Below are 121,896 nucleotides of genomic sequence, written 5' to 3' on the forward strand. Positions count from 1 at the left end.
ATACCGGTTTGAAGCAAGAAATCACAGTGAAAATCCTCGAGGAAGCCACGTTGATCTCAAGAAGCAGAGAAAATTAGGGATTTTTTTTTTCTGACTCCAAATCATCCTTAAGACGGCGTTATTCCGTCGAAAAAGAAGAAAAAAAAAAACCAAATTAGGGATTTTTTTCAGTGAAGAAAAAGAGAAAATTAAAAGAAGAGAAAAGAACATTAGGCTTTTATTTAAACTTTGGGGTTTCCAATTTCCGATCTCTCTAGGCAGAGGAACAGAGATAAAGCAACAACAGTAGATTGAGAAAGGGGAAGAGCGGCGGTGGTACTTGCAAAGCTCGAATGTTCGTGCATGCAATTAGAATAATTATTTATCATATGTTTTGATGATGATTATGTATAATTACCTGTTACCCCAGCGAGGGTGAAGCTCAAGAACCAGAACCTGTTCTTCAAAGGTGATGTTGGCACGACGGACATCGGGGAGGAGATAACTGAGCCACCGTAATCTGCAGCTCTTTTCTTTTCAGACCTGGGTTTGGTTGCAAAATTGAAAACACATGGTCAACTCGTTAGGCAACAATTGGTAAAAGCAAGAGGGATATGAGGAAATATAGAGATAAAAAAAATACCCAGGAGAAGGAGCGGAGGAGAAGGAATGAGGGAGGAGCCTGGACGGGGAGAAGTTGTCTAACGGAGGAGAAGGGAGGAGATGCCTCGAACGGAGGAGGATGTTGTGGTTCGCAGTTCTGAGAGAGTGAACCGGAGAGGTTCATCGGGAAACAAACGGAAAAGCTTCGTTCTCGAAACAAATGGAAAGGCCGAGCTTTTACATTCCCACGATGACCAACACGTGTACAGAAGGGGTAAATTAGTAAATGAATTGTACAACGGAAGGAAAAAGGCTGAATATGGCTAACAATTGAAGGGCAAATCCGTCAAATCACTATTGCTGAACAGTGTTCATCAACTGAGTTTTAGTATATATAATTTCACCTTTAAAACTTTAGTACCCATTATTCCTAAATTAAAATGTGCATGGCAAAAATATCTAACAATTTATAAATTCTCTAGCATTTCAAATGTACATGATAAATAACGTTTATCAATTAAATATGTCTCTATTTCTATTTGCTCATGCATTTGACATTTGAAAATTACAAAAAGAACAGTCATTAGACACACCAATTTTTCATATTAATTATTTACTATACATAATTATAAGCTAAAATACAGTAAAATGCACCTTAAAAAAAACAGGTGAAATCCCTGCAACATGTTTGTGAGTTGTCAAGCACATATCCATCTCTAACTAAGCTTAACAAAAAAAAAAAAAAAAAAAAAATTATGTTATAAAAATTGTAACTACATGGAAAATAATTTCAATTATCAACCAAAAAAAAAGAAAAAAACAAAAAGAAAATTATGTTAATGAAAATTGTAACTTCATGGAAAATAATTTCAATAGGGATGTGCTATCTACACACCACATTTTATTTTTTACACACTCCTTGATAATTTATGTCTGTTAATCTTTTTTAATTTATCCGATTCGACGGTCGAAAATTAAAAAAATATGTGAAAAGTAAAATAGGGTGTATAGATATCACATCCCATTTCTATAATCAACCAAAAAGAACAAAAAATTGCTGAATGGTGCCGTGCTCTTGTTTTGTTGGTGTTGTGTCATATGTCTAATCTGAGCATCCTCTGAATGAATATGGACCTGATGGGTATCAAAGTTTAAAAGGGTAAAACGAAAAGAAAAAAAAAAAACAAGATGACCGATGAGATAGTGGAGTGAACATTTAAGAATCATCATTATGAAAACAATATGAAGTTCAGTGGTGGATCCATCGATTGTCGAATGGATATATGAAGCCAAACCAGTCGACAACGATTGTCTAAACCCTAGAATCACGTTCCACATCACTTGTATCTTGACGAGCAAATTCAAAAATGCAAGAGAGGGGTTGGTTCCTCCGTGGTTCGACATTACGTTCGACATGGATTGTCCTTCCTCCGTGGCACTGGCAACTATCAATTTCTGACCTTCATTATTTTTTTATTTTTAAAAAAATTATAATATTTTCTATCTTGAAAGCGAGAAGTTGAGCTTAGTTTCATAATGGACTAACAATAATTTGGTTCAAATTCATCTTTGACAAAAATCGAATCTAAAACTTCTCACTTATAAGTAAAAATGAATACCACTAAAAAATAGTACTAAGTGACACCACTTTCATTATTAAATTACCAGGAAAAAGATCTCCACCACATAAACAAGTGAACATTTTTACTCACCACCATTTAGTGTGATGTATGTTCACCACCCTATTTATCATAGAAGAGTTTAAATTTCGAGACTCGTGTAGTGGATAAGCACAAATCTCAAAATTCAAATTCATCTAACGATGATAAATAGAGTAATGAGTGAAAAGGCATTCCATAAACAAACCCTAATTTCTATTTTCAGCAAAAGACACTTGAACTATTTTATTAATTAATTGCACCGGCACACATAATCCAAAAATCCTAAAAAGACCTTTTGCTGTATATATAATCACAACAACCTCTCTCCTTACGCTATCACTCTCTCCTTTTATGCATAGCAAAATGAAACGTTTTATTGCAACGATATTCCAACTGCTCGATGCTCTGATAATCAGTCCCGTTGATCGTGATCATCCCTATGGCGAACCAGACCTAGAAGCCCCGGTGCTGCAAGTTCCAGATCAGAGGAAGTATGATAAGTTCCCAACCAACAACTTAGATTCAAGGATAATTGTTGGGTTTTGCTTCACATCAGCAATCGGACTAGCGCTTATCCGCGTCCAAATTCCTCTAGGCCAGCTCCCTCTCCCAGTGATCTTTGACCTTCTTGGACTATCAGTCTTATTTGCTTTCACTTGTATCCTGGTGAGCAAATCCATTCACTCCAGCTACTCTCTCGCTGGAATATCAATAGCCGGCCTTTCTCATCATTTTGGCCTCTTCTTTGGGGTCACAGCCTTCTTCATATCCATCACCATCTCATTTCCTTTGTGGTTCAAATGTGCTGCCTATTCTATCTACGTCACCGCCTTCCTTCTTGTAGCTTTCTGCAATCTTCACTTCAATAAATATTACAAACCTCGTGGTTTTGAGTACCCTACCCCAGACAATTCAATTCCTACAACCGTCATTGATCCTGTGGTAGAATCAAGCCGAGGAAGTACTAGTACTGTTGATGATCAAGCATGCACCAGCAATATTGTCTGACTTGAAAGAACTCTCTCATGTACCAAGGATGCATATGGGGATCTCGTCGTGGGAAAGGACGAACTACTACATAGAATAGCAAGATATACTCCTCAGATATGGGGATCTCATTGTTGAAAATAAAAATGTATGGGGATCTCATCGTTGAAAATAAAAATGTATGGGGATCTCATGTTTTTTGTAAGTTTCAATATCCAAGTGTAATTTTGTTGTTTGGGCTTTAGTTTTCTGCAGGCTCTCGCTACCTGCTATGTTGCATCAATCGTATTTAATCCATTTGTTACTTCTATATATTTCACCTTTTTTTTTTTTTTTTTCCCTGGAACCAGTTCGATCCTGGGACCATCGGCAACCCAGAAAAACCCAGAGGGATTTCGTGAATCTAGAAAAGGTTGACGGGAAGAAGAAACAAAATTCCCCAGTCCCCACCCACCCCCTACCCTACCTTACTTGTGAATCTGGAAGTGGCAGTGGGAAACTGCCACCGTCGCCGCGATGCATCTCCTCCTGCAAAAGCCCAAAGGTTTTTTGTCAGATGATCATTGGGGTACATTTTGTTCACATCTCATGGACCGAACAAGACATGGTGGCCTGATGATGTCAATTGAGCCACAGATAGCAAATTTTTCTTCATTCCTGGGACATGATAAACATCTTGAAGTGGCACCTGGTTAGAATTATATCGAGGCTTAACTATTGTTTTACCGATGTGAGCTATCGGTAACCTTGAGTTGTCGGCTGTCACCACCACACGACCTCCCTTGTATTCAGATAGATTTTGCAGCTTCTGTTTATCACCCGTCATATGATTTGAGCAGCCCGAATCTACGATCCAATCATTTTTGTAGTCAATGCGTTCTGGTGTTGTTACCGTGAGGGCTAATTCTTCTTCTTCCTCCGTAGTGAATAATGCTTCAGCATCCCAGCCATCTTCACTATTCTCATTCGAACTGGAAGTAGCAGTATTACTTTCAACAGGCTCTTTCTTGGTCCAACAATCTTTCGCCATGTGGCCCATTGGTCCAACAATCTTTCGCCATGTGGCCCATCTTCCCGCAGTTGTAACACTTGCCACTAAACTTTTTACTATTACCGCGATTCTTCCAAGCTTCCCCAGAACGAGAGCCTCCATTTCCTTGGTGACTTTGCACCTTTTCTCCATCCTTTTTAGATCCACTACCAGTGTACCGCTTGAAGGTGCCTTTACTTTTGTTGGTGTAGAGTGCTTCCTCTTCACTCTTCAGTGAGACTCCTCCCATTTGCTTGGCCATAGCTTCTTGACCTGCAAGCAAATTTTCAAACTCAACAAGCGATGGTTGTGTCGGCCATCCTTGTATAGCGGCAATGAACCCTCGATATTCGGGTCTCAAACCATGGATAATTATTCTCTTCATCCTGGTTTCCCCAATAGGAGCTGTTGGATCTAATTCTGAAATTTCGCGGCATATCGACTTCACCTTGTGAAAGTACTGGGCAATCGTCATGTCGCGTTGTACCATCGATAGCAGCTCATTCTCGAGAAGTTGCAATTTTGTATCGTTCCTCTTCGAAAAGAGTGTAACAAAAGTGTCACATGCTTCCTTTAGCGTTTTAGCATCCCGAATGTGCTCCAACATTTCTTCTTCTATTGTGGTCTTTAAGGCAAACATTGATTTGCCTGCTTTAATTTTCCACTTCCGCAAGACGCCGTTAGCATCTTCCGCTGCCGGTTGTGTAACTTCACTACCACCGACTACCTCCCACAAGTCTTGACCTTGAAGGTAAGACTCTATACACGTTGCCCACGTGTTATAGTTTTGGTTGTTGAGCTTCTTGATTCCTCCAACAACTTGAAGATCACCCATCGTATCGGCAAGACTTTGACTACACCGAACAAGCTTGAGTGACTACCGTGCAGAGTAATACACTACTCTCGACACAAAGAAGCTCCCTCTCAAGGTTTGTGATAACCCCAGCAATAATCTCAAGAAATCTTTTCTGATGTGGAAGATTAGTCAAAACTGCAACCACAGAGCATACTCGGAATTTCAAGAGACTTTACAACCAATGCTCTACCAAAAACGATCCCTGACCGACTTGGCTCTGATACCAATTGTTGAATAAGAAGAGTATCCAAGATAACTCTAATGATCCCAAGAAGAAGAAAATAGAGCACACTCTTAAAGAAAGCTCACAAAACAAACTAATTAGCAAAGCTTTTCTTATTTAGCTCTAGGCTTTGTTTTTCCTTGGATGATATACAATGCTTGGGGACTTGGGTATTTATAGCAAACCAAATGAAAGCTACACCACACACTTAATTAAACTAAGATTATTTGCTACCACACAAAACCCATTAATTGCACCTAATTTTTTCCACTCAACCATACCTAACATTTTCCACTCAACCATACCTAACATTGCCTAACTTTGCAATTGTAAGCAATTTCATCATCAAACTAGATATGGTTTTGGACTTTAGATTGGGTTGTGGATTACTTATGGTTTTGGGCTTGACATTGATTCTCAACATTGCCCACATCGAAGAAGCTGAGGCAAACCAATAATGCAAGAATTGAAGAGAACGAGTGTGGAAAAATGCTTCTACACCTAAATCAAAGAATCGGAGGCAAACCAATAAAGCGAGAGATGAAGAGGAAGTAGTAACGAGTGTAGAAAAAGCTGCTTCTCTGCCGAGGAAGCCAGTGACTCAGGAGGTAGCTGCGGCTGATGAAGACGGAAAGGAATTGAGGTTTATTGGCAAACCGATGGAAGATGAGGAGGCTCGTAAGCAATACCTTAAGAAATATGTGGGAGAGGTGAGAGATTTTGTTTCAAGATTTTTTTTTTATTTTTTTATTTTTAATTTAGTTTGTATTTTGTGAAAATGTTGGAGATTTAGATCAACTCCGCTAAAAGCTAAATTATCTTCTAAAATTTTCCCCCAAACCCATTCCAACTTAAGAGGAAATTTTAGGCTAAATGCTAAACCAATGTCAAATTCCTCTCAAAATTTAGCCTAGAAATTGGAGTGGATTCTATCCAATATTTATCGGAATTTAAATATTTTTAGATTAAAATGTTTATAAAATTAATTTACAATAGTTTACATATTTATTATTATTTTTTTAAATTTAATTTAACAAAAAAATAGTTTAAGTTCATTTTTTAATAATCTCTGATTAAAATTTTAGGCTAGAACGATTGGAGCAGAAAAATTATTTTTAAACTAAAAGCTAAATTTTTCCAACTAAAAAATTTGGCTTTTTAGTCTAATTATTGGAGATGGTCTTTGGAGTTATAGATGAGCAAGTACTCTGACTTCAAGGACAAGTGTTACATGATAAGACAAATAAATGGGTTTTAGAATATTTGTTGGTCCAAGCGTTAATATAACTGTAGCATTTGTGGTAGGATTAATACTTTATCCATTTCCAAAATTCGTATGATTTTTACCTTCCGGTGTTGTCTAATATGGTATTGAAACTTTGGTTTCTAAGAATTTTTGGGTTTTAAACTTTCAACCTTGATTTTACAGTTCTTTGTTGGATTTGCATGTCAAAGTTGTCGAGTTTGCAAAGTTTTTTTGCCAGCCTGGGAGGTCTTTTTTTCTTTGTTTTCTGCTTGGATTTTTGTGGTTAGTATAGTTGAAATCAGTGATATATTTTTGGTCGATTCACGCTATTCAGAAGATTCCAGGCAATGCCATATTTTGCTTTTCCCTTCAGTGTCATGTTTTGCTTTTCCTCACTGTATATATAAGGGTGTAAGGGTATAAGGGTAGGACAACCATTCAAGCACAATAAAAATACACAACAACCGCCTTTTACTGCAAAACAAAATGAACCGTTTTATTACAAAGCAAATCCAACAACTCAATGCTCTGATAATCAGTCACGATGATCGTGATCATCCCGACGGCGAACCAGACCTAGAAGCCGCAATGCCGCAAGTTCCAGACCGAAGGAAGTATGATAAGTTCCCAACCAACAACTTAGATTGGGCAAAGATAATTGTCGGGTTTTGCTTGACAACAGCAATCGGACTAGCGCTTGTTCGCTTCCAAATTCCTCCTGACCAGCTCCATCTCCCTGTGACCTTTGACTTTCTTGGACTATCAGTCTTACTTGCCTTTACTTGTATCTTGGTGAGCAAATGCATTCACTTCAGGTACTCTCTTGCCGAAATATCAATTGCCAGCCTTTGTCATCATTTTGGCATCTTTTTTGGGGTCACAGCCTTCTTCATATCCATCACCATCCCATTTCGTTTGTGGTTCAAATGTGTTGCCCTTTCGGTCTACGTTGCTGCCTTTCTCCTTGTAGTTTTCTGCAATCTTCATTTCAATAAATATTACCAACCTCGTGGTTTTGAGCACCCTACCCCAAACAATTCAATTCCTACGACCGCCATTGATCCTGCGGTAGAATCAAGCCGAGGTGGTATTAGTACTGTTGATGATCAAGCATGCACCAGCAGTATTGTTTGACTTGAATGAACTCTATCAGGTAACAAGCATGCATCTATATACATATAGATATCTCCAGACTCGTGCCCTGCAGTACCGGGGGCCAAATATGGGGATCATATCGTTGGAAAAAAAAAAGTGGGGTTCTCATCGTTGAAAATAAAAATATATGGGGATCTTATATTTGTTGTGAGTTTCAATATCCAAATGTAATTTGTTGTTTCGGCTTTAGTTTTCCGCAGCCCCTCACTACTGGTATGTTGTATCGATCGTATGTATTCCATTTGTTACTTCTATATATTTCACTTTCTTTTAGTGAAAGTAATTGTGTCCATCTTTGATTGTCCATAACATTGTGATGTATTTTAACTATTCAAATGCCAAAATTGAAACAATTAAATGCTTGTTTAGAAATACTTTTTAAATAACTGACGTTCTTGGTGAAAAATATTTTTGAAACTTGATATTCAGTAAAAATCTAAGTGGATCTAAAAAAACCATTTTAATGCTTTTGGTCCAAAATCAGTTTCACTAAAATACTTTTAATCATTTTTAAAACACTTTCAAACTATCATTAAATTTTTTAAATATTTAATAAAACACATGCGAACAAAAAGTTAAGGGAAGCCCATATTGTGATTTGGGCGGGTTGTTGTGTTGTTTGGGTTGAGACTTGAGAGTGAAGCCTAAATTAGGCATTGTGTAATTTACACATGTGTATTTAAATTTTGATTTTTATGTAACAACTATGATACAAGTAGCTTTATATATCTATATATTCGATACTACTAGCATTATTGAGAGAAGTCTCCTTGTAAGGCAATAAAAACATAATTTTACATGTCCAAATAAAAAATCTCCATATAAAAAAGGTATGGAAACAAAAATAAGTAAATAACACGAAAATAGAGCAAAACCACTTTCATGAGAACCAAAAAAATAAAGAATCCGCATACCTCTAAGTTGTCAGTAGGCAACAACAATTAGTACACTTACACGAAATTAATTTCTCTTTTAAAGTTATAATATTATAAAAAGAATAATAAACACTTCGATCATCATATATGTGGACTTCTCGTCAATTACTAGTAATACGTAATATTATACCATATAATATTCATGAAATTAATACGTTGTCTATCTTATTGCAACTTTCTATTCATTCTCAACATACGTTCGGCGTATGTTTGCACAACTATAGCACTTATTTATGGTAAATTGGTAATTAATATTATACAAATAGGAAAGAAAAAAAAGTCAAAATGCAAACAAAATTAGATCCAAACACACCGAAAGTCACCCCCGCAACCAAACATCCCCCAAAGACCTTACATTCCAAAACGAAACGTCAGCTCAAAATTCAAACCCCACTTTCCAAGTTTCCCGTTTTCCCGCCCACACGCCGCAAACCCCTCTCCATAATTTCACGGCCCAGTATAAATAAAAAAATTATCGCCCATTTATCTTTCTGTTTTTTCTCTGTAAGATCCGCCGTCTTCTCCGGCTATTCAGTCTCTCCCCGCCGTTAGCAGAATGGCGTGCAAGCGGAAGTCGAAGGCCGGAACTTCTTCAGGTTCTCCACCGAAATCGAAGAACCAAAGGCAAACCAAGAAGGTGAGAGTTGTGGGCGAGGTAGCCACGAGTGTTGAAAAAGCTACTTCTCCGCCGAAATCAAAGAAGACTAGGCAAACGAAGCAGTAGAGAGTTGAAGAGGTAGCAACGAGTGTGGAAAAATCTACGAGGCAAACCAGAAAGGCGAGAGTTAAAGAGGAGGTAGCTACAAGTGTCGAAAAGCTGCTTCTCCGACGAAATCGAAGGAGGGAGGAGTTGAAGAGGAGGTTGCAATGAGTTGAAAAAACTGCTTCTTCGTCCACATCGAAGAAGCTGAGGCAAACCAAAAAGGCGAGAGTTGAAGAGGAGGTAGCAACGAGTGTGGATAAATCTGCTTCTGCTCCGAAATCGAAGAATCCAAGGGAAACAAAAAATGCGAGAGTTGAGGAGGAGGTAGCGACGAGTGTGAAAAAAAGCTGCTTCTCCGACGAAATTGAAGAAACCGAGGCAAACCAATAAGGCGAGAGTTGAAGAGGAGGTAGCAACGAGTTTGGAAAACGCTGCTTCTCCGCCGGGGAAGCCAGTGACTCAGGAGGAATCTGCCTGGCTGATGAAGATGGAGAGGAATCGAGGATTATTGGCAAACCAATGGAAGATGAGGAGGCTCGTAAGTAAGCAATACCCCAAGAGATATGTGGGAGAGGTGAGAGATTTTGTTTTGTTTTTTAAATTAGTTTGTATTTTGTGAGAATGTTGGAGATTTAGGGGTTACAGATGATCAAGTACTGTGAACTTGAAGGATTAGTGGTATATGATAAGACAAATAAATAGGTTTTAGAATATTTGTGTGTCCCCAAGCGTTAATGTAGCTGTACCATTTGTGGTAGGGTTAATACTTTACCCATTTCCTAAATTCCACTACTACAATATAGGCTATCACCGGCGGACCAAAAACCGACAAGAAACCCCGATTTCTGTCGGAAATTTGGCAAAAATCCGACATAAAACACTGCAATGTCGGATTGGAATAGCGACGCCATTGCTACCGTCACTAAAGGGCTTCAGCGTCGCTTTGTTCGCTTAATCCGCCACTACGCAGCGTCGGTTTAAAGCGACGCTGACGTTAACGTCGGTTTAAAGCGACGCTAGTCAACAATTAACTAAATAAAATATGCAAACTAGTGACGGTTTAAAGCGACGTTAGAGAACAATTAAATAAATAAAATATGCAAACTAGTGACGATTTAAAGCGACACCACCTTTGATAATAATAATTAAAAAAAAAGTCGAAATCTGTTTCTGTATTCGTTCTCAAATAATTATAACTCAAAAAAATTATATAATCGCAATAATAAATTTCAATTTTAGGCCAAAACAAACAATAATAAAAATAATTCAAAAGAAAAATAGTGCCATAATATACAAATGTTTTACATCTAACATTCCATATAATTTACAAAAATTCATCCTCCATGCTTTCCTGTGCTTGCCTTTGTCGAAGACCACATATTTTGTAGCTCCATAGTGCCATATGTAATACTAGCAACTCCATGCTGCCATGCTTGCCATCAGATCAGTGCTCCAATACTTTACTACTTCAACATTAAGGCTCTAATCTCTATAGATTAAACTTAGGTTTTATACCTTTAAAAAATTATGGATCTGCGATTTCCAGTGTCCTTACTCTTCAGATCCAACATGCATAAATACAAAAAAAAACAATTAAAAACCAAGAAACAAAAATAAATTTTCAATTTAAGCATAAAACTATTTAGAATACAAAATAGAAACTAAAATTAATAATCATAATAATTTAAAAATGAACCACCTTCAAGCTCTTCCTCCTCGAATTGGAGTTCTTCATAATGTTGATCTTCAAACTGGTGATCCAAAGCAAACGGGGAAGGAGTTGAGGAAAAAATGAAAAGGAGGAAGAAGGGGACGCACAGATGAAATGGGGAAGGAGAAGAAGAAAGTCTGAAATTGGGGGAGAAATGAAAGCACGGTTGAAATGGGAAAGAGAGGGGTTTAAATATGGGTACTTAGTTTGCGTCCGTTAAAACCGACGCAAACGTCTGACACTTTTTTTGAAATTCACATAGCGTCGCTTTAATGAAACTCACGTCGCTTTAATGAAACTAGCGTCGCTTTAAACCGACACAAACTTCTGACACTTTTTGAAATTCACATAGCGTCGCTTTAATGAAACTTGCGTCGCTTTAATGAAACTAGCGTCGCTTTAATGAAACTAGCGTCGCTTTTAACCGACGCCAACTTCTGACACACTTTTTGAAATTCACATAGCGTCGCTTTAATGACACTAGCGTCGGTTAAAACCGACACTAAGTCTCTCCATCCATTCAAACAAGCGGGAAATTTCCCGCCTAATATTTCAAATACTATAATTTTATATATATTAATTTTATAACCCTAAAAAATACTATAATAATTATATATATTAATGTAACAATTTTATACCCCTAAAAACTATAATAATTATATATATATATTAAATTAAATTTTAAAAATTGGTGACCGTTGGATCAGTTTCAATATACATACCATTCAATTTCTTTAAGTGTTATACATACAAAATAAATAAATTTAAATCTACTTAATAAATATATATATATACACACACCATTGAACTTGATGGGATACAAATTCTATGGAACTTTTCGATGGATATAAAACGAAAAACTAATTTAAATCAATATGTCGCTTAAAAGCGACACTGGGTTTCAAAATATTTAAAAAAACTAATTTAAATTGAAGATCGAATTCATTCATTCTATTCATATAGGGTCAAGGAATGTAACTGTAAAAAATCATCAAAATCGGAGTTAAAATAACCGTTAAATCGTGATTTTTCGTTTATAACCGTCGAAAAGCTTTGTCCCGTTACTTGATCTCTGAATGTTTGTTTTTTGTGATTTTTTGCTGATGTGATCTCGAAGCATATGCAAACAAGTTTGACGGTTGGGATCGTTGAAATTAGTTTCGGAGAATTTGTATCCCATCAAAACAATAGATTGACTAACACTTAGAGTTTATTTATACTTTCATTAAGTATAACATAAGATTTTGTGGTATCCACTTGTGTAAATATTTTAATTTGAAGATCGAATTCATTTATTGTATTCATATAGAGTCAAGGAGTGTAGCCGTAAAAAATCATCAAAATCGGAGTTAAAATAACCGTTAAATCGTGATTTTTCGTTTATAACCGTCAAAAAGCTTTGTCCTGTTACTTGATCTCTGAATGTTTGTTTTTTGTGATTTTTTGCTGATGTGATCTCGAAGCATATGCAAACAAGTTTGACGGTTGGGATCGTTGAAATTAGTTTCGGAGAATTTGTATCCCATCAAAACAATAGATTGACTAACACTTAGAGTTTATTTATACTTTCATTAAGTATAACATAAGATTTTGTGGTATCCACTTGTGTAAATATTTTAATTTGAAGATCGAATTCATTCATTGTATTCATATAGGGTCAAGGAGTGTAGCTGTAAAAAATCATCAAAATCGGAGTTAAAATAACCGTTAAATCGTGATTTTTCGTTTATAACCGTCGAAAAGCTTTGTCCCGTTACTTGATCTCTGAATGTTTGTTTTTTGTGATTTTTTGCTGACGTGATCTCGAAGCATATGCAAACAAGTTTGACGGTTGGGATCGTTGAAATTAGTTTCGGAGAATTCGTATCCCATCAAAACAATAGATTGACTAACACTTAGAGTTTATTTATACTTTCATTAAGTATAACATAAGATTTTGTGGTATCCACTTGTGTAAATATTTTAAATTGAAGATCGAATTCATTCATTTTATTCATATAGGGTCAAGGAATGTAGCTGTAAAAAATCATCAAAATCGGAGTTAAAATAACCGTTAAATCATGATTTTTCGTTTATAACCGTCGAAAAGCTTTGTCTCGTTACTTGATCTCTGAATGTTTGTTTTTTGTGATTTTTTGCTGATGTGATCTCGAAGCATATGCAAACAAGTTTGACGGTTGGGATTGTTGAAATTAGTTTCGGAGAATTTGTATCCCATCAAAACAATAGATTGACTAACACTTAGAGTTTATTTATACTTTCATTAAGTATAACATAAGATTTTGTGGTATCCACTTGTGTAAATATTTTAATTTGAAGATCGAATCCATTCATTGTATTCATATAGGGTCAGGAGTGTAGCTGTAAAAAATCATCAAAATCAGAGTTAAAATAACCGTTAAATCGTGATTTTTCGTTTATAACTGTCGAAATTAGTTTCATAGAATTCGTATCCAATCAAGTTCAATGGTGTGTGTGTGTATATATATATATTAAGTAGATTTAAATTTATTTATTTTGTATGTATAACACTTAAGAAATTGAATCGTATGTATATTTAAGCCAATCCAATGATCACCAATTTTTTAAAATTTAATTTAATATATATATATAATTATTATAGTTTTTAGGGATATAAAATTAAATTTAATATATATATATATTAAATTAAATTTTATATCCCTAAAAACTTTTAAATACTTTACGTCGCTTAACATTATTTTAAATACTAGTATTTTAAGCGACACTAGTATTTAATAAAGTATTAAAATAATGTTAAGCGACACTAGTATTTAATAAAGTATTTAAAAGCGACACTAGTATTTAATAATTTATATATATATATAAATTTAATTTTTAAATACTTTATGTCGCTTAAAAGCGACACTAGTATTTAAAAATTATTAAAATAATGTTTACGTCGGTTTAAAAGCGACACTAGTATTTAAAAATTATTAAAATATATGTTTACGTCGGTTTAAAAGCGACATAAACATTTAATAACGCTTATAAGCGACAGTAAATCCGACGTCATGTTCAGTTAGTGTCGCAACTGCCTAATCCGCTACTATATTAGATTAAAGCGACACCACCCTCCGACACTATAGCCCCCTTTTGTAGTAGTGTTCGTATGATTTTTACCTCTCGGTGTTGTCTAATATGGTATCAAAGCTTTGGTTTCAGGAAATTTTGACCAATTTTCTGCTTATCTTCATGATTGTTGGAATCCCCAAATTATATTATTCCTGACATGCCAATTCATTGCAAATTTCACATAAATGGTTCTTTTCCACAACATAAGGGTTACATTTATATAATTTGACGTGCTATATTTCAAAGTAGAAACATACTCAACTGAAATTTTAGTTGTAGCGAGTGATTCATGTGCAGAATGTTTTTATGTACTTTTGTTTTTTTTTGCTATTATGTGATTTGACAATGTTTCCCATTCATTTTTATGTTTAGGGAGAGACGAAAGAAGAACCCTACATTTGCAAGATTGTGGAAATGCTTTAGGCAATTGGTGGGCTATAATATTTTACTGCACATTGGTACTATATATCACGAGACGCTAATATTTCGAAAGAAACCTTTTATTGATTCTCTTTCCAAATACCTTGTTTCATGGTTTTGTTACGTTAAAAAGTAGGAATCCTGCTATTGGGCACTGAATTATCAGCTGTTTGCTTTCTTGCAGGTCATAAAGCACTGTGCTACTGATGCTTGTGGGCGTGTATTCTTTCAGATGTCCGAGATGACAACCCTCTGGATTGTCTTGTTGAAAAACTTCATATTGTTAGGCTGACACTAAATGTATGCTTGAAGTTTCCATATTCATGCCTTTTTTGTTGTTCATGAAGTCCAACATGATTGATCAAGATGTGAAGAGTAAATCAATTCCAGTGTGCAATTACAATTGCGACACCAAGTATTTGCTACCGCATTCTACTTTTGTCAATCTGCCAACAGGTTATTGATCTCTTTCTACTTACTGTCATGATGCTGGTTTTTTCTTTCTTTCATTTGGAAGGCTCCTATGTGTTCACATGTTATTTCTGGTTTTGAAATTTCAGAAAATATGCAGTCTGGAAGTGATGACTCAACTATCTCGGTTGAGGATGATGTTTTGTTTGGATAGTGAGGTTGATTAAGGCTCCTGGACCTATATTTGGGTTGTGAAGGGATGTCCACTGGCTTGTGCCTTGGTGCACATTTGGGCAGTGTCACTCTTGTAAGAGTAAGTTCCTATTTCTTAATTTATTTTATGTTAATCTTTTGACATCAATTGAATAGACGTGAAGGCAAAGCTTGATATTGTTTTCTTGTTTATGCCTTTTAGATATGGGCTATTGACTACAATGGATACGCTTGTAAGTGTCTAGAACAGAAGTACACAACCATCCAGAGACACAGGTTTGTGTTTGTATCCTACCGTTTTCGTCACCTTTGATGTGGTGCTTTAATTTTTCTTTTTGTATAATTTATAAATGCACTTAAAGGTATGAACTTCGAAATTTATAAATGCATGTTCTTTAAATATTTATAACGATATAGTATGCGAGTAAATGGTTAATGCAAATCTAAATTCATTAGTTCCTCATGCAAAATATGCTTGCCTTGTGATGTACGTAGATTTATTGGAAGGGCTACAGGCCTGAGGAAGACACCTGGGAGCCAATGAATGAATTGGAGTCTGCAACTATTCTTATTTATGCTTGCAGTATTATCCGTTGCATGTTTTGTATCATCTATGTAAGTAGGCTATCGAAGACTTTATTACTGAAGGTTACAGATGATATACACATGTTTATCATGCACCGTGGTTATTTTTCGTATCGTGAAAGTTTTATGGTTCCTGGTATTATTGAACATATAATTACGGGTTTGACATAAAGTTGAAATCATAAAATGAAATATTTATTTCAAAACGCAAAAATGATTCTACTTCCAATATTCAGAGAAATTGAAATTTTGTTCCTAAAATGGTGTGAAAAAAATCAAACTGCATGTTTTGATTCGGTTAGAGCAAAAGTACTAATAACGTGTTACGATGAAAAAAATTTGAGAGAAGTGAATTTTATTTGAGAGTTTCTTAGTGTGTTATAGTGTGAGGCATAGTTACTTTTATATTGTAGTGAGGTAACTATCTTGGCAAATTACACAAATCCTCTTAATTCTATAGGGAGAATCAATTGCATGATCTTGTAAGGAAAATGACAAATTCATTTGAAGAATCCATAGCTTAACGGTTCCAACAATTACACCAAATTAGTGAACGGACATAAATGTCTTGCAACACTATATTAATTTTTGACTTTTCAAATCTTTTTTTTTTTTTTTTTTTTTTTTTTGTTTATCAGAAAAAATTAGTGAGAAGACAAATTGGTCAATTGGAGAAGTTATTTTGCTCGAGTGTTGGGTGTGTGTTACTCATGACTTGGTCAAGAAAAATGAGATGATGGTGCTCCAAATGTGGAAGAGATTCATGTACAAGTAGATCCAAGGTATATCCCGGACCGAACATGAAAAAATGAAAAGAAAAAAAAACGTGAATAATAAGGTCAATTAAAGTGGATAAGGTCAATTTAAATGTCATTAGTCTTGTCCTCCTAAACCAGCTGGAAGTGATCAAACCAAAAGAAAAAAATACCCCAGCTGGAAATATTATCCCCAATCACAATTCAACTTTATCCCGTTCAATTTTAATAATATTTGACCCAAGGGAACCTCAGTTTGATTTTTTGAAACTGGACCCTTTTTTAACACACGTTGAGCTACGTTCCTTCCAAATTCCATCCGGTTTTCAGTGGTTTCCAATTGGTTTTTGCATTTTGCCAATATTTCATTCGTCATCCTACTTTTTAAGCATCGTTACTTTGAAAACTTTTTGAGGGGTTCTTTGGCCGCCAATATAATATTTCATCCACCATCATATTATTGCAATTGAACTAACTCCCTCACTCGTTCAATTCTGGGGTTGTTTTTGAAAATATTTCAATTTTGAGGGATCCTACATAATATCTCTTAAAACTTCAAGAGACAGAACCCATTGGTCAATGCTTCCACCTGTTGGAGGAGACCAGAGAGATTCCTCACCACTCTCGTGTGTTCCTTGGGACAATTTTGCTTTTGCTTACAATTTCTTTTAATTGCCTTGGAAAGGTCGTAGGATATACTCAGGGATGTAATTGACTCGTGTCGTGAGCTGGAAAGATGGTAGGACATAATTACTTTAGTCTAAAGAAGCTGGCAAAATTGCACTGTAGAAATGAACAGTGTTTTGAATCACATTTCAGTTTATTTACAGGATTGCCACTCGGTTGCTTTAACCAGTTTTCTCTTAATTTACAAAATTGCCACTCAGGCTTATGGACCAATTTCCAGCCGTTGGCTGCATCTCAGCTTTTGACTGGGCAGGAGAGAGGAGGGGGACATCACGGCTGACAAATTGGAGAGAGACGATAGCTCCCATTTTTGACTCGGAGACAGCTGGGTGTGCCTGTGGCGAGCGGAGAGAGGGGGACAATAGGACTTTGACCTTTTGGTGGATGTGCAGGTTCAAATCTTTGTGGTTACCTCTAACGGTAGGAAACACTCCTTTGCCCAATCAAACAAACTTATTTTTGATGCGCTAACTTGCAATATTTTAATTTTATAGATAACAAAATTGAAAAATAAAAAATAATAAAGAAAATATTTCACTGAAAAAGTTGAATTGCAAAAAGTTACATTGGTCCCATTAAAACTGTTTCTTTAAAAAATTGTGCATATTAATGAATAATGCGTATCGATAAATGGTAGACGACGCAAATGGAAGATGCATATATATCGAAAGAGGGCATGGTGTAGGGTAGCAGCGGTTAATGATGTCACTAGTTATGTCTTTCCTGTTTTTCGGGTCATACACCATTGATGTCTCTAAGAATCATCTTTTCATAAGAAATGGCATAAATTTCATTCGATAAAGCCACGAAAAGCTTACTCCGCCCAAGACAAGGAGATATCATCCTCAAATAGATCGAAGATTACAATACAATGTTCATCTAATCAAATACAATCCTGTAAATAAACTGAAATGTGGTTCAAAACACTGTTCATTTCTACAGTGAAATTTTGCCAGCTTCTTTAGACTAAAGTAATTATGTCCTACCATCTTTCCAGCTCACGACACGAGTCAATTACATCCCTGAGTATATCCTACTACCTTTCCAAGGCAATTAAAAGAAATTGTAAGCAAAAGCAAAATTGTCCCAAGGAACACACGAGAGTGGTGAGGAATCTCTCTGGTCTCCTCCAACAGGTGGAAGCATTGACCAATGGGTTCTGTCTCTTGAAGTTTTAAGAGATATTATGTAGGATCCCTCAAAATTGAAATATTTTCAAAAACAACCCCAGAATTGAACGAGTGAGGGAGTTAGTTCAATTGCAATAATATGATGGTGGATGAAATATTATATTGGCGGCCAAAGAACCCCTCAAAAAGTTTTCAAAGTAACGATGCTTAAAAAGTAGGATGACGAATGAAATATTGGCAAAATGTTGCACTGTAGAAATGAACAGTGTTTTGAACCACATTTCAGTTTATTTACAGGATTGCCACTCGGTTGCTTTAACCAGTTTTCTCTTAATTTACAAAATTGCCACTCAGGCTTAAGGACCAATTTCCAGCCGTTGGCTGCATCTCAGCTTTTGACTGGGCAGGAGAGAGGAGGGGGACATCACGGCTGACAAATTGGAGAGAGACGATAGCTCCCATTTTTGACTCGGAGACAGCTGGGTGTGCCTGTGGCGAGCGGAGAGAGGGGGACAATAGGACTTTGACCTTTTGGTGGATGTGCAGGTTCGAATCTTTGTGGTTACCTCTAACGGTAGGAAACACTCCTTTGCCCAATCAAACAAACTTATTTTTGATGCGCTAACTTGCAATATTTTAATTTTATAGATAACAAAATTGAAAAATAAAAAATAATAAAGAAAATATTTCACTGAAAAAGTTGAATTGCAAAAAGTTACATTGGTCCCATTAAAACTGTTTCTTTAAAAAATTGTGCATATTAATGAATAATGCGTATCGATAAATGGTAGACGACGCAAATGGAAGATGCATATATATCGAAAGAGGGCATGGTGTAGGGTAGCAGCGGTTAATGATGTCACTAGTTATGTCTTTCCTGTTTTTCGGGTCATACACCATTGATGTCTCTAAGAATCATCTTTTCATAAGAAATGGCATAAATTTCATTCGATAAAGCCACGAAAAGCTTACTCCGCCCAAGACAAGGAGATATCATCCTCAAATAGATCGAAGATTACAATACAATGTTCATCTAATCAAATACAATCACCTCTTGTTGACCATAAAAATTACAAAGCGTACGTGGTGTGCATGCCGAGTAACTATGTCCTTCTTGTGAGTGCGGACGTGCCAACTAGCGACCAAGCTCGACCGAGTGAGTAGAAAAGATGTGATGATGGTGCTGAATGCACTGACTTCTGCAGCCTGAGCGACTATGACCGTTGAAGGGACACCTCTCGGCCTAAGATTTAGGAAGATTACAAAAACCTAAAAGTAGGAAGGTGACGATGGAGATGGAAAAAGGCAGCACATCTAAACCAGAAAAGAAATGGGATAGTGATTGATATGAAGAAGGCGGTGACTCCAAAGAAAAGACAAATTATGAAAAAAACCAGAGGATCCATATTCCGACAAGATGGTAACTGAAGTGAACAAACTTGCTTACCAAAATACAAGCGAAGGCAAGCAAGAGTGCGAATCCAAGAAAATAAAAGGTTTTAGGGAGCGTGGAGTCATGAAGTTGGACGGGTATGAGTGGTAGTTCAATTGCAGTCGTGAAGCAAAACACCACCATTATTTTTGTCCAATCTAAGTAGTTATTGTTGCCGTGTTTACAGTAGTGATATTTTTTTTATTTTTTTATTTTTATAATTTGTAGAGACGGATTAGACGAGATTAACTCTTCGTCATCAGTCGTGTATGAGGCACCAACCTGTCCTAAAAGAGAAAGGATTGTTGCACCCAAAATACCCCCGCCCATCCCCCTCAACTAGATTATATTAATATTATGAAGAGAAAAGGAAAAGCTACATAAGTGGGGTGACTAAGCCAATACATGCTAGAAATAATTGACAAAAAGGATAAGTTCTAGTTTAAGAATTCTTTAGCTTCAATCACCTGAAATTGTTTTTCCATAATTTTGCTACTCATATTTCACTGCCTATATCCACCTTCTCATCAACAACTTGCTCCTCATGACCTCAAACAGAAGAATGGAAGTCCGACACAGTCTCTTCTATAAGACGCCCCAGCAAAATCAAGTACCAAGTCCCACCACGCAAAATTACTATTCATTGCACCAAAATTAGCAAAAGCATCCGCCAAACAATTTTGTTCCATAGAGATTTAACGATGAATGAACAATTAGTGATATTTCTCTTTATTTATAAGTGAAAGGTCTTACGTTTAGCTCTTATTATTGATGAGTTTGATACTAAATTAGAGGGGAGCGAATTCATGTCTCCCTAGAATAATTCATTAATAATGTTTCTGAAATACAATTAAAAAGTTAAGTATAAAGTTTCTATGTACTTTAAAATCCCTAGTTCAAACATAAAAAATTTTCTGCACGGGGAAGGACGGAAGAGGGACTAGGTGGACTTTAGATACGATGAATTGATGTGGAAGAAAATGACCAATATAATGAACCAATTTGGAACGTTCATTGTGGAATATAAACTTAGAATAATGCTATTTATATCACATATTATTAACAGTCGTGTAATAGCACAGATTCAGAAACTCATAGTGAAATTTGAACTTAAATATTTGATTGATGTTGTCTAGGGGCTTGTTTGCTCACAAGCTTAGTTGCCTAGGGGTTTGGTTGTTTGGGCTCATCTTTGTTATACTAAATTTGGTTGAGCTTCGATTTTTATTGGGTTTACTTAGTTGTGCGAGCCCATAGTGAGCTCGGAGTAGATTGTAATTTTCTGAGATATTCTCTTCTTGTTGCAAAAATTCAAATTTACAAATTTATATTGAATAAAAAAAAATTCAGATTTCAACAAGTGGAGAAAGATCACTTTAGTTTGAATAGTTTTAGAATTTGAACCATTAGAGGCAGCTCAAGCATGCACTCACTACCTTCATGTTCATGCAACAAACATAGCAGATAACCCAAGACGTAATCTCACCCAAATTTATCTCTCTCACACAAATTAACTCTCACCAAATTACCAAACGAATGAGCAATGAATTTGCCACACACTCATGACTTCAAATGGTGATCTCCACCCAAAACTCAATGAGAGAACTTTCTAAACTAATAGTGTTGGCACACAAAATAAACTAACCCTAAGATCCTATTTATAGGCATAGGACTTAGGTTACAATAAGAATTCGAATCCTAATCCTAATTAGAAGTAAATCCAAATCTTAATCAAATAGGTAATTAACAAAATCTCTCTACCAAACAAGGAATACAACCAAGAAATCAAATCCAAACCCAAATAGGACACTAAAATGATTTAGGTAACACAAACCTAATTTATGCATCATCCAAATTTTGAGCCGTAAATCACAACAATTCCACCCTAGTGAAAAATCATCAAACTTTCAAATTAATATAAACTTCAAATTGGGATACCAAAATACGTGCACCAAATTCTTTCAAAAACTAATCTGCACCACGAATCTAGCTAAAAATCCAAAAGTCTTCAAAACTTGAAAGTTCCTCCAACGCCATCTCCAACAACTTCCGTTACGGAAAACTAACAAATACAAGCCAAAGAGTCTATGCAAAGCTCGAACAGGCAAACAAAAAAAGTGCGAACACTTCACCGCTCGAACATCAAACTCCACCTTGCAGAGTGAACAAATGTTGCCTCAAAGACTACCAAATGTGATGGGTAAACAAGCTTTCCAACTTGAGCCACTACTTTGATGCAAATTTGACATCAATAACAACAAGATTGCTCCAAGTGGTCATCTTTTCCCCTTAACACTTTCAAAAGTCCTTGTTGAACTAACGCACATCTTCAGTTGCCAAATACCAAAGTCATTCCTCCAGCCAAATTCTTTAAATATCAAAATTAGCCAATGACGCATAAAGGTTCATCATGAACGGAACATAAAAGCCAAAATCGAAACGTAGGGTTCTGATACCACTTGTTGAACAAAAAAAATACAACACAATTATGAGTTTCTCCAATATAGGAGTAACTCTCTACCAACGAATGCTTTACTGATTACCAACGGATACAAGAGAACTCACAAACTAACTTTAGCTCTCAAGTATACAAATTTAAGCCTCTCTGATCTCTGATACAAAACATCTCCTAAGGTTATCTATTTATACCAATAGATCCCTTAGCTTTACACTCAAATCGAATTGAATACAAGAAACCAAATCCAAAACAAACTCTAGGAAGTTGTACCAATGATAGCTTGCACGCAAGCTATCCCAAACCTACTCCTTTCATTTTCATGTATTGATTCTTGTTTTAGTTTAGGCACATGTTGATTCTATGCCAATTCCAACAGTCCGTATGGATAAAACTCTAGCCGAAGAAGCCTCCTTTGATATCGTCAGTTGTCAGTTTGCCTTGCATTATTCCTGGTATAATGAGGCGCGTGTGCAGGGAACGTTGGCTAATGTATCAGCTATGCTTGGTCCTGGCGGTACTTCCATTGGAACAAGTGGCGGAGCGAATGTGATTATCAAAAATTGTAGAGAAGCTGATCAAGGGTTGAGCTTTGGTAATAGCGACAAATGGATGCGTTCGACGTAGATTTTTCTGAAAAGAAAGTGTTCAAGCCCCTTTGGTATAGAGTATAAGTTTCACCTGGAAGATGTTGATTGCCCGGAATGGATTGTTCCCTTTCTTGTTTTCAAATCATTGGTAGCAGAGTACGATATGGAGCTAGTTTTCTGTAAGAACTCCCATGAATTCGTGCACGCGAGTATATGAAAATACCAGAATATCCGGAGCTAATGCGAACCATTTGTGCATCGTGCCATGGTAACCGAGACCAAAGCACGCTATCAGAAAATGAATGGGACGCAGCGTATTTGTATGTCACATTTGGATTGAGGAAGCGAGAGAAACCTGATAAAACACATCTAAATGGTAGACGACGCAAAGGGAAGATGCATATATTGAAAGAGGGCATCGTGTAGGTTAGCAGCGATTAATGGAGTGGAACACACCAATGATGTGTCAAAGAATCATTTTTGCACCAAAAGAGAACAATGATTTGCTGCAAAGGAGTAGCCTGCGAGGCCAGATAGGAAAGCAAAAGAGCTCAGGTCACCACATTGTTCTACTCTCAACGGACTCATTTGGATATGCTCCTCTATAAATTGTTTTACTCACTAATGATTTTTGTTTGTAGCACTTTTCGGTAGCGCTTCTATGAGAAAGCAGTTTGTTGTTTGGTATGCAACCAACTAGTGTTTTGTATTGTATAGAAGCATTTTGGATATTAAATATAGTGTTTGGTTGTCAAATGAAAAAGCGATTTCCTTCCCCCTCACCCCTCTCTCTCTCTCTCTCTCTCTCTCTCTCTCTCTCTCTCTCTCTCTCCTTTTCTCTTTCTTAGCCCTAACCATTTCTCTCTCCAGCCACCTGCATATCCATGGAGGGGGGGATTCGGATAGGATGAGATTTGAATGGCTAGTGGGAGGCGTGCTGGTAATTTCGTTAATTTGCAACGAGTTAGGGTTTTTGGAGGATAAGATTTGAATGGATTTTGAGCTTCTGCGATGGTAGGGATTGAGGTTGTTCGAGAGGGTGGTGTTGACAAGCTCGGGCCGGTCGCCGACAGGGTGGTCTCGACGAGCTCTTGGTCCGGTGGATTGCCTTGGGTTTTTCATACAGTGCGTTGAATGGCGGTGAGGACTTTGGGGTCGGAGAGGTGGGGCATCTAGGATGGGGGCTGGTCGGAGGTATAGGCTTCGATGCGTATTTTGCAGAGGTCAGAGGGAAAAGGCTAAAAAAGAGAAGAAGGAAAGACAGGGTAGAAGGGCCAAAAATGGGAAAAAGGAAAAACAGGGAAAAAAAAGGGAAAAAGAAAAGGAAAAAAGGTTTAAGTATTAGTCCACGTGTCAATCAGTAGGTTCCACACTCGCCACATCAGCAGTTGGCAGATAAATTCTGACAGAGAAACTAATGGATGTCTGACATTGCAATAAGTTCGTAAAATGAGGTATAAAATTGCAATATTTAAAAAATGAGGTATGAGATTGTGATGCAACCCAAAATTGAGGTAGTTTTAGTGTAATTTACACTTATTTTTATTATTTGAGTCTCGACAATCATGTTTCTTTGTTTATTCGTTAATCAAATAATATTCGTGGTATGTAAACCGTTTGTTTGTTTTATTTTTAACTCCCTCTGTATGTGAAAATGTTTTATTTGGACTTGCAAAACTATTTTTTTTATTTTCATTGCTTAAAGAAACTACTCTCAAATTCTCGATGATATATAAAATATGAAGGTTACTTAGTTCTACGGTCTAATGATATTCCTCTTCACTTTTTAGTGAGAAGTTTTAGGTTCGATTCTCGCCAAAGGTAAATTGAACCAAATTATTGCTAGCTCATTGTGAGCCTAAGCGCACCCCTCCTTTTAATGTAGATAATATCGTTTGTTCAAAAAAAAAAAATACACACATATAGATATGTAAATCAATTTATATCATATTTGATTACATAAATCAAAATATAAATAATAAGCATAAACCCAACATCTGAATTGGGCTTCAATCTCAGCCCTCACAACCCCAAAAATCCACAATCACAGATTTCCTTTTATTTTTGCTCTTTTAGCATCTCCATCAGTTTTGTTAAATTTATGCTACTTTAGCAGGTGAATAGTACCGAAAAACTACCTTAACTAATCTTTTGAACTTTTCACTTTCAATAAAACTCTATATTTAACAAATTTTAAATATTTTAATATTAATCATTTCAAAAAATAAAAAACTCAACCTACTCATTTTCTAGAACCACTTTCTTTCTTCTTTTTATTCTTGGCTCACGAGTCCACCCTTAAGTTTAATTAATTTTTTAACATTTAGAAATTGAATAGAGACTCTATAAACTTAAAGAGCAATTGAACAGGGACTCTATAAACTTAAAGAGCAATTGTTGCTACCAAGGGCAGAGTCAACATTTTTTTATGGGTGGGCTAGCTAAACCCAAAAATCAAATGATATTTTTTTGCTCCATACGTATTGTATATAAAAATTTAAGTAACTTTTGTATTTGTATATTTTAAAATTTGCTTGGCATGAACTCAATAAGTTTTGCAATTGCAATATGCAAAAATTATAGTAAATCATCCAGTTTCACATATATTTAGATGCAACACAAGAAGAATATGGAAAACTTGATACATAGACTATCTCAATTACGACCACACAACTAGCACAAAACGAAGCAATGAAAGCAGAAGTAAATGCAATCTAAAAATAATTGATTGAAAATAATATAAAGCTCACTGAATCAAAATAGAATAATCTTGAACAAAATAACATCACAATTTTCATGGTAATTTTTATATTTTTAGTTGTTCTAAATGCTCGCTGGGTTAATTTCATTAAAAAAAAAATTCTTCTTGCACTTTTTTGTCTATTATATTAGGTTATAAACTAAAATATATTCCCACAAACCATTCCTTAACTATAGCCCACCATAGCCTTTAGTGGGGTTCAGCAGTTGGTTGCTATTATATAGAGCTCTTTCTAGGAGAGGTTCTTGGGAAAGGATTTGGATCCTCTCCGGAGGCCAAGGAGAGGATCCTCCTGACCAACACACGTGGGTAGTTGGATTTTCATATTATAACTTTAAAGGGACCTCTTGTTTGTAGCCGTTGGATAAAAATTCAACGGCCCACGTGTGTTGGTCAGGAGGATCCTCTCCTTGGCCTCCGGAGAGGATCCAAATCCCTTGGGAAAAAGAAACTATATTGAGGTTGATGTGAGAGAGAAGACGAGACCAAAGTGTGGTAGGGTTAACATGACAAATCAGAGTGGGTGAGGTATGTGGTGTTTTGTATGGGTATGCACGGACACATGGTGTCCATGAACCCGTTGCCGAAACACGCAAATTTCTCTTTTATAGAGTCTCTTGGAGATGATTTTTATGAATTTTGCTCTTTAAATTAGCTTTCTATTGGTTTTTTTTTATTCTCTTGAAGATGCTCTTATGTGATTCATTAAATTTTAAGAAAATTAACTGTTCCAATTTTGACATTTGAATGGTTAAAATACGTCACAATGGTATGAACAATAAATGGTAGACACAAGTACTTACACTAAAAGAAATGTAAAGAAGCAACAAATCAATTAACTAAGATTAGATGAAAAATAGCATTAGTGAGAGGCTGCAGACAAGTAAACTCCAAACAGAACAAACAACAGTTGACATTTCAAAAACCTACGACAAATATAGAGATCCCCATTCTGGGGAATAAATCTACCTAAACTATAAATAGTAGTTGTACATATGTAGTCACTAGTACTGCAGGGCACTAGTCAGGATATGTATATACATCCTTGTTACATGAGAGTATTTTTCACGTCACACAATAATATTGGTGCATGCTTGATCATCAATGGTACTAGCACCGCCTCGGCATGATTCTCCCGCAGGATCAATGACGGTTTTCGAAATTGGGTTCCTTGGGGTAGGGTACATATAATCATGAAGTTTGTAATATTTATTGAAGTGAAGATTACAAAGAACTACAAGTAGGAAGGCGGCGACGTAGATAGAACATGATCACAAAGGAAATGGGACAGTGATGGATATAAACAAGATTGTGACTCCAAAGAAAAGGCTTTGTGGAAAAGGTGGGGGCTAATATTCCGGCAAGACAGTAGCTGAAGTTAATAAACTTGCTTACCAAGATACAAGTGAAGGCAAGTAAGACTGATAGTCCAAGAAAGTAAAAGATTACAGGGAGAGCGAGCTGGCCGGAGGGAATTTGGAAGGGGATAAGCACTAGTCCAATCGCTGCTGTCAAGCAAAACATATGACGATTATCTTTTTGCCCAATCTAAGTTGTGGTAGTTATTAGTCCTCCCATCTGGAACTTGTTCCATTGCGGCTTCTAGGTCATGATTGCAATCGCGATCGCCGCTGTCAAGCAAAACATATGACGATTATCTTTTTGCCCAATCTAAATTGTTGTGGTAGTTATTAGTCCTTCCATCTGGAACTTGTTGCATTGCGGCTTCTAGGTCATGATCGCAATCGCGATCACCATCAACGGGACTAACTATCAGAAGTTTGAGCAGTTGTATTGTCTTTGCAATTAGTGCAAGGAGAAAAGGCTTTAAGTAGTCGCCACAAGCAGTATTAACGACACAATTCATTTTCATTTTATTCCGCACAAAGGTGTATATAATATAAGGACTCTGTCTATCAGAATTAGTGCTGCTTGGGAGGTCCATACTTTTTTTTCACGGGAGGGAACTTCCTGGAAACTCAATATGAAAGTTGGAAGTAGAAGGAAGGAAATTTATAATTAATCTATTATAGCTAGCAACATTTGCTTCCGCGTGCGTTCCTGGATGTGATTGTGAGCCACTAATATAGGAGAATGATTTATGCACATCCTTTTTAGCGTACTTCTCTTTTTTTTTATCCATTGGATTGAACAAATATCAAGCAAAATATTAAGAAAATAATTAGTTTTTAACCCAAAATAGTTTTTCTTTGCTCCTACCCTTTTAAGTTAAATTTTAGCCCGAGATGATTAAATTATAATTTAGGATAATTTTTTTTCTTTAATTAACTTTTAAAAAATAATTACGTTGACTATTCTAATTTAATTTTATGAATATTTTAACTTAAAAATATTTGAATTCCGATAAGTATTGAAAAATACTAAACTGACACTATGAAACTCATGGAACAATATGAAAGAATATGAAATACATGGAAGGAGTTTTTTTTTAAATATTTTAGCCATCAGATTTACATTGAGATCGTTAAATCTTTCTTTTTATCATTAGATTTGATCATATTAAATCTTAGCCGTTAAATTCAATGAATGTATAAATATAAAACTAAAAAAAATGCACATCAATGGTAGGCCAGTCCACTAACCCATGAGGAATTATGACCTAAATTTGCCCAAAAAATGAGTTTTGGGTTAAAGCCCAACAGTTGGAGCAAATTAGGATGGGTTTAGAATTTAAAATTTGAGTTTTACTCCAAGTGTTGGAGTAGGGAAACAAAAATCTAATTCTAAAGGGCTAGGCCCAGAACCCAAACAATGAAATAAACCTAAATATTAATAAGGGTGTGATATCCACACACCCTATTTTACTTCTCACACACTTTGTTAATTTTCAGCTGTTAGATCGGATGAATTGAAGAAGATCAACGGACAGAAATTATCAAGAGATGTGTGAGAAGTAAAATAAGATGTGTGGATAGCACACTCCTATTAATATTTTCCAATACTTCCATCAAACTCATAACAAACTGGCTTAGACGGACAGACAGACAGATTCCACTACGCAGTCACCCATGCGGGTCTCAAACCACCAGTGGCCTAACAAAAAACGCGGGTCCAACAAACATGCAAACTTTTCTTCTCCCTTTATTCTCCTATTTTTTTTTTAGCAACACAAAAAACACGGTGCAGCACGTAGGACTTCTACGGATTTGCATGACTTCCATTCTAGTGTAGCTTCTGGGTTCTTCATGTCAGCGAGTAGCCCGGGTTCAGGTCAGACAGACGGCGGCATCGCACGGATTCAGGTGAGGGGTACTGGTCCGGCAGATTGCGCAGAAAGCAGCTAGGACGAAATTCTGATACTAGTGCGGGTTGTTGCAGGCGGGGTGTGGCGTGGCGGTTTTGCAGTTCTGATCAGATCGATTCAAGCAGACGGGTCGGACTCCACGGGATCGGATCGGGGGCGAGGCAGTGGCGTGAGACGGTTTGGTTGTTAGAAGTTGGTATAGAATCCGAGAAGGGTTCCTAACTGATGTGGGAGTTCTAGTCGTAATAGGTATGGGAAACTTGGACGCAAGTTTCAGATAAGGTTTAGGATTCCAACTCAGTTTAGGATTAGGTTTTTTGTTAGTATAAAAGGGTCCTTAACGTTAGGGTACAAGTGGGGTGGATATAGTGTGTGAGAGACTTATGAGACAAGAAAACTATTTTGTATGTGTGAGTGTTCTTGTATTCCTTTATATCAATAAGAAAGGTTTGCTTCCGTTGTTCAAGTTTTGCGTCATTGGTTTTTGGTTTGATAGAAGAGAGTAAGTTACAACAAGTGGTATCAGAGCATTAGGTTGCGAGGTCAAATCAAAGCAATGACAAAAACTGAAAGTGGAGATGATAGGGGTACTGAGGTAACCAAGACTTCGGTGCAAAGTGCTCGGTTTGAGATCGAGAAATTCATTGGGACAAATAACTTCGCTATGTGGCAGTGCGAAGTAAAGGATGTACTGATTCAACAAGGTTTACTGGTGGTGCTTCAAGACATGCCTATAACAATGAAGAAGGAGGAATGGCAGCGGCTGAATGCACATGCATGTTCCACGATTAGACTATGTCTTGGAAAAGCACAAAAATATGGTGTAATGAATATCTCATCAGCTAGAGAACTATGGGATACGCTGGAATCAAAGTACTTGAAGAAAAGTGCAGAAAACAGACTTTATCTTAAGAGTAAATTGTATCGTTTTCAGTATAAGGAAGGAACGAAGATGATTGACCATCTTGAAGAATTTAACAAGATGATTGCTGAACTTCTGAACCTAGAAGAGACAATCAAAGATGAAGATAAAGCGTTGATTCTGATGAATTCCCTACCTGAATCATACGAGTCGTTTGTTACGACATGGATTTATGGTAGAGAAACTCTTAAGTTTGATGAAATCTCAAGTGCAGTGATGAATCACGAAGTCCGCAATTTAGACAGACAAGAGAGAAACAATTCCGAAGCACTAATGGTAAGAGGAAGATCAAAGGAAAGAAGACCAGCAACTAAGAAGAAAAGCAAGTCTCGTTCGAGGGGTGCCTCAAGCAACAGAAAGTTTCTCGATAAAGATGAGTGCGCCTTCTGTCATGAGAAAGGGCACTGGAAAAAGGATTGTCCTAAAATCAAAGCCAAGAACAAAGAAAAGAAATATGAAGACTCAGAGGCAAACATTGTCGAGGCTGACAATGAAGATTTCGTCTGTGCCCTAACTGCATCAGACGGAATAAATTATATGAATCACTGGGTGCTTGATACTGGATGCACGCATCATATGACCTCTCAACGTCATTGGTTTTCTTCGTTCAAAACTCTCACTGGAATGGTATATATGGGGGATGATAATCCATGTGCAACGAAAGGAATTGGTAGTGTTAAAATCAGACACCATGATGGTGTAGTCCGAGAGCTACAAGGGGTGAGATATGTCCCAAATCTTAAGAAGAATTTAATCTCGCTTGGAACTCTTGAAGATCAAGGTTGTAAATTCTACTCAGAAAAACAAACATTGAAGGTTGCAAGAGGAGCATTAGTGATAATGAAAGCGCCAAGAAGGGGTTTGCTTTATTTGTTAGAAGGCACCACTATTGAATCTCCGATGGCTATGGTAGCAGCAAGTGATCAAACTGATACATCTTGTCTATGGCATATGAGACTAGGGCACGTGGGAAACAAGGCATTGCAAGGATTGATTAAACAAGGGGTCCTAGAGGGAGCCAAAAGTGGGAAGATCGACTTTTGTGAACATTGCATCCTTGGCAAACAAACCAAAGTAAGTTTTGGCACGGCAATACATCAAACGGAGGGTATCCTGGATTATGTACACTCAGATGTCTGGGGGCCTGCGAAGAATGAATCCCTAGGAGGAAAGAGATGGTTCGTATCCTTCATTGATGATTATTCACGAAGAGCATGGATCTATATGATGAAGCACAAACATGAGGTGCTGGATATTTTCTTAGAATGGAAAAACACAGTCGAAAGGAAGACTGGAAAAAAATTGAAAGTCTTAAGAAGTGATAATGGGGGAGAGTATACGTCTGATCCCTTCTTTGAATCCTGCAAAAAGGAAGGTATAACACGACATTTCAGTGTTAGAGAAACTCCCCAGCAGAACGGAATTGCAGAACGATTGAATCGAACACTGTTAGAAAAAGTCAGATGTATGCTGTCACAAGCAAAGCTGCATAAACGTTTTTGGGCAGAAGCATTGAGTTATGCATGTCACATCCTGAATCGTCTTCCTTCTTCAGCCTTAAACGGAAAGACTCCAATGGAAGTATGGTCAGGACAAATTGCTCAAGATTATGACAGACTAAGGGTATTCGGGTGTGATGCTTATTACCATGTTAGAGAAAATAAATTAGATCCGAGAGCAAGGAAGGCTATCTTTCTAGGTTTTAACAGTGGCGTCAAGGGATTCAGATTATGGAGTACAGAACTCAAGAAGATTGTAATAAGCAGAAATGTGACGTTTAATGAAACCCATATGCAACTAAGAGAAGATCGAAAGATTGTGCAAGAGGTGGAGCTAGCAAAAGAACTAACTGAACATTCAAGAAATGAAGACAAACTCGACAATGAGGGTCAAATCAGTGTCGATCAAGAAGAAAAGCAAGAAGAGGACAGTATGATTAATGATGTACCAGATCAAGAAGATTGTATCGCCAAGAGAAAAGGAAAAAGAGAGGTTGGACTTCCTGCTAAATTCAGAGATTGCGTCTCCTGTATAGCCTATGCATTGCCTGTAATCGAGGTAGACATCCCTTCAGATTTCACAGAAGCATCAAGGAGTAAAGAAGCCAAAAATTGGCATGAAGCTATGGATGATGAGATGTTGTCACTAAAGAAGAACAAAACTTGGAATCTGGTGGAGCTACCTAAGGGAAGAAAGGCCATTGGATGCAAATGGGTGTATGCAAAGAAAGATGGAGTAAATAATGCAAGTTCAGTAAGGTTTAAGGCCAGATTAGTAGCAAAAGGCTACGCTCAGAAAGAGGGAATAGATTACAATGAAATCTTCTCCCCCGTGGTGAAACATTCATCCATTCGAATCCTCCTAGCACTGGCGGCACAGTTCGATCTCGAATTAGTACAATTGGACGTAAAAACTGCGTTTCTGCATGGAAATTTGGCTGAAGAAATTTACATATGTCAACCAGAAGGATACGAAGAGAAAGGAAAGGAGAATCTAGTATGCAAGCTCAACAAATCTCTATATGGTTTGAAGCAATCTCCAAGGCAATGGTACTTAAGGTTCGACAAGTTTATGAAGGACTTTGGCTACACTAGGAGCCAATACGATCACTGTGTATATCACAAGAAAACGAGAAAAGGTATATATGTATATTTACTGATTTATGTAGATGATATGCTCATTGCCTCTAGTGATCAAACAGAAATCTCAGAACTCAAAACTCAGATGCAAAATGAGTTTGAGATGAAAGACCTTGGCGAAGCAAAGAAAATTTTGGGGATGGAAATCACACGGGATAGAAAGAAAGGGCTGGTGTGTTTATCACAGAAACAGTATGTGGAGAAATTGCTACACAAGTTTGGCATCCGTGATGAAACCAAACCCGTAAGTACACCTCTGGCATCTCACTTCAAGATGAGCACGCAGTTATGCCCTAAAACTGATGAAGAAAGGACTAAGATGAAGGACGTTCCTTATTCTAGTTTGGTTGGAGGGTTGATGTATGCCATGGTGTGTACTCGACCTGATATTGCTCATGCAGTTGGATTGGTTAGTAGATTTATGCATAATCCTGGAAAAGTACATTGGGAAGCTGCTCGATGGATACTGCGGTATTTACATGGAACAAGGAGCACGGGAATTTGCTTTGAGCGGAATGAAAAAGGGATCGAGAAGTTCTCTATTGGATATGTAGACTCTGATTTCGCTAGTGACTTGGACAAACGAAGATCTACCACAGGATATGTGTTTACCATGGCGAATGGTCCTGTATGTTGGAGATCAATTCTGCAACCAACTGTTGCTTTATCAACTACAGAAGCTGAATATATGGCAATGGCAGAAGCAATTAAGGAAGCTATTTGGACACTGGGATTAATAGCAGATTTGGGGGTTGAACAACGCAAGATAGATGTGCATTGTGATAGTCAAAGTGCTATTTACTTAGCAAAGTATCAAGTGCATCATGCAAGAACCAAACATATAGATGTAAGATATCATTTTGTTCGGGAGATTATAGCTGAAGGCGAGATTCTTGTAAAGAAAATTGCTTCAGCCGATAATCCTGCAGATATGTTAACAAAGGTGGTTGGTGCATCAAAATTCAGTCATTGTCTGGGTTTAGTGCATGTCAGACAGGTTTGATACTTGGAAATGGTGGAGCGATGGAAGCAGAAGGAGTCTCGAGGCGGAGTTCTTACCAAGGTGGAGTTTGTTAGAAGTTGGTATAGAATCCGAGAAGGGTTCCTAACTGATGTGGGAGTTCTAGTCGTAATAGGTATGGGAAACTTGGACGCAAGTTTCAGATAAGGTTTAGGATTCCAACTCAGTTTAGGATTAGGTTTTTTGTTAGTATAAAAGGGTCCTTAACGTTAGGGTACAAGTGGGGTGGATATAGTGTGTGAGAGACTTATGAGACAAGAAAACTATTTTGTATGTGTGAGTGTTCTTGTATTCCTTTATATCAATAAGAAAGGTTTGCTTCCGTTGTTCAAGTTTTGCGTCATTGGTTTTTGGTTTGATAGAAGAGAGTAACAACATTGGTATGATTCCAGACCGCGAGTGGTGGCGGGTAGGGCTTTGGGGGGTTCTTACTAAGTCCACGACGTCGAAGTCAGGCGGCAGCAGTTTCTGGGTTCAGAGGGCAAGCGATCTGCGTACAACAGCTTCTAGTTGCGGCAACAACAATGGTATTGAGCGGCCCGGCGTGGCGACTCAGATTCAGATTTTTTACAACTAATGAAACGAACGACAAATTTTACTGAACAACGAAACCAACGATCATAAAAAACAAAAAGGAGGAAACGACAGGCAAACTGATACTAAATGAGCAGATTAAATTCAAAGGATTAAATCAGCTCTAATATCAAGTTGAAAATAAAATAAACCAATTACAAACTACGAATATTATTTATAATGAATAATACAGGAACATGATTGTCGAGACAACTAAACTTAAAACTACATTATGACCTAATGGTTAGGGACGAATTTTAGACTTGTATTCTACACGGCGCATCCTGGTTCGATTCCTGGCACAGGTGAACAATATGATGTTGGACAGAGGAGATTGAAATGCCTGTATAAGTCTTTCTGGCCCCCAAAAGGATGGATTGTCATGACGAAGCCGCCAACTAATCCCCTATCTAAAAGAAAAAATAAAAATAAAAAAGCACCTTATTTATAATAAAGCAACCATAATCCCTAATAAGTAAGGACACGAAAACTCTAATGAACTAGGCCAAAAACTCAAACAACAAAATAAACCTAAACATTAATATTTTCCAACACATCCTTCTTACATGAGACTTCTTTCACATCACACGATACTATTGGTGCTTGCTTGGTCATCAATGGCATTAGTACCGCCTCGGCATGATTCTATTGCAGGATCAACGGCGGTTCTAGAATTCTTTGGGGTTGGGTACTTCAAACTATGAGGTTTGTAATATTTACTGAAGTGAAGATTGCAAAGTGTTATAAGGAGGAAGGAGGCGATGTAGATAGAATAGGCAGTAAATTTGAACCAGAAAGGAAATGAGATGGTGATGGATATGAAGAATGCTGTGACTCCAAAGAAGAGGCCAAAATGATGGCAAATTCGGGAGACTGATATTCCGGCGGGACAGTAGCTAAAGTGAATAAATTTGCTTACCAAGATACAAGTGAAGGCAAGTAAGATTGATAGTCCAAGAAAGGAAAAGATAACAGGGAGAGGGAGGTGTGAGGGAATTTGGAAAGGGAGAAATGCTAGTCCAATCGCTGTTGTCAAGCAAAAAACGACGATTATCTCTGCCCAATCGAAGTTGTTGGTGGAGTACTTATAGTTAGTCCTCCCATCTGGAACTGGTTGCATTGCGGCCTCTAGGTCATAATCGCAACCGCGATCACGGTCAAAAGGACTAACTATCAGAAGTTTTAGTTGGATTGTCTTGGCAATAAGTGCAAGGAGAAAAGGCTTTAAGTAGTGATCACAAGCAGTATTAACAACACAATTCATCTGCACTAAGTAGATGGAGATGAAAATGTAGCAGAGATAGTTGATAATGAGAATGGTTAGTAGTTAGAGATGTTGATTTATGTATAATATAAGGAGGGAAGAATGAAAGAGAAAGAAATGGACTCTGCCTATCAGACCAAGTGCGGGAAGGTCCATATACCTTTTTTGACGGGAGGTAACTTCCTGGTAATTAATATGAAAAGGATAATGCTAGGCAGTAAATTTATAATTAAATTATGTAAACTAAATGATGTGGTTGTTGATTATTATATTAATAAGTAAGTGTCGACTAATGTACTTATTTTCTATTAGTGACATAATTTGATTTTAAATTTTGATTTCTCTAACATTATTCATATAAAAATTAAGCCAAAAGGAAAGAAACCCATTATTAATTAATTATAGCTAACAACACACATTTGTGGATATGATTATGAGCTAACAATACAAGAAATGATTTATGAACATCCTTCTCCACTGCACGCATACTTCTCTATCTTTCTATTAGATGGATTGAAGAAATAAAACTGATCAAGCGAAGCATTAAGAGATGATGTTCAGAAACAAATTCACAGTCCCTCTTTGTGTTATGGGAATAGTACAAAAGTGCTGTTATGAATTAGTGCCCTTTATCTGAATGTATTATAATTTAGAAAAATTAGTACATTAATATGCCTTTTATCTGAATATATTATAGTTTAGCAAAATTAGTACATTAGTCTAATCTAGCATTTTAATATATTTTAGTTTAGGAAAAGTAAGTATTTAGTATAGGCTTTTTATTCAAAATGGTTTATGAGATTGGTATTCTTCGTTTAAAACTAGTCCATGAGTTTGTCCACCATCAATTATTTTAGTTATTTTGTAAAAAATCTATGTTAAATAGGGACCAAAATGACAAACTTACCCTTAATTTAATAAATAATTGGCCAAAATGATATGGTATTTTTGTCATTTTATTCCTGATTTAACGGAGTTTTGTGACAGAATGACTAAAATGATTGATGACGGACAAACTCAATGACCACTTCTATTGATTTTATATTTTAAATACCAAAATGAAAAGTTATGTAAATCCCAATGACTATTTTGACTAAAAAGCTTTTAATATATATAGTTTTGAATGGAAATAAGATTGGAACCTCCCGGTTTGTCTTGAAGTAAATTTGTCCAGGCTGTTTGTTCAAAGTTCATAGCATTTGAAAAGATTTAAATGGTATATTATAAGAAATGAAGTTGCAAACGGCGAATAGCATCCCGGTTATGAACTTTTTGACAGACCAATGACAAAATTTACTAAAATACTAAAATAAAGGTTTTCCTTGAGGGGGTGTGCTATCCACACACCCTTTTGTACTTCTCACACACCTCTATTAATTTATATTCTTTGATATTATTTAATTCATCCAATCCGACGATCGAAAATTAAAAAATTATGTGAGAAGTAAAAAAAAATATGTGAATATCACACCTCTTCCTTGAGGTACCGTATCTTCGCACTTGAATAAAGATTTCTCATCAACTACTAAATTTCAGTAAGTTTTCTCATCAATTGTGGTTGGCGACTATATTTTAAAATGGTATTTTTATAAGAATTAAGCGGGACAAAGTGGCAACTACAATTGTTTTTTGTGTAAAGCTGAATTGCTGGGGGACAAAAGCTGAATTGCGGTAGGACAAAAGATTTGTAATGCAACATGAAAGCTACATAGTTCCAAGACAAGTAGTTCGAGCTTTCGAATGTTTATTGGTCCTAAATGCAACCAGTGGTCTGAAGACTCCAAAGTCATTCTGAAGAGCTTTTCGAGTATCATTGCCACCTTTTGTTGAAAAAGTATAATTTCTGTGTTATTTTATGATATTAAAATTGGGTCTTCACGTCTCCTTCTACCAAAGTTTCAGTTTTTAATAAACAATAATTAATTAAGTAACCTAAGATTATCTGCTAATTACGTAATTGAACAAAAAAACAAAAAACCTTTATAATTAGAAATGTACGGTACAAGATTGGGCTGCAGGGGCTGGCCCACAGGGAGAAAGGGCTCGGCAGGAGCACCAGCGGCAAGGACAGCCGCAATCAGAGCAGCAGTGGAGGGATAAAAACGAGTCTGTGCCTCAAAAGTCATGAGGCGAGAGCGCAAGTCAGGAGAATCCGGTAGAGGGGGAGAGTTAATAGTAGCCAGACTCTCTCCGACCGTCTCCCTCGCTAAAAGTTCTTAACGAGAAACCCCAATATCACATGACTAGTTATTAGTGTAGTTCCATGTTTAGTAGGTACAAGGATTAAATTTAATGGGATTAACCCAGGTCCCAGACTCGCTACGACTGTCTCCCTCGCTAAAAGTTCAATATCACATCACTGCGAAGACCCCCACGCTCCGTCTACCTCGTTCGAACCTTCTGCCACAATCGAACCTACAAGATCTTCAATCCCCCGAAAGAAGGATCTTTTTCTATCTGGGTCGGTGATTTGCAGTCTTCTGCCATCTGGGTCTTTTTGGTATCTCAAATCACACACACATATCATTCTCTCTCTCTCACACAAACGCCTTGAATTTTCTCACTTACTAAACACCCACTTTCGCTGATTCTTCCCCCAGCAATCGCGTTGCATCGCGGGAATTCAACGTCCAACTCCGTCGTTTTCCGTGAACCGTGATCTGAATCTGATACGATAGACAATGTGAGTAATTAGTAGGAACTGGGGATTTTGAAAGGTGTTTGGTTGGTGAGAAAATTGAGCGAGAAAATGGAATGGCAATTAGTAGGAACTGGGGATTTCAATGAAAGCAAGTGAGATTTTAAAAGGAGTTTGGTTGGTTAAATTCACTGCAAATGGGAATTCTAAGAATGCAAATATTCAGGCCAAGCTTTATGAAGCAAGCATTTAGGAGGCAGAGAGGATTGAGGTTATGACGGACGAAAAAGAGGGAGAGTGTAGAGGCAGATAAGATGGAGGTTTCGAGAAAGAAAAAGAAGAAGAAGAAGAAAGAATTAATTACAAAAATTAATAGTTAGGGATTAAATAATATAGTTTTAGGGTTTGATAATTATCTTGCTTCAACCATTTAGTATTACAGTTTTTATTCACTTGTAAATTAGAGGTGTTAAAGTTTGATTCTCATCAAAAGTAAGTTTGAATTATATTATTACTAACTTATTGAAAGACTTATTCCACTTTAATTCTGTTTAACGAAGATAATATCGTTTGTTTAAAAAAAAATATTACCTTTGCTTATTGTGATAACCAGTTTTGCCACTGAGCTCAGGTCTGTCACAAAAGAGTTTATTTAAGGAAAATTAGTATTTAATATAAAATAATTTTAATATTTAAACATAAAGTTTTGAGTGGAAATTAGAATGGAACCCCTGGTTTTTTTATTGGCTATGACATTGCTACATATGAAAAGATTTAAGAGAATTTTAACAAAAAGTTTTCAGTACTGATTACTTTAACGAAAAATCATATTTTTATTTTAAAAAATCAATCAGGGTATTATTCACTTATAATACATTTTTGTTAAAACTCAAAGTTTTCAAGTTATTTTCATTAATATTTTTAAGATTTAAATGGTACTATTATAAGAAAGGAAAACTAATGAAAAAAGTTTGAAAACTTTGAGTTTTAATGATAATGACAAAATAAAGAGTAAAATGAATAATATCAGGATTGATTTTTAATGTAAAAATATAATTTTTTGTTAAAATAAATCGTACCGTAAGCTTTTCGTTAAAACCCTCTTGTAAGAATTGAATGGGACAAAGTCGAATTGTGGATGGGGATAAAAGTTGAAATACAATGGTTGAGGATAAAAGTTGAATTACAAAAAGTTAAAATGGAAAGTTGTGCAGAATGATAAAAGATGCATATTTATAAAATGGTAAGACGACGCAAAGGGAAGATTGATATATTGAAAGAAGGAATCGTGTAGGTTAGCAGTGATGTCACCAATTATGTCTCAAAGAATCAATTTTTTATTTTTTCATAACGAACGGCATAATTTCGTTAAATAAAATCATGAATAAGCTACTTGACACAAGACAAGAAAAGCAAAAGAGCTCAGCTCCCCTCATCCTTCTACTCTCTACTTCTTTTTTAAATGGATGTAAATCATGTAATTATTCAATTTAATTTGGAGATTTACAGTGAACTAAAACTATTCGCTCCTTACACTCTAAATAATATTGATAATTTGTAGATTTACAGTGAGCTAAAATTATTCCCTCCCTACACTCTAAAAATTATTTCTAACTTAATTATTTTGACGTGAAGTTTTATTACAAAAGTCTCAATGACATTTTCATTATATTTTTATGTTATAGTTACACACGTTTTTATATATGTCCCATTATCGTGTTATTTTTGCTTTAGTCTTTTTGTTTCTATACCTTTTGTATATGGAAATTTTATATTGGACTTGCATAATTGTGTATTTTTTCATTGCTGATAAAGAAACTTCTCTCAAATTCTCAATAATAATATAAAATATAGATATATAAAGCAACTTAGATCTTATTGATTACACAAATCAATATGTAAATAAACATGTATAAACCCAACACCTAAATTGGGGTTCACTCTCAGCCACACAACGCAAGAACACACCCCAAATCCATAATCATCTTTTTATTTTTGCTCTTAGAGCATCTCTAACAGTTTTGTTAAATTTATGCTAGTTTAGCGCGTGAACATTATTGAAAAACTACTTTAGCTAGGCTTTTTAACTTTTCATTTTCAACAAAACTCTTTATTTTAACCGACTTTGCATATTCTATTATTAATCATTTCAAAAAGAATAAACTCAAACCACTCATTTTTCAGGACCACTTTCTCTCTTTCTTTTATCCTCAACTCGCTAGTCCACCCCTGAGTTTTATTAATTTTCTAAAATTTGAGAATTGAACAATGACTCTATAAACTTAAAAAGCAACTCTTGCTATTATATAGTCTCTTTATAAGAGAGGTTTGTGGATAGGGAAACCGAATTAAGGTTACTGTAAGATAGATGGTGGGACTAAAGTGGAGTATGGTTAGCATGACAAATCATAAAAAATGGGGTATGTGGTGCATTGCATATGGGTCTGCACAGACACATGGTCCGTTGTCGGATCCTAGAATTTCTCCTTTTATAGAGTTTCTTGGAGATTATTTTTATGGATTTGGCTCTTTAAACTAGCTTTCTATCGGTTTTATAGAGTCTCTTGGAGATGCTCTTATGTGTTTGATTAAACAAAAAAAAAAAACAAATGATACTCTTACTACATTTGTACCATCTCTTTAATAGAGAGGAGATCAACATGTGTTGGTGGTCGGAATATGTAGTAGTTGTGTACATATTTAGTCCCTAGTACCGCATGGCACTAGTCGGGATATGTATATTCACCCTCGTTACATGAGGGTTCTTTCACATCATACATTACTATTGGTGCATGCTTGATCATCAACGGTATTAGTACCACCTCGGCATGATTCTACCGCAGGATTAATGGCGGTTTTAGAAATTGAATTCTTTGGGGTAGGGTACTTAAAATCAGTGAGGTTTGTAATATTTATTGAAGTGAAGATTACAGAGAACGACAAGTAGGAAGGCGGTGACGTAGATAGAATAGACAATACATTTGAACCACAAAGGAAATGGGATGGTGATGGATATGAAGAAGGCTATGACTCCAAAGAAGAGGCCAAAATTACAGAAAAGGCAAGGGATTAATATTCTGATGGGACAGTAGCTGAAGTGAATAAACTTACTTACCAAGACACAAGTGAAGGCAAGTAATATTGAGAGTCCAAGAAAGTAAAAGACTGCAAGGAGAGAGAGCTGGCCGAAGGGAATTTGGAAGGGGATAAGCCCTAGTCCAATCACCACTGTCAAGCAAAACACGACGATTATCTGTGGCCAATCTAAGTTGTTGTGGTACTTATAGCTAGTCCTCTCATCTGGAACTTGCTGCATTGCGGCTTCTAGGTCTTGTTCATGATCGCGGTCATCATCAACGGGACTAATTAGCAGAAGTTTGAGTAGTTGGATTGTCTTTGCAATAAGTGCAAGGAGAAAAGGCTTTAAGTAGTGATCACAAGCAGTAACAACACAATTCATTTTATACTGCGAAGGTAGATAGCGATGAGATCGATAGAGAGATAATGAGAATGGTTAGAGATGGGTGATTTATACTATATATAAGCGAGGGAAGAATGGAAGAGAGAAAAAAGTGCATGGTCTGCTCAGTCTTGGGGAACTCCCTGGTAATTTAATACGTGTATACAAAGGTGCTGTTATGAATTGGTCTTTTTTGAGATCAATTATTTTTAGAAACGGTGTTACTATTTTGAAACAGTGACATCATTTTTAGGAATGGTGACATTATTTTATAAAAATAATTTATGAAAAGGAATTGTTATTGGCATTCCAAAAATCTCATTCTACACTCCAAATCTTCTATATTTGAAAACAAAATACACTTGTGAAGAGTGTAGAATGAGATTTTTGGAGTGCCAATAATACTTCTCTTATTAAATTGTATTTTAAGAAAATATTGACAAATAAAATTGTATAAAAATAGTTTTAAAAAAGAGAAAAAAAAATATATATATATATATAGGCTTGGTAGAGTTTGGCCCGGTGGAAGATCCCGCCGCGGGCAGGGGCGGGGCGCGGAGAACCCACCAGTGTGACAGAGAGGAGATTTCTCCTTAAATTTTCTTTGAAAGTGCATTGGAACTAGAAAGTAGGCTTTGGAAATGTGAAATGAATAAGAGAGAAAAATTATCAGATAGCGAGAGGAGAGAGTGTGGACAACTAGCTAGCTAGTGTTCGTTTAGAGCATCCCTAATAGAGCTTTTATCTTCTACGAGGTTACAACAATTTCAACTTAAGTGAGAAATTTAATCTCCAATGAGTCAGAAAATGACGCTATATCCATCACTTGGGTTGTTAACTTCCTTTTTTAGGTCATCTTCAACCGAAAGGGCTATGTTTAGCCCCCGTCCAGATTATAGTCTTGCAAGAAATTATTTTTTAATTAACAGTGCCAAATATTTATATATCATCTCCAATCGAAAGGGTATATTTTTTAGCCCCCTCAATAATTTATAATTTTAAGTTTGTTCTTTAATTTTGTTGGTTAATTGAATTCAACTATCATACTAAAATAAGGTTTCCGAACATATTTTGAGTGACACTTATCGCTAAATGAATAAGCCTCCGGTCACATTTCGAGTGCCACTTGAAGATGTGGCCCTTCGAAAATTATTGAAAAAATTAAGGAAAAGATTATTGGAAGAAGTGAGAGAGGGGTGTGTATGAAAAGAATGTTTGAGGTGAATAGAATGTGAAGAATTGAAATAAAATAAGGTAAGATAGTATGGAAATGTGAAAAGGATGTGAGAAATAGTGTAGAAATGTCTTAGGTATTTATAAAAAATAAAAAATAAAAATAGAAATTTTCATTTTTCATTTTTCATTTTTTTTTTTATAAATTTAGTCTTATGCTTGAATGGCTGGCTAAGGATGGCCAGCCTGTTGTCCATATGCTTGGATTTTGGCCAGGTAGATCCTAAGGGTTTTTGGCCTAGACCTCCATTGGAGATGGGTTTTGTGTCAAAAATGACTATCCTTTGGCCGATCCTGTTGGAGATGGCCTTAGGTAGCATAAAATTTGGCTACATCTAGCCCCTCAAAAAGTGGGTCCCATGAGAAAAGTAGCAATTCATGTGTGCCAAATTTTATCATGCTCCCTCCACTTGCAGATGCACTTATACTCTCTTTTTATTCTTTTTTTTTAATTCTTTTTTCTTACGTATTTTTCTTGCAATATGGCTAATTAATGATTGTTTTAAATTCCATAAGAATTAAAATTTCAAATTGATTTAAAATTTATCGGTATTGCTGGGGAAATTTTCAAATAATTTTTTTCAAAATTGTATAATACTAATTTACCAATTGATGCTACGTTAATTGTTGTGTTATACGTGAAAATCAAATTATTTTAGAGGGTGAAGTGGAGGTTTGTATCTTTCAATGGATGAGAATGAGATAAGAGAATCTAATATAACGAACAGTTCATAAGAGAAAATTTAACTTTGTCAGAATTTGAACTTTTTTAGGTTGAAAGATTCATAAAAAAAAGGCTAAACTACCAATTTGCCCCCTAAACTATCACTTAACTTTCGATTTTTCCCCCTAAACTTTTTAATTGGAAAATTAAGGACTTAAACTAAATTGTTTTGGCTAATTTCCCCCTACTGTTAGTTTTCATCCAAATTAACGTTAACTCTTATCACGTGCACACCATATAACTCTACTTCGTGGACAAAAGCATCACTTCGCTAGACCTTCAGACACAAAAGCTATAGAATCACACATATTTGCATAGGTTTATATTTTAAAAATCTAAGGTTTTCAATTATTTTAAATAATGAAGCGACTGAACTACCCTCACATGTTGTGCACATACTTCCATTTACTAGAAATTTGGATGGAATGAATGAAAAATTAACATAATGGGGCAAATCGGCCAAAAAAATTAGTTTAAGTCCTTAATTTTCCAATTAAAAAGTTCAGGGAGAAATCGAAAGTTAAGTGATAATTTAAGGAGTAAATCAGCAGTTTACTCTATTTTTTTTTAAGATAACACATCCAAAAATCAACTTAAGAAAAGTTAACACAAAAAAAAAATCGCATAATCAAATTACTATATAAATAAATATATATAGCCTCATATAGAGCCCGAAAGAAATAACCCCTCATTGGGGGAGATTCTTTTACAAAGCTCCATATAAAACCCCTCACTGGGATGCTCTTAATTAGTTAGATGGCTTCATCTTATGGTCTCCTTCCACCAAATTAGAGATTAACTAAATCAAGATCCCCATTTTTTTAATAAAAAATTAAAAATTAACTGTGGAAACCTCACTATATCGAACCCTAGCGATCCGAATCATCTAATATGTATATCTTATATCTCTATTTAAGAGGTTTACATTTTCGTACAACGCCGAAAAATCTCAAGGACAACTTTGTTTACAGTTTATAAATATGTTAAAAATCATAAACGATTTTATATTACATTTTGATCAGTATAAGTCTAGGAAACTTCTGTGTAGTGTCAATCGAAATTAAAATATTTGTTGCTTAAGCCAGGATGAGGGAAGTGTCAAAAATTCTACCCCGTAGAAAGGAGAGCTAAAAACAAGGTAAATTACATTTTACCCCTTCAGGTTTGAGGTCGTTTTAATTCCTTACAACATTTTAATTTCATACATTTACTTATCATTTTATTTCAATTTCATACATCTGTTAGAAAATTTGTTAAGTAAACCGTTAAGTGATGACATGGCAAATATGGAATCCACATTTGTGCTGATGTGGCTGCCAACTTTATGTCATGTGGCAAAAATAATAATTTTGTATACATTTAAAAATATAACAATTTACCCTATTATTAAAAAAAAATTAGAAAAAAATAATAATAAAAAAACACCATCTTCCTTCCCCACAACCCCCACCCTAAATTGAAAAGGGGATCTAGGCAATCACCATCTTCCTCTTCTCCTTCCACCTCACCTCTGGCCACAAATCCCAGTATTAGAAGGCCCAGCCAAGCTTGCCGCCGCCATCCAGTTGGTTCCCTAAGGTCTGATTTCTCCCCGAGTTCTTCGAGCCATATCCACCACTTCTAGGGTTTTCGAGTGGAGCGAGTCGCCATGGCCTACAGCAATCTCTCCTTTCTCACCTTCGTTCTTCACCTTCTCGGCGAATGTTTTCATCACCGGAGTCACAGTGTCGTAATCCACAGATCTGCAGATATGGTTAGGGTCCGAGCCTTGTGAAGTTTCCACAGGACGAGTTGTTCAACGAGTTGGGTTTTAGGGAGAAGGTGGAGGTGAAGAGAATGAAAGAGAGGGAGAAGGTGAAGAAGGTGGGTCGGAGAGGTGAAGAGGGAGGAGTAGGTTTCTGGGGAGAGAGAAGAAAGTGGAGGAAAGAGAGTGGGTCGGGGGGAGCTGGGTTTCAGTTTGTTTGTTTTTTTTTTTTTTTTTTTTTTAATAAATAAGGTCAATATTATAATATTTTTAATGTATAAAAAATTAGGATAAATATCAGTTTACTGCCCTCAAGTTTCTTGGTTTTCAAAATTTGGTACATGAAGTTTTTTTTCATCCCAGAATCATACCTAAAGTGTTAATTTTGGACAATTTCATACATCCGTTAGTTTGGCTGTTAAATCAGCCGTTAATCGATGATATGGCGGCCATGTCGACAATGACTGGGTGCCACATGTCAATATGGCCCACTTGGATATTAAAATAATAATAATAATACAAATTAGGAAAAAAAAAAAACACCATCATTCTTTTACCTCACACCTCAACCCCATCTTTGGCAATCCCACCCAAACCCTCTATCCCTCCGATCCCACCCAACCCTCCATCCCTTATCTCGCCCACCCAACCCTTCGTCCCTTATCTCTCTACCTGACCCTTTCCCTTCCTTCTCTCCTCTGCACACCTCTCTCTGCCGGAAGCTCTTCCAGTACTAACCCTTTAAGCTTCCTTTCCACTGTATACACCTTATAGCTCGCCACCCTCTTCTTCCTCTGCATCTCCGAATCGCTCAGGCTTCAGCTCTTCGTCGCCAACCCGTTCGTCGACTTCCCATTCTTGATATTCTCACCGTTTTTTCCCGCCTGGGTTTGCTGCTGCTGAGATGCACAGAGGTCGCATAGGAGGCACTATAGCACCTGAGATCCTGCATCACATTGACCCTCGACGAAGTAGGGTCCGCCATTGTAGCTTTCCATCTGCGACCTTCCGTGACCGCACGGTCTGGATCTGAAATCTTCCATTCCATTTGCGACCTTTCGCCATTGTTTGAATTTGGTACAGAGGAGGGAAGAGATATTTTTTGGGTCGTGGTTTGTCGCAGAAGAGAGAAGGGAGGGAGGGGATCAGGGGTTGAAGGTGGGTGTGCAGAGAGAAATGAGGGAGGGGGTCGGGGTTAAGCCCAGGAACTTTTTTATTTTTTTAATATTTATGTGGGCTCTTATGACACATAGCGCCTAGTCACTGTCCACGTGGGCACCACGTCACCAGTTTAATGGCTGATTTAACAGCAAACTTAATGGATGTACGAAAGTGTCCCAAAATTATGACTTTACGTACCACACTGGGATGAAAAAAACTTCATGTATTAAATGTTGAAAACCAAGAAACTTCAAGGTAGTAAACTAAGATTAACCCTATATTTTTTTGCCACGTGGCACAAATTTGGCGGCTATGTGGCACAAATGTGGCAGCCAATTCAGCTCTTAACATACCAATGATGAAAAATGTAATGGATGTATTATATTGAAATAAAATAGTACTGTGAGGTATGAAAGTAAAATTTTTTGAAGATGTTGAGATTACAATAGACCTCAAACCTGAGGTGGTAAAGTATAATTTACCTTAAAAAGAAAGATTCTATGCACCACTGGTACATTTATTGGGAAAAAGAAAAAAAGAAAAAAAAAAGCATGTATATAACTTATGGTGGGATTGGTTTTATGCCCTAGAATTCGGTGGGATACTATGTTTAGCTAGAATAGCATATCCAAATTGACAGACTTTAAACAAGAATTAAGGACAGGGAGTAAACTATTCCAAACCTACTTAGTTTTCCTTGTGAATTTAGGAAGAAATTATACTTAGGTTCCCTTATGCTTCTGTCTAATTAGGTTTAATTTTATAAATATCTCCGTAGGTCCCTTGTCCTTCTGTCCAATTAGGTTTGGAATCATCCCCTCCCACGGCAAGCATGACAAGGAGCACCACTTTCAATACAAAGCAGTGGCTGAGGCGCACTCTTTCGTTTCAGTCACGTTGACAACAAAAGGGTGTGCGGGTGTTCCGTCAAGCCATCGTTTTAGTCTATTTTCTTTGTGATTTGAAAAATAGGATGTGATATCCATACATCTTATTTTACTTCTCATACATATTTTTAATTTTTCATCGTCAGATCAGATGAATTGAAGAAGATCAACGAACATAAATTATTAAAGATGTGTGAAAAGTAAAATAGGATGTGTGGATATCATATCCCCCCTTGAAAAATGAAGGATATGCACCAATCAAGTTGTCAAGTGACTTATTTTTCCACGACCTTTTTACTTTCTAAATATATACAAAGATAGGCAAGTAAGTGAGATAAGGTTTGAAATTATTACCTTAATTTATCGGACATCATGAGGTTAGAAATTATTTTAAATATTTTTATTTAAAATAATTATAAACAGTATTTGATAAAAATTAACTTCATAATATACGATAAACGAACACTATTCATAAATTTTTAAAATTCTTACCAAAAAATCCGAAAAGGATCCTGTTGGGTGTTTTTTTAGATCAAATGACAACTTTCCATCGTATTTTTTGTAACTCTTTTACAATCAAATCATGTGGACTACTTAATGTTGTATTTTTTTATATTTTATTTACTATCAAATCATGTGGACCGCTTAATGTTGTATTTTTTTATATTTTATTTACTATCAAAGCATGTGGACCACTTTGTTTTGTTTGTTTTGGGGCGAAAGATCACTTTGTATTGTATTTTTTTTTAAAAAAAAATTCACAATCTAGTCATGTGGACCACTTTGTATTTGTTTTATTAGGTCGAATAACCACTTTGTATTGTATTTTTATTTTTATTTCTTTTTACAATCAAATCATGTGGACCACTGTGTAATGATTTTTTTGTTCGAATGACCAATTTGTAGTGGATACGTTGACAAACTTATTGACTACTTTTAATCAAACATGTACACGTTGTCTCACTGACTCCGGGTGCAATCACTACCTTCATGTCCATGGGGAGAAATTTCGTGGCGCTGAGGTGGAGCCACACGTTTCTTCCGGCCCAAGATACAAAATACACCCTCTACCTCACTTTCTGATTTGTTAGGTTAATTATGGCTTAAAATTTTTTATTTGAATCCATATAACTTTTATTAGAACTCAATTTAAACTTTAAATAAGTTGTTTTTTTATTTAATTTATTGCATAAATACCATCATATACAAGATGAAATTAATCATAAAACTAAAATTTATCTACAACCCACATTAAAAATCAAGGACCTGGATTGTCTGCCCTCCCATCCCATACCCTTCGCATCCCCTTCTATTTATGTGGTCATGTTTAAGCCACGTCAACATTTTATATTCCCATTATTTTTTGTCTTATTATTTCTATTAAAAAAATCAATATAAAATGTTAACGTGGTTTAACCGTGACCACATAAATAAAATAGGATGTAAAGGGTATGAGATGGGGGAAGGCAGACAATCCAGGCCTAAAAATCAAACCCCACCATCATTCTATCTTTATCCACCTTCTATTCTGGTTAAAACCTAAGACAATCTCGTAGAGAATAATAAGCTCATTTTTATTTATGACATTTTTTATTTTTATTTGGTATACACATTTTTTTACAATAAAAGATTACAGAATTGTTGTGAGTGTGTGAAATTTTTTTACATTGGGTATTATGTTTGAATCGACACAGCTCAAGGTTAGCTTGATAGAACATTGTCACATCTGTTACAATGATCACAAGCGTCGTAATAAAATTACATTTCCTGCGGATCTTGTATGATGTTACGAGGTCCCCTAGCCTACGAAGCCACCTTTGATATCGTCAGTTGTCAATTTGCCTTGCATTATTCCTACTACAATTTAATGATCTTAACATTAATTTTACTATATGTAACACAAAAAATAATAAACTTAATAGTTTGGTGGAAAAGGAGGCAGGGTAGAGCTCCTCGTATGCCTATCAAAAGCCTGGAACAAATGTTGCACATCACAGCTAAACCCTTTACAAGAATATTTTATCGGTTTTTTAGTCAAATGGTCTCTAAAATTTTCATAGCACATAACTTTGATCTCTGAGATTTAAAATCAATAGAAGTGGTCTCTGAAATTGTTCACCATACATTATTTTGGTCTATTCCATTAAAAAACTCTGTTAAGTGATCCCTGAACTTTTTAATGGAATGACCAAAATAATGGATGATAAATAATCTCAGGGACCAAAGTTATGTGTTATGTGATCCCTGAACTTTTTAATGGAAGGACCAAAATGATGAATGATAGGACAATCTCAGGGACCAAAGTTATGTATTATGCAAATTTCATAGACCAAATTTATATGTTATGCATATCTCAAGAACCAAAGTTATGTGTTATAGCCCTCAACTTAACGGAGTTTTTTAACAGAATGATCAAAATAATTGATGGTGGATAATCTCAGGGACCATTTTGACCAAAAAGGCCTAGTTTCCCTCAGCGGAGGTGTGTTGGCAATCTGCATGCCACTTTTAGTAGCTCCCAACATTTACTTCATTTTTCATCCTGTTAGGCAAAAAGGCAATTAAAAATGACTTGTTTCGGGGACAAACTGAAGTGATCTGGACCCTCCAGGGCCTCCACAGTGTTGGGGTTTTGCTAGTGCATTTGACCAAAAAAATTAGGGAAATATCCAGAAATAAGGACAATTCCTTAATTTTGAACAGAAATAAGACATTTTGAATATGCATATGCTATGCACAATAATCAAACAGAAATAAGATTTTTTCTACATCTTAAATGACTTAATTACCCTCATATATAAATGAGTTATTTTCTCCAATTTCTTGATTTATTTCTTTACTCTCTCTCTATCTCCCTCCTTCTCTCTCTTCTCTCACTTTCTCCCTCACACACTCTTTCTCCTCTTCTCACTGTGCACACACAATGCACAGTCGTCCCGACCAACACCGTCCAAATTGAAGCCACCATCAATTTCATCTCGTCCTCACGAGTTTAAAACACCTAGTCTTGTCACGAATCTCATGTATAAGGTTACAATGTATAAGGTGACAATAGCAGTTTGAAAAGTCTTGTTACGTATATCAATCATCGCTTAACCGTGCACCTGAAAACATGATACTCGTCGTTATTTTATGGACACACATGATCCTTAATGTCCTCTAAGATTTTTTTTTTTTTTTTTTTTTTTTTTAAAAAAAATTTTGTTTTTCACTGAGGCCAACTAGGTTGTGGTCATACTCGCTAAATTCCGAAGCACAACATACGTGCATCATAACTAGTGAACATTCCTACTTCTCATATTAAGATGTAGCCATGTACACCACATGCACATTACAGAAAAAAAATTTCACAAATTTTTGCAATTGAACACTTGAACCAAAAATTGTTCCATCCCAGTTTTGTAGCACGTCAAAACCTTGAAATTTATTCCACAACCCATAGGCCCCAACATGAAATACAAACCCTAATTTAACTTATAATTATTAATTCATCTTACAAACAACTCATTTATTCTATAAATCATTGATGAAGGAGCTTGGAACTAAACACCCTACCATAATATGCCTGCCGAATCTTCAGTCGCCGAAAAAAATGAAATTTTCTGGCCAAAACAGAAAATATGGTATAAAACCCAGCTCACTTTTCTCACCTCTCGCTCGCATCCCTTTGTTCAAAATCAAAGGTATGAGGTCAACCCAAAACCCAACTCTTCTCACATTTTTTTGGACTTCACTCTCTTCGAAATCGGAGCTCAGAGATCTGAGCTCAACCTAGAAACCAGAGCTCGCAGAGCTCTCTCGACATCCCTCTCTTCCAAATGAGAAAAGTGATGCAATAGGCTTCTGATTTTTAGTACTTTATGTGGGTTCAGTTTTGTGCATGGTGTATATGGCTTGTGCATGATCGGTTTGTCTTATTTCTGTCCCAAAGTTAAGAAATTGTCTCATTTTGGGGTATTTCCCAAAAAATTAACACAATGCTATTTGTGTTGTATTGACAAACTTGTTTACTACTACTTTTAATTAATAAAATGTAATCTAAAGTCATTTGGTACTATGGTCTAACTATATTCTTCTTTGCTTATTATGGGTCTTAGGTTCGATTCTCGCCAAAAGTGAATTTCAACCACATTATGCTAACCCATTGTGAGGCTAAACCCACCTGCCTCCCCCTCAGTATTTTGTTAAAAATAATGTAGTCTAAAGAGAAATGCTAGAGAGCCTCTTTCAAAGTCAGATTTTTTATGAATTAATTGTCACTTTTGAGTTTAACGTTAATTTTCGTACCAATATTATAATACATTGTGTAAAAAACATGAGTCGGTAGAGAGTTCATGAAGAGTCTCACTTTTGAGAGAGTTTCCTTAGAGTATCTTCGAAAGAGATGTCAAATTTTGAACATAAAATTTAAATATGACAACTATGTGGCATTTCGATATCTTTTAAAGTTTTGCTCTTCGTCCGATATGTCAAATTAAATTATTATTTTATTACGTTAATATTATAATAAATGTTTCAAACAAAAATAATAATAAAATACATTTAATAATCAATTAAAAAAGATTTGAAACTGCTATCAATTTTAGTAACAAGGCTGCTAATTAGTATCATGCCACATTAGATTTGATTTTTAGATTGAAAAACTTTATAGCAGTTTTTCTTGTCAAAACTGAGTTGGACATTTTGACATTACCATTAAAGATGCTCTTATCATTTCTCGTAGTCTAAATAGTAGCACTCATTCCGAAAATCGTTGTGAAAATTTGTGCTTGCATGTTTATTGATGTTAGTGGGGGCTTGCTTGTCAGGTCTCAAGCTTAGTTTCCTATGGATTTGCTTGTTTGGGCTAATCTTTGTTATACTTTGGTTGGGCTTAGATTTTTATTTGGTTTACTTACTCGTGCGAGCCCATTGTGAGCTCCCAGTAGTATTGTCTTCTAGTTGCAAATTTACAAACTTATCTTTGAGGAAAAATTTTCAAATTTTCATCAAGCGGAAAAATATGACTTACTCTAGTTTGATTTTTTTTTGGAATTTGGACCATTCGAGGAGGCTCAAGCATGCACTCACTACCTTCGCGTTCTTAGTAGAAATTTCGTGGCCAAAAGTTGAACCATGTGTTTTCTCCGGCTCAAAACACCAAAAACACTTTCTATTTTATTTTCTGATTTGTTATGCTAATCATAGTGCACTTTTGATTCTAGTGCAGATTTTCCACACAAGACCCTCTACTTTTTACATAAGTACGTCTGAAGAATGAACGTATTATTTAAGATATGCACGAAGTGTTCGGGCACTACTAGAGAATTACTCAAGGGGACATCAAGTGATTATACTTCTAAACTTTAAAGATAAAAAGGGTTAAGGTTTTTGATGTGTTGATAAAATGTTAGTTTTCTAAATTTATTTACATAAACTATAGATGCAGCATGACAAAATGTCGTTTTACATTGACTCATATTAATCTTCACATCTCTTCATCTACCTTTGTGGATAAGACACTTGCTCTATATCTACCGCGTTCCGAATTCAAGTTCTCATCCCATCCCATTTCGTTTTACGAGTATGGGTTGTGTCAACGATTTGTTTGTTTTGGCCAACATTTATCAAAAGATCTTGTATTTTTGAGCTCACAAATTTGACGAATGTCCCAATTTGTCATAAGCATAAGCAGCCACGCGGTCCACGCCCGAAAGCCCTCCCTTTCTCATTTCGTTTGTTTTCCCGCATCATCGAACGCTTTGACTCGGCGCCTATCTCTCCCCTCTTCGTCCTCTCTACCAAACCCTAACCCCCAAATTCCATCTCCCTCCCGGCCGATCACTCAAACCCAACTCCCCCCAATCGGACCCCGGTCCGACCCAATTCACCTCCGATTGCCTCCAATTCCACTCCCACCCGACCCATTTCTTCAAAAGTCCAGCCATGCCCAATACTCCCGAAGCTTCGCGGGATTAATATAATGATATATAATATCGAATCGTTGAAGCGCCGTACGAATTCATTTCATGGGATTGAGCAATGCCGGAGCTTCGCAGAGGAGTCCGCCGAGGCCGTGCTAGGGTAGCGAACAAGCCCTCCGACCCACCGCCGCGGTCGCGAAGGACGCGTGCCACCGTGGCCCGAGAAGCCTCTGCCGAGGCCGTGGTGAGGCCCAGGACAAGATTGGCTGTGAGGAAATTGAAAGAAGCTAGACAAAATATAACAATATAATTAATTGGAGAAATAATGGAGATTTTTTATTGGCATGAAAATTTTTTATATGGTAAAAAAGAGGAAAAAAAAAAAACACAAAGGTTAGTGGCGTGGCGTTAGCACGTTTCGACACCTATGCTGACATAATCATCAAACTTTGTGCCGCCGGACAATCTACCCGTTCTTTTATTAACAAGATTAGCAAATGGGAAGTGTTATTGACACTTCAAAAATCTCATTCTACGTTTCTCACAGCGTATTTTTCTTTCCAAATATAGAAAGTTTAGAGTATAAAATAAGATTTTTGGAGTACTAATAACAATTCCCTTAACATATAATATGAAAAATAAGAATGGGCCTGACCCTATCTTGGCTTCCATATGGCACCCCGTCTCTGCTTGTCCCATGAGAGTTCTTTCACGTCACACAATAATATTAGTGCATCCTTGATTATAAACGGTACTAGTACCGCCTTGGCATGATTCTTCCACAGGGTCAATGGCGGTTTTAGAAATTGAATTGCTTGGGGTAGGGTACTTAAAACCATGAGGTTTGTAATATTTATTGAAGTGAAGATTGCAAAGAAGTATAAGAAGGAAGGCGGTGGCGTAGATAGAATAGGTAGTCCATTTGAACCACAAAGGAAATGGGATGGTGATGGATATGAAGAAGGCTGTGACTCCAAAGAAGAGGCCAAAATGATGGAAAATGTGGGGGATTGATATTCCGGCAGGACAGTAGCTGACGTGAATAAATTTGCTTACCTAAATACAAGTGAAGGCAAGTAAGACTGATAGTCCAAGAAAGTAAAAGATTGCACTGTGAAGGACTTGGTGGGAGGGAATTTGGAGAGGGAGAAGCGCTAATCCAATCGCTGCTGTCAAGCAAAACACGACGATTATATTTGCCCAATCTAAGTTGTTGTTTGCGAGGTACTTATAGTTAGTCCTCCTATTTGGAATTTGTTGCATTGCGGCTTCTAAGTCAGGATTGGAATCGCAATCACGACTAGCGGACTAATTATGAGAAGTTTGAGGAGTTGGATTGTCTTTGCAATAAGTGCAAGGAGAAAAGGCTTTATGTAGTGATCAAAGTCGGTATTAACAACAGACTTCATTTTATTCTGCAGAAGGGTAGATAGAGATGGAGAAATATATACAGGGAGGCAGATATAGTTGATAAGGAGAATGGTTAAAGGTTAGAGATGTTGGTTTATATATATAAGGAGTGAAGACTAAAAGAGAGACACAGACTCTGCCAATCAAGACTAAAGCACAGGGAGGTCCTACACTACCAAGTCAAAACTTTTGCTCCTTATTATTCGTCAAGACTTTTGCTCCTTAGTATTCGCGTAAACTTTTGCGTCTCCTTATTATTCGCGTAAACTTTTGCGTCTTCTTATTATTTGTTAACGCGCATAACTTTTGCGGCGCCTTATTATTTGCTAACGCGCATAACTTTTGCGTCTCCTGATTATTGGCGGACAAGGGTTGTCTGCCTTTCTACTTTTGGTGTTCTTATGTGCCTTTTTGTTTGTGTGGTCACGATTAAGCCACATTAACATTTTCTATTACTATTTATTTTTGTCTTATTATCTCTATAAAAAAAATAATATAAAATGTTGACGTGGCTTAACTGTGACCACACAAAACAGGAGGGCACATGAGGACACTGGAAGTGGGAGGGTAGACAATCCTTGTCCTACTTAACCATGGTGAAAAGTTTTGCTATTGCACTCGTGAACGTGGAGAGAATTTTCAGTGTAATCGGTACACAGGATGGTATATCATTTGTCATTATACAAATGATGAAATAAGTGTGTCAACAAGTTAATAACTTAAAAAAAAAAATTCTCATCATTTATATAAAAACATATAATGTACCAACCGCATTTCAATCACAATAAAAAATTTCTCTTGAACGTGAATGTTAAAATTGCGAGCGCTGGAGATGGCCTCACACTTCGTCTTATGTATTCTGGGACAATATAATAAGCATGTGACATGAGAAAGTCGAACTGTGTTGTGGGGGACAATATTACTCAAAATGGTTTTTTTTTTTTTTTTTTATTAAAGAATTGAATGGGACAAAGTTGAATCACAAAATATACATTTTAAGACGTCTCAAAGAATCATTTTTGTACCAAAACAGATCAATGATTTTGCTGCGAAGGAGGTTAGCCGGCTCGGCCAATAGGGAGAGCAAATGAGCTTAGATCCCCACTTCTACCCTTTTCTACTTTTTTAAATGGAAATATGGGATGAATAAGAGAGAGAAAAATGATCAGATGGTCACAGAATTTTACATGCGTAGGGGAATTGGCTTCACAAAGTGGGATTGCCTTTAGACCCGATAATCTTTATATATAAAGTTAAGTGTCCAATGAACAGTCTTTTTTGGTGTGTGAAGCTTCACAAAATTAAAAAAAATAAAAATAAAAATAAAAATACCTTTCAAACAAAAAACTTTAAAATCAATCCAAAATAATGTAGCAAACGTGGCAGGAGTATTTTCGTAATTTTAACAATATTTTTTTAATAATTAATTTTTTTTGTACAGTTTTTTTCTTTCAATAATTAGTATCTCACAATAAACTAGCAATAATGTGATTCAATCAGTTGTTCATTAAATATTATTTTCTCTATTTTTAAACACATTCAAAACATATTAAGAGGCGTGCAATGCCGGTTATAAAAAATGTATTTCGCACGCAGATAATAATGTGATTAAATTAGTTATCAAATGATTGTTTTTTTTTAACAAACAATATTTTCTACACTAAAGGGGATGAGGTAAGCTTAGCTTTACAATGGGCTAGCAATAATGTGATTCAATCAGTTGTTCATTAAATATTATTTTCTATATTCTTAATATAAATTCAATAGAGACCGATTTTATTATGTGGATTCAGCTGCTTTAATTGGTTTATGAGGGGTTTCTTCTAGCATGATCTAAGATTATTCATTTGCTTCAAATATTTGACTTTTCTTTTGTCAATTTACGCATATAAATAGTTTAAAATGTGTAAGTCACACGTAGTGTCACATCTCGGCCTGGGTCCCCACCACATCACAGGCTTGACTCCACCGTAGCACGATATTGTCCGCTTTGGGCCCCGACTACGCCCTCACGGTTATGTTTATGGGAACTCACACGAGAACTTCCTAGTGGGTCACCCATCCAGGGATTGCTCTTGCGCGAACTTGCTTAACTTCGGAGTTCCAATAGAACCCGAAGCTAGTGAGCTCCCAAAAGGCATCGTGCTAGGTAGAGATGAGAATATACATATAAGGTTTACAGGATCCACTCCCCTGGACGATGTGGGATGTTACACGTAACACGCCGTGATTCAAAAAATATCTTTTGTACGCGTGTGAGCGTGTGCATGAAGGCTAGTCCACTAATAAAACTAACTTGTTTACACTTATGGGATTGATTTTATACCACGTAGGTTTCCTTGTGAATTTTGGAAGAAATGGTTGATGAGTCCATATTATACTATATATTTTACTCTAATCTTAGTATTAGTTTATTGGTTATTTTGGTACTTTATTATGTAATTTCAATGTAGGACATTCAACTTCCTTTATAGCAAAAAGTGATCAAACGGGTGAATTTTTTAGTGGTTCCAATTGGAGGATGTTCGTGAGTGTTTCAAGATAATTGTATCAAAATTCTAGATTTTTCTACCAAGCCATTTGTCGTGGCCATGAAATAAAGGCTCAGCACGCAGCTTTCACAAATTAACATTTCTAGACGTTTTGGGTATTTTAGAGGTCAAGATGACATATTTTGAGAAAGATTCCTCCTGAGGATTTGTAGGGGACGTCTTCAGCTTTCAAAAGAGACATTTTGGGACCAAATCGGAGTTGATTTGGTCAGTCAAAAGACTAATTTTATGAGAAGTCCGAATTTTAGTTCAAATAGGAATTTTTAGACATGTAATTTTATGCACTTTCTAGACAAGTAATTTTATGAGAAGACCATTAGGGTTTTTAGACAAGTAATTTGATGTACTTTCTGTTGGAACATCACCCTGAAATTCAGGAGGGCTTCTTGTGATTAGTAATTGTAAATTCACTTAAGGCGAACATCACGCTCTTAAGGATTGCATGGTTTTTCAAAGGGTTTTCACAAAGCTTAATAAGTCTTGCATGTTTACATTTGATTTGAACATCACAGACGGGTTGCACGTTAGATATAATTTTCGCTTGAATATCACGAGGAAAATATGCATTAGGAAAACCTAACCTTCAAAGCATGTGTGTCGAAATTCATAAGTAATTGGTAAAATTGCATAGGATTGTTAAGCGGACAGCGAACCCTAGGCTTTTACAAATTGATTTTCTTTAAATTGTTCTCTAGTTAATTTCTTTAATTGTTTTTCATTAAATTCGTTTTTATTATTTTTAAATTCAAAATCAACATTTTCCAATCTTTGTTTTCAAATAATTAATTAAGATTCGGTATTTACATAAATTATTCATTCAATCTCTGTGGAAAACTACCTTACTTGAGTTGCTATACTACAATAATTTTATTCTCTTGCAAGTATTTTTAAGTATTTTTATCCCTACTTTTGCAGGTGGTAAAAATCCTTACCTACTTAGGTTTTCTTGTGAATTTAAGAAGACCACTCATTTACAAATGGAAGACTACAACATTTGTAAGATTTTTCAATATTTGTGGCATTTATCGAAAGTACGTGTAAAAAAGTTACACATTTGTTACGTTAACAAAAAAATAAAAGGCTATTAAAAATGACTTGTCGTCTAAATGTCACTTCCTTCGGGATGCAATCACTACCTTTATGTTCATAGGGAGAAATTTCGTGGTGCAGAAGTTGAACCATGTGTTTCCTCCGGCCGAAGGTACAAAACACACTCTCTCTCTCATTCTACGATTTGTTATGCTAATTATGGCTCAATTTTGATCTCACTACCTTCGCACATGTTCATAGTCTCAAGTTTTGTTATGCTAATTTGTTATGCTGCGATTTGTTATGCTAATTATGGCTCAAGTTTTCCTACACAAGACTCTCTACTTTGTACACAAGTATGTTCAAAAGTATGAACGTATTATCTGAGACTCGCAATAATCATTCGAGCACTGCTAGAGAATTACTCAAAGGGATCAAGTGATTATACTTCTTTAGATGCCGCACTGATAACATGACGTGGTCTTTCTTTGAATTAAATCAATCTTTCACTTCTCTTCATTTGCCTTTGTAGATAAGACACTTCTCTACATCTAAGAGTATCTCCAAACGAAACGTCAAATTCAAAATGTCAAATTTGAATTTAATGGCTGACTTGGCAAGTAGAATGCCTTTGGAAATAGCAAAAATCAAATTTAAAGACTGTTTAAAATTTGACATCTCTTTGTCCATGTTAGCTTAGTCTTATTTTCTATGTCATCTTTGACATCTCGGTTGGAGTAAATGGTATGTCCTTTGTTACCGCTATATGTTTATGTGGCATTTTAGGCACATCTCTTTATCCATGTCAACTTAGTCTTTTTTTCCATGTCATATTTGACAACTTTTCCATGTCATCTTTGACATCTCGATTGGAGTAAACGGTATGTCATTTGTTACCGTTATGTATTTATGTGGCATTTTTGGCATCTTTTTAGAGATGGTCTAAGACTATCTTCAAAGGAAATGTCAAATTTTGAACCTAAAATTTAAATTTGACAACTTATATGACATTTTGACATATTTTCATGTTTTGTTCTCCACCCGATATGTCAAATTAAACTATTATTTTATTACTTTATTATTTCTTTCTTAATTTCTATCTTATACTTTAAATATGTATAATTAAAATACATCAACACTATATTCGATTTACCATGTCTTGCTGAGTTGCGCTACTTTGGTTATGCTCATATAAAGTGGCAAGACATGCAGAAAATCTATTGACCTCCTTCTGGATTACTCTCGAACCACTTGTTTGGTTGCTGATTAAAAAAGAAGAAATAGGTAGTGTTTTAAACCAACTCTACCGTTCAACAATCAAATAATAAATGACATTGCTGTCGTTCCATGTCATGCCACAATAAATTTGGCATTTCGGTTGGAAGACTGTCTTTTTTTAATGTTATAGTTGTTGACCCTAAAAACTATCAAGCCTACGTGGCGCACAGGCCGAGTAATTAATAAGCTAACTATGTCATTCAGTTATGTGCGGGATGTGCCAACTTGTCGGCTGAGCTTGGCTGAGGAGTAAAATATGCTGATATCGCATCGTGCGCGCTGTTGACTTCTTAATCTTGCAACTACGGCCGATGAATGAACACATCTCGGCCTTCGGGCTCTAAAGTCTGAAGACAAGGCTGCTAGTTATGCGAAGTTCAATATCAAATTTAGCTTTCAATGTGCCGAATGTAGTAACCTAATAACACTTCACTTCGCCGAGACGGCTAATAAGATGATCTTTACCAACAAGGACTCAAAAATCCTTGTCGACCGAGACCTGGATAGGTAATCAGTTGGGCAAGAAGCAGTACTGTTTATCCAAACTGAAGGTGCTCCTTGATCAGCGGATTCTACAGCTCCAATGCTGTTTATTCAAACTGAAGATGTCGCTGGTTGCCTTCACAGTGCTGTTTATTCAAACTGAAGATGTGTCGGCGGGAAAAAGAAAATAAAAATCTCAAGGTTATTGAGAGGTTTTGCGTAGAGTGAGAGTTTGCGCATGGTAGTTTGTGTGTTGAATTGGAGAGGGCTTCGAATGATGCGCTTCCTCCTCTATTTATATCAATGAACCTACTCATGGCCGAACCAGAGACGTACTCAGACTAGAACTTCTTATCCCAATCTAATTATGATTCGGCTAGTCCTAGTCCCAATGGGTTTCTGAACTAAGCTCTATAATGAACCAGATTCATTCCCTGATTCTCAGCGCCTTCAACTTTAAGAACCCTTATGGTATCAGGATTCAACCTTCGCCTTTATCCAAATCAATCCTTCTCGTAGAAGGACTCGGCTGAAACCTCGACAGGGCCGGCCCATGACAAGATTCTAAATAAACACCATTGGACCGATAATATTTTTGAGCTTGTCCTAAAATAATATTTTGGGTCCAAACAATAGCTTATGTGGATAATTTGACATCTCTTTTGGAGATGCTTTAATGGGTTACAAATTCAATTCTCCTCTCATTTGGTAAACCTTGAATTACAAAATTTTACAAGTTTGGAGTATGTCAACAACTTGTTTGATTCGTCCAACATCTGTTAAAATAGAGTTTTAACAAAACACTTCTGATACTGTTCATTTTTAACGAAAAATCACATTTATACATTTCCTTAGTACTATTCATTGTACCTTTAAAAATAACTTTTCATTAAAAAGAATTTTTTTTTTTTAACTTTTCGTTAGTTTTTCTTTGTTAAAAATCTTGTACTTTTGAGCTCACAAATTTGACGAATGTCCCAATTTGTCCTGAAGCAAATGCAGCCACGCGGTCCACACCCGAAGAACCCTCCCCTTCTCATTTGGTTTGTTGTCCCGCGTCATCCAACACTTTGACTCGGCGCCTCTCTCTCCCCTCTTCGTCCTCTCTACCAAACCCTAACCCCCAAATTCCATCCCCCCCCCCACCAAACAATCAAACCCAAATCCCCCCAATCGGACCCCAGCCCGACCCAATTCACCTCCGATTGCCTCCAATTCCACTCCCACCCGATCCATTTCTTAAAAATTCCAGCCATGCCCAAGACTCCCGAAGCTTCGCGGGATTAATATAATGATCGGATCGTTGAAGCACCGTACGAATTCATTTTATGGGTTTGAGCAATGCCGGAGCTTCGCAGAGGAGTCCGCCGAGGCCGTGCTAGGGTAGCGAGCAAACCCTCCGACCCACCGCCGCGGTCGCGGAGGACGCGTGCCACCGTCGCCCGAGAAGCCGCCGCCGAGGCCGTGGTGAGGCCCAGGACGAGGTTGGCTGTGAGGAAATTGAAAGAAGAGGAGAAGCAGGAGCCGGTGCCGGTGCCGGAGGAAGACCCTGTGATTGTGATATCGGTGAAAGACTCTGATTCGGAAGGCAGTAAGGGAGAAGAAAAAGTCGAGGAAGATAAGAAAGCTGTGATGGCTGACGATAGTGGTGGCCTGAGTGCTAATAAGGCTGCTGGGCAAGAAGAAGAGGGCAGTACTGCGCCTTTCCCTGAAAAGGTAGCCATTTTTTCTTGTTATTTCGATGCATTCGGTTGTGGTTTTTCCTTTAAGTTGGGAACTTGGGTGGTATTGCTGCTGATGATTGCGTTTTCTGTTTTTTTTTTTTTTTTAATTGTTGTTCTTTGATTGTTCAATTTATTGGTAGTGGACTATATTCATTGGTTTTGGAAGCATTTATTGTGTTTAGTTTGATGTTCTTGTGAGAATTTGATCCTAATCAGTTAGTTCCCTTTTTGGGACCAGTAAAGGAAAGATTTTTTCAGTGCCAGTCTGGTAGTCATACTCAAAAGTTTCTGCGAGTAAAGTGGGTATCTTTAGTTTAATACTTGTCTGCTATGCTTTGTGCATGCACCTAGTTGGGTTAATTTGGTGGTATTTAAAAGAATTCTTCAAATTGGTGTAACTTAATGATACATTTGATTGTAACAATTTAAAATTTCATAATAAAAAGGATTAGATTTTGTGTCAACTTTGATATGTTTAGTAATATTGTGATATTTGATCTGCTTTTTCAGGTTCAAGTAGGAGGGTCACCACTCTATAAGGTAGAAAGGAAGCTGGGAAAAGGTGGGTTTGGTCAAGTGTTTGTTGGCCGTCGTGTTACGGGTGGAGTTGATCGTTTAAGTGGTGCTGGTGCTATAGAGGTAAGTTCCAAATTTTCTTATGTTGAAAGAAGGCTGTACTGTAAAATCTTTATTATTTTATCAGTAATTGTCCTCATGGATTTATTTCTGAATTTTGTATCAGGTAGCACTTAAATTTGAGCACAGAAACAGCAAAGGCTGTACTTACGGTCCTCCATATGAGTGGCAAGTTTACAAGTGGGTCCTTTTCTTCTTATTAGATTTACAGTTTTTCCATTGTTATTTCTCAGGGTGATGTGGTTAGGTGCATTACGGTATATTGCACATTGAGACACTTACACCTTTGCTAATTAATTGGTCATTTCTAATTGTTGAACAGCACGCTTGGTGGTAGTCATGGTGTGCCGAAAGTACATTATAAAGGAAAGCAAGGAGACTATTATGTTATGGTATGAACTGTCTTATCTCTTGCATCATTCCCTTTCCAATAACTGGTTGAAGTTTCTTGTTTCCTTGTACCAAATACGTTTCTTATTTCTATATACACAGGTTATGGACATGCTAGGGCCTAGTTTATGGGATGTATGGAATTCTTCTGGGCAAATGTGAGTATTTAAGATTATTATCCCCTTTTATCCAGACCTTATTCTTTATGATTATCCATTCATGTACTGTTATCTTTAGATGCAAAAGCTGAATATATCGTTCATTCAGCCGAAAATTCCAGTTTTATGTTTTTCTGTGTGTATTCTGTGGGGTCTGAATGGAGGCAAATCTGAACCAATTTGTTTTGAGTCACGATTTTAAGGATTACCCTAAAGTTAACTTTAAGATGCTAGGGAAATAGAAAGCTTGAGTTATGTGAAGGTTTATGGCTTTTGATCTAGTCTGTGGGTATGTGTTCTTAACTGATTTTGATTTTACGTGGAAGAGCACGTGCATGTGTTTCTAACTTTTGACTTCAGCTTTTGAAAGATTTATTCTTATATTTTGTTGTTTGTGTTTGAATGAGCACAGAATGTCTGCAGAAATGGTGGCTTGTATAGCTGTCGAGTCCTTATCAATTCTAGAGAAGATGCACTCACGAGGGTATGTGAATGAGTTGCTGACAATTTTATTCACTTACTGGTGTTTGTTTTCCCAATCTTTTTGGCTTACTATGAATGAATTTTCTTCAATCCTTTAGTTTAAAGAGAACAAATTCCTTATTAGATTTCTAATGCAATTTCAAATCATGACTTGTTGACATTAGCTATGTGCATGGAGATGTAAAGCCCGAAAACTTTTTACTTGGTCAGCCATCTACAGCTCAGGAGAAGAAGTTGTTTCTTGTTGACCTTGGATTAGGTGTGTAAATTTATTTCATCCATGGCTTGTCTCGCGTTGTTTCATTTACTTCCATTTCTTATGTCTTCATCACCTGATTTTGCAGCGACAAAGTGGAAAGACACTAGTGGGGGGCATGTTGATTATGATCAACGTCCTGATATGTTTAGGTACACTAATATCTGCATTTTTTGGGCTAATAGTATTCACTAGAATTTTTATCTTTGGCCTTAAATCCTTTCTGTGTTCCACTTCCAGAGGAACTGTGCGATATGCTAGTGTTCATGCTCATCTGGGAAGAACTGCTAGCAGAAGAGATGATCTTGAATCTCTTGCTTATACACTTATTTTTCTCCACCGAGGCAGGTTACCATGGCAGGGCTATCAGGTACATTATAGGATTAAGTTTAGAGTCTGCTTTACTCCTTTTAATTGTGTTTTTTATCTGAACTATACTTGCTCCTGTTTCAGGGTGATAACAAATCTTTCCTAGTTTGCAAAAAGAAGATGGCAACATCTCCTGAAATGCTGTGCTGCTTCTGCCCCCCACCTCTAAGACAATTTCTTGAGGTCGTGGTGAACATGAAATTTGATGAAGAGCCTAACTATTCGAAATTAATATCGTTGTTTGAGGGCTTGATTGGATCAAATCCTGCTGTAAGGCCGATTAAAACTGATGGTGCTCAAAAGGTAACTTTAGTTACATTGTAATATATAAAGTTTCTTTTTGTTTGTCCATTGGGATTGTAAACTTATTTACTATGAATTTTTTCAGATTATCAGTCAGGTTGGCCAGAAACGGGGTAGATTGAATATTGAGGAAGATGATGATGGGCAGCCAAGAAAGAAGGTTCGGCTAGGAGTACCTGCCACCCAATGGATTTCAGTTTACAATGCTCGGGTGCCGATGAAACAGAGGTAGAAACTCATTTTGCAATGTTGTACCCTTTGTCTAATGTTGTACCTTTTTCCTGTCTGTCGGTAGATGGTGGAGTTTAATTGTTTCCTTGCAGATCAAAGTTATCTTTGATCCAAACTTGGAGTGGAAAGGATGATTAGAATGAGAATTCCTGACTGCATTTTTCCTCATGGCTTGCTCATCTCTTATTACTAGGTATCATTACAATGTTGCTGATGCGAGGTTGGCACAGCATGTGGAGAGAGGGATTGCAGATGGTCTGCTTATAAGTTGTGTGTCATCTTGTTCTAATCTCTGGGCACTTATTATGGACGCTGGAACCAATTTTACTAACCAAGTTTATGAGCTCTCCCCCTTCTTCTTGCACAAGGTGGATTTGTATTTCCATGCGTGTTTATATTCATATAAGATATTATTCTCAAAAAATTGACAGACTTGTTCCAATTGGACAGGAATGGATCATGGAACAATGGGAGAAGAACTATTACATTAGTTCTATTGCCGGTGCTAATAATGGAAGTTCCCTTGTGGTGATGTCCAAAGGTATGCTGCTTTAGTGATTATTTGGGGCATGATCTGTGAAGTTTAATTGTGTCAATTAATAAAGCTGCATGATGCATTTGTGTTTGTATCTGACACTACTGTATTTGTATTGGACATTCATGTTTTGAGTCTCTTGACAGAGGTTTTTTTATTAAATATCGATAACGAGTCATGTTTTCTTCTTATGAAGGGGATCTTGTTGTTTTGTAATCTGAAATTAGTAGACAGCATTTGTACTTGCAAATTTGAAAATCCACATCAATTTAATTCATTTTCATCACTAAATTATTCAACTGTGACCCTAATGGTGCAGGAACTCAGTATACGCAACAGTCTTACAAAGTAAGTGATTCTTTCCCCTTCAAGTGGATAAATAAGAAGTGGAGAGAAGGATTTCATGTGACCTCAATGGCAACTGCTGGGAGCCGGTGGGGTGTTGTTATGTCTCGCAATGCAGGCTTCAGTGATCAGGTGAGCTGTGGCCGTCTTGTTAGCAGTATCTTCTGTTCGCTGTGGGGTTTAGGCCATTTATGGAGCATCCAACTTTTTGACCCGAGTTTAAAACAAGTGGATCCTGGTTATGGCAAAGAGATATGCACTTCATACATGTATTAATTGCGATCAGTAGCATTTCATGAAAGCTAACATGTGACTTTGCCATTTTGTTTTTGTAGGTTGTGGAACTTGATTTTCTCTATCCGAGTGAAGGCATCCACAGACGTTGGGATGGTGGTTTCCGCATAACATCAACAGCTGCAACTTGGGACCAAGCAGCTCTTATCTTGAGTGTTCCGAAGCGCAAACCTGGTGACGAAACTCAGGAGACGTTGCGTACATCTCAATTTCCAAGCACACATGTGAAGGTATGAAATAATAGTTCAATTTGGTTTAAATTTATCTTTTCTAGTCACATAATAATAGTAGATTATTGACATCCTCGCTAAATTCTGGTCTTCTTATGAACAGGAAAAATGGGCAAAGAATCTGTATCTCGCTTGTTTGTGTTACGGGCGCACTGTATCTTGATTCCTGTGTAACTCTCAGGAATTGGTAAGTCGATATTTGTAGACGACTTGGTTTTTCTTTTTCTCCCTCGCGGGGTCAATATATTTGGAAGAAGAATTTGTTGTACGAGAGGAGTTAGCTGCAGTTGCGCAGTTTCTGTGTACGATAAAATGTTTTATGAGCCGTATAGTTGGCTTTTATTTCAGAGTTTGTCTTTGAAGTTAATTATGTAGTGCTTTTTCTCTCGTTTGTTCTTTCTCCTGTTACAATGCAAGATGCGCATCTCTTTGCTTCTCCAAACCATGATTCATATCGTGCACGTAGGACCTATTGCTGTGATTAGGGCTCGTCATGGTTCGGTTTAGGCCTTAAACTGCACATGGATCTGTTTTAACTCAACGGCCTCGATTGTTTTGGTTGAGACCTCAATCAGGTGGCAAAACTTGAGAAAGGGATCCTATTCAGCTCCCAGTTTGTCACTTTTGTTTCAACTCGTAAGCTGCACAACGAACTAATATAACATTGCGGGCGCCTTGGATCGCTCTGGTTTAGAACTCAAGCCGCTAGCGTGATTAATCCGAGCAAATCAAACTTCGTGACCGGTTTGATTTTGTTGTTTCAGTTCAGAATCAATTGAATACCATCTACAATAATAAGGGCGACTGTACCAAATTGCATAAACTATTAAGAGTATTGAGTGAATGAATTAGATAACGAAGCTTTGAGAGAGAGCAATTGGGTATAGACTGGAGCAAGAGAGATGGAGATTGATGGAACGGTATAGAAATATGCAAAAAGATTTGCACATGATCATTACAAACATGGAAAAAGCGTATGATGGGGTCCTAAGATAAATTCTTTGGAGAATTCTCAAGAAGAAAGGAGTATGAGTAGAGAGTAAATGCATTAACGAGACATATTTAAGATGATATCCCTTGGCTTACGCTTTGCAGATAATATAGTGTTAATAGATGAAATACATGAGGGAGTAAATGGGAAGCTTAACCTTTGGCGGGAAGTATTTGGGATCTAAAAGTCTTTGTCCAAGTAGGTTGAAAATAGTATACATAGTAGTTTTAATAGAATATTAAAGCTGAAATCTGAAAAATAAATGAACAAAAGTTGTAATAGGTCCCAAAATTAAAATTGGGTGGAGAAGGTGAAAGCAAGTAGATTTTTATGACGATGGCGGATGGTCTTGAAACCATGATGGTTAGCCCATGCTTTTTTTTTTTTTTAATATTTTTTTTAAAGAAAATTGCAATTTTTTTTTTCACAAAATATTTTTATTCATGATTAAAAGTAACTTTATAAGACAATTGAAAGTGGTTTTATCATTCATTGAGCAACAAATGCATTTTTGATATAATATTCAAGCCAAAACTGCAAAATAATGGATAAAATTTTTAATAGAGCCTAAAACATTACCGAAACGAGACTCCTTGCAAAAGAATGTCAACAAAAAATCTTAAATTAATTTTAAAACTTCATGGTGCGGAAGGTGAAAGAAAGCAGATTTTACGGCCATTTTTTTACAAATTTGCCTAGAAACCATGATGGTTAGCCCACGTTTTTTTTTTTTTTTGAGAAAAATGCAAATTTTTTATTTTTACAAAATATTTTTCGTCATGGATAAGTGTAACTTTATAAGGCAATTGAAAACAGTTTTACCATTTATTGAGTTGGAAATGTCTTTAATAGAATATTTAAGCAAAAACTTAAAAATAAGTGGATAAAAACTATAGTGGGGTTTAAAACATTGCCGAAACGGGACCCTATCTGCAAAAATATCAACAAAAAGTCTTACATGAATTTTCAAAACCTCACTGTGCGGTTAAGGTGAAATCAAATAGATTTTATGACGATTGTTGTACAAATTTGCAAAATAGCTTAGAAATCGTGATGTAACACACCAACATTTTTTTTTTGAGAAAAATGCAAACTTTTTATTTTTGCAAAATACTTTCCATCATGATCAAAAGTAACTATATAAGGCAATTGAAAACGATTTTACCATTTATTGAGCCAAAAATGTATATTTAATAGAATATTTAAGCCGAAAACTAGAAAATAAAATGACAAAAGCTGTAGTGGGGCCCAAAGCATTGCCAAAGCAGGACATCCACAAGAATATTAACAAAAAGTCTTACATAAATTTTTAAAACCTCACAGAAGCAAGTATATTTTACGATGATTTTTGTACAAATTGCAAAATCAGCTAACTATTTTCCGTCATGATCAAGAGTATTTTTATAAGGCAATTAAAAGCTGTTTTACCATTTATTCAGCTTCAAATGTATTTTTAATATAATATTTAAGTAGCAAACTGACAAACAAATTGACAAAAATTGTAGTGGGATCCAAAACATTGCTAAAGTGGGACTCCATCCACAAGAATATCAACAAAAGTCTCACGTAAATTTTCAAAACCTCATGGTGCGTTGTAGGTTAAATCAAACAGATTTTATGACGATTTTGTACAAATTTGCAAAATCACTTAGAAACCGTGATGGTTAGCTAACATTATTTTGAATTTTTTATTTATGCAAACTATTTTCCGTTAGGATTAAGAGTAACTTTATAAGGTAATTGAAAATGGTTTTACCATTTATTGAATCACATATGTATTTTTAATAGGACATTTAAGCCGCAAACTGAAAAATAAATTGATACAAATTGTAGTGGGGCCAAAGCATTGCTGAAGTGGGACTCCTTCCAAATTAGTATCAATAAAAAGTCTTACATAAATTTTCAAAATCTCATGGAGCGGTGAAGGTGAAAGCAAGTAGATTTTATGATGACTCTTGTACAAATTTGCAAAATCGCCTAGAAACCGTGATGGTGAGCCCATAACTTTTTTTTTTATTTTTTTTTTGAGAAAAATACAAAATTTTTAATTTACAAAAATATTTTCTGTCATGATTAAGAGTAACTTTGTAATGAAATTGAAAGCAATTTTACCATTTATTAAGCCACAAACGTATTTTAATAGAATATTTAAACCGAAAACATAAAAATAAGTGGACAAAAACTGGAGTGGGGCCTAAAACATTACCAAAATGGGACTCAATCCACAAGAATATCAACAAAAAGTCTTTACATGAATTCAAAACCTCACAATGAGGTGAAGGTGAAATCAAATACATTTACCATTGAAGATGAAGAATTTGAGAGCAAGAAATATAGGCTTGGTTTGGGGGTTTTCAAACAGGGCTAACCCGAACATAACCAATTGTCGTTTGGTTTCATTTGGTTAAAATTACACTCTTTCAGCGTACAAAACTAGATTTGACTGCTCAAATTGGTTTGGTTTAGCTGATTTGAACAATTTGGTCGCTTGTTAACTTGTATCGAGCGCGGTGCATGTAGATTTAGATTATTAAGTGATATTTTGTTTCCTAAATTCTGATGAATTAAATCGAATCTTGTAAATTAACCTCCTCAAGAACATCATAAAAGATGGAAATAAAAATCTTGTAAAACTTGAAAGAAAGGAGAAAAAGAAAGAAATATAATATCTAGGAAGGGAGGGACCAAAATAGAAAGACGACTGAAAGAGGTCGATGTAGGGTCCCACCCAGTCGCACTGGAGAAGAAGATGATAAATAAGAGTATCCTGCTATGACACATGGACACACCAGAGAGACAGAGAGAGAGGATGATGGCTTCTTCTTCTTCCTCTCATCTCTCAGCCATCCCACTTCGCTTCTCCAAATCCTCCTCTCCATGCCACTGTAAGCTCTCTCTCTCTCTCTCTCTCTCTCTCTCTCTCTCTCTAAAACTTTGAGTGCCCATTAACGAACTTGTTGAAAGCTGCCAGTTTCTCGTAATTTCCATGCATATGGTAATTCCAAGTAGCTTTCATTATTTTGCCTTATCTCTTTCTTCATAGTATTTACGAGTTCCTGCTTCCTTTGTTTCTCGCTATGCGTATATTAACTGCTTTATTAACTGTCATCACAGTCACTTAACTCATAGTTTTCCTTTACCAAATTTAATTGCTAACTACTTGGTTTTGCTTTGTCTCTAATGCCTGCGTATTCATTTTTGCGTGTATAAGCTTAATTACGGGAAAATTTGAAAGAACAAGGAAAACCAAATTACATGATGTTCATAGAATTTTGATGAAGTAAAGTTATGATGGGGTTTTTCTGTTCTTTGTTGTTTTTTTGTTCAAAAGTTTCGAAATTGGTCTTAATCTGAGTAGGGGTTTACTGCTTGGCTATTTGTATCGATTTTCCGAGTGAAGAGATTTTACATGGGATTTGTTTTCCTTTCTGGCACTAAAGATTTGAGAAATTGAATTTCTGTGACAAAAATTAATGTAATATCATGAAATCATAAATCTTTACTTCCACTCAGAATGCAGTGGGAGATCCTTTTTAACTCTAGAACCCAATATCCGCTGATAGTATTTGCCTTTTCATAAAAGAAGGAAGACAAGATGGATTCAGACTTCTGAGTACTCGGATTGTGCTTTTGGAGTTGTAGCCAGTGAACATTTTGATTCTTAACTCTCATCCCGTAATGCAGCACCCAACTGTTATGAAAATTAGATTGATGTCTTTGAATCTTTTGTCACTAATTGGTGAAGGGAAATGATTTTAACTTTCATTTGTATGTCCAAAACTTGGCAGTCAACTCAAAGTCTCTTGGGTTTCATGTAAGAGCGAATCTTGAGAATGAGAGCAGCAGTCCAGGGGACTCAGAACACTCATCTCAACCATCGAAGGTAAGGATCTTTCGTTAGATTTAAGTATCTAGTTGATTATTAGTGATTACAATAGTTTATTTGACTTTGAAGGTACGCATGATTCAAAGAAATTATGGCCACTGTTTATGGCTTCAAAGTGCGGCTAGAACTGAATTCATGCTCTTAATGGTTCTACTTTAAGTTAACGTTTCTAGTATTTTGTTGAAGGCAGTCTTTCCCATGATTTCCTCCGCTGCGAAACGGCCTCAATTTTGCTTGATATATTAGTTTTCTGAGAAATCAACTTGTGTAGATTACTGTTGCCAATTGGAACTTTTGAAACAAATTTATCATTCTTATCAGATTAGCTCTATTGTATGGTAAAATTTGATACTCAATGATTTTTTTCATCAATAAGATAAAGTTACAAAGGTTCAGTGACCACAGGAACCTCAAGTCTCAATCTCTCGGCGACTGTGTCTCACATGTCTATGTTCAACTGCTGCTTTGATAAGCAATTCTGCAACCACTTCTGCTCCAAAGGCACTTGCACTGGATGGAAGCGATAGACCTGGTTGCCGGAATTGTGGGGGAAGTGGTGCTGTGCTTTGTAAGTATAATTTTTCATCTAGGATTTCTGCCCCCAAAATTCTTTTGTACAGATGAATGTGCAGATAATGTTGGTCCCGAGGTTCAGCTAGAAAATCAACTTCAACGTTCAAATTTGTTTCCAAACTGTTTAAAATAGTGATTTTCTTTGTTTTTCTACGAGTTCTTATATTCTTTTGGAAATTATGAGTTCCTATATTCTTTGGTCTTTGTGTTGGCTCTTAAATTTTTTTGAACAATGTCGAGTTGATATTTTTGCTCGTTAGAGGAGAAACAGATTTGCTTCTACCTCTTATATATTAGCTGTATTATGTTAGAGAGTTCAGATGTAGATGTTTTATCGGAGCATAAAGAATTCATGAATGCTACTTGGGTTTCGGTTTTCATGGAAATTAGTGTTTCTGTTACTTATGGTATCCCCTTCATCCGCGAGACGTTAATTTGCTTTTCATTCAGGTGATATGTGTGGTGGTACAGGAAAATGGAAAGCTCTTAACAGAAAACGGGCCAAGGATGTGTACGAGTTTACGGAATGTCCAAACTGTTACGGTATGTCACTCATCACCGATACTCATATTCTGTTTCAGCATATACTCCAAGATTGTTTCATGCTTACTATTTTTTGTTTCAATATTTCAAACTGGTTAAGCGTTTCCTTGAAGGCAAAAGTTCCACTTGGATTGTGTAAAAAGCCAGTATACAGTTGTAGAACTAAAAAACACTGTATGGTTAATGCATTTTCTTCGAGAAGTAATTCTCTGTTGCTGTAAACAGGACGTGGGAAACTCGTATGTCCGGTTTGTTTAGGGACCGGTGTACCGAACAACAAAGGTCTTCTCCGGAGGCCTGATGCACGACAGTTACTCGATAAGATGTACAACGGCCGGCTACTGCCAAATTCATAACAGAATCGTTCTGCATCAATGTGACCTCCCCACAAGAGAGTTGATTTCCGGCATTGTGACCGTTCGATTTTCGTGTACAATCATTTTAGAAGCGTTATAAAGCTAAAGATGTATGTAAACCATATATATAGCCATCCTTCCGCTATGTCGTAGCAGAGCTCCCATTTGCACACTATTTCCGCTTAATGGATGTCGATTTTATTACATCTCAATATATATTTTCGGTTTTAACAGAGCCTGTAGCTACGGACTGTTGTTCTGCAGACATTTTCTTCTCTCTTCACGCAGCGAAACAAAAAAGAAGTTTACGGACATAAGAAGCATTGTATAACATCAACCGACGAACAGTTTGCGTGCGTTTGTTCGTATACAAAGCTTACATGCATTGAAACTGTTCAACAAATGGTATGTGAAACGCATCAAAATCACGTAAAGGAATAAGAAAAAAGAAAGACAAACAGAGATTTCCACTCGAATTGCTTCCTAGAAGACTAAACTGCTCGCGCAGGCCGCAATAGTTTCTCGAGCAAAAATGTAAAGGGCGCGCAGTCCCCAGTCTACTCTTCCGTTATTAAACTGACCTGAACGAAAGAGGAAATCATTTCCTGCAAAAAAGTAAATAGATTACTGCAGATATCGCTTCATCTTCCAACAAATAAACTCGAACACTTGGGATTGACCTTTGCAAAAGACAGTTAAAAGGCCTTCTCGCAAGGCCATTTGCCTACTTGGTACGGAAAAATGAGATGCGCAGAATCAGGGCTGAGTGTTCGGAAGCTTGACAAGTACAGAATGCTCCGGTTTGTGATCACATTCGAAGTCAAGATGAACAAATGCTCGCTCAACGTCTGGAAGTTTCTCAAGCTTTATCTGGAGGGTCTCTCCAATGGCATGTGCCTCTTTCAAGGGCAACTCCTCCGGGAGTTCAATGTCAACCTGTTTTAACAAATATAAAATTTCTAATTAAACTAAAAAACAAAATATAAAATTTCACAATCTATTTCTTGATATAGAATGCAATATGCAGATGATACGGTTTAACTCCGTGATTTTGAAAGGTTTGAGACAAGTTTTCTGTCATGAAAATATAAGAACGAAATTGCCCGTAATATGACTAACCTCTACAAAATAAAGAACACCAAATGTGTAAGCACGAACTGTGTCAATACGCTTCACTTGAGGGTGCATTATGGTAATGTATGTCAGTTTTTGTAAGAATTCCGGAGGCGCTGATTGTCCCACGAGGGAAACTGCATGATGTCAATCCCATGTTAAGCACAAAACATTATGAACATTTTCAAATGTCTACTGTCAAGCATGAATTCAACTCATTTTAATAAGATACTGTCATGAACACTCAAGAAAACAGAAGAAAATTTTGTAAATTGATAACATGAAACAGATGATTTAAACGATTCTGATCCTATTTAAAATTCTTGTGTTTCATACGTGCTTATTTAACATTATAAGCGGAAAACCCAGCTGATACCATGACCATTAGTCACGTGAGGTTTATGTGAGATCAAAGGGCAAGGAAGAAAAGCTGGAAAAAGTACCTGCATTTTCTAGAACAGTTCCGGACCAATTTGTAATCGTGTATATAGCAAGGATAATAGCACCAGTAGGATCAATCCACCACATAAACTTATCAGCAAGAACAGCAGCCACTAATCCTACTACGTTCGTTACCACATCAAAATAGTGATCCTGGTAATTGCATTCAAGGAAGTCATATAACGTGAAAAAATAGAACTGAAATCCCGTAAAAAGAACTTGCTAAAAAGGGAAGAAACAAAAAACCTTTGCGTAAGCACGGACAATCTTGTTCCCTGAGGTCCTGCAGTATAACCAGAGTGCAAGTTTTACCATGGTGGCAAATATCATGATTGCGTACAACCACACCAATTGGTCTGAGGTCATCTTTTCCGTGGCATCACCGGTTATTAGTTGTTCTAAAGCCTGGATCAACACCTGAAAACCTGTAATGAAGCGGAAGTGCATAAAAGTTAAGCCGGTTCGAAGTTTATATATGCAACATAGTCTAGTTTAATTATAAAGTTTTCTGCAAGCCTAATTGCATACCTTTTATGATACCGTTGTGACTCTAAAGTTGGTTCTTTTGAGTACATACATCATGAACACCGGTATACTACCAAGAAATTTTCTAGGACTAAATAGTATTCACCTCAAAACTATTATTTTTCCTGCAGATTAAAGTGTCATTGAGCACACGAAATAATTTTTTCTTCGCGTTACACTCAGAGAAAAAGATATCTAAACCATAAACTTTGACTACAATCCAGTCTTTATAGAAAACCGTCAATCAGATTATAAGAATTCAATGCGTTGCTCCTTGTTTATTTTGCCTAATCCAAATAAGGAACATATGAGCAAGCTCTGAATCATTTCCGGTTCAACTTTAGATTGGATTATTAGATATTTCTCATGATCTTTGATAGCCCCCATTATTGATCTGGACAACAAACAAAGCGAAAATTCGAAATAATGCAGACAATTGGTTCTGACATGTTCTTCAGCAAACAAAATGGAAGCTAAAAGGAAGATATAAAACAAATTCATCTGGCTAAGAAGTTGACAATATAACGCGGGGCAAGGGAGACAGGAAAAAGCAACGGAGGCTGAGGGCAATAAAAGGTATAGTGACATACCGAGTGTAGCCATGATAGCAGCAAAGATGATTATACCGACAGGCTGCACCCTCAATTTTCCGATAGGATATTTATAGATATTGATGTTCTTCATTGACAGGTGAGTGAACCAAAGTATTCCACCGGCCATGAGATCGAGCAAAGAATCTAGAGTCGATGCAGCAATGGCTATCGATCCACTCTTTACAGTAGCATAGATCTACACATTCCAAAATTATTATCTTAGAATTGTAAAATGCAAACATGAAATCGCGGACAAAATGTAATTTGTTTCAAACATATATGGCTTATGCTATCATATAAACAAACGAGATTTTCCTGGCGCAATTTTTAATGCAACTTGTAGCGCAAGTGATTAAGAGCGTTTAATCTTGAACCCGAGGTCTTGTGACAAATTAAGTACCTTAAGTCCCAAGAGAATTATATTGGCATAGTTGGATATCTTCATTGCTCTTTCATGTTGTGCTTGTTCCTGGAGATCGTCCTCGTCGACGCAGTCGGCTGCCACCGCAAAGTCAACCTCCTCAAAGGATTTAAGTGTTGCAAATTGGGCTTCATAGTATTCCTTTTCTCCTACAGTATATATAGACCTTCCAGGATCAATAAATTGCTAGAAACAAACCAAATAAACTCACTCGCACACAAAAACAATTCCAATTACAATTGTAGCTTCAAGAACAAATTGTACTACTCTGTTTGTTTGGCTGCTGAGAAAATGAAGGAAAATAAATCAAACATAATTATCTTAAAACCAAACACCAAACCGGCTCTTGGTTCTTCAGAAATTGAAAGAAAAGCATAAAAAGATAACTCTTTCCCCAACCATTAATATTTTCCAACAGAATAACGAATTTTTCTTTCTACATTTTCCCAGTTGCCAGAGAGAGACCTCGGTTCAAGGCGGAGGTACGAGAGAAGTCAATGTCGTCAGGAGACTCGGGGTCGATACCGGCACGGACCTTGTCAGGGAGCCTCGAAATGAAGTCGTTTCTGAGTGAGTTGTACGAGTTTCTTCGGCTCAGTCGCCGGCTGCGTCCGCCGCTGCCCAACAGCGGCGTTTTCACAACGCCCGTTTCCGATTTTTCCTCCATTCGAATGACCGGAATTATGTAACCCGATTCCGAATCAATCTCTCTGTGTCTGTCTCTCCACTTTTCTCTCTCTGCCTCTGGGTGAGAGAAGAAGGAAGCAGATCTTAAAAGAACAGAGGAGGTGAGCTAACCGTAAATTGAATTTCGCACCAAATATTTATTAATCGATTATCTTATCTTATTCTCTTTATGTCTTGGAAAAGGAAAAATGATCCCATAACGACACGTACGCACGCTTACAACAGTCTTCTGTACTAGGGCCCACCAACCCATCTCTACGGGAGAGGTGTAACACAAGTGTTGGCAAGTTCTATTTTTATTGAAGTGATACAAATATATAGTAAGACTTGAATTACTTGTTTGTGCGGAATACGACGTAACATTTCTACCATCTTTCTAATAGGAAAGAGACCCGCATGTACAGGTAGGTTCTATCTTTATTGAAGAGATTGTACAAATGTGGTATAAGAAATATAGTAAGGGTAGCATTACTGAAACACATATGTATTCTTTCAGAAAACCTCAGCAGTACATGAGAAATTTATTAATGACGAAAAAAAAATGACATTTAGTTAGGAGGACATAAACGTTACCATTCTAGAAACAAAAACAAAAAAAATACAAACAAAAGAGGAGGGACATAAGACCTAACCTTTCTATCGTCAAACCTAAAAGGTCTAAACATGCAAAACAAGCCGAACAACACCACAAAATTAGAAAGTAAAAAAAATCCAAACATATATGCATTGTCCATTAATTTTGATTAAGCAACCAATTTCATAAATATGTAATGATACTCTCTACATTAAGATTTGAGATCCTCAACAAAATTAGAAACCATGAACAAACTGGCAGTTTTAAATTATTATCGATCCCTTTATTTAATACAGTTTAATGATTAAATAATCTCTCGTTGATTGCTATCGACATAGATGATCTTCAAATACCAAACCAGAAAATGAAATGTTTTGACTACAACATATGGACGACATTCCAATAATAGGAAACAAATTAGGGCAACTCGATCTGTTTGGTCGCATGGCATGCCAACTGCTATTTAGAGGCAACAACTGATAAGTTTTATTATTCAATATATGGGTTTCTTTGTTTAATTATAAATTTGATGAATAAATTAGCAAGAAATGATCAACCTGATGTGGTTCAAATATTTTTTATTTAAAGGCTAATAATGTGTTTATGTCAACGGCTGAGAGACAGATTCAAATTATAAAATATAAGGTCAAATAATGCTTTACATGGACACAAAGAAACGTTAACACGACTTTTTTAAAAGTAGAACTCTTCGTAGACTCTTTGTTATCTCATACTTTTAACATAATATTTTATAATATTAGCACGAAAATTAACGTTAAACTGCTAAAATGACAGCGAATTTATAAAAAATCTCACTTTTAAAATAATTCTCTTTTAACTCTTAGCGCTCATGTCTATAGATTAAGTTTCCGTTTCTAACTTTGATACACTGGATATATAAGGGCCTTGAATCGTGAAGCCCCATATCTGATGGGTTAAGTGATGGCATGAAAACAATAATGATAAAGTACAACTACCTCTACCTCATGTAAAAGAAGGCATGGAAGAACGGAAGGAAAGTTATATCAGTTGTAGGATGGGCTGGTTCCCGACGATAACAGAGAATTAACAGAAATATTGTTTTTGGGTTTAAATCCTAATGGATTTCATTACAAAAACTTAAATCCGAATTTTTTTATGACGATGACTACCTTCCAACTATCGGATTACCACATGAACCATTTATCTAATTAGGCCAATTTATTAATATGAAATTCTCAAGATTTATTCATGATCCATTACATATATTAAATTCTAATCACGTACTGTAATTAGAATTCTGGATTTTGCTGGATATATACTACATCTGAGATTCCTGCACTCGTACTAGTGGATTAAAATATTTCAATATGCATAGTGCTTAAGTAGAGGAATTATATCCCTACATTTATGTACGCACGGTGGTCGCAATTTTGCCATTTGCTCCTAGAGGGAAAAACCCGCCAGGCATTGTTGCATTTCCAGTTCCATACACGATCCCCAAAATCTCAGCTGGTGTCCTTGCATACGAAAGAGAGTTAGGATCGGCCGATAGGACGTTACTAGACGTCCGATTCTCCGCCCCGAGGATGGTGGGTACTATGAGCCCTTCATCTTTGTTGCCACTCCCGCCCAGCCGATTCCTAAGTGCAGAAATTTGGTTGGTGAACTCAGCCACCGTGAGGATGTAAGGAAACACCTTCTGATTCCTTATCTCATACAGTAGCGCACGTACCACAGCATCTTGCCCAGCCTCAACACCCAAAAGTGATGCAACCAACTACATATATATGCACACCAACAATTTAATTAGTATTGATGAATTGATTTTCATTAATGTTGAAAACCAATAACTTATTACTTAACATCCTTGTGGCTAGATCGGTTAATGTCGATCTTAGTCCAAATTGAACATTTTATGCAAATTTTGTGTAATTTTGTTATAGAGTTATGTTTGAAGCCATAAAAGTTTGTTACTTCAGTTTAGCCAAGTTAGCAAGAATATTGTGCTCCACTCTCTGTACACAAGTCCCCTTTAATATTATAGATTAGTTTAATATACTTCTCTTCTCGTTTGAGAAGCCATAGAAGCTTATTTGACCCTTAGAATGAGACTTCTTCCCACATAACATCTTGTTCTAATTTGGGGTGAATTTTAATGAAAAGATTAGAACTGATCATGAAGAAAAGTACTAAGGGGCCGTTTGAAAATATTTCATTTTCAATTTTTAGTTTTTACTTTTGAGTAGTCAATAAAACAATTTTTAATTTTCATTTTTGAATTGAAAGTAATTACCAACAAGAATTCAACTTTTAAAATGTGAAGAAAAAAAAAACTGAATAAAAACTAAAAACTAAATGGTTATCAAATGACCTCTAAATTTAACTAATTAAATAATTATTTCTTACACCGAGATTAGCAGGAGCGGTGAGGTTTGGGATGACGCCAACGTAACCTCCGATACCCACATAAGGGATCAAATAGGCTGCCAACAGAAAATTGACTGAGTTTGCATAGGGATCGAATGGAGGGACCAGGTTGAAGCCCACTGCTTGGTCAAATACTTTTGCAAAATTCTGACGGCTGAGATTTAGAAGTGGCCTTGGAAATCCTCCTACTCGTGTAAGAATTGCCCTGAAATCCATTGAAATATAGGAGTATTTAATACCACCATGCATGGTTATGATATTAATTAAATGGGTCATGTTATTACATGTGAGAGACCCATTAGTATTAGTATTATTATTAGATAGTGTTTAAACTATAGTGTTAATTTTGTATTTTTTGAAAACATAATTTATAAATTTTCAATTTGAATGAAAATGAAAAGTTTTATCTTAAGGTCGTATGATAATCATTTCGTTGTCATTTTATTTATTTATTTATTTTTTAAACTAAAAATCGAAATCTTGTTAGTTATTATTTTCAGTTTTCAGTGTTCAAAAACATGAAAACTGAATACTACTTTCTTGAGTTTTCAAAATTTGACCTTGTTTTTCCACTTTTTGGTTTTCAGTTTTCATTTTTTTTTTTAAACTAAAAATTAAAAGTAGTTACCAAATAAGATTTCAATTTTTAGTTTTCAAAAAAGTTAAAAGTGAAAGCCAAAACTAAAAACGAAATAGTTATCAAACAACTCTTTAGCCCAACCAATATCTAACTAGAGTATCTTGGGTGAATGGCTACCTGAATACATCTCCTTACCGTGCATGGCTGTGCGGCTAACCAAGCACAAAACAAATGGGCAATGGTACCAGTGAAGAGTCGCTTGGATTGGGTTATTTTGAAGTTTAAAACTATATACTAAGAAAAGATATTTTGTACTGTTTCATAAGGGTTCATATAAGAAAGAGTTCAACAATAGTGGTTTGATAAAATCTTATAATTTGGAATGCTACTATATTGTAAGGATGTGATCGTTTTTTTCTAAAAAATAGGTGATCATCAACGCACTGTAGTAATGCATTAGAAATAACAAAGTTCTTAACTTGATCGTATTTTCAAGTTTTTAACCCATATTCATGTGCGCTTTGACATTGGTTTTAGCCCAAGTGTACGCATAAATTAGTTATTTGATTGCCTGATTATTTCTTGAATTTTCTGTGATTAATATAGAAATTAAACCCTATCTTTCGAAAAACCTGATATGACCAACTTCTTCATAACCGAATTCCTCGATGATAGGGGCGACAAGAGAGTCGAGATTGGCCTTCTGAGCCCCAATGGGAGCCGGACCTCCTTGGGTGAGGCTTGGACTGATTGTGTCGAGCCCTGTGCCAAGAGAACCGTGCAGAAAAAACTCCGCCTCCATGAATTCCAAGTTCAAGGCAAATTGAATCAAATCGTCGTCATTGGCTTCCTGACCTGAAGCAGTCATGGCCTGAAAGCTGAGAAGATTGAATGCAAGAACAAAAAGAAATGCAGTGCTGAAATAATAAGATATTGAACCAGCTGTTGCCATTTCTAATTTCATGCAACCAATATATGAACTATATTTTAACAGTTGTGGATATTACTGAATGAAACATACGTTAGTACTAACCAGCTTATATAGGTCATGGATTCGTGGTACATTAATTTCGTGTGAGAGAGAGAGTACGAGCAAGAGAAAGGATTATAGGTAGTGGATTCGTGGTACCGCAAGAAACTTGGTTGCATTTACTTAGCTCTTTCTCATTCACCCTAGTACTTGTTCTCCTCCTATATTTGCAACTTGCAGTACGATGCATTACAATATGCTTGGGCGATCGAAGGAGCTTGGTAAGTAATTAGATACCCAATTAATTAATGTAGTGATGTAGTAAAATGTTTTAAACTGGTGTGAATTGGGTAATTTTTTTGTTGTGATGATCGGATTATGACATGTGGTGTTAGTACTTTGTGTCTTATAAACTTATAGTATGAATAAAAAGAGAAATGATAATCACACTTTGCTTTCTTTCTTATATATTGTTGAGAGTATCAATTTCACATTGAGAAAAAAAAAATTGCATTTGTTTATAAATAATTAATCAGACTATTTCTTATATTGTCATTTAGTTTTATGGTGGAACCTTAACTTTTTTCATGGTATCAGAGCATGTTGTCTCGTGTGTGAAGGTCAACGGTTAGACATGGTCCACGTTACCCGAATTGTGTTGTCCACGTAATAGGCATGAAAATTTGTGACATGTGCTTCATGTCACCCGATTTATGTTGTCCATTTGTCGATTTAATCACTGAATTATTCCCCATGTGAAAGTCCTTGAACTATTTTTCAAATAAATAAGTCCTCTAAACCCATTAACAACTGACAAATTCATTCTACTAAGTTATTTTATTCAATTTTATAACAATTTATGTCACGTGACACACTTTAAATGACAAGACTATCATTTTCTCGCTCATAAGTCCTTAACGTTACACATAAGTTACGAATTTAACTATTGATCTACCTTAACTCAATACACTATTTTTTTTAATTTTTAAATGTGCCTTTAATTCATTAAAAATTGTCGTTTCAACCCTCCAAATTAAGTATAATAATTAAAGTAATACTCTATAATGGAATAACATCTTTTTAAAGTCATTAAAAATTATGGTTTGAACTTAAGACCAGTTGTGTATTGGAATAAACTTCCTATTGTAATAATGTATAATGTTTCTTGGTCTCGTCTTAAGGAAATATGCATTCATAGATATAAAATTATCAATGAGTACAAAAATATGCAATGTCACAAATAAAAAGTTAAGATATTGCTGCTTGAAGGAGCTTGGTTGATCGTTTAAGTGTCTTAGATATTACTGCTTGTGACACCTTAATACATGACTATCCTCTAACCAATCCAGAAGATCGTTTGCTTCCAATTGGGGTATGCTTTTTTCTTCATAACTTAATAAGAATCTTTTCAGTTAACTGATTTTTCATATTGGCCTTGGGTGCCATGGCTAATCTGATAGATAAAAAAAGGGTATTCAACACCCTTTACATACATAACGAGACCTTGAGAACCAGGGAACAATACCTTGGAGTACAAGTAAAAAAAAGTACATATGTGCAAGAAGTAAAATACTTTGCACCCAAGAAATCCTATTTAGGAGATACAATATTCATTAAAGATAAATAAGTCAATAAATAAAATTCTCTTACTATTATAAAATTAAGTAAGAGTAGTGCTGCTAAACCCATGTCTTTGTTTTATTTCCCCACCCACGCCACCCATCCCACCTGCATCAAATTAAACATTTTTGTTTACAAATTTTCCCTCTTGCAAAATGACCTTGAAGGACCTACATAAAGACTTCTAAATAAAATTAAAATTGAAAATGCTAAAAATAAAAACCCTAATGTCGTGACTAGGGGTGCAACTCGGATGGGTTGGGCGGGTTGGAAGGTCAACCCAATTCTAACCCAACTTTTACAATTCGGGATCGGGTTCGGATTGAGTTTATTTGGGCTCGGGTTTAATCGGGTTTGGATTTACTTGGGTTGGGTTCGGGTTGCCCAACTTTTTCAAGTTTTAATCGGGCATTACCATCGAATTTTAAATCCTATGTTTTTTAAAGCACCCGCACATGCATGTATACATCCACAAAGACATCAATCTATTTGTATTAGCAAACAACTGACCTTAAAATCACTTTCCCTCAAATTTACTTGCTCAATAGCCTGCTTCGTCTGAATCGGCACAAGAAAGCAGCATAAGAAACAATCACAACTCAAACTGTGAAGCAGATCTCAAAGAGAGGTCGAATAGTTGCAATATTAATTTAATAAAGGAAGTTGTTCTACAGGATGTGATATGACAAGCAGAATAAACTTAATATGATTCCTTTCAAGTCAAATTGTATATCATATTAGTAGGTTCTCATGAAGGTGCGAAGGTGCAAAGGTCATTGAGAAGTATGTTGCATAGCTCAACCTAATCGGGTTTGGTTAATCAGGTTGGGTTGGGCAAATGATCAACCCAATCCAACCCAACCCAATCAATAATCAGGTTGGGTTCGGACGGGTTATAACTAAAAAAAAATCCGTTTGTTCAGGTTTAAAGTCGGGTTAAACATGAGCGAGTTCGAGTTAGCCCAACTCAAGTTACACCCCTAGTCGTGACCTCCACAAGCCAACCTTGACGGCAAACCCATCACCAAACCCCCTCGCTCCTGCAGCTCACAAAGAAAGGAAATGAAAGTCGTTAACCCACCCACCACGTTCGAAACCCTACAGACTAAAATGACCATCGCACCTCTGCCTTTCCACGATCATCAACATGCGGCATGAAGATCAGCAACAGAGAAAGTCAGTGGTAGCCTCGTAAATAAAGTGAAATTCGACTCCAAAGACTATTCATTTGTACAATGCAATTGAAAAGCCTTCTTTAGACTAAAGTAATGGTGGGTCGAGAGAGAGTAATTAATTATTTTTACTTGTAATGGTTGGTGGCAAAATAAGTGGAGTGGGAGATAAAGAAAAGAAAGTGGGCATAGGAGCGCTCTTAGAACATCTCAAAAGGAGATGTCAAATTTTGAACATAAAATTTAAATTTTGACAGCTTATGTGGCACTTTGACATCTTTTAAAGTTTTGTTCTCCAACTGATATGTCAAATTAAATTATTATTTTATTATTTTATAAAATAAATTATTAAACTGATTAAAATTTAATAAAGGACATTTAAAGTTTAATCAGTAATATGTTCACCTTCCTTGATTGAAAAGAAGAAAAATGAAGGATAATTGTATCAATCAACTTAACATTAATTATAATAAATGATTAAACTAATTAAAAATCAATAAAATACATTTAATAATTAATTTAAAAAAACATTTGAAGCTGCTATCAAATTTGACAGCAACCTCTTTTGCTGCCAATCTATGTCATCGCCATATAGGATTTGACACTTCGGTTGGAGAATATTAGTGTGATTTTTTTTTACTGTTATAGTTGATGTGTACATTTTGGTACTTTCTTTGGAGATGCTCTTAAGTAATAATCTCCATAAATTTATAAAATAAATTTGATCCCAATTGAAGTTTTTTTGTATATCACGTGCAAATCAAATGACCTAAATTGATAGAAAATTAGATAAAATATCTTCAGATCTTATAGTAAAGATGAAATTTGCGATTATTATTGTTTGGTTTGATTTTAAGGAAAATTAATGAAAATGACTTGAAAACTTTGAGTTTTAATGATAACGACAAAATAAAGGGTAAAGTGAATAGTACTAGGATTGACTTTTTAGTGTAAAAATGTGATTTTTCGTTAAAATGAACAGTATCGAGAGCTTTTCGTTAAAATTCTTTTGATTTTATGAAGCGAATTGACAAAAAGTAAAATAAGATCCGAATGAAGGAAAGTACAAACAGTTTGGTCTGGTCAGCTTTTCGGTTTTGGACGTCAAACTATAGGGAGGGCAGATGGCCAACCCAATTTAATTAGAAAGGTTACTATGCATAGAGTGGTATATCACAGCTATACTAGTAACCAAAGAGAGTCCTAGCTTGCTAGCTAGTAGTAATAATTCCCTTTTGTTAGTCTTTTATGCTCGGTTCGATCATTGGATACCATGTTCGAGTTCACAGATCCGTCAATTGTTCAACAGATTTTAGAAGGCGAGATGAGAAGTTATTTGGCGGTGCTACTTTAAGTATTAGTCAAGAGTTATTTGGTAGTTTCCCTTTGAACTTATTACTTAATAGATTTTAGAGCAAAGTCAGAGTAAATACTAAATTTAATATAGGTGTGAAGGAAACTACCCGCTTGAATACTCGATTTAAACTATGAGTCATATTTCGTCTAACATAGAGGGTTCACTTTTTGTGGTTGTGATTGGAGATGGAGTTTATTGTCTTAATAATGTTAATGAACCCTTTGTGTATTTGTATTACGTACCCTCGTGGCCCTTTGATGCCAAATTATGAAAGCAATCACTTTATTACAAAAGCAAAGTTTTGACTTTTTTTGTTTTTTTTAACAATCGATATTATCTACACTAAGAGAAGAGAGTGATATTAACCTCACAATGGGCTAATAATAATGTGGTTCAAAATCGTCTTTGACGAGAATCAAACCTAAAACCTCTCACCTATCAATGAAAATGAATATCACTAGATCGTAGTACTAAGTGGCTAAAAAGCTTTTGACTCTTAAACATGTGAAAGTAGGCTTTCCTTCTTCTAAACCTCCCGGACCCCCTCATGTGTGAACCCTACCCTACCCTTTAGATGTTCAACCACGATCTATTTTACTAGTTCAACCAAAATACAAAGTTGACACACTTCTCTAAACTATTGTGTTTGGGAATTACTCGATTAACGAGTGCATTAGAACCGTTAGATGTGTGGGGTTAATCTAGTTGCATATTAATATCAAACTCTTTATATTCCCTATAAAGATGAAGAGATATTCTTTGGGATATTTAAGTTTAAATATCAATTTAAAAATAATATAGGGAAGATATTATATTTTAGCCAAGGTGCCAATAAAAAATTCAACCAAAATAGTTTTGTAAATACTATTATAATTCAAAATGATTACATGATTGAATGATTCTCACTTTTGAATCCTAGCACGTTTTTTGACTGACCAACTTTTTTCGGCGACGGGCGGATCAAATTTTTTTTATCACAAGGTCATTGTTCAACATTAACTTTTCATAACTAAAGATGAAAAAATTGCACCTATCACAAATCACAACCTCATAAAATTAATAAAAAGTAAGAAGGAAAGCAAGACTATAGAAATTGATGACGATGATGCCATAGTCGATCACAACAGTGGTCCTTCTCCATTATGTCAAAAGCTCGATGCTTAACCAATTGGTTCAAATTATCTGTATTATTTGTGAAAGCAGATGCCACTATTTATATGTTAACAGTAATTGTGACTCTCCTAGTTAGGAAACTACTATGCTTTCAGTTGTAAGTGTTAAAGATAGTATTCATATGCTTAGAGTTGTTCTCCTGAAGTCCTTATTTTGAGGACTTGCGAGGTCCTTTTAATATGAGTCGTCAGATTAATTTTACGGTAAATTAAGATATAAACTTAAGGAGAGGGATTTGCATGACATATGTACACTTTTGGACCCGAACCGGAAAGAAAATTGCTATCCCTACCCGAAACTGCATATTTTAGTCACTAGTTTTATAGTTTACTGTGAACTCAGAAATAATTGCATTAAAGTTTGGCCCTTTTGCCAAATTATGAAAAACCAGTACAAAATAACGATTAACTTCATATCAGAACAGCTCCGAAACTGATCAGACTCGGTTATTCAGACTTACAATTTACAGAAAGAAGAATAACGAATAAGAAATTCAACACCAGGATTGTACACTTCCAGTCACAAAAGCCCTCTGCAAGCCGTCTTTTCCTGTAGTTCGGAAGCCAGTAACAAAACCCCGCCTTTGAGCTGTCATTCTTAAATATTAATTCTGCAGAAAGATCATCCCAATATGGAACATCCACCCCTTCCATGGTCGGAGAAAGCATCAATGGTTTTGTCAGTGGCTCACTAACATGCCTAGATTTTTCATTCCTATAAGGGGTTGATGTTGCTTACTGGATATTCCTCATCACCTGTAGTATCATCAATCGTAAATTGTCAAAACTCCGGTTTTCCCTTTTCATAAGAACTTTCTGTTTTACTCGCTAACACTTCCAGTCGTAAAAATAAGTTGAATCTGCTTCCGTTAATAAGTAGTGAATCAGCAGGGAACCGGAACAGATTCCTTCTGGTCGCTTTGTTTCCTCTTCTTCTCACTTTTGTGTTGTGGCTTATTTGAAGCTCGGTCAGCCTTGGAAACAATCTTAGAGACGGTGAACCCAGCTTCTTCAAAAATGTATGATCTGTGAGGAAGTAATGCATTGCGAAGAACAACGTCAATACCATCATATGTCCAAACACTTAAAACTGCCTCTCCTTTAAGTCCAACAGCAAACCAACCAAGACCCGCAGCAGCAATATCCACCGAACTTGAATCCCAACTGTTTCCGCTGATTCGAAATTCCTTTCTCACCCACTGCCCAAGCTCCTCAACTCTATTCTCGCCAATTGGTGGCTGAAACAAGGAGAAGGAAATTTTGGCATCAGAACAATTAATAAGACATTAAGACTAATGACTATAAGATAGAAAACCAAGACTTTGGAGAATTATCACTCGTCAGCTAGTGTTAATACCTGCAATTGACGACCAAAATGTTCCTTTACCATTGTGCATGCATTTTCGGTTTTTCCCATGTGTAGTGGAAGATAAGGAGATGCCCATACTGTAACATAAACAGAATCTACGGATGATTCTTCTATATCCAGCCTCATAAGCCCAGCGATATGAACTGAATACCCATCCTGTAACAGCCAAAGGACAAGAAATATTAGCAATGATAAATGGAACAAATATTAACAGATCACATTGAACCTAAATTTGCAACAGACATTTTAAGATCGACAATGAACTATGCATTTGAACATAACCCAAAAAGTAGCAAAAGAGAGTACTTATCAATGGTAAATAAGCGTCCAATACTGTCACGCAATCAACTTTCTAGTGAGATATAAACTCAATAAATAAGGTTCTGAACACAATTGGTTACTGGATTTTTCATGCAGCCCAGAAATCGGTATATTTATCAAATTGTTGAGGTAGTTCCCATTGTTGTTGAACTCGAGATGGTTGACATGTACAAAGTACAAACCAAACGACAAACTAAACGTGCGGCAATATAGTATTAAAAGGCAAGATCATGCTTACACAATTGAAGCAATGGGTGCTTAGTAATAGTAACACAATTTGAGATTTTTGATTCTATCTATTAACATGGTATTCGTTACTAAATTTATTCGCATTGGAAGAAACACATTACTGTGAGTCAACAAAGTGATCTACTCAAAGTTCAGAACATTAAATAACCAAATACGAATACCCAAAAGCTATAACTGCACATTCCTCCAAATTCAACACTATATATGCAGTTATACATGAAATCAACAGGTACTTTACCACTTCACCTTTGTAATTGGTGGTAACGAAATCAAGAAATCACTATAAGGTACTTGATGCTCAAGTAAGCTTACCTTGATCCTGTACGTCCTCGGTCTCAACTCCTTGCTAATGTTGACAAGACTCTGTTCCTCTCTTGTCAACCTAGCCGTAATCTGATGAGGATTCAAAAGCCCGGGAGTATCAAACAACTTGGTATGACCAGGAAGAACACCTTCCACTCTAACAATTCCCAATGTTGTTCCGGGAACTGGCGCTTCTGTCAGATGCGTAATCTTCCCTCCAACATGCTTCCCTATCGCATTTATCAGTGTACTCTTCCCGGCATTCTGCGCCCCTACTGCCCACACATTCCCTCTCGGTCCTGCCAAGCTAGTAACATCATCAACAAGATTCTTCAACCCCCAATCCCTCACAGAACTCACCAAATGCACACTCGTTATCTTACTCGCTCCACCCTCCCTTGCTCTTGTCCTAACCCAATGCTCTAACCTCGTGGGTGACAACGAACTCGGCAAAAGATCAATCTTTGTCACCACAAGCACCACTCTCGGCACATTCCCTGATTTCCCCTGTTTCCAAGCTGTGAAATGCTCCTCAATTGTATCCGAAACCAACTTGGCAACCTTTTTAGGAAATGACCCATCGAAGTCTGCAGCATCCACCACCATTAGCACTACTGATCGGGTCCCCGACGTCAAAGCTAACTTCCTCCCAACCGTATGATCAAAATCAAAATCCGGTAGTAAATTCTCCACCGTCAGATCCTTCGCTTTCCCGTAATGCCTCAGAGAATGACACCGTGCGCAGACCACCGGCTTTTCGACCTTGACTCCCACCAAATCGGCCTCAGAACTCAAGTTTTCGGGCTCGATTATGAGACCCCTTTTGAGAGAATCATTGAATTCGGGCACTTGACCAACGTGCTCGAGATGGGTCCCCAACCGATACGTCCTCGGATCCTTTTTCGAGGGCTTGAGGAAGAATCCGGGGTGTTTGGGGTCGGAATCCTGCATGTGAACTCCACACCCACGGCAGACGTGGCGAGCTCCGGCGGTAGTTTCATCGTAATTTCCTTCGCGGTTAAAGGGCAAGGACTGAGACGAAGAAAATGGATGGAAGAAGATGGTGGAAAATGGTAAAGATTGAGAATTTGTGGGATTTTGGAGGTGGGGTTTTGGGAATGAAGGGAAATTTGAATAGGGTGTTTGGGCTGGGAAGGATTGGGCGAGGAGGGAGAGAGAAAGGAGGGGTTTGAGCTTAGAGAGAGAGTGCGATCGAGCTATCAGTAGCATGTCTATCTTTTATTTTGAGATTGAGGGGAGAGAGAGAGGTTCGTAGGGTTTAGGGTTTAAGCAAAGGAGGTGACCACCGTATTTTGTGGATGGGCGGAGGGTTTGGGCTCTGGTAATGATGGATTGAACCTCCTCAATGACAAATCTTTTGACTAAAAGTCAAACCAGAGGAATTCCTATTCCGTCTACTAGCGATAACTAGTGGTAGCAAGCTTGCAGTCTCGTTTGGAAATCAAACTTTAATCCAATTCGAAAGTGAGATTATCTTCTACTTTTTTTCATTTTATCATTTACGCTCTCGCCAATGGCACAATTTTTTAGTTAGAAGTAAATAAACGCAATCTATGTCACTCAAATTCCGTCTAATGGTAGTAACTATTAGTGGGATGCTTGTAATCTCTAATCTTATGTTCATATAAATTTCCGACTTACACGCAAGGCCCATGACCAATCACACATATATAATTTTTTTATTGGAGGAAGGGGCACATGTGGAGAAGTTCTTGTGTTCGGAAGTACATATATGGGGTGGGCGATCAAATACTATATTCTTACCTTAGCAATGTGATCAACAAAATCACAGATACCAACACTACTATGTTCAAAAGCAAATTGTTATTGAGGTTTTTGGTTGCCAATCACAATCTCCATGTCTTCCACATACATTAATTGATCATCATTCATCGATTAGCCTCCTACATACATCAACAGTTGATAATCATCCACCATTGTCGTATAGAAGATCAAGATAGGTCAAAAACAACATTATCCTAGTGTACAAAGCAATATGGGGAGGGAGATCAAATACCAAATGTAAAGTTCAACGATAAATGCTCTTAACAACGTGAGCTACAAGTCTATTGCGTTTTACATGCCGACAGCAGAACACAGGAGATGCACATCAAGACTCAACAAGAGAGATCTTCAATAAATTTTATCAAGCAAAAAAATATCCAGCCTTTTACATAGAGCTACCCTCAATTCCTTCCAACCTTTTTATTTTTCGCAGTTAAAGGTTACAGTATCTTTGAACAAGTTTCTAGTTTTTATATCTCAGTGTTCTTTCCATATACGGCCGGCGACTTTCAGCTTCAGCTCCTGCCTATTACCACCCGAGAAGAAGAGTGCTAAGTTCCTTTGAATAATTAGTCCGTCTTGACTGTCACGGACATTTCGGTGGCTATCTCGGATACTCCGAGGAATTCCTTGCCACAAGAGCTTTCTACCACTGCCACTGACTTCAAGACTATAAGTGAATTGCTTCGCCTCATCATCATCGCCCATGAACCTTAGGAATGACATGTAAACCGGTGCGGTTCCAATGTGGAATGCCTCAAAATGCAAGCAAAACTGACGGCCAAAACAGTTGAAAATCTGCACTACATTCAAAGTCACAAATGGGTATGAATACATTGGTAGAGGTTGACCGGAATAATATGAGAAGATCGATTTTGTTTTATGATTGTTCATTCCAACAAGATACTTATGAGACTGCAACATTTGTACCACATTTTCTACTCAGAAATTAAAGACGTGATATGATAACAGAAACAAAGAAGTCATAGCGAAGGATAGCAATTTGTCCTTTCGTTGGGGATTAAGAAAGAAGGAGAATTTCAAACTAGCTATGTCAGGTCTTTTGATGATTCAGACACTGGAGTCATGAATTTCCCACAGGCTTTACTCAAATTTACTAAACAATTGAAAGTTTTAAAGAAATATGTCGTTCTGAAATCAACACAGACACTTTGACTGGTAAGAGAAGAAAATACTGTATCAAGTTTTTACGTGGTACTTAAAAGATGCAATTCCTTCGACAAGATTGTTTATAGAAATGCAATTTGTGTATGTGTGTATGTAGGATATACATGTAGAGAGAGAGAGAGAGAGAGAGAGAGAGAGGAGAGAGAAACATACTGTCAACATCCATGTAGCGTTTTCAACTTCTTGGGGATTGGATTTAACATATCTATGGTTGAAAGTACTCCCGTCATGCAATGTCGACCTTGTGATCATTTTTAAGATGCATCATAAGGAATTGGATATCTCCAGTGACAGAACATTCAGCTCCAGCATAAGGGCAGCTGTACGGACGATAGTTACAGATTTTCTCATGCTTTAGCTTGCTGTAGTATGGGAATATATCTTGGCAACCATAAATTTGGTATCTACAAGGAAGATCCAGAGACTCCGCTACTTTCTCCAGTGCCAAGCACCTTATATTTCCAAGTTCGTTTCGACAAGTGGGGCAACAGTTGTGCACTCTAACCTTACAGCTCGAGCAAAGAGTATGGCCATTTGGACACTACAATATACAATATAAGCTTCAATAAGTTCTCACTTCGACAAAAATAATATCTTAGAACATGTATATTAAAACCTATGTGCATGCAATCGAATCTGAAGACCATATAATGATGTTCAAGATAGGATGGTGTATCATTATGCTAGATGGCGTATGACGGTATTTCTCAATTGATCCTTCACATTCGATGAGTAGGCAGTTCTTAAGAAATCCAGTTTTGGAGTTTCAAGTTTTTTGAGATTTACAACTTTGTGAATGTTTTCGAGTTGTATATAGTTGTGGTGGCATAATGACCTTTAAATTTCAATTGTATAACTTTATAGAACTACCAGATGTTTAAAACCCTATTAGCATCAGTTGCAGGATGTTTCTTATTCTTCAACCAAAAGAAAAGACATATTCCTATTAAAAGAAGCATCGAATCCTCCTTGATCATTTAAATTTAAACAAATATTAAGACATACCTGGTGAATTGGAGGACACATTAAATTCATGCAAACAGGACACTCGAGTAGATCATGCACATTACTATTTGGTGGCAGTCCAGGATTTCCAATCAAACCAGCAGCAGCTTTTCTGAAAGGGGAAGCCCTTAGATCAGCAGTGGAAGTTGCAACATCAGTATCTGCAAATGCCATACGAGACTCGGCCACATCCTCACAGAAGCGACCTCCAGGAGACATGCTTCTTCTTCAAATGTCAAAGCTGGTACTCTCAGATTGGGATCAATATCATGGTATTTTTCCCGAATTGTGTCACCTCCCTCAAGTGTCAATTAAATTACCCTGTCATTCCCCCATCGGAAGCTTAGTGTTCTGCATAACTTTTCTTTCAACGAAATGCATGTAGTTGATGTAATGGAAAGCAAGGTATTTGTCAGAAAAAGGCATGAAATAAAGATGCCAATCCACAGTTACAAGAAAGCCATATAATAGCATTGAATTAAACTTTAGGCACGTGAAAAAACATAAACTTGTGCATTCGGAAGAGTTTGAGGCAGGATTACGGGTGAGAAAGGGATACGATACCTACTTGCAAAACTTCGGAACAGATTTGTGAATTGTCAGAAAGGCTTTAAAATTGGAATTTAAAGACCAAAATCCCATCTTATAAACTAACAAATGAAACAATGAGATCTAATTCCTTGTTTAGTAGAACACCTCTTGATTCATTACAACTCCACCCCTAAACCTACACCAATTATCTTAGATTCTATGAGAGATAATGACAGAATATACGAGCAGTTCCAATTTTATCACGGTCATTGGTCAACAAGATCTTTCTCGAACGGAAGTTATAAGCAATGATTCCATAGCAGTTTGCCGTTACAACGGTATTTCTTATTCACAATAAAACCTATCAAAACTATTAACAGAAGTAATTGGAGAAAAAAAAGAAGTTTACTTGAGAAACAAAACCTATCAAAAGAAGTAAAAAATGCCTAATTTGCGTGTGAAGAAAACCGGAACAGCAATTCCCTCATGCCTTTGGAAAGTAAGAAAATTTGCACAGAGTGTAAAAGTAGTTGCCTTGTTTTCTCAGCATGAAGCCTAAAAAAGCATATAATAGTCTTGTGCTTCAAATGATTTATCAAAAAGGTAAAATTATCAGATCAAACAACTTCCAAGTGCTTTTGAGAATCCCTAAAAACTACAATGCACAGTGAAGATCCCTGCAACAATAAATTATTGAAAAGCGGAAGAAAACAAGATTGGTACTTGGTAGTGATTATTTCCAGGTAAGATGCAACAAAAAGTGGAAAAAAAAACTCTGAAGCAAAATCCAGAAGCTGCTTTTACTTTTCAATTTTCATGGCATTCTTCAGCTCAATTTTACAAAAGCACTTTCAGGAAATGAAAATTGAAAATTACAAATTGCATACTCCAAAACCCAATTCAAGAATTCGACAAAAATTACACTTTCTCAACCAAAAACTACCAAATTTAAATAAAAAGAAACACACAAAAAAATTAATGGGAAGAAATAGAGAATCTTACCAAGAACTGCAATAACCCCAATGGGAAGAAAATAGAAAACTGCCCAATTCCCAGATGAGATTTTGAGTTCAAACGCTTAAATATTCAAACTTTAATCCACCACCACCTGCCAATAATTGAAGCAATTTTTTTTTTTTTTCACCAAGAGATTAAAGACAAGCAGAAGAAGGTGTTGAAGTGGAGAAGAATCCGTGAAAGCTGGCCCGGATTTGGCGTGTCTTAGTTTGATTTGGGCATGACAAAGTTTTCAACCTTCAAGTTTCAAGAGTCCAACCCTATCTCTCTCCCTTAAAAGAAGATAATGGATTTTCATTTTTCGATTTTGCCTTCCCCTTCCTTCCGCATTGCACTTGTGAGAGAAATGTGTGATTGTGACATGAACACGAGTGATACATTACGTGTTTTTATAGAAGTTATGAGAAATTTTATTTTTTAAGTTATTAACTTTTTAACACACATATCCCACCATTTGTATAGTAATACATGGTGTACCATTCCGTGTACTGATTATACTAGCATGTGTGTATGTGTGCAACCCTTTCCCTCACAAGAGATTTTTCAATGTAAACGGTATACTGAGTGGTACATCATATATCATTATACAAATAATGAAATATGTGTGTTAAAAAGTTAATAACTTAAAAAATAAAAATTTTCACTACTTATATAAAAACACGTGATATATCTCTTGTGTTCCAGTCACAATGAAAATTTTATCCTCTCTCACTGCCTCCGACACCTAAGCACACCCGGACAATATTTTATTGTATTTTCATTCAAATTAATTGATTGATTGGTAATATTCACAGATAGAATTAGACCCTGCTGTAAATTTATTATCTTAGAACTTAAAAAAAAAAAAAAAAAAAAAAAAAAAAAGAAGTAATATTCACAGATAGAATTAGACCCATCTTAGAACTTAAAAAAAAAAAAAAAACAGTAAAGCGATGATATGTTTACTTACTTAAAATGACCTGATTCGTGAATATAAATGATGGAATTGATATTATGAACAAAAGTAATATTTGTGTTTAGTTAGCATATCGTGTTTCTAAACCATAATTTAGTTTTCATTTATTGATATATCCTTGTTTTCAAAGATGATTTTTATATAAAATTTGTGATCAAATTCATTTGTGTAAAGTTTATCGCTGCCATGGAGAATGTATCTGTTTGTTGACTTTAGTAGACCTTTTAAGAACTTTTAACAAATTATTATAAAAATTGAAATAACCACTAAATGGATTATAAGTGATACAATACATGATTTATTTTTCATTTATTGATTGATAGATGTGTATTCCTAAAGTTTCATATGTAGCAATATCCAAGTTAGTTACATGTTGTTGTAAAAGAAAATTAAAATACATAATACTATATTATTGTTTGATACCATCCCTGCCCTACCCTACCCCCTACAATGTTTTCGATGTATAATTGTAAGTTCTTCTCATGTATTTTTTTTATGATTGTCCTATAATAGTGGTTCAAAGTTAAGTATTCCTAATCATTGCCTTGCCTTCATTTGGGAGAGATTTTCAATGTATTGAAAATACGGTCTGGTACATTAAGTGTTATAATACAAGTTAAAATAACTACTTAATACTCATTTACTTGTATTCATGATACTTAATGCACCGAACATGTATAGGGACATAGAAAAATTTCTGCCCATTTGGCGTTGGGAAGGTGACACTTTCCGCACGCAACGTTTTGAATAGTTTCCTCCTGGCAATCTGGCCGATAAACGGAGTGGGGGGTGGTGGTCAGGTGGAGTTGAGTCCATGGGATGGGGGATTTGGCTGCAATTGCACGGTCGATGCCTCTGGTTCTGGTTCTAGAAAGTCAAACAAAGTACGAAACTGAGTCAACGTGACCAGGTTACTGACATTGGATCCAACGTGGGACAGGTGATGGCTCCTATGAAAGAGACAATCCTCTGTGGTTTCATGGGTTATGGAATTCATGTGAACTTGAGCTTATAGTATTTTGAATGCCTATAAAGACCCTGTGGTCATGAACATGCCCGAATCCAAGGTTAGTTTCTGGTTTTCCATATTTGTTATTACTCTTATTAAGGCAACCAACTATGATTTAGGAGCAAATTAGATTTAAGAGAAATGTTAAGTATAAAGTGTTTTTGGATACGTGAATGATTGTTAGTTATTAATGTAAATCTCGATGGTCATTTTTATGAGCAATTTTTAAACGTTAATGTAAGTATCTAAGCAACTGTTACAAGCACAACTCTATATACTTAAAAAGTTATTGATATTTCCACCAATAAGCCATTAGATATTCATTGTGTCCATGTATAGACAATATATGCGTTGAGTTCAATGTATAAGCATAGTCTAACGAAATGCAGCGAATACACATGAAAAAGTTTTTTTAGATTAACAAAAGGATCACTGGTCCATTTAAGCAATTTAATGTAAATCATTTAAACAATTCGACATTCATCAGTATAACTTAGTAAAGTAATGCATGACATCCTATTTTTCTTACATTTTTTAATAAATCATTTCTCGCCATCAACAAAATGTCATAATTTACTGATCACCAAGAAGTTTCTCCACATTGTAAGTAAGAGAAATGCTAAGGAGACTCTCTTAAAGTGAGACTCTTTATTGACTCTCTTTCACATCACAGTTTAATGTCAATTCTCTTACAAACATTATAAACATTGTGTTAAAAACACGAGATGACAGAAAGTCTATAAAACTTTTGACATAGCCTCTTAGCATTTCTCTCGTAAGTAATGTAATCTATATTTATCCTTGGATACCACATAAAACGCATCCCTGTAGTTGTTGTCCATGTCTGGTGTCACAACACCGGCAAACGATCGACAACGGCATTCGAAGAAGTCAAGGTGATTGAACAATGTAACTTTATGAACTTTCTTGCATGTTTCTTTGTGCTAATGGTCGCTATATATGTAAAGATATAATGTATACTATTTTATGTCTCCACATTTGGGGTCCTAAGCCAATGGTGGAGGACCAGTTGGCAGTTAGGGTTGAAGGCTAGAGATATCAATATGTCATATTGTAGCCTTTTGTGGATCATAATTTAGGAAGGATAAGAAAACGACATATATCCATTAAAAAAATCAATGTTTAAGATGAGCCATTAGAAGATTTTTTTAGCTTAATATAATCGAAATTGGACCATTTCATGCCACGTTCTTGTAACAAGGGCCGCCACCGGTCCGAGGCAGATCCATCGATGTGCTTGTTGAGTTTGTTCCTTCATGTTTTAATTTAGTTGTTTTGGACGAAGGATTAATCGTAGTAGCAATCACTAATTACTGATAGTCAAGGGATGTCAATGTTTCTTAATATATGAATGAATGATCTGTTCATGAAATCAAAATAATTGAAATTGGCTTTCTAATTTCAGTGGCAAAACATTTCTCGCTGCATCAATGACAAAGTTCTAATCTTCCTTAATTTTCTCTATAGGGTCGAACTTTCTGCATATGGTGGTTTGCTTTGTGGTTTCTCACGGTTTTGGTTATTTCATGATTTCATCTCCATCTCTAGCACCTCTAGGAAGAAATTGCCCAAATGGACTTTTAATTCATATTATATATGACTTTTAATCATATATATATATATATATAATATGGATGACTTTCGTAGTTTAAGGGAAAAAAAGATAGAAAGGATAATACCTAGGTACTCACATTCTAATTTGATTCAATAAAAAAATGCCACATATTTTTTGTTTTTTAAAGTCCAAGAACAATCAATAACATGTCTATTATTTTTTAAAACAATAAAACATGTCTCAAAATATCATGGGACAAAACCAAAGGGTACGTACTCACGAGTGAGTACTCAAGTATTATCCAGATAGAAATACGTATCGTGATTTTTAATACATTTATTTGGTTATATTTTCACTTGTTAAGGATGTCAACTAAATAATTGTTATTAAGTATTACGCTTTAGTGATATTCTTATTTATTATCTTGAAAATAGCGGTGAGTTTGCAACCAATTTGTTCCCACGTCCCATTCATGTAAATATATAGTTATATAAAGAACCTAGCTTAAATAATTAGTTTGTTATAATGTTTTGGTATTGTTCTACGGAAGTGAGATTTACCAAAGCATTAAGCAAGTGAGCCACCAATTGCCCAAAACACCCCCAAATTAACTTATTAGTTTTGGGACTTTATGACATTTGGGCTTGTAGTTCAATCTTTTGTCCTATGATATATGGTTCATGTCACAAATTTTTGAGTTAGTTTAACCTACACAGTGGTCCAGAAGGCTAATAAGAAAAGATGATTGGGTTTTGATGTACTTTTAAAGTAACCGGAACCGATGGGGAAACTTTAATCAGCTGTGTACTGATGGATAAACAAAATCGAATGAAGATAACTACTATAATTACTCTATCAAGTTTATTTAGATCACAATCAAGAGTTGGCTTTGAAATCACTGTTCACTCTTGCCCTCTTTTCAAGCATTCATCAATAATTTGTTCCTTTCAGGGTCTCTTAGGATTCATATGATTGGGATTCGACATGAAGAATGGAGTGCCAGTTGTCATAACGTACTCTTTCCTCCTTTATCTAGGTTTGAGAGTGGTAGCGTAAGATAAAGTTGCATATGCAGAGCTTTTTTAAAGTCTCTTATCATTCATATTATACATGCATATATTTGCTCGCGTATAGATTTATGTGTGTTAGAGACTAATTAACTGTAGGATACAAGAAAAAACAAATTTAACTCTCCATTTCCCTTTTGAAAACCTGGTTGATTTTTTGGACTTACGAATTAATTCCACCGGATCACGGTAACATATATATAACGAAACTTCATATATTACACAACAAAAGAAGACCATATACTACAGAGCTACATGTGGAATATTACAACAGCTTATGTGTGTAACATTACAGAATGAACTGAATATTATCATGTGCGTGGTGATGGCTGATCAGCAGCAGTACTGCCGGTTGGCAAGTCAGAGATGAAAGCCAGAATCCGGTTAATGCTAGCAGAACGAAGGGGCTGAAAACTGTTGAATGACCTCAATTTGTTCTTGGAGAAGAGTCTGGATGAACTGGAAAGGATCAGATAAACCAAAGCTTGAACTACCACAAACATAGCCACCTTCATCAATGTGTTATTTACCAACGCCAAGGAAGTGATCTCAACCACCATTTTCTTTTCTTTTAATTTTCTTATCTAAGTAAAGTAGTTGCAGAAAAGTTTGAGAGAAGGCTTGCAATGAATACAATTTGCTCAATTATTTGCTATATATAGGAGGAGAAAAAGGAAGAGCAGCGGCCATGAAGTCGCCTCCTAATTCTTGACTTTTTTTAGGCCAATCAGCTGAGAGGTTGTTACTTGACCGCATATGCTTAATTATATGCACTTATATAATAAATTAGTCCATGGTATATACTTGGCTGCACACGACTTTCGAGGGGCCTTGCTTCTTTTTTCTTTCCCTTCTTCGCATAGATTACTTAGTGTGACATTTGCACGGTTACTTGATCGGTGTTATTAATTGACTCATAGTATAATATGCGTATTCATTTGTTAACGTACATTTTAAGTTTATAAAATATTAATTATATAATTATTTTTTTATAAATAATTATTTTATATGATAATATATAAAATAATATCACTATGCTATCATGTGCGTGTCACACTAATTTTTTTAATAAAGAATTGATTTCTAACTAAGCCACTATCAATAATGACGGAACCAATTACAATGCTCTCCTAGGCTATAGCATAGCAAGAGTTTTGGTTCTTTAAAGCTTAACTTTTTTTATTAATCTTTTGGCTATTTTATAATTTTTAATTGTCATATTCCACTTAGGGAATGAAAATTTTGAATATTAAGATTGCTTTTGAGGTAAATAAGAGCTAATAAATGTTAAATAAACTCATCACTTTAATCAATATTATAATTTAAAAGTAATAATTAAGTTAAAACTTCCAGATTACAAATGACTTCTTATTTTATTCACTTGCAAGTTTGGATGCTAGAAGCTTAGAAAACATAGTATAAATTCCTTACTTCAGTTGTTACTTTCAGATTTACTATTATATAACTTTATGTAGACAACAAAAGATTGAAAATTTGATTTCATGGTAATAATTTTAACTTAGCCCACGCACTAAATAATTTCTGGCTACGCCATTGCCACTATTATATGTCTCTAGCAAGATAATTAGGATTGAGGTCTAGGGTTTTGGAAGTTCATACAAATGGAGCAGTTGGTGGTTGGCTTAGCTACTTTTATTAAACAACTAAAAGTAGAAAACCAAAAACGTCATCGAACCCGAACCCAAATTTGTTGAATTGCGGAGGCTGATCTGGCCCTGACAATACAGGCAGATCACTTTGATCATGATTTGTAACGTCCAAGTATGCTTTTAGATTAGAGAAAGAAAAGAACGAAAAAGAAGCAACAGTATCCCCCCGTATCTCTATTTGCTTTAGAGCCAATCTATATTGTGTTCATTCCTACTCAATGAAGTTATTATTCAAGTTCATCACTCGTGTTTCTTATTATACATGCAATTACAAGGATACAATACTAGTACTGATACATGTTTTGGTTGCACACAGTATCTTGCTGTAACGTGTCACACATGATCAATTGAGTGCACGCAATATTTAAATTAAAAACAACTTATGTAACAAATTTTATCTTGACGTGATATTTTAATTTAATAATCCGTGATTATACAGAAGAAACCTCATAACAACAAAGAATGTCAGGCCACCTTTCATATAAGTTCTAAGTAAACAGTAGTATGTATCTGAAGGGGATCAACACGTGTCAATAAGTTGTAGGCTAAGTTATGGAGTCATCGATGTTACACACTGCTGTCAGTGCCTGCCTTATAAAGCAAGATGCGTGTTGTTTTCGGTCTGCATGCAAGACACGTGCCAATCACGTAGCATACTTGAAAAAGTATGTAGGGATGCACTATTCCTTTCCCAGCATCACAAACTTGAACAAGAAGAAGAGCAATCTTACAGTTTTTACTCGGAGAATTTACATATATCACTCGGTGTTGAAAGCGAAAATGGCGTCCCACAGACAGACATACAGAGCTGGTGACGCCAGGGCCAAGCTCAGGTATATATACATTATACACATTACGCTTTCACAATGTATGGCATTGCCATGATAGTTTAGCCACGTTTGAAATAATATATATTGATTTTGGTACTCTAGCTATTAGCACATTCAACCTGAGTATTTTATAAGTTTTGTACACGCTGTAGCAGTGACAGAAACTTAATAGAAATGTCAAAGTCGGTCTCCTTAAAATGTGTCGATTGTGTCACATTTCACTTTTTACTTATGTTGTAAAAATTATTGAGACGTCGTCGATGATCTGATTCATATTATTATCAGCAAAACGGATTGACATAATATTGATCCATTTTGAAGGATACTGATATACGTTCGTTCCTTTAATATATAGGAAAAGACGAACCAGGTGATGGTCACAATTGGGCAGAAGGGCCAGGAAGTGAGGACAATACCCACGAGACGGCCCAAGCAGCCAAGGGGAGAACAAAGGTTGTAACTCAAACAACTAGAGACAAGGGTCAAGAGAAGGGAGAAGTTGCAAAGGCAAAGGTATGGCAGAGTAAGGAGGTGACCAAGGAGAAGGCCTCAGAGGTGGGCCAAAAGGCCACAGACACTGCGGAGGCCTCCAAGGAGAAGTCGGAGGGGTTCCTTCAGCAGACAGGAGAGAAAACGAAGAACATGGCACAGACTACTGCCGAAGCTGTGAAGAATAAGTTTGGCATGGCAAAGGACGACGAGCAAGAAGACCTTGTTTACTATAGGAAGGAGAGGGAGACTAGTTTGACATTGTTTTATGTTGTTTTAATGTCTTTCTACAGCTGTTGTTTGTGTTTTTGAGTTTTGTTGGTTATGTTGTTGTCAACTGGGCAAGTTTTTTAAGTCCTGTGCTTCCCTCTCTATGTGAGATGGGGATGTTGCGCTGCATTTGGTTTTCCAGCGTTGTAGGAATCAGATTGCAATTTTCAGTCACATATAAAATGAAATCTGCTGAATAATTCCTGTATTTCACCTGTAGCATTTTCTTAATTTTATTTAATTCATGCGTTTAAAAATACAAAAGCCTAATTCGCATCTAGAATTGAATTGAATAATATACTGTATCGATGGTATATTGAACGGAAGAACGATAAATTGTGTCTGACTAAAAGGTGAAGATAATTACTTAATCTAGTTCCCTCAAAACAAAAAATCATTCACTTTGCCTAAATATACCGTAGATTATGAGTTATCAATTCTTTCCAATCCTAGAAACCAAATGAGGCTAAGAGGAATTAGAATTATTCCGATTTCTAAATTTCCTGCCTTTGCTAGAATAAAAATGTACAAGAGTTCTATACTAATTACAACCCGTAACCAAATACACCGAAAACTCAGAGACTAAAACTGATTATAAGGTGTCCCATACCCATTCATATTGTTCCCCGATTCATCTTTCTTTTTTCAAATTTATTTCACAATAGTTTACGTGGGTTTGACGCTTATTATAACAATCGTAATTATGTCTTTTGTTAACGTTGATGTTTTCAGTAACTATGATGGCTGATACGTTCAGGTTTGGAAGCCAGTCAACTCAAGACCTACTTATCATTACAAGTTACAAGGCGGAGACTGTGAACTTAGATGGCTGCTTATTGCCGAACCCAAGACATGCTGCATTTTCGAAGTTTGCACCGCGAAGCCATCAAGTTACAAGAACCGACTTAAAGGATATGAGAATGTTGAAGCTGTCATCCCAATGGATAATGCCTGTGGTGATTAGTGAGCTTGATAGGATTGAATGCTTCAATTGAGGTCGATCATCTGCATAGACAAAAATCATATATATGCTGTGGATGTCTATCGTCTTAGGTGTATACTTTGAACTTCTTTTCTTGAGGAGAAAGTTATTTGACGTTGTGTGATTGTACACAGAAATTGATGAACATATATTTTTTTATTTCTCACACAGCTTTACTTAGGCATGTTCGTTGTTTTTGTTTGATTTTATTAAATACTCTGATAAAAATGCATTTTTTCTATCCAACGGATTACGCAAATGTTTGCATAAACTACTCATAACTTAAAAGACAATAAACACACATTTTTTATCTACAGAAATCAATAAACACACATTTTTTTACTTTTTACATAATCCCATTTAACTATGTCCGCTGTTTTCGTTTAAATGCGATGATAAAAAATACGTTCTCTCTAACCGGCGGAGTACGCCAGTGATTGCATAAAGTACTCATAACTTAAAAGATTAATAACTGTGTAGTCTGGCAACAGATGTTCATGATTACACTTTAGACAACAGGTGGGTCACGACAATCAACTTTGAGATTATAATCCAACGGCTGAGATTTCATCTTAACATGATACCGCACGTGATAAACACTATCCTGCTTGTTTGTCGGCTCCATCTGGTCCAGTGACGGCATTAGCCCGGAGTCCTGGAATCCCAGATAAGAATGGTATTAAAAAGCGCACCCACTGGCTTCGCTGCTCTTCATCTCAGATCAAGCCCACCAAACAAGAATCCGAATTTGACGTTTTCGCGACCCCAAGATGAGTTCTTCATCCAAGACGGCGAGGAAGCTGCAGGTGGCGTCGCCAGTGCCGGCGGATATCGACATTGCCAACTCTGTCGAGCCTTTCCACATCTCTGAGATTGCAAAAGAGCTTAATCTCAGTCCCGACCACTACGATCTTTATGGGAAATACAAAGCCAAGGTTGGTTGTTCGATTCGTTTAGTTACTAACCAGTCAGCGCTCGAGCATGTATAATATGTTCATTTATTTTCATTGATATATAAAAATTTTGAAATTTGATTATTTGGGTGTATTTTATGGGAGATACAAGGCCAAGGTTTGTCATTTGATCCGTTTACTTATTAACTGGTTGGCGCTCGAGCACTTCTGTATGTGTAATATGTTCATCTTCTTTATTGGTATGGAAAAGTTTTGAAATTTTGATTATTTGGGTTTATTTGATTGGAGATACAAGGCTAGTGTTGGTCGTTTGATTTGTTTAGTTACTAACGGGTTAGCGCTCGAGCGGTTTTGTATGCGTAATATGTTAATTTGCTTCATTGATATGGAAAGATTTTGAAATTTGGGTTTGTTGGGTTTGTTTTGTAGGTTTTGTTATCAGTGATTGATGAGCTGAAAGGATCTGGAGATGGGTATTATGTGGTGGTTGGAGGGATTACTCCTACCCCTCTTGGAGAAGGCAAGTCTACCACTACTGTTGGACTCTGTCAAGCTTTGGGTGCTTTTCAGGATAAGAAGGTGAACTTTTCTATTGTTGTCAGTTTGAAAAGTTTGGTTCTTCTTTCGGTATCGAAAATTTTGGGTGTATGTTGGTTTTCCCTTTTTGATTTTTCCTTTTCTGGGAAGTTGATTTCAACATTTAATTGAATAATCAAGAAATATAAACTGAGTTTTGGCCTTTTTGTTGGGAGAAGTCTTGAAATATGAGTGGAGGTACAAGGGACAAAAAGAATTAAGTCAGAGGTTACATTGATTTGTGGCTTTGTGTTATTGATTCGATTGTACTTGGTGTTGCTTTAGCTTTAAATTTGGTTCATTCTGTTTTCCCCTTGTTTCTGTGGGTAAAAGTTAAAGTTTCATGGTCTCTAACAGTCTCATAGGTATTTTTGCTGAGTCTTCTGACCAAGAAGTTACCAAGCTGTTTTGGTGCGGTCCTGGCCCCTAGTCCTGTTTACTGCATCCGAAAAGAATTTGTTTTACGAGGAAAAAACTAAACCTTTGGATAAGTTCAAACTATATCAGTTAATTTTCCACTTCGTTTTCAAAATGTAAAGCAAAGTATTTCAAGGTTGTCTTGTATTTATCTCCTTTGTTGTTAAGTTTTCTTGCAAGTATTGCAGTTTTTATGGAAGACTTAAAATCACAGCACGTCCTGCAAAAGTAGACTTGTGCAGATTTTTCATATTACTTGTTGTTAATGGAATTTTATATTGTTATGAAGACTTAAACAGATTTTACTTCACAGTTGACGGCTATCTATCTCAGTAGTAGTTTGTATGGCCCTGATCCTGTATTCTCTCCTTTGTGACTATAGGTTGTTACTTGCCTTCGTCAACCATCACAAGGGCCAACTTTTGGAATCAAAGGGGGTGCAGCAGGTGGTGGTTACAGTCAGGTGATACCAATGGATGAGTTTAATCTTCACATGACAGGAGATATTCATGCAATAACAGCTGCAAACAATCTTCTGGCTGCTGCTATTGATACTCGGATTTTCCACGAGGCAACCCAATCAGATAAGGCTCTACTGAACCGGTTATGTCCACCAAATAAAGAAGGAAAACGGAACTTCAATGACATCATGTTTAGACGTCTAAAGAAGCTGGGTATCTCCAAGACCACGCCCGAGCAGCTTACACCGGAAGAAGTTAAGCAATTTGCCAGGCTTGATATTGACCCAGATTCTATCACATGGAGAAGAGTAATGGATATAAATGACCGGTTCTTGAGGAAGATTTCAATTGGTCAAGGCCCTGACGAGAAAGGGATGGTAAGAGAAACCGGATTTGATATTTCAGTTGCCAGTGAAATAATGGCAGTTTTGGCCCTTACAACATCTCTAGCGGATATGAGGGAGAGGCTTGGGAAAATGGTGATTGGAAACAGCAGGGCTGGTGACCCTGTAACTGCCGATGATCTTGGTGTTGGAGGTGCATTAACAGTGCTAATGAAGGATGCTATTAACCCTACATTAATGCAGACTCTTGAGGGAACCCCAGTTCTTGTTCATGCTGGTCCTTTTGCAAACATTGCGCACGGGAATTCCTCTATTGTGGCTGATAAGATTGCACTGAAACTGGTAGGACCAGGTGGGTTTGTGGTCACAGAAGCTGGTTTTGGTGCTGATATTGGTACTGAGAAGTTCATGAACATAAAATGCAGGTATAGTGGTTTAACACCACAATGTGCAGTTATAGTTGCAACTATAAGGGCCTTGAAAATGCATGGTGGCGGGCCTGATGTTGTTGCCGGGAAGCCTCTTAACAAGGCCTACGTAACTGAGGATGTGGCTTTGGTTGAGGCGGGTTGTGTGAATTTGGCCAAGCATATTTCAAACACAAAAGCCTATGGTGTGAATGTTGTTGTTGCTGTAAACAAGTTCTCGACTGATAGTGAAGCAGAACTAAATGCAGTCAGAAATGCAGCATTGGCTGCTGGGGCATATGATGCTGTTATTTGTACTCATCACGCCCATGGTGGAAAAGGAGCGGTTAGTCTCTTCATTGCATCAACAATTTAATTTTCACTTCTCTTGTTTACCTGCTGCTGGATGGTACTCTTGGAAACTTCTGCTAAAATTTCATATTTGTTTTTAGTATTTCATCTTGTGTGTAGCCTTAAACTGCGGTAAATGGTTGTTATTAGAAATGAAGTTTACTGTAATCTGCAGGTAGACCTAGGAATTGCGGTTCAAAAAGCCTGTGAGAATGTTACACAACCATTGAAGTTCTTATATCCTCTGGAGTTTAGTATTAAAGAGAAAATAGAAGCAATAGCCAAGTCATATGGAGCGAGCGGTGTTGAATACTCAGAGCAGGTAAGCGCACATGATATTATTTTTAAATTTCAGTTCACACTATTTATTTCAGTCTCTCTTGCTCTCCGTTTCCTTCATAGATAGACAAGCATTTCCATACCAATGAACACAACTATTCCTCTTTTTTTCTCTCATTAAAAAAAAAATGTACTGTTTGCTGCAAACAGAACGTCAACTTGATTCTTCTACATCCTTTGCAGGATAAACATATTCTCTCTTTTTTCCCCTTTCTCTTGACACCACTGAAGCCAAAATGTTGTAAATTATAAACCAGCATAGAAGTATTCTCGACATGCTTATTGATACGAGTTTCCTTATTTGTGTGAGTAGGCTGAGAAACAAATTGAGATGTACAGCAAGCAAGGGTTTTCTGGTCTGCCCATATGCATGGCAAAAACCCAGTATTCGTTTTCACACAATGCTTCTGAGAAGGGAGCCCCCACCGGATTCGTCTTACCAATAAGGGATGTAAGAGCTAGCATTGGAGCTGGATTCATCTATCCTTTGGTGGGAACAATGAGTACAATGCCAGGTCTTCCAACTCGCCCTTGCTTCTACGACATTGATCTTGACACCGCAACCGGAAGGGTCATCGGTCTTTCTTGAAGATCGCTCTGCATTTGGCTCTCCATTTTCTCATCGAGGCAACTTACCTATACGGTTGCTCAAGCTTCTGTTGTTTGGCCTTTTGCTTGTTGTGTAAGTTATCTGTATTACAGCTATTGATTTCACAAATAAAGGAAATCTCTGAGGTTAATAATTATCCTTATTGTAATTTTCCCCGGACGAATTGTATAACAAAAGTTGTTTCAATACAACCATACATTGTTATTTCGATACATTAGTTTAGTCCCCGTAACACTTGATAATATTAGTGAGAAACTTTTATTTTCGTTGGAAGATTAAACTACGGCAAAAGAAACATTGCAATAACAGTCAGATGCAATTACAGTTGGGCAGAAAGGTTTTATTTTTAAGAACAATACCTTAAGTATTTTTTGACTATGCGATAAAGTGTGCACCCTAACATTTTTCTCTTTCGGCAGTTGCATTTATTTGTCAACCGAAAAACAGACAAAAAGAAACTGCTGACATTCCAAAAATAAAAATAAAAAAGAGAACTGTCGAACTTTATCACTGCATGCTTACATCCAAAAATAGCCAATATTTTGGAACTAATTAGTAATTAGTTAACTAATTAACCACAACCTTAACATAAAAGTTTGCAATAATTCTCACAACAATTGAATCAACCCCAAAACTCCGTTGTGTCTTCTCTACCATCTCTTTCTCTCTATTTTCAGACAATTAGGGTTGGAATTAAGCCAGACTCTCTTCATCCCTGTCTTCAGTTTTGTTTGTAACTTACAGCACAAGTAACACCTTAACCGAAAAACGAAACAACCCAAGTTATATAGAAATGGCGGATTTTCTTCGGTCAAATTCAATCAAGCGTCATTTGCTTGCAAAACCAACATCAGAGTCGGTGACGACGGTCTCTCCACGGCCCTCAGTCGCAAACATCTCAGTTAATCCGGATTCAAACATAACCATGAGCATCACAAGCCTTCCTTCCACGAAGCACTCATCGCCGACGAAGCCAGGGCCGAAGGTCCCTTCACTTTCAATCTTGTTCTTCAAAAGAAAATCCGTGGCCTTCACTTATGTATTCACGTTTGCCTTCATTGCCTGCACTTTCTTTTTGGTTTTCAACCCGTCACCCCAAAATGGCCCTCTTCCTCTTCGTTTCAAGAACCTCCTCCATGCCTCCTTCTACTCCTCTTCTCAAAACCCTAATGCACACTTGGAGCTTTCCCGGAGAGACCCCTTTTCTGGGAAACCTAATTTTTCGCCGCAGTTTGATGAGAGTGCAAGGTTGAAGGATGATAAAGTGGATAATCAAGAGATTGCTCTCTCTCAACTTCCGGAGAAAAACGAAAGCTTGAAGGGAGATAACAATGCTCAGTCATCCAACCCCATTCTTTCATCGCACAATAACACAGAAATCGAAGTGTCTGGGAAAGTGGAGGGTTCCAAGAGAAGAAACGAGATCAAGAAGCATACACATTCATATTCTTCTTCTTCGAAAGATTCAAATGGAAAACGTGGCTCGAAGAAGAAAAGTGATCGTAAAAAGGTGTCATCTAAGAAGCAAGGGATACAGAGTGAGTTGAAGTCCAAGCTTATGAATGGCTGTGACATATTCGATGGAAGATGGGTGAGAGATAACTCGTACCCGCTTTATGCTCCGGGGTCTTGTCCTTGGATCGATGAGCCTTTCGATTGTTTTCTAAATGGAAGGCCGGACAATGGCTACGAGAGGTATAGATGGCAACCAAAAAGTTGCAATATCCCAAGGTAATTAATTTGCAGGACTTTTTTACTTGACAATTTGAGTATGCTTTGTTCATAGTATGTTTTATTTGATTTTACTTCTAACCCAAGGCAACCTCAAAGAATCTTTTGACTTCATGTTGCTCTAAAGTTCAAACTGATTTCATATTGGCGTGCATTTATATTGTATTCGCTAGATTGGTTCTGTTAATAAAGCTTGTTGGTTTTGGTGTTGTGCAGGTTGAATGGTAAGAAGATGTTGAGATTGTTGACAGGGAAGCGTCTAGTTTTTGTTGGCGATTCTCTCAACAGGAATATGTGGGAGTCTTTGCTATGTATTCTTAGAAACTCAGTGGATAATAAGAACAAAGTTTATGAAGTTTCGGGTAGGGAAGAATTTCGCACAGAAGGCTCTTACTCTTTTATTTTCGAGGTATGTTGATTTCGATTTCATAGCCTTGTAAATTCTTCCTTCTTACCTTTTGGCTTTGTTGGTCTAAAGTAATGTTAATGTAATTGTTCTTGTATGGATCAATAGGAATATAATTGTTCCGTGGAGTTCTTTCAATCCCGGTTCCTAGTTCAAGAATGGGAGATGCCGGAACCAAGTGGATCAAAGAAGGAAACGCTTCGCATTGATTTGATTGAGAGATCATCCGACAACTACAAAAATGCAGACGTTCTCATCTTCAACACAGGTCACTGGTGGACTCATGAGAAAACTTTAAGCGGGTAAGTCCAATGCTCCGTTTCACTCTATGTCATAGGATTTTTAGAAACTTGGCACCAAAGTTAATATGTATAATAATCTTGCAGGAAGGGTTACTATCAAGAGGGTTCCCATATCTACGGTGAATTGGATGTTGACGATGCATTTCGCAAAGCTTTATCGACATGGGCTAGATGGATTGACACCAATGTAAATCCTAAGAAAACCGCTGTTTTCTTCCGGGGCTATTCACCTTCTCACTTTAGGTACATTTTGGACACATAAAATACTTCAACTTGGCTAACAAATGTACTTGCATCTTGCTAATCTTTTTACCCTTTTAACAGAGGTGGAGAATGGAATTCTGGAGGGCATTGCCATGGTGAAACTAAGCCAACTACAAGCTTGGAATCCACGGAATATGGAGGAGAATATCCAACGAACATGAAAATCCTAGACTCGGTACTCAAGGGGATGAAGACGCCAGTCAACTATCTGAACATTACAACAATGACTGATTTCCGGAAGGATGCTCATCCATCGATTTACCGAAAGCCGAATTTAACTGAGGAGGAGCGAAAACCGCCTATGATCCAGGATTGCAGTCACTGGTGCCTCCCTGGCGTTCCTGATACATGGAACGAGCTTATATATTCTCAACTCCTCAAACGTAACCAGAAACAACATAGAGAGAAGAAACAGAAAAACCAGGGACAACTTCTTAAAACTGGAGAAAAAAATAATGTAGTATACGTTTTTTTTTTTTGGAAAGCTCACCATATGGGGAATATCGAACAGGTATTCTTGAATGTATAGATAGAAACAAAGGATAAGGCAAAAGTTGTAGTTAGGCAAAGAGGTGGGGCAATGTGCTTTAGTGATCAATTGTGTTTTCAGATAGAGGTGGTGAGAGAAACAGGATTTAGCCCTTATGGCATCTCTGGCGGAATTGAAGGAGAAGCTTGGAAAAATGGTGACCCGAAACAGTGAATGCTGGTCATCGTGGTGGTCGCAGAAGCTGGTTTTGGTACTGAGAAGGTCATGATTATAAAATGCCAGTCTAATACCGGTTTAATGCCACAATGTGCAGTTGTGGTTGCAATTATAAGGGCCTTAAAATGCCTGTAAGACTGAGAATACGGCTCTGGTTGAAGCTGGTTGTGTGAATTTGGCCAGGCGAAATTCAAACACGAAAGCCTATGGTGTGAATGTCATTACTGTGATGAGGTTTTGGAGTGATTGTGAAGCAGAACAAAATGCAGTTAGAAATGCAGCAATGGCAGCTGGGGCATATGAGCAGTTTATGTACTCATCATGCACATTGTGGAAAAAGAGCGGCTAGTCACTTCATCCCATTAATCTTATAATTGGCTAAAGTAATTTGGGCGTCAGTTTCTTGTCCGAAGAAATGATTCATCGAAATAATGAGTCACAAGTGATATCGACAAATTTGAGATTGCCAAACTTTTAATCCCATTTGTATACCTGGTTGGAACAACAAGCACAATGTCAGATTCTCTGACTAGACCTTGCTTCTATGACATTAATCTTGACACCACCCCAGGAAATTAGGTTCTCGGTCTTGCTTGAAGATCGATGCATTTTGGCTCTCCATATGCTCACTGCGGCAACATTTTCTGAAGTTCATCAAACAGAAGTCGGTCACCATCTCTTCCCCTTACAATTTACAGTTCTGAAAACAACTTTTAAGGTCACTTTTTATGGCTTGTAATGTACAATGCTGTAAATTTTTTACAACATTACAGTTTCCTTTCCTTCCAAGCATTGACTCCACTCTGCACTCCTTGCCAATTTTATACCACTTTGATTTTGTTTTGTTTTGTTTTTTTTTTTTTATCATTCTTGGCCGTTCATAATTTCATTTTAACAAAGTAACATTTAATACTCAAATCATAAAAATATATATCCAATGTTAGAACATTTATCCTTGTATACTGATGAAAGGAAAAATTTATAACCTTTGAATTTGACGGTCACATGGACGTGTGGTGTTTTTAGTCTACACGTCAGTGACATAGCCAAACTCTTAGAGAACAAGGGGCTTTCTACACGAAGAAGGGGAGGAGAAAAATTGGGCAGGGCAAGCAGTTTTAGAGTAAAATGATTAATTCATATTTTATGATATGAATGTGTGATAAGATTATTAATATATGTTATAAAATGAAAGAATTCGTAAAATCACGCAATGATATGTTGGTCATACTGAAAAATTACTCTGTGAGAGATGGTTGTGAGATTTTCCTCTTACAAAAACAAGAAAACTAAAACTAAAATATTTCACTTGCCCATATGTAATTACATCTGTACGCTTTACTGGCAACTTACAAGACTCGAAGATGCGATCGACCATACACAAGCTCAACGTCGTTGGGAAGGAGTGTCCTTCTAAAGCAACCAAGAATTCTGGTAACCTCATCTCACAAAGAATTCTAGTATGCTAGTAACCTCCACACATTAAAATGTAGAAATCAAAATATTAATTATGTAAATTGGAACTTTCATAACCCTCAACATAAATAGGCTCAAATAAATTATCAGTTAAACTTCAAATAAAACAAAACCAAACTGAAAATTCAAATTAAAAGAATTAGAACCCTTTCAAATTACAACAACTATATATAGCAACCTCCCAGTTTCATTATCCTAAAACCTTTCTGGAGATAAAGGGGGCTTAATTTGTCTCCTTTTCTCTACCTGATTTTGCATCCTTCTTGTAGACGTTCGACACCAACTCTGATTGTTTTCTATTTGTTTCCTGTTCTTGGATTTCCTTCCCTTTGGAGGTTTAATGAATCTTCACCATGAGCGAAAGGAAAAATTAATCATCATGCATTCCTTTCAAGTGCAGCGGCAATATTTGTTCTTGTTACTACTAGTGTTAGCAAAATGGTTAGGAAATCCACTCAACTAAGCTCAACTTTCTATGACACTACATGCCCAAACGTGACAAGCATTATTTGAGGTGTGGTGGAGCAAGCTTAACATAATGATACTCGGGTTGGTGCCAAACTTATCAGGCTCCATTTTCACGATTGCTTAAACGTACATAATTAATTAAAGAATCTATCATTGGTACTCTAAAATATCAAATGTAACATAACAGACATATATTTTTATGTGCAATACTGTTTAAATTAATTTAACAGGTAACGATGCATGCATGCATGCAGGGATGTGATGGATCGATTTTGTTGGACAACGCACTTGGGAAAGAGAGTGAGAAAGATGCAATTCGCAGTAAAGGGGCAGAAGGATGACAACAGAAATGAATTCTAGCGAGAGTAGACATGGTCGACAGAGAGAATGATTCATTCTTTTTTCTCTATATAATGATTATACAATGATCTGAGTATATATACATCCTTTCACAATTCTAACAACTTTAATTGTTAAGCATTGGATTAGTGACATCTGTCATAATCCTAGACACATACAAACACATCTCCATACGGAGAGACTTTTATACCCTTATCATCCCTCTCAAGCAGGCAAGGCTCGACCATGCATGATATTGGAACAGTGATACGCAAATAAATGAGATTAAGTCGGACTCACTAGGCTTTACTGGATGGCTTCAGGTTTGCTGTCTTTAAAAGTGTGTCTCATTTGTGTCTTCTTACTAATATGTTGACACATGTCCTTTAACTTATATTGAAACTTAACTCTGTTAACTTTGTTTATTTAATATTTAAATTAAAAAAATCCAAAATAATAAAAAAAAACTGTTGGATTAACGAAGTGAGCAAACCCAGATAGGTTTCCTCCCACAATGATAAAGTTCCATTTGCACAAACACACGCCACTGCATCGCTGAATTCCGGTGGAACCCAAACAATTTTCACAATTCCAGCAGCCTCACTTCTACCAAAACTCCACCTTCACGTATCAATTTCCACAGATTACAGCATCCTAACTTCTACCAAAACATTTCACTTCAATTCAATTCCAATACATATTCATCATCATGCCTTCAATTTCAATTGAAACTTTAGTCATCATGGCTAGTTTTTTTTTTCTCTAATCAACGAGGCTGAGCTAAGTCTCAACTTTTACAATACAACGTGTCAAATTGTCTCTGACATTATTTGACGTGTTGTAGAGCGAGCTCAGACCACCGATGTTCGAACTTCGAATCGGAGCAAAACTCGCCCGTCTTCACTTCCACGCTGTTTCGTCAACGTAAGTACCAATTAATCTATTTTTCAATTCCTTGAGTACTACTAAGGATGTAGGACAAATGATATACTAATACTTTTTTTTTCGTGCGTGTCAATATACGTGATATAGGTGTGGTAGTTTAAAATTGCTTGAGAAGGCCGAGGGATAGATAGTGATAAGAACGAAGCTCCTAATCTGTTTACAGATTGTGTGAATGGTCGATGACATAAAAAAAAGCCCTAGAAAATGTGTGTTCAGGAATCGCGAAAAAACAACCTATGCTGATAAAATATTTTGTCGCAACGTTGTTTTGGTGACGAACACAGTTTGACGGCTGAGATTTGTCACCTTAAAAATGAGCTGACGAAATCAAGATTCGTTAGGAAAGATCTTGCACAACATGCTTTTAGCGACAAAATTTTTTGTTGAGAAAGGCTCTTTGCCAACTAATTTTGTCGGCAAAGTGGAAATTTCTAGTAGTGTTTGGTATTTTTGTAGTAATGTACTAACGTTTTTCCATTAGACTCTTATTTTGGGGCTTGTAATACTTAAAAGACAAATGGTGTCTTTATGTTTTGAAGTAATATTTATGTGCCATTATGATATATACATACACAAATTTAGTATTATGTTTTCAACAGTTTTGGGGTCAAATTATGTTTTTCATTTTCATTATTTATTAATTTAAAATATATTTTCCTTAACAGGTAACGGGTCGGGTCATATTACCTGATAATATTAACTGGTTGATTTTAGGATCGGGTCATATTACCCGTTTACTTTAACGGGTGTTACACGACACAATCTATTAAGATATCAGGTATGTCACGAAAACGACACAAACACGGAAAACACAACACGGATGCCAAGTTTACATTTTACATAAAAAAAATTGTACATTTTACAAAAACAAAAATATTATATAAAAAATTGGTGCATTGCACATTTTAATAACATTAAATATTGTTACATTTTACATAAAAAAAATTGGTGCATTGGTACATTCATAAAAAAAATTAGCACATTGTATTGTGTATTGTACATTTTAATAAAATACTAGTACATTTTACGTAAAAAATTGATAGATTGATATATTGAACATTGTACATTGGTACCTTCATAAAAAATCCATACATTGTATTGTATATTTGTACATTATACATTGGTATATTATACATTTTACATAAAAAAAAAAATGGTAGCAGTCCCTAACTACGAGTGTTCTTTGATTGAAACCTTATTGATTTTCAGTTTTTCTTTTATCGAGGCCCCGACATTTACTAATGAGATTAAATAAAACCAATGATTTGTAGGATTGAAAATATTAACAGATAACACACACACACACACACACACACTCTAAATGACTTTTGGTTAAAATTCAAAATTTTGAAGCCATTTTTGTTAGTTTTTATTAAGATTAATTGCTAATCCGAGTATACTGTAGGTTGTGCTTTATTTAATTAATTACATATAATTTAACATGTGGATGAGCAACAAGTTGACGTTTTAGGGTATAATTCTAATAATCTTAACAGACATCATTACACCATGATCTATCATTTGTTTGATCTAACACACACACACACACACACACACACACACACACATATATATATATATATGTATGTAGCATGAGAAACTTGATCATGAAGTAATATAATGGCATGGTGCCAGAAAATAATATAAGTATGACTTCTTTTTTTATTGTATATCAACCTTTGACAACATGGATAAACAGAAGAGAACAGCAAGGAAAAGAAATTGGCTGCCTATAATATGACAAAATACTTAAACCACATGCTATTAGACTACCGTTATTTAGGGCACATACATAACCCTAATCATTTTTTTTTTCAAAATACTTATGAATAATTTTCAATTAATTAACCCTTCTGCAATTAGTCCTAATCTCTCCATTGGTGCCCGTCAAAACTCCTATATTCCCCATATTGATCATGGACTGACCAAAGCTATCAAAAAAGTCACTTTGGCTATTTGCAAAGCGGTTCACAATCGCAACGGTGTCTCCGCTAGTTGAGAACAGCACCTGATCGGTTTGGAGAAGCCCACGGTTGTTTTGGAGATTTGTAAAGTAGTTGTTGTCGAAGGCATCGCGCGTGGATTGGTCAAGGTCGTTCAATGTATCTCCGTTGCCGTTTTGAGGACATGTTTGGCGGAGGGTTTCCAAGTATCCGGCTTCCATGGTCGGGTCCGGGTTGCCGGTGCCGCTGAAATTGTAGAGGCGGTGACCGAAAGTTGAACATCTTGCCCGGCCAAATGTATGAGCACCTAAGAATAAAGGAAACAACCACATTTAAATTTTAAAAATAATTAGAGGTTGACTTATTATTACGTGGTGTACTGCTAGCTTAATCTGGTGATTAATTGTACTATTATTCTGGTCAATTGTGTGTATATATACGGTTACCTGATAAAGCAACCAGATCAGTGGAATCTAATCCTGCATCGCCAAATTTTTGTGAAAGTTGATCAAGGTTTTCGCGAAAGCCTGGAATGGCAGTGGTACCAGCTCGGTTGGCTGTCCTACTGTCTCTTCTTCCCAATTGAACTTCCCACGTCGGCCCTCCATTCTGCATATATATACCAATACAAATATTACATGAACTTTTTGAACAACAGTATATGAGGAACTGCTTAAAATATATATGCTCCAAATTTCCAAGAATTGTTCATTAATTAGATTATCTCTTCACCGCCATTCGCATTCTTTTTTATTTTCTTTGGGGCTGGTTCTCAGATATATTGACCATTTCCCAATTAATTAAACTAATTAGGACTTTTAATATGTACGTACCGCAGAAACAAGAATTTCAGAAGCAATTGCTAAAATGTCAGAACAGGAGACAACACCAGGGCAAACATTCTCGAGAGCAGTTTTGATATCATCTACGACGTCGTATCCGTCTGTCGATAGATTGGGACCTGCATCTTTCTCGCTATCTATTCCATCTGCGTTGTCTAGCATAATCGATCCATCACAACCCTGCATGCATGCGCCGTTAGCCATTAAATTAAAGTTATTTAGTATTGCACGTAAAAACACAGTTCTTCTCTTGACAGAGCATCCATCTGTTCATTATTAATAGACGGATTCTCGATATATTATTGGTCAATAACATATCAACAGCAAAACTTTTTTACGTTTTAGCAATGTATTATCCGTATTATCAAATACAAAATCCATCATTTAGCAAAGATGGACGCTCATGCACGTAGAGCTTTATGTAATATATATCTCATTATACGTTACCTGATGATATTTTTTGAACAAATATTACCTAATGATATTTAGAATAACCAATAACATTTTCCTTAATGAATTACATACATTGACGAAGCAGTCGTGGAAATGCACCCGGATGAGTTTGGCACCAATCCGGATGTCATTCTGTTGAGCTTGCTCGACCACACCGCGAACAATGCTCGTCACATTCGGGCATGTGGTACTGTAGAAAGTTGAGCTTAGTTGAGCGTTAACATTTCCCAGCACACTAGTAATAACAAGAACAAATATTGCTCCTGCAATTGAAAATGAAGACATGATGATTAATTAGGAAACTGAAAATTGAGAGGTTGCTAGCTATAGATAGTAGCTGTCACATCCCGGCCCGGAGGGAATCACTTCCCGGGCTCGCTCCACCACCGTAGCACGATATTGTCCGCTTTGAGCCCCGACCACGCCCTCACGGTTTTGTTTCTGGGAACTCACACGAGAACTTCCCGATGGGTCACCCATCCTGGGAATGCTCTCGCGTGCTACTCGCTTAACTTCGGAGTTCCCATGGAACCCGAAGCCAGTGAGCTCCCAAAAGGCCTTGTGCTAGGTAGGGATGAAAATATACATATAAGGATCACTCCCCTGGACGATGTGGGATGTCACAGTAGCTCTTGGGGTGGGAGATGAGATGGGTTCTATATGAGGCTAATACTACCCTTTTATAGAGAGAGTATATGATGGGTGAGATTTCAGTGCAGCGATAAGCATTTTGTGCATGCATGCTTTAAGCAAATGACCAGAAAGATCGTTCTTTGAATATTCATACGTGGAAATTTTCAGATAATTAAGCTGATGTGGGCCTATTCGGAATCAGGAACAATTCTAAGTATCCTTTTAAGTTGAAGAATTTTCAAACTTTTCGGTGGAGGGAGCAATTATTTTAATCAAATTTTGTGTATATTTCAACGGTCCAAGGGCCATATATAGTAATTATATTGAGGACTTGATATAGTAATAATTTCACCAGGAAAAGAATTGGTCCGGGGAATGAATAATGGAATCATGAAGCAATGATTGTCATTCGATCGTTGAATACACCATCTGCTTAATTTATATTGTTTGGTATACTTCTTTTCTCTGTGTAAAAAAGTTATCACAGTTTGATTAAGAGACTTAAGTTCAAAAATGCCGTATTTCATTTCACTGTGTACTGGTTATTTTCTCAAATCTATAATTTACAGATTTTTTTTTTTTTATTTTACATATATTTAGGGTATGTATGCATAGCATAAATGTAATGAGGTTTACCAAATTCTTCCAGGCATTGCGTGCATAAACGTTGACAAAGAATTACCCATTAAATTGGAAGATTAATAAGATAAGTTTTCTCCATGTCTAGTCCCTTCAAAATAAAAAAATCATTTACGTAAACTTAAATATGCAGTAAATTTTATGAGGTACCCAATCCATATACCATCTATTTCAATTCTAGTCACCTATCGAGATCAATATTGTTGATGTATACAGCATGAAGTAGTGAGACTTCTTCTAATTGGATATGTAGGGAGTGTTAGAAACAATCAAATGTTAAGTATATATATTATACAACAATTGCACAGTTTATTTCGAATAGTAATTTCACAAGGAAACAATATATATATATATATATATATATCTATATATCTCACAATATAAACAATTACAAAACTGAATTAATGAATCACAAAACACTGACTTGGTTAGGAAGATAGAGGCTTGCAGTAGCAATCTCCTAAGACAGAAATACGCCCCTACACCAGTGCAGTAGTTCAAATGGACGTCTATCTTGCAGGATACAACTATCTAATCCAAGTTCTTGCACTCGAACTTGGATTCTTGGCGAATTGATTGTGTGGTTCTCAGCGAAATATGGAGGAATGAATATGGAAAAAATTGAATCTTGTTTCTGATTTTATTGCCCTATATATAATGGCATGATGTGAACTTATCCAACCATTCATGATTATCAGTTTTTTAAAAAGAAAACCGAATGCAACTGTTAAAAACTGAACGTAACTGTTCAGACAGTTTTATCCTTTCGGAAAAAACTGAATCCAAAAAATCAAAAACGTAACTTGTGTTTTTCGTCCATCCAAGGCCCATCTTTGACATTTAATATATACACCCAAACTCTCCAATTCTAAGGCCCAAGGTCCATGGCTTTGGCCCAAATCAATTCAAACTATAAGTGAGTCCATTTACTTATAAAGGTGATGTTCAAGGAGTGTTTGGGCGATGTGGGACTCCAAGTCCCACATAAAACACAAGTTCCAACAGGGAGTAGGAAACATACGTATGATGAAGTCTAGCATTCTAGAATTTTTGTATATTGACTGGAGGCTTTGGAGATAATCGAATGACTTCAATCAGTATGTCAAACCGTGTGGGTACGTATGTGGCTGTATGGACGCGCTCATTTAATACTAGCATCCTATTACGGGAATGGACACATATATCTCAGTCTTGTATAATGTATGTTTATCATAAAAAGTTTATTTGAAGATCATTTCTATAAAAAAAAATTTAATTATTTGAATCACAAATTATTTATTTATCCCAATGTGTAGAACATATCAACAGTGTGCGTATCAAGTAACATTGATGAATACATTTATTTGATATATTTAAATGACTAAACGGTTTCTTATTCAAATTATTTTATTTATTTTTTTTTTTTTGTATGTAGATGATCTCCAAAGAAAGATTAAGAATTGAACAGCTTCGATTTTGGAATCTATCACAATGAGTGGTATATGTGCATTCCGTCATGGCGATGAAAGTATTTTCTAATAGAAATTTTTAAGTATACCTAGTACACAAGCCGATACACCACCTGTAATAATATAAGTGGAAGGAGACTGAAGAAAGATGATGTTCCACCATAAAACCAATTGGCAATATGAGTTATAGCCCAATTATTTATAAGCACATGCAAATCTTTCCCCGATGTGGGATTCATCAGCTTAACATGAGCCCTCATGTGTGGCGAATTTTCAAGGCTAAAGCGTGGAGAACACAAATCGGGTGACATGAAGCATGTGTAGCTGTTGGGCTTCACACATTGGACGACTTGCTATGATACCATTGGGGGTGCAACTTGAGTTGGGCCAATCCGAACCTGCTCATGTTCAACCCGACCTTAAACCCGAACAAGTGCGTTTTTTTTAGTTATAACCCACCCGAACCCAACCCAATTTCAACCCGTTCATTGATTGGGTTGAGTTGGGTTGATCATTTGCTTGTCCATCCCAATTTCAAAACAATTTATATTGTTTGGTATACTTCTTTTCTCTGTGTAAAAAAGTTATCACAGTTTGATTAAGAGACTTAAGTTCAAAAATGCCGTATTTCATTTCACTGTGTACTGGTTATTTTCTCAAATCTATAATTTACAGATTTTTTTATTTTTATTTTACATATATTTAGGGTATGTATGCATAGCATAAATGTAATGAGGTTTACCAAATTCTTCCAAGCATTGCGTGTATAAACGTTGACAAAGAATTACCCATTAAATTGGAAGATTAATAAGATAAGTTTTCTCCATGTCTAGTCCCTTCAAAATAAAAAAATCATTTACGTAAACTTAAATATGCAGTAAATTTTATGAGGTACCCAATCCATATACCATCTATTTCAATTCTAGTCACCTATCGAGATCAATATTGTTGATGTATACAACATGAAGTAGTGAGACTTCTTCTAATTGGATATGTAGGGAGTAGGAAACATACGTATGATGAAGTCTAGCATTCTAGAATTTTTGTATATTGACTGGAGACTTTGGAGACAATCGAATGACTTCAATCAGTTTGTCAAACCGTGTGGGTACGTACGTAGCTGTATGGACGCGCTCATTTAATACTAGCATCCTATTACGGGAATGGACACATATATCTTAGTCCTGTATAATGTATGTTTATCATAAAAAGTTTATTTGAAGATCATTTCTATAAAAAAAAATTTAATTATTTGAATCACAAATTATTTATTTATCCCAATGTGTAGAACATATCAACAGTGTGCGTACCAAGTAACATTGATGAATTGTACATTTATTTGATATATTTAAATGACTAAACGGTTTCATATTCAAATGTTTTTGTTTTTTTTTTTTTTTTGTTTGTAGATGATCTCCAAAGAAAGATTAAGAATTGAACAGCTCCGATTTTGGAATCCATCACAATGAGTGGTATATGTGCATTCCGTCATGGGGATGAAAGTATTTTCTAATAGAAATTTTTAAGTATACCTAGTACACAAGCCGATACACCACCTGTAATAATATAAGTGGAAGGAGACTGAAGAAAGATGATGTTCCACCATAAAACCAATTGGCAATATGAGTTATAGCCCAATTATTTATAAGCACATGCAAATCTTTCCCCGATGTGGGATTCATCAGCTCAACATGAGCCCTTATGTGTGACGAATTTTCAAGGCTAAAGCGTGGAGAACACAAATCGGGTGACCTGAAGCATGCATGGCCGTTAGGCTTCACACATTGGACGACTTGCTATGATACCATTAGGGGTGCAACTTGGGTTGGGCCAATCCGAACCTGCTCATGTCCAACCCGACTTTAAACCCGAACAAGTGCGTTTTTTTAGTTATAACCCACCCGAACCCAACCCAATTTCAACCCGTTCATTGATTGGGTTGAGTTGGGTTGATCATTTGCTTGTCCATCCCAACCCAACCCAACTGATTAACCAAACCCAATCTAACTAGATTATAACCCATATCAATTAATGTTCATACTACACCCAAGTGAGCCAAATCCAAAAAACAACGCCCTTTCTAATTTTTTTTTTTTAGTAAATTACCCTTTATAATTACTTAAGCTTTTAGGGAATAAGAGGCTTTGATTAGTCAGCCCATATTCGTAGTCTCTAAATCCTAAAGCTTTATAGTAGATTGATTTATGAAATTAAAGTTAGCTAGCTTTGATGTTACTTGGCTTAATTTTTTTAGGAATTCTTGGAACTAAGTTGTTACAAAATTAAACTTGAAAAAGTTGGGAAAACCAAACTCAACCCAAGCAAACCCAAACCCAATTAAACTTGAGCCCACATGAACCTGAATGAAACCCAACTCGAACCCGAGCCCAAGCCCGAATTGTAAAAGTTTGGTTAGGATTGAGTTGACCTTCTAACCCACCCGAGTTGTACCCCTAGATACCATGAAGAAAGTTGAGGTTCCACCATAGAATAAATTGGCA

The 121,896-nt window shown here is 36.3% G+C and overlaps 9 protein-coding genes, 1 long non-coding RNA gene and 2 pseudogenes across 10 annotated transcripts in view; 6 read left to right on the forward strand and 6 right to left on the reverse strand.

Annotated features, from left to right (window-relative positions):
• The window catches only part of LOC108866945, a 2,618-nt gene extending 1,853 nt beyond the window's left edge, over positions 1 to 765 (reverse strand). The window contains exons 1-3 of the long non-coding RNA XR_001952847.2: positions 623 to 765; positions 398 to 522; positions 5 to 106 (exon numbers count right to left, since the gene is read on the reverse strand). This is a non-coding gene — a long non-coding RNA (uncharacterized LOC108866945). The remainder of the gene's footprint in view (positions 1 to 4; positions 107 to 397; positions 523 to 622) is intronic.
• A 21,889-nt stretch (positions 766 to 22,654) lies between these two features.
• On the forward strand, positions 22,655 to 23,430 carry LOC103954078 (annotated as a pseudogene).
• A 37,445-nt stretch (positions 23,431 to 60,875) lies between these two features.
• LOC103954016 (casein kinase 1-like protein HD16) lies at positions 60,876 to 66,128 on the forward strand. Its single transcript, XM_009365824.3, has 16 exons — positions 60,876 to 61,523; positions 62,042 to 62,170; positions 62,274 to 62,347; positions 62,490 to 62,559; positions 62,660 to 62,715; positions 63,128 to 63,199; positions 63,363 to 63,457; positions 63,543 to 63,606; positions 63,695 to 63,824; positions 63,908 to 64,126; positions 64,212 to 64,354; positions 64,551 to 64,725; positions 64,808 to 64,898; positions 65,212 to 65,369; positions 65,573 to 65,761; positions 65,865 to 66,128. Exons 1-16 carry the CDS (start codon positions 61,149 to 61,151, stop codon positions 65,922 to 65,924), a joined length of 2,100 nt encoding a protein of 699 aa, XP_009364099.1. The 5' UTR covers positions 60,876 to 61,148; the 3' UTR covers positions 65,925 to 66,128.
• A 3,356-nt stretch (positions 66,129 to 69,484) lies between these two features.
• Positions 69,485 to 72,356, forward strand: LOC103954014 (protein PHOTOSYSTEM I ASSEMBLY 2, chloroplastic). Its single transcript, XM_009365822.3, has 5 exons — positions 69,485 to 69,637; positions 70,541 to 70,635; positions 71,044 to 71,206; positions 71,662 to 71,754; positions 71,980 to 72,356. The coding sequence occupies exons 1-5, from the start codon at positions 69,532 to 69,534 to the stop codon at positions 72,108 to 72,110; spliced, it is 588 nt and encodes a 195-aa protein (XP_009364097.3). The 5' UTR covers positions 69,485 to 69,531; the 3' UTR covers positions 72,111 to 72,356.
• Positions 72,357 to 72,420: 64 nt separating this feature from the next.
• On the reverse strand, positions 72,421 to 76,026 carry LOC103954013 (metal tolerance protein 4). The gene is made up of 7 exons (XM_009365821.3): positions 75,669 to 76,026; positions 75,183 to 75,352; positions 74,780 to 74,978; positions 73,911 to 74,089; positions 73,667 to 73,817; positions 73,230 to 73,360; positions 72,421 to 73,046 (listed from the first exon to the last, which is right to left on the reverse strand). The coding sequence occupies exons 1-7, from the start codon at positions 75,868 to 75,870 to the stop codon at positions 72,867 to 72,869; spliced, it is 1,212 nt and encodes a 403-aa protein (XP_009364096.2). The 5' UTR covers positions 75,871 to 76,026; the 3' UTR covers positions 72,421 to 72,866.
• Positions 76,027 to 77,686: 1,660 nt separating this feature from the next.
• LOC103954012 (desiccation-related protein PCC13-62) lies at positions 77,687 to 80,439 on the reverse strand. The gene is made up of 3 exons (XM_009365820.2): positions 80,086 to 80,439; positions 78,853 to 79,078; positions 77,687 to 78,223 (listed from the first exon to the last, which is right to left on the reverse strand). Exons 1-3 carry the CDS (start codon positions 80,415 to 80,417, stop codon positions 77,852 to 77,854), a joined length of 930 nt encoding a protein of 309 aa, XP_009364095.2. The 5' UTR covers positions 80,418 to 80,439; the 3' UTR covers positions 77,687 to 77,851.
• Positions 80,440 to 86,071: 5,632 nt separating this feature from the next.
• LOC103954011 (GTP-binding protein BRASSINAZOLE INSENSITIVE PALE GREEN 2, chloroplastic) lies at positions 86,072 to 89,375 on the reverse strand. Its single transcript, XM_009365819.3, has 3 exons — positions 87,996 to 89,375; positions 87,102 to 87,269; positions 86,072 to 86,982 (listed from the first exon to the last, which is right to left on the reverse strand). The coding sequence occupies exons 1-3, from the start codon at positions 89,214 to 89,216 to the stop codon at positions 86,629 to 86,631; spliced, it is 1,743 nt and encodes a 580-aa protein (XP_009364094.2). The 5' UTR covers positions 89,217 to 89,375; the 3' UTR covers positions 86,072 to 86,628.
• Positions 89,376 to 90,021: 646 nt separating this feature from the next.
• Positions 90,022 to 93,860, reverse strand: LOC103954010 (E3 ubiquitin-protein ligase SINAT2). Its single transcript, XM_048569992.1, is given in 5 exon segments — positions 90,022 to 90,590; positions 91,134 to 91,214; positions 91,216 to 91,521; positions 91,986 to 92,344; positions 93,519 to 93,860. Coding segments are annotated over 4 exon segments (927 nt in total). The 5' UTR covers positions 92,205 to 92,344; positions 93,519 to 93,860; the 3' UTR covers positions 90,022 to 90,269.
• Positions 93,861 to 100,732: 6,872 nt separating this feature from the next.
• Positions 100,733 to 101,562, forward strand: LOC103954077 (annotated as a pseudogene).
• Positions 101,563 to 103,050: 1,488 nt separating this feature from the next.
• Positions 103,051 to 107,014, forward strand: LOC103954008 (formate--tetrahydrofolate ligase). Its single transcript, XM_018649106.2, has 5 exons — positions 103,051 to 103,316; positions 103,725 to 103,874; positions 104,671 to 105,846; positions 106,027 to 106,173; positions 106,504 to 107,014. The coding sequence occupies exons 1-5, from the start codon at positions 103,152 to 103,154 to the stop codon at positions 106,777 to 106,779; spliced, it is 1,914 nt and encodes a 637-aa protein (XP_018504622.2). The 5' UTR covers positions 103,051 to 103,151; the 3' UTR covers positions 106,780 to 107,014.
• Positions 107,015 to 107,593: 579 nt separating this feature from the next.
• On the forward strand, positions 107,594 to 110,558 carry LOC103954076 (protein trichome birefringence-like 4). The gene is made up of 7 exons (XM_009365883.3): positions 107,594 to 108,531; positions 108,748 to 108,940; positions 109,046 to 109,239; positions 109,324 to 109,482; positions 109,564 to 109,960; positions 110,114 to 110,202; positions 110,393 to 110,558. The coding sequence occupies exons 1-7, from the start codon at positions 107,594 to 107,596 to the stop codon at positions 110,556 to 110,558; spliced, it is 2,136 nt and encodes a 711-aa protein (XP_009364158.2).
• Positions 110,559 to 115,076: 4,518 nt separating this feature from the next.
• On the reverse strand, positions 115,077 to 117,035 carry LOC103954006 (peroxidase A2-like). Its single transcript, XM_009365814.2, has 4 exons — positions 116,748 to 117,035; positions 116,214 to 116,402; positions 115,827 to 115,989; positions 115,077 to 115,687 (listed from the first exon to the last, which is right to left on the reverse strand). The coding sequence occupies exons 1-4, from the start codon at positions 116,958 to 116,960 to the stop codon at positions 115,278 to 115,280; spliced, it is 975 nt and encodes a 324-aa protein (XP_009364089.2). The 5' UTR covers positions 116,961 to 117,035; the 3' UTR covers positions 115,077 to 115,277.
• Positions 117,036 to 121,896: the final 4,861 nt, after the last annotated feature.

The sequence above is a fragment of a genome, unplaced genomic scaffold (assembly GCF_019419815.1).
Source record: "Pyrus x bretschneideri cultivar Hongxiangsu unplaced genomic scaffold, Pyrus_bretschneideri_v1 Contig51, whole genome shotgun sequence".
Classification (NCBI taxonomy): Eukaryota; Viridiplantae; Streptophyta; class Magnoliopsida; order Rosales; family Rosaceae; genus Pyrus; species Pyrus x bretschneideri.

Bases quoted from the DNA above. Each gene is read 5' to 3' on its own strand.
- LOC103954016 (XM_009365824.3), top strand. From the start codon at position 61,149: ATGCCGGAGCTTCGCAGAGGAGTCCGCCGAGGCCGTGCTAGGGTAGCG. The intron at 61,524-62,041 runs GTAGCCATTTTT...CTGCTTTTTCAG, and splicing joins CTGCGCCTTTCCCTGAAAAG to GTTCAAGTAGGAGGGTCACC. The intron at 63,825-63,907 runs GTACATTATAGG...CTCCTGTTTCAG, and splicing joins TACCATGGCAGGGCTATCAG to GGTGATAACAAATCTTTCCT.
- LOC103954014 (XM_009365822.3), top strand. From the start codon at position 69,532: ATGGACACACCAGAGAGACAGAGAGAGAGGATGATGGCTTCTTCTTCT. The intron at 71,207-71,661 runs GTAAGTATAATT...CTTTTCATTCAG, and splicing joins GGGAAGTGGTGCTGTGCTTT to GTGATATGTGTGGTGGTACA. The intron at 71,755-71,979 runs GTATGTCACTCA...TGCTGTAAACAG, and splicing joins GGAATGTCCAAACTGTTACG to GACGTGGGAAACTCGTATGT.
- LOC103954013 (XM_009365821.3), bottom strand. From the start codon at position 75,870: ATGGAGGAAAAATCGGAAACGGGCGTTGTGAAAACGCCGCTGTTGGGC. The intron at 74,979-75,182 runs GTACTTAATTTG...TGGAATGTGTAG, and splicing joins TAATTCTCTTGGGACTTAAG to ATCTATGCTACTGTAAAGAG. The intron at 74,090-74,779 runs GTATGTCACTAT...GCTTCATTACAG, and splicing joins TGCTATCATGGCTACACTCG to GTTTTCAGGTGTTGATCCAG.
- LOC103954012 (XM_009365820.2), bottom strand. From the start codon at position 80,417: ATGAAATTAGAAATGGCAACAGCTGGTTCAATATCTTATTATTTCAGC. The intron at 79,079-80,085 runs GTTTTTCGAAAG...AATGGATTTCAG, and splicing joins GAAGAAGTTGGTCATATCAG to GGCAATTCTTACACGAGTAG. The intron at 78,224-78,852 runs GTAAGAAATAAT...ATATATATGTAG, and splicing joins CCGCTCCTGCTAATCTCGGT to TTGGTTGCATCACTTTTGGG.
- LOC103954011 (XM_009365819.3), bottom strand. From the start codon at position 89,216: ATGCTACTGATAGCTCGATCGCACTCTCTCTCTAAGCTCAAACCCCTC. The intron at 87,270-87,995 runs GTAAGCTTACTT...TGGCTGTTACAG, and splicing joins CGAGGACGTACAGGATCAAG to GATGGGTATTCAGTTCATAT. The intron at 86,983-87,101 runs GTATTAACACTA...TCCTTGTTTCAG, and splicing joins ATTTTGGTCGTCAATTGCAG to CCACCAATTGGCGAGAATAG.
- LOC103954008 (XM_018649106.2), top strand. From the start codon at position 103,152: ATGAGTTCTTCATCCAAGACGGCGAGGAAGCTGCAGGTGGCGTCGCCA. The intron at 103,317-103,724 runs GTTGGTTGTTCG...TTTGTTTTGTAG, and splicing joins ATGGGAAATACAAAGCCAAG to GTTTTGTTATCAGTGATTGA. The intron at 103,875-104,670 runs GTGAACTTTTCT...TTGTGACTATAG, and splicing joins GTGCTTTTCAGGATAAGAAG to GTTGTTACTTGCCTTCGTCA.
- LOC103954076 (XM_009365883.3), top strand. From the start codon at position 107,594: ATGGCGGATTTTCTTCGGTCAAATTCAATCAAGCGTCATTTGCTTGCA. The intron at 108,532-108,747 runs GTAATTAATTTG...GGTGTTGTGCAG, and splicing joins AAAAGTTGCAATATCCCAAG to GTTGAATGGTAAGAAGATGT. The intron at 109,961-110,113 runs GTAGTATACGTT...TTGTGTTTTCAG, and splicing joins AAACTGGAGAAAAAAATAAT to ATAGAGGTGGTGAGAGAAAC.
- LOC103954006 (XM_009365814.2), bottom strand. From the start codon at position 116,960: ATGTCTTCATTTTCAATTGCAGGAGCAATATTTGTTCTTGTTATTACT. The intron at 115,990-116,213 runs GTACGTACATAT...ATATATATGCAG, and splicing joins CTGAAATTCTTGTTTCTGCG to AATGGAGGGCCGACGTGGGA. The intron at 115,688-115,826 runs GTAACCGTATAT...CTTTATTCTTAG, and splicing joins TGATCTGGTTGCTTTATCAG to GTGCTCATACATTTGGCCGG.